This window comes from Prinia subflava, chromosome 4 (assembly GCF_021018805.1).
Source record: "Prinia subflava isolate CZ2003 ecotype Zambia chromosome 4, Cam_Psub_1.2, whole genome shotgun sequence".
NCBI lineage: Eukaryota > Metazoa > Chordata > Aves > Passeriformes > Cisticolidae > Prinia > Prinia subflava.
Genome location: NC_086250.1, coordinates 52,401,597 through 52,545,775, shown reverse-complemented (window position 1 = coordinate 52,545,775; position 144,179 = coordinate 52,401,597). Strand labels below are relative to the sequence as shown.

The 144,179-nt window shown below is 39.7% G+C and overlaps 3 protein-coding genes and 1 pseudogene across 13 annotated transcripts; all 4 read right to left on the bottom strand.

The window, feature by feature from the left end:
• Positions 1-41,790: 41,790 nt before the first annotated feature.
• LOC134549380 (ADP-ribosylation factor-like protein 8B) lies at positions 41,791-64,386 on the bottom strand. The gene is made up of 7 exons (XM_063394928.1): positions 64,008-64,386; positions 59,467-59,547; positions 51,390-51,463; positions 50,923-51,016; positions 48,462-48,529; positions 45,100-45,170; positions 41,791-42,429 (listed from the first exon to the last, which is right to left on the bottom strand). The coding sequence occupies exons 1-7, from the start codon at positions 64,194-64,196 to the stop codon at positions 42,380-42,382; spliced, it is 627 nt and encodes a 208-aa protein (XP_063250998.1). The 5' UTR covers positions 64,197-64,386; the 3' UTR covers positions 41,791-42,379.
• Positions 64,387-70,080: 5,694 nt separating this feature from the next.
• SPAM1 (sperm adhesion molecule 1) lies at positions 70,081-105,619 on the bottom strand. 11 transcript variants are annotated; one of them, XM_063396779.1, is made up of 7 exons: positions 105,463-105,619; positions 93,593-93,716; positions 92,733-92,872; positions 92,140-92,247; positions 76,974-78,164; positions 75,385-75,474; positions 70,081-73,586 (listed from the first exon to the last, which is right to left on the bottom strand). In XM_063396779.1, the coding sequence occupies exons 5-7, from the start codon at positions 77,940-77,942 to the stop codon at positions 72,888-72,890; spliced, it is 1,758 nt and encodes a 585-aa protein (XP_063252849.1). In that variant the 5' UTR covers positions 77,943-78,164; positions 92,140-92,247; positions 92,733-92,872; positions 93,593-93,716; positions 105,463-105,619; the 3' UTR covers positions 70,081-72,887. The 11 variants fall into 11 exon arrangements, with proteins under 11 accessions (XP_063252849.1, XP_063252850.1, XP_063252848.1 ...); XM_063396780.1 differs by having other exon boundaries at positions 92,733-92,867; XM_063396778.1 differs by having other exon boundaries at positions 93,593-93,713.
• Positions 105,620-117,385: 11,766 nt separating this feature from the next.
• LOC134549460 (hyaluronidase-4-like) lies at positions 117,386-123,784 on the bottom strand (annotated as a pseudogene).
• An 11,068-nt stretch (positions 123,785-134,852) lies between these two features.
• LOC134549459 (hyaluronidase-1-like) lies at positions 134,853-143,949 on the bottom strand. The gene is made up of 3 exons (XM_063395003.1): positions 143,032-143,949; positions 136,404-136,493; positions 134,853-135,281 (listed from the first exon to the last, which is right to left on the bottom strand). The coding sequence occupies exons 1-3, from the start codon at positions 143,947-143,949 to the stop codon at positions 134,853-134,855; spliced, it is 1,437 nt and encodes a 478-aa protein (XP_063251073.1).
• Positions 143,950-144,179: the final 230 nt, after the last annotated feature.

Sequence of the window (144,179 nt, the reverse complement as noted above, 5' to 3'; positions counted from 1 at the left end):
TTGGTCTTGCTGAGGATTTTGCTAGCCCCAAGAAACTGGATAAAAGAAATCAGTGACTAAAATATAATTAATTCTAGCTCCTCATTTTGTCATTTGACCCTTAAGTGCCTGAAAATCAAATATTGTTATGTTTGATGTAATGCTTTAGTAAACACAGGAATATTTCTCACTTGTTTTTTAATTTGGCAAAGACAAAACAAACAAAAAAAAATTTGTTTGAACTAAGTTAATTTTCATTGATTACTTTATTCAGCTGGTGAAGAGCTGCATTTCAGGGTGTAAGATCCTCAGCACTGGATTCAACTGTCACCTAAAAACTTTATCAAGCCTTTAATGTGCACTTACTGAAGTCTGAATAATTGTTTTGGTGGTGACTGAAAACTTATTATGTGATTTTAATTACTGAGAGGACAATCAGTCTGTGTTCCCTGCAGCTACAACTGTGCAAATTTCTATTTAGTGCCCATTTCCCTCATTTCCTTTTTTGAGTAAAGGAAAATTGACTAGCATGAGTTTTTCCTCTAGTAGTAAAAATACCTGTATTTTATTTGGGGGTTTACTTTAATTTGCCCTACATAAGCAAGAAGAGTACCTAAGTGCAGTCATTACCCAATATCAGTTTAAGGAATAACATTTGGCAATAGCTCTGTATTTGATTGTTCAAAGCTTTGTTTAGAGCAAACAGGTTCACTGGCTGGGTGGCTTCTTGCATAGTTGATATTTACAACCAGATAATCTAACATCAAGAGGAAATTGCTCACTGTGACCTATCTGGGCAGGGGGAGGTAGGGAGATAAATGTTATTTAAGTTGTAGATTCTGAAAAGCTTATTCCCTTTACCAGTTAGTCATCTAGAGCTGAGGATGTCAACAGGAAAAGGATAGGAAGGCTGGAAGTCCTCATAAATCTCTCTGACAAAGTGATGTGTGCTGTGTGACTGTAAAGCAAACACAGACTGAAAACAGTGTGATTTTTTTTTTCAGTTCTACTCCAAGTCACTCCGCTGTAAATGAAATCAGAGCCCAAGATAACCCAACTCTTTCCCTACATCATACCCTTGTTGCCACTTATTCTTTCATCCCCCTATACTGCAACCATTGTCATAAGTACCTGACTGAATTCAGTGTGACCACTCTTGCTTAAATTCCCTTCTTTTGTAATCCTCAGCTAAACCAGGATCAAAAAGATCATACAACTAACTCCCGTTGCAGTACTATCTCACTGCCTTGAAATAATGAATCCAAATCTTCTGTCTAAGCTGATTCCTGGTAGTTATTTGACATGTTCATTTTTCATAAGATCATGTAGCATTTAGACCTACCAACCAATTCATTTAATCTGAGCTAGTTTCACTGTTCCCACTATAGTTAATGAGGGAGAGCAGCAGTGAAAAGTCTTTCCACTTGGACACTTTCTCTGGGCTATGATCATAAAGAGGATCCACCTGGTTTGCTTATACCTTTAAATAACTAATACTAGTTGAGCTGAATTCCATATGGCATTTGAATTAATGAAGCCTATATCTAATTAGAATTATGGTTTAGAAATTTTCCTGTTCTTCAGGTTTCATGATCTGGCCATTTTTATACTCCTATGTATTAATGAAAATATGTCCCTAATACCTGGTATGGCTGCATTTATAATGATATGCAGCACAAAACATTGGATTATATGGATAACAACAATTTAAACAGTTCCAAAGGTCATAACTTATTCTTTCTCTCCAGGGTATTACTTGTAATAATGATACTTGTAGTAATGAATGAATAATTAATTAATGAATAAATGATAGAATGAACACAAGGATGTTTAATTTTTCCAGTATTTTTTAATTTCCCAGTATTTTACAGGCTGAAGATACTTCAGCCTATAGAATACTGAGAAATCTCTATTGCAAATTTTATGTCTTGCACCTTTATTTTTATCAAACTGACATATAAAATCTGCTGAAAGGCAAAAGTAGATCAAAGGCCACTTTGGCTTAGGAGTCTCATCAACTCATTTCTGGCTTCATTTTATTATAGAGAATACTTTGACAAGCAGGACAATGCAAAATCCTATTACAAGTTCTGTGGAGTTTTAAAGTGTTACAAAAGTTAGTCCTGGAATCAGTAAGTTTCATTCTTCTTTGGTACCAAGGAATGATTACTTAAAAATCCTTCCATAGTAAAAATTGCAGTTACTGATGTTCCTTTCCTGTGAGCAACAGATGAGAAAAAAAAATATGAAGAATCAAGAGAAATATGCAGAAAACTATTCTGCAGATGCTGATCTTTCTGTATTAATGGGCAACTTTTTAGAGGATACTTTATATACTGTACTAGCCTATAGTTTTTCATTTATACTTTTACTGGCTGTAACATCAGAGTTTTTCCAGTTTCATCTGACTGATTTTCATTTCCAGCTCTTGCAGCTGAGCTTATTTGAGAGTAAGAGAGGAGGAAAGAGAAAAGACAGTGTAGAAAGAAATCAGCCTGTGAGAAAATGCAGGAACATCATCTGAAAATATAATCCAAGCTGTCACCTTGATTAATATTTCTGGCCTTCCTCTCATCTTCTACTCATCAAGGCTCCTTTTCCCTGTGGTCTTGAAACTAGTAATATCACTTACTCTTGGTTTTACTTTACCTCCGAGTCTTTTACCCTTTTACTCCATTCTTGCAAAATTTTACCTTGCTCTTTTTTGCTCTTATACTCTCCCCCTTTCCTTTTCCATTACCCAAAGGCTGACCTGGTTTGTTGTTCAACACCATCCACCTGAGAGAGGAAGATGGATTGAGTTAACCACTCATTATCACCAGAGGCTCTCTGCTCAGCTCAGCCTCAGGTGATGATTTCCCTGCTTATGCATAAACCCCACACCACTTTCCCAGATATCATTTCTGCAGAAAGTTGAGCCTGAAAGTCTCACCCTGATCTAAATGTACTCTCATCAACCAAAATACACTCAAGACTAAACACATAGCTGAACAGAGACATGGGGGGGGGGGGGGGGGGGGGGGGTTTAAATCTAATTTTTTCTGATTTTTATCTAATTAATTCTACTTCAGTAAATAAGGAAGATGATAGAGAAAGCAAGATTCCAATCAAATGTAAGCAATTTGCAGATCTGGTCTACAAATCAAATCCAAATCAGTTTTATGGAAAAACAGCAGCAAAGTTCAGACCTGCTCTAAGCATAGAACAAGAATATAGAATAGCTTGACTGACAGAATATTTCCTAAAGCAAATTTTTAAGTTTGGTTGGTTGTAGCATTTATATTAGAATGATATGTCAGAGCTTGGACATAAAGTAATTTCAGCTGATTATTGCATTCCAAACAGCAGAGTGGAGAAATGCCATCTGAAGGATTTACTATTTAAATCTACTACTCTTAATTTTCTTAAGTTATTTCAACATTTAAAGCATGAAACTCAGCAATATGCCAGTCTGTTCTCCACTACTGTACCCTAAAATGATTTCTGATCAAGCATGCTACTACACAGCGAAAAATGTGGATGATCCAAAAATTTAATCTACTTGCGTCCATAATTAGTAAGTTAGGAATTACTCACATCAAATAATTCAGCCTATAGCTAGACATAAACACTTATCAGAATTCAGTATTGCTACCAATCACTACAGGGGACTAGGAAAAAAGAGTGGAACAACATACCTAAAGGACAGAAATGATGATAAAAATAAGCTTCTGTTGGTACTATGTGTTTCACACAATCAATTTTTGTTTTGTCTCCGAGAGATTTTCTTCTTGAAAAATCTGAAGTGTAGCAAGTGCTCAGTTATGTCCTGCAGCTGAATCAGCTGTGTCACCAATTCATCACATCTGGAAGACTGTTCTACAGTTCACGTCATTTATTTGTTTGCTAAAGTAGCTAAACCCCAAGTTTTTACTTGAAGGGATTATCTGTAGATGTTGCCTCTGACACAAAACCTGTGTGCGTTTCCCAGGAGCCATCTCATTACTTAAACACGGCTGTATCCAAAGCTGTGCGTTGAAATCTGAGTGCTCAGCAATAGGCTGTCACATCATTCTGGCTGGAAGAAAATTATACCAGCTGGGCTGAATAAGGCTGCAGTTGAATACTAAGAAGTAGAAGAAAACAGGAATTGTTTTTTTCCTTTTTTGTAGTTTTGGGTTTGGATTTTGGAATTGATTTTTTTTTTTTTTTTTTTTTTTTTTTTTCTAGATGTCCAGCCAAAATAAATTTCTTAGATCTCCCTATATTTAAGAGTTTTCCTTGATACTAGAACAACAAATAACTGCACTGATTCCATAATGTAGGGTTTTCCTTATGTTCCAGGAAGATACTCTATTCCATGAAATTGTGGCACAGTCCATACAGCACATCCATCTCTCTCCATACCTCTGTGACCAAGTGGGCACACTGAACTTAGCACTAGCAGGTAGCCCCTGACAGGGTAGGAGCCACCAGAGATGCCCTATTGTCTGCAGTGCCATTTCTGTTTCACATCTTCAAATCAGGAAGAAAAAAATTGGGATAGGATTCTATTTGAATTGTCCAAGTCTTGACTTTCAGTATGGCTTCATGTTAGTCTGGATGAGCTGTTTTCCAATCTTCCTCATGTAACTGCCCAAATTCTTGCCTAGTTAAGGGAGAAGAACTCTACCCACAGAAAGTCCAATCTGTCTTGCTGACATGGTTCTTAGGGACATGGTTTTATGGTGGAACTAAGAGTGTTAGGTTTATGGCTGGACGTGATTATCATAAAGACCATTTCCAACCAAAATGATTCTGTGATTCTGTGTAAAATATCTCTCTTCTCCAATGAGTTACACAACAGAAGAGAACAAGTCCTTTTGCTTAGATTTGCAAACTAGCACTCTCACTAAGAGTACAAGTAATTCAAATGGAAATACTAGACCTTCATCTGCCCAGCATCACATTTGAAGGGATCTCTTGTAAAGATAACTGCAGAAGAGCAAAAGGGATATAGCACTTGAAAGTCAATCGCTTAAAGTCTCCCCAGGAGAATCCTTCCTTCAGAAGGAAAGAATGTCGTTGGTCAATTTGAGGAAAATTGTGTCCATGTGTCTGCAGTTCCACACGACCTTCACCTCTGAGGCACAGGATACTCAGGGTGAAAGCAATCAGTCCCTGTATCCCTCAAGAGGCACCACTAGGCAGGGAGGATCACATCCTATGACAGCAAAATTCCAGAGAGAGAGGAGTCAAACTCAGTCCTAGGGAAAGTGTATATGAAAAAACCTTCATAATTTTTTTAGAAAATTAAACAAATCTTTTTTTAAAAGCAAGAATAATCTTTATAAAGGAATGAAAATCCTCCTTTCAACTTCCCCATCCCTCTCCAAGTGAGTCTTAAACCAGCATCATTTACCTCTTAGCTGGCCTCCCTTTGCCCTGATATTGCCATGTTTTTTAGTATATATTTAAGGATGAGGGAAATGTATAAAGTGTAGGAAAAAGGAACTTCAGCCTGTAAAATCTCACTGGCATAAACAGCTTTGAGACAAATTTTAGGAAAGTAGAAGAGTACCAGTGGTACACCTGGCTTGAAAAAGAAGAAGAGAAAAGAAGTTGTTAATAGTTTGCTTCACACTAGTGCTGACACCTCTGGCCAAAACAGAGGAGAAGAGATGCCTCTTTTTTAGCAGGTTACCCATGTTTTCACTTTGAGGACACAGCTGCATGCATGTTTGGTTATAAATGGATGACCATGTTTTGATTCCTTTGCATTTTCCATTCTAGGCCTCTTGACTAGTTATTTGAAACAAATATGTTTATGGCAGTCATAACTCCTGGAAGCAAAGTATCCTCTGACACCCATAGTTTTTTAGAACTTATAGAGCAGGAAATGGCAGCACTTCACACTTTCTGACTAAACTTCGATGAATGAAAAAGTAATAATCATTTAAATAAGTGTAAAAATCAAGTGTACACACTACAGAAGTGAAAACTCCCTCCATTAACATGATATTCAGCTTTCTTTCTCCTTTGGTTAGCTCAAATTATCACTCACTTGGCTTTCATGTTCAGATGAATAAAAAAGTTGGTGTTCACCACAGCTATTCATTGCAGTGTCAAGGGAGACCTGCAGGCCAATGAAAACTGAAAAAAGACCTTTATTTGTGGGAAGAAAGAAGAAGAAAAGAGTGTAAATGGCCTTCAATAAAAATAAAAAATATTTACAAGAGAAGACGCTTTTGAGCCACTTTCATTCAGCATGACAAGACAATTGGGAACTGGAAGTTTCATCTGCCCTTGGATTATAGTCCTTGGCTCTGCTGTCATGTATGAAGATGAGGTAGTCTTATGCCAGTAGGGTCAAAAATGTCAATTCAATCACTTGTGCCTTGATGATTTCTGATGCATAATCTATAGGCCTAAAATGCTCCATACTGCATGTTTCTTCCCCTATCCTTTGCTTTCCCCTCAGAGGGTGGGTACTTAGGGGGTGGAGGGGGAGAGGGCAGATAGCCTGGCAGATGAAAAGAAGAAAACTTAAAGGGTATGAAAACAAATCACAGTGGTCTTATGGAGGGATGTCCATTTTTTTCCTATGAAAATCATGAGTCCCACATAATAGGTAAATAGTAAAGTGAAGCCAGTTAATTAAAATTGCACAAAATTCTGGTCTGAAGGCAGCAAAGGCACATGTGAATACATATTGGTTTCAGGTTAAATGAAACAAAAAAATCAAGGGGCATTTCAAGAACTTCTGTGTTTGAAATGCTCATCCAAACTCTCCCAAGCTCTTCAGTCCCATGCACATTCAGCCCTTGGATGCTGTGAAAAAAAGTGTCCCTTAGATCATGTGTTTTTTTCTGAGAAGGTCATGTGTCACAGTGGACACGGGAAGAACCACACAAGGACACGCTGGTGAGCGAAGCAGGAAAAGAGAGCGAGTTTATTTACAAAACCCAGTTTTATACATTTGCCATGGTGCCCGTGGATTGGAGGATGGAATTCCACCTCTCAATCCACGTTGGTTGAGCTACCTGTCAATCACATTTCTCCTCCTACCTAGAAATATGTAAACAATGAAAGACAGTTAGCAAAACATGGCCAGTGTTTATAGTAGAAGGTGTGATAAGGTGAAACTTCTGACTCCAATATGAAGAACATAACAGAAGGCTTAAAAAAGTCTTCAAAACCAGGGTGACAGTCATGAGATCTGCTTTTCCTCCCATCTACAGGCGGTGGAAATGTTGGTCATTCCTCTCCTGGCAAACCAAATCCAGTAGAATGTCATCACCCTTTCTTGCTTCTTTAACAGGATGATGAAGGGTCCTCATAAAGGTTTCTTCTGCCACTTAGATTATAGCTTTACTACCATAACCCAAATCCAGTGATTCTGTGAATCTAACATCATGCTTCTGTCTCTTATCTGCTAATCATAAAATGTCTTAATTAACCCTCAGATTTTTAAATTATGCTATTTTATTATTATCATACAGTAAGTATTCTTATGAGATTTGTGTGACTTTTCTTCACTGACTAATATGAGCAGATGAGATAGTGAGGATTCAAGCAGATCATATCCATTGGGTTCTAGAAGATGAACTTTTCAGTTTCTTCAAGGAGATGAATTTTAGCTCAATCATTGAAAACAAGTATTCCAAACTAAGCTGACTAAATCAATAGTTGAGCAAAACCAGTTTGACAGTAGCTGAATAAAATACTTATGCTCTCTCAATAATGATAAATCCATCTTTGTCTCTATTGCCAGTGTGAGAAGTGCTTGGAAACACAACATTGAGGGGAAGAGCTGACTGAACAGAGTATGTCATTTAGCATGAATTAGTAGATTACTGTATTTTTTACTCTTTTTGCAAGGAAAAAAAAATTCTTTTTTCCATTCAATTAGAATTGAATTACTCACTTTCTCTTCTCCATTAAATGCAAAAAAAAAAAAAAGTACATAGAAGGTATTATTTAATGGGATTATAGCTTTTAAAAAATGTGATCTTTTTTGAAAATTACCAAGGGATAAGAAACACTGGTCAAGCATTAAGTGGAGTCAAGTCCAGTACAAGCGTATCTGGGGGCAGGAACGTAGTCTGTGAGGATTTGATGAAGCTATGTGTAGCATAAGACTGAAGTGAGGTGTTGTGGGATTGTATAAATTCCTGAGCATTTTGTAAATAGTCCAAGAAGGGACAGAAATGGCATGGGATCTGAAGAAAGAGCAGTTACCACAAGCTGTACAGATGTAAAGGAAAACAAGACAAAGACATAAGTATTTTCAATGGGTTGACAATTTTATTACAGACACTAATTTGTGTTTTGTTGGAATAACCTGGCCACCCATTTCAATATTTTCAATTTGTGTGAAGATATATTATAATATAACTTTGTTACACTTTAGCTCTGACAAATAGCTACTTTCCTCACATTATACATTGCTATCTGCTAAATACAGCACAAAAGGCAGAATCTTTAATTTTCTGAAATGCATTTCATGTAACTAATTTATTTTATTATTTATCACAAACTGTAAGAATCTCTTCTGCAGCACCACTGTTTAATTTGGTACCCTAAAAGCCATCCCTGTCTATTGACTCATAGTACTCCCTTGTGAAATTTTCAGAAAGAACAATTCCTCTGCTGAGATACTGGTATGAGACAGATGATGACACAGGTGGCCAGAGTTATAAAAAAATTCTCAGTTAAACTTTACCCTGAATGCAATTCCTCTATCTAAGTCTCTTCTGATTTCCTTTCATTCCCCAGCTTTACCTGACACTCGAGCAGTACAATTATGTATATCGATGTACATTTTTAAAGCTCAGTGAAGTCATGAGACTCTCCTCTAGCTGAAGTGGGCATTGGATCAGGATTCACATGGGTCAGCATAATATCACCAAGGGATTCTTTTCTTATATGGAGACTTCTACCTCATCATCTGCCAAGAGAAATGAAGAATTGCACTTATGGAGTAAAGTTTTCCCTGCAAAGGAGATTAATACTTCTACAGAACATGGTGCTAATAATACCAAGGTTGTGCATTCAGTCCCTGTGTGAGCCATTTACTTAAGAGCTGGACTTGATGATTCTTGTGGGTCCCTTCCATCTCAAAATATTCTGTGAATCTGCTGAGACTATTTTTAATGGAGAGGGCACATCTAATCCAGCATAAATAACGTGGAGCAAACGTCCTTACAACACCCAGTTTAGAGTCTTTCCCCTCTGTTGCAAAGGTTTGTAGTCACAAGGCTGGTCACAGGATTCAGATACATTCTACTGTTTTGCCTTTCAACATTTATGCTCCCGAATCTTCAACCTTTAAAAAAACATGCTGTTCATCTAACAAATTACCAAAGTGCAGGGTGCACGATCCTTAGTGCCTTTACATACACTTCCCTCTAGTGTTAAAAGGCAGCAACTCAACATGTTCCCAGGAGCTATTACCTTCCTCTCTGCAGTAAAATAACATCAAAATAAATAACACCTTAAGTATCACAGGAAAAAAAATCCTATCATTTTCTGTCCTTCAAGAGATACTGCAAGTCATGTGAAGAATCACAAAGTCAAGGTAAAACATTCAGAGCCATAACATATTCATTAAATTCTGTCAGGTATTTGTGCTCTACAGCTGTGTGTTAATATTGGACCTGACTTTCAATCATTACCTAAGACAGTACTGCTGATATTAGGAGTATTACAAAGTAGAGTGTGTTTTTGTCTGGGTGTATGAAAGGACACACTGACAAGTTATGCCCTTCAGCATAATAACTGCCAAATTCAGAGGGCACACTCTGAAAGTCTCTTATTCCAGCCATGGTCAAGGAAGTCACTGAGTTTATTAAGCCATATTTTGACTTAAAAGTTGAAATACTATAGGACAGCCATGCTAAATTATGAACATGAGGAAAAAAATCCTTGTTAACCAGACTGCACATTTAGAGAAATTTGAATATTGTGAATAGAGCCGTTAAGCTAAAGAGAATCCATCTGAAAGCAGAAGAATATTCTGGTGGGTTAAAAAAAAACATTCAACAAGAACAAAATTTTCACAACATATATTTAAAAAGAAATCATTGTGCCTGAACAAGTGGGTATATTCTGGCTGGTCACTTCCTGAAGCCATTTCTCCTTGGGAGTCATATTTCAATTCACTAACATGAGAAAAGTATCAGCTACTCTAAACACTTATCTTGATGCAGCTTGTCCTATCTTTTTATGTGTTAATAAAAAAAAGTTCTAGATAAACCCTTAGAAACTGTACATGGGGGACTTTATAAGCAATATGAAGACTCCTGAAACTTGCCGCAGTAATATCTGTATGAATTTTCCAATGTTCTCTTGCTTCTTCCTAAATAACCTTTGCAGCTCCTGTTTGGAACCCCCATCATCTTTCATCCCTGCAGACAAAGGTGCTGATGCAAATGAATGCAAACTCTTACTGCTCTGATTAGCCAGTGCTTGCTCCAATTCCCTCATAGAGGGTAAACATCTAAAGTAGACCAAAAGCACAAGAGATTTATCTTCCCTATTCACAGGGCTGTGCTATGTTATATTCAGGAACCTGAACACAACAGGTGAATAATGCAGTCACAGAACATGTCTTCTGGGATTCATTTAATGAATAAAGCTGTGAAGCTGCAATTCTCCCTGCTTGGATATGCTTGCTGCAGCTTTAACATTTTGGTAATTCACATATATACCATTTATTTGGTTCACAGTTCCAATTGGGCAATGAAACACACAGAACCAGGTCCCAAGTTTAGATGATTTGACTCTTGAAAAGCTGAAATAAGCAACAACTTAATACTGATGTTCTGAAGAAAGACTGACCAACCTTTCTTGGAATGCCAAGTTTTTGCAAAAAAAATTTAATTCAGAGAAACTGAGTCAGCTAGGATTGAATTAGGCAAATAATTTTGTTTATAAAAATGAAAGAAGGGAAATACTCTTTTTTAAGAATTCCTGAGTTCAGTATCTTGACATCAACATGTGGCACAGCTGGAATCTTAAAAAAAAAAAATAAAGCCAAAAGTTATCTCTGCCACTTTTTCAGATTTTTCCTTTAATCTTAGAGCAAAAATGCAATCCAGAGCTGTAACTACACAGCTCCTCCTGTTTCTCACTTTCTTCCTTTCATGTGGTCTTCTAGACTTCTTTTGGTACCTCCAAACAGGTAGTCTGCCATTTTGTTTGTGTGAATTAAAAAATAAAAATTTCTCTTTAATACTGCAATTGAAGAATGCTGCTTAGAGAAAGGTGGCAGAACTAGAAAGAATCACAAGAGACATTTATACTTTCATATGCATATTTATACATGAAAGTGGAAAGGAACTAGTTGACTGACATAGGAGCTGAAGGAACATGAAGATGCTCCCTTCTAAGCCACTTTTAGGAATGATGTCTAAAAATACTACTATCATGTCACAGCTTTCTCTTCTTATGTAAATTGTGTGGCATTTTACTTCTTGAGTAATTATCTTCAGAGAGGTATAACTTAGAGTAAAACACTCAGCAATATGACCCAAAGTAAAACTTAGACCCACTGTACATACACATTAACAGACTGCCAAGAAAATCCCACAGCTAAACCTCCTGAAGATCTGAAGTCTCTAATTTTAAGTTTAGTAATTTTAACTAAATACAGTTTTAATAAAACAGTGTGTGTAGGATTCATAGATACTAACCAAAATTCTTTAACAGTTGTGTGTTGAAGCCTTGCTCCCCACCCTTTGCTCTGTGTTGTCAGTAAAGTAAAAGATGTTTGGAAGATGATTGCTGTGTCCTGTCTTCCTTATGAGAGATGGATAAAATTACTTTCTGGAGGTTAATATTTCTCTACACTGAATTTAAAAATATTTAAGGGTAAAAATTCAGATATGCAAGTCTAATTGTTAGATGGTTATTTTAGGCCCAGCGAATCCTTTCATTAGCTGAGAAATGATAGTGGCTGTCTGAGTCAGGGTAGAAACTACTCACAAAGGCAGCTTCTCTTCCTTGAGAGACACCAGTTTGTGTGTTGTACAAGTCTAGGTGGGGAGTTAAGTCAAAACACACCTCATAAATGCCAAATAAACAAATAAATAATTAAATGATAAATTCAACTAACAAGGTGTGTTTGATGGCTAGGGTTACCATGTGGTTAGCTTGCTGGTTTTTACATGTGGGTTTTGATAGAAAGGATAAACTATTGTTTTTTAACAATCTATATATGAGTTTGAATAGAAACAAACACAGAAAAAAAATCCTCACAATACTCTGCTTTGTGAGGTGAGTGGGAAATCTTATAATACAATTTTCTTCTCTGTTCATACAAATGAAGGAGCAGAGAGTGTTGCCCTGTTAATATAATTACTATTCAGATCTTCTTTTCCAGTTAACCATAAAAGTTTTGGCCTTCACTGTAACTGCCTGACTTTTATGTGATGTACTCTGAATGTTTAATTTGTGAACTGCTGCACATAATTGAGGTCATCAAAATCCAAAATACATTTGATGCATCTCAAAAAAGCTGGGGTTTTTATCTTTTTTTTTTTTTTTTCATTCTGGAGAGATACGGAGAAGCTAGCTGTCAGTCTGTTTTTATCAAACTTGTTCAGATCATGTCTGCAGCTGTATTTTGCTTAAGACATTAGTATGCCAAAAGTAAGGGATGCATCTGTGTAATAGGGTATAAAAGTAGGTCAATATACAAAGACATCCTCTCAGTGACAGTTTTATGTCTTAAAGCAGTAGAGCATCCCAGGCTACTTGTGTTCAGAATTGTAATATTGAATTTTCAAGTAAAGATATGAAATTAATATATGATCCTTTGGCATTCTGTAGAAAGTTTTCTTCATTGAAATCTGTCCATGGAAATCTCCGTTCTAGGCAATACCTTTCCTAAAATTTCAAAGTTAGCAGAGCCACTTAATTGTCTCATTCCTTCTTTCCACTTAGGCAAAGTTCTTGCACACTGGCATTATACTGAATCATGCTTTGCCTACAACATGCAGGAGCTGAAAAATGCAAGTTTAAGTATCTCTGTAAAAGCCATCAGAAGTACAATTGTTCGACAGCTAATGAGTAGCTTAATATTTACTAATGTAAACTCATATGGATATTTGAAAATAAAATATGGTGTTCCCAGTCAATTAATCTATTCCTAAAACCTGAAATAGCTTCATCAATACAAACATTTAAGAGCTGGGGCCAATGGACAACCAAATGGTTAATTTACTCACTAAAGAATGATGGGTTTTGATTTCACTTATTTTATTTTTTTTTTTTTCCTAAAAATTTGCAATGCAATCTCTTCTCCGTACCTATGGCTTATTTGGAAGCATTACTAAGGGACTAGATTTTGAGTCTGTTGACTGAAATTATTCATTTTAATTATACATTATGCTAACCAAGCCTGTTGGTATTGTTCTTGTTTTCTGCCTGTGACCAAACTTTTTTTCTTGTTGAATAATGAATAATGAATGGCAGGCACAAATCCAAGAATTCAATCACTAGCAGAAAAATAACACTGGAATTTTTGAGGGATTCTCAGCCATTTGCACACAATAGACTCTAGTCACAGTGATGTTTATGCATAAAGGACCACATGGACCCCACAAATAGCCACAAACTTAGGGCAGCACCACATATTATTAGAAAACTGCAATCTCAGCTACTTCTTAGGCAAAATATGTTTCTTGGCATATTTAGGGAGTGTTAATCTTCTTGGCCACTGCTACCTTTTGGATCTTTTCAGACTTCTGAATAGTGTGAATGAATATATCAGTAGTAGAATATAGTTCTTATCCCTTCAAGCCTTTCATCTAAAAGAGGTTTTCTTCCACAGTATGAGAAAACTAAAACACCAAGAAAAATGTATTATCATTTTAATGGTTATTTTTTGTCATTTGCTGCATTTCACCTGGGTCATGCAACTAGCATGATCTGTTCTCATTTATTATCTGTAGTACAGTAAGTTCTCAAGGCTTGGAATAAGAGCATGATGCCAGGCACCAAGGCATAGCACAGAAACAGAAGACAATTGTTTCACTGTAGAGTTTACAATATAGAAAGGAATGTAATTGTAAAAAAAATCCTCTAAAAAGTACGATACAGTCAGGCTTGGCAAAATGAAATAACAAAGACTCTTAGCAGTTCAGGCAGCATAAAATCATGGAGACATCAGGTTTTGCATTCTGTGTTCTACTGTGCAGCAACAGCTTTTGATTTTGTATATTAGAAAAAAAAAAACCTTCAATAGTCAGAAATTCCCTATTAAGAATCATAAAACTTCAATGCCTAGAAATTTTACTTTAAAAACCCAAACAAACAAAGAAAGAAACAAACACAAAACCCATGAATAAACCATACTACAGGCCACAATGTGGTGTTTTTCAAAAAAAGAAATGTAGAAAGGTACAGTTAAGGTCTCAGAAGAAAAACTCTGACCAGTGTGGACTCTCTATTACTGGCACAATGAAGCCACAGAAAAGAGAGTCCAGATATGAGCAGCCAACATGAAAAAAAAGTCTAGAAAATATTTTAGGTAAGCTGATTTGTTTAAATTTACACTGACAATCATTTGTACTGTCAAGGCACAATAAACTCCTTTGTGAATTACACCCAGGACCACATACCATGCCTTATATAGTGACTTCTTTAGACTGAGAAAGTAAAATGAAGTAAATGTATATAAGAGAAGACAAGGAAGGCAGGAAGGCAGTAAATTGTTTCTTTCTAGAAGACAAGGAACAGGCAAACATTAAGATGTGAAATCCTAGTGGCTCAGCTTGCCTGCCTGAGAAATGGAGGAACATTGGAGATGTTCCTCCAAATGGAGGCTCTGGAGACAAAACCATAGAATAACCTTCCTAAAAAATGCATTGAGCTCTGATACTACAAGAGGTGAGAGCGGAAAAAAGATTTAAAAAGCGGAGTTCAATAGAAAAAAGTTTGCCTGCTGTTCATTGATGAGAACATACTCTGGTAAATTGAAAGTGTATGCATTCTAAATATATTTTTCCTGCAGAATTGTGTACATCTTATGCTGAATCAGACAGTAATAATGGATCAATAGAATAAATGCAACAAAGTAATTAGGTTGTTTGTAAATTAGAGTTACTTCGAAAATGGAAGAAGTCAGTCAATACAATCAGAGTCTGAACAGTCTAGAATTTGGGCAGTGTCATCTGAGGCTGAAAGATTTCTTTCTGAATATTTTGCTGAGGATGCTCTTGGGTGGAGAATTACAAAAATAAAACAACACTGGAAGGGACCTTGGGTGGTCATTTCATTTTCCCTCTGTCATGCTCAATGGCAGGTTTCACAGTATCTTGTTCCTTGTAGAGATTGGTTTAATCTGTTCTTTAGAACCCTCAACAGACAGTGATTTCATAACCTCCTTACACATTCTATTGAGTTTTTACACTTCCTGCCTGTTAGAAAATTTCACTGAGTATCTATCCCAAATTTTATTTGCTCCAGGTAAAGTTTCTCATATTTTATTCCATCTGCAGTACGTATGAGAACAGTTGATTTACTTCCCTTTTGGAAAAATCTTTTAAAATTTTTGAGATTATAGCTATGCCTCCTGAGTAAGTCACTGCTCCATATTAAATGACTCTACCTCCTTCATTCTCTGCCCACAAGTTTTGTTTTCCTGATTTTTCTGATGTTTGGGTCTAAAATATGATCTAACTTGTCCATGTTTGTCTTGACATGCAATGCTCCACATGGACACGATATTTCATTTGAGGTGCTATTTACTACTGGCTATAATGAAAGAAATGTTAAATAGGACCTACCCTGCTTCCTATTTATGTATCTTGCTAAAAATCCTTTTCCTGAGAGGTCTGTGATTCTTTTTCTGTCATGATTTTGTGCCGTTCCTATGCACAAATAATATTTTCCACTTCTCCTTGTTTAGCAGTCTCCTACTTTTCAAGACCATATTGTGAATTTATCAATATAATGAGGAATTCTAGACCTCTACTCTAAAGCAGAGGACCTTCCCAGCCTGAATTTAGTTGCAGATTTAATAGAAAACTCCAATTCCCACTTCCAGGACTTTAATTAAAATATTGAATGGACTTAAGACAAAGCTTCGTGGAGCTCTACTCAGTGTGAAAATTGCCAGTCTGACAGTTAATAATTGATAGCTGCTCTCTGATGACCTAAATAATCTTATTTTAGACAAACTGGCAGAGTCTGACCATTACAGGAAGAATTATTAAGCAAATGCATTGAGGAAGATAATAGCCCAAAATTTAAAAGATATGGGAAGAAAGTTTTTACTTATAACATTCTCTAATTCTCATTTTACCTCTCTAAAGTGTATTATTTGCACTACAGTTAATAAATAGCACTTTGAAATACAATGTCGGAAATGCCGTTAAGTAATTTTAATTTTTATGCATTTGTGCAAGGCATGTGTGATATCCAGATATTTTTGACTATTGGCCTTTTCATTGGTGGGTGCAAATTCTCTGAGAACTGTGGCCAGTGGCTCTCCTGTTATGTCCTGTCTGTCACACCTGTCCCCTGCACCCCAGACTGCAGCTCTGACCAGTAATTTGGAAAACTGCAATAAGTTTATGCAGTAGGAATGTAACATTTTGTAGAGTGATTTCTACAAAGCCATAATCCTTACCTGGCTCTCTAACTCACATGGGCATCTCTCTGACTTGTTACCATTTGAGAAACTGAAGGATGCAAGATGAATGGACCCAAAAATGGTGGACATAAAAAAGCATGAGTAAAAGACTTGCAGTGTCAGTAGAGAACATTCAGCCCAGGAGCCACTACTTTCCAAAGGTTCCAAAGTTGAGTGCTAGGTACCCCTCTCCTTCCCAGTGCAACAGCCTACTCAGAGCATCAGAACTTTGAGCCTCAAAACTTTATGCTCAGTCAAGGCCCCCAGGGAAATGCAACTCCGGCAAATGTGGGGTTTTGAGCTTGTATTATTCTTCTGTGAGGTTTTGTTGTCCCCTAGGAGAGAGTATGACTGAACAAAATTGATCAGGATTCAGGCTAGTCTATTACAAGTCCTACCCAACTGTTCCTTCCTTTCCTTCATATGCCTTCCTCTGCTACAGCATCTGACAACCAGATATCTTTTTTAACTGTCTGACACTACTCCTCCAGGATAAGTACTGTTGTTCTCACTAACAGATGGGAACTGAGATCTCTGGAAGTGGGCTTAGGTGTTGCAATGCTGGAAGTTCCAAGGCTCTTGCAAGGTGCCTGGATCTCAGACAGGAATTTGCTGCCCTGAAATGCCTGAGCATTGTGTGGGAAAGTCAAGCATCTCCAAATAGGATTGACAACAGTTCATTACACTGATCAGTGTATTAGGAGCTACCTAAGATAGCTATCAGGAAATGCTAAAAAGAAAGATTTAGATAAACTCCAACTCTCTTTCTCCAGGTTCATGGTAAGAACACAAAGTACTTCCAAAATAAATTATCTATGTCAGAAAAGCATTTTGCATCTGGAGTCTCAAGAGACAATCTCACAGATAAGACAAGGGAGACTGGATTTTACATTCTCCCCAACAAAGAGACCTCAGTGGTTTGGGATGAGTGCCTGCTACAGCAGAACTGGATTGAACTAGTTTAGGAAACTCAGCAAAAGAAATCTGAAATTCTGAGGGCTTACCTAAAAGTTTTGTGGCTCACACTCTTAGACTAATATTGAGGATGGAAGAACCTTGTGTAAGAGTCAGTGGCACTGATGTGGTTTGCTGTTTCTGGGTGTATGTGACTGGCCCAATGCTACACAGAACAATGAGAATGGATTGAAGTGAGTGGTGTAAGACTGGCAAGAGTCTACTACCCTGACTGATCTCTGTTATACCAGACAGCTTTTTCTGGGCAAATTGTAAGAGCAGTGACACACACAGCACCTGCCATGTCAGCACTGAAACAAGGCAGGGTCCCGGGCTGTGTGACACCAAGCTGTCCACCAGAGATGGAGAGAAGGAGGAATTTCGCAGGTCTCATTTCATAAAATTACTCTCTGACAATGGAGTTGGGTTGCTTCCAGATGCTTTTGAGCATAAGACTAATTGACTAAATAACAAAAGATGCACACATGAAACATAAAGGTGAATAATATCAGTACAGTTCATGCTGCACCAATTAATGTGAACACAGCATCCACAATGCATGGCTTAACACTGGCTGAAGATATGCACACCTCTGAAAACTCATGTTGGTGATCTGTCTCCAGGTAATTACCCTCCTTAATTATCAATATAAAGTACAGTGAGATATATGAAAGTACTTCTCATGTCCAAATAGATTCTTGGTGGCTAGATGAAGGTTAAAGTTCCTATTGGCTAATTGCCTCAATTTAATACTGTTAGCAGATGCATTTATAGTTTTAAAACCCTTTTTATGATGCCTAGTAATTGCATCAATTTGGCAACAATCTACTTAATTTTAAACAGCTTTAACAGAATGCCTACAGTCGAAAACAATTCTTGTCAATGCTTACATAAATTGGCTCATTTTAACTGCATTTTTGTATAAGGGGGCAATTTGAACAATTACTCTGCATTGAAAACAGCTTTTGTCACTGCTAAATTGAGCCACTTGAACTGTTATTTACATGTGCTATAAAATTTTATTTACTGCCAAAGGAATTTTCCTGCAATTGAATTTTCATTGTGATTCTTAGATTTTGTTTAGGCTGAAATGGTTAATTCATTGACTTCCATTATGCACTCATAGTCGGCAAAAAAGTGACCAAAACCTGACTTATTAAAATGCAATTAGTCTCCATCCAGCCTTACTCAGGTAAAAAAAATTACCTTTATGAAACCAGGGTCTCTATTAATTATATGGAAGCCGGACAGAACAACGGAGAACACAACCAACATGGTGAAGTCATACATTCTCCCCTTTATTCCCGAAATGGCCAGTTATATACAGTTTCAAATAGTTTACAGTTGCAGCTGTTCTCTAATTGGTATTCAGCATGAAAAAGAATGCAGACAATCTCAGTTTAGGGTAGCTACCATGATTCTACTCTAACTGTCCTATCTAATGCATACACACACCTTAACCTAAATTCTAACTGCGCCACAGCCTTATCTACTTCTACACAGGCCCAAACCTGAGGCCCAGCAGGCCCAAAACTGAAACCTGCTTTGGGATAGCTCAAACTTCATTCCATAACACATCATGCCCATGTTCTCTAAGAAATCCTGTTAAACCTTCTTTACCTTCCAGTATTAAAAAGACTTTTATTGCAAGATGAGAGAGTAACTTATTGAGTTTTCTTCATCTTCCACCTCAAAGCCCAGCTTCTCTCAGCATTTTGTAGCTGTTTCTAGTACACAGTATATCCTTATATGCCAAAGCAACTGTAGATGCAGCAAACAATCCCAGAAAAGATGCAAAATATCCACTGATGATTAGCAAGTAGTCCGTGAGAAAAGACACCAAACATTACTGACATCAGTTATGTCACAGATATCTCTCACTTTCATGAATTCAAGTGGTTGTCAGAAGTGCCAGCTTTGGTGAGTTTAGGCTTATTTGACCAGATGAAGATGTGACACAGGCTATATTTCCTGCTCTTCCCTTTCAACCTGCTTCAGAGAGCTCACCTGAGATGAATGGTTTGTCCTCTGACAGCTTGCAAAGTCCTCTGACAGAAGGAATCAGCTCGTGTAACTCAGAGGGGCTATACACAAGGGCTTGCCTGCATTGGGAATGGGCATTTGTCTGACGAGCAGTTATCTTTGTCTGACCTCAGGGCTCGTGGTGAATTGATAATTCACAAAGTGAAAGGTCTTAATGAAGAGAGGGACTGCAGTGGCTGTTTGACATTTTAAAATATCAACTAGTCTTCTCCACAGCAATGCAAAATGATCATACTTGGTTCAGTGGAGGACTTAGGATTTCCTGGGCACTTCAGCAACCTCACCCTGACTACAACAAGGACTTTGTTGCTTTTTCTGGACGATGATGAGAAGAAAGTTTGGTGTGCCTTGGGCTAGTGGGTGAATTTAGTGGGACCACTATAGTTCCCCTTCAATCTGATTTTCTCTGATGATTCTTCAGATTATTCAACCTCCATCCTCTGTCTCCCTGTCTCTTTCAAGTTTTCCTCAGTACTAGGAGTCCATTACCCACTTTGCGCTGGCTGTGCTGTAGCCCAGCACACACATCCTCCACCTCCTCTGCTTGTGCCTGGGAGTTCCTTGGTTTGTTTCTTGCAGACCTGCAGGCTGTTTCATTGGTTTTCTGATCACACACACAATGTTTTCACTCATATTATAGGTGCAGCTTGTGGAGGGTATTGTCAAGGTCCTTTGTCCTCATCTTCTTGAGGCTGCTGTCTCAGGATTTCACTGCAAATTAACTACAGATCTCTGTTTGTTTTCTTCAGTGCTATGGTATGAATGATTCGCTTGTGCTAATGGCAGAACTGTCGCAGGCAGAAGAATCTGTTGTGTTTACTCAACAGCAGTGGTAGCAAATTGCTATTATTCTAGGCAATTTTACATTCCTTTAATGCAATTATTTATTTTGCTTCCAGAATCCCAAATGCTTTTTATTTTGGTTCCAAGAACTTCTTTGACCTTCTTTTGACTTTTTTTTTTTTTTCTGTTTTTGCAACTGTGGCATCAGGAAAGTCGGATGCCATCTCCTCCTTGCAGTTTAAATGGCTACACCTTTTTCCCCTGTGCCTGCCTATGCACACTCACTAGTAGGTATTCAGAGACAGGTTGTTATATATACAACAATCCAATGGCTTGCTCAACTCATCTGCGCATTTTCAAATGAGTCAGAACGATATAGGTGGATTTTTCTATGTTAAATCTCTGTTTACTAACAGATCAGACCTTGGTCTTTAACTGCATTACTCATTAAAAAGATGTTCTCTTTATAGTCATCCACAGAAGCCACATGACACCAAAGAGAGAAGCTAGTTGGCATGGTAAAGCAGTGCATTAATTCTGAGTCCTTAGAATGTTTTCAGTTCTAGACTTCTCCCTAATTTGCTTAAATTCTGATGCATATTTGAGGATCCTTCCTATACATCACAAATATGATGTCCACCTGCAGATATTGTGCAGATTCTCTGTGCGGCATACATACAGATCTTCTAAAAATAGGATATCATCCTGTAGTTCAAAGACTGAACCATGATGTCTCTGAGCAGCCAGGGGGTGTATGGGTACTCTTGACATTAGCCACTTTGAAGTGCTTACCTTTGTAAACTAACATTATTAGAGTATTTCTTTGTCTTGTATGATTAGATCTAATGTAGATAAGACTCTTGATGTGTTTGTATTATGAGGTGCAGTGGCTATTTAAAATCTTTAAATCTTTTGCGGAGTGATTGTTTAAATATTTGTAGCAGGTGCACCATTTTCAATCTTGGCAATTGAGCATGGAGCCCATGTAAGTCATGAGGCTGCATTTCAAAAACTGCAGATAGCTGAGTGATGGGAAATGAAGGACTTTGATTATTGAATGGTTTCTCTGTAAGCATTTCCATTTGGAGCATCTATATTTGAAAGCCACTTTAGTCAAACAGGTAATCTAAGAATATCTTGGAAAATTCAGATAGGCACTGAAAAGCCCATAGCATAGGGAAAAAAAGTTACAGGAATAGAAGTCCTCTCTATGTCCTTTTCATAGTATCCTTAAATGGTAAATGTTTTTACATCTGCATGAATGGATTTTAATTAAATGTATTCATAAATAGAACACTGAGATGACACATTTTGTTGCAAATACACTCTGTCAGCAAACAGCATCTGGAAGAGATGGTGCTCTGTCAGCTAAAGCAGATAAAGGAAGCCTGAGCCCACCCCTGTTCTCTGAAGATGATCCTTGTGGACCCTTATTTCTCACAGATACAATGCAGGATTGACCTCTGATCATAGAGCCACCCTATTTCCAGTAACAAATTTATGATACCCCATGTCAAAAACTGCTCCAAGACACCATCCATCTGTAAACATCCAACAGCAGAGGTAGGAAGCCTGTTCTTCCTTCATTGCCCGCTAGAAATGTCTTCATGGCAAATAAAAGAAGATGCAGATCTGTGCCAACAAAAAAAAACCAAAAAAAAACCAAACCAGTGCAGGCATCTGATGTGAGCCTACTTGCATTTTAACATCATGGGCACCTGCTAAAGCATAGGATAATTTTGAATAATAAATTTGAACAATGAAAGGGTGGCACAAAAGAAGGACAGGCTGTGTGCCAGTAACATCACTGACTGCCATACTGTGCACACACAGCCACCTGCCATGTATGATGGGGTTGTTTTAAGCTGTGCCAAAAGCAACTTGCTTTCAATTTTTTTTTAATGTTCTTTCATGCAATAATTTCCTTTTACTGACTGCTTTAAATTATCTCCAAAACGTAGAGCCAACCACGGAGGGTCATTAATTCTGAAGCACAAATACTTCAGTGAGATTTTTCCTCAGTTTGCATATCTGAGACAAAAACAGTTCACATATCAGTGGCTGTAGGTACTCACCTTGGTGCCTGGTGTGATCAAAAGTGCACATTATCACAACAAGGCTTACAAACTGAGGTCTCTGAACCCCACTGCCCTGCAGTAATGGCACACCACATATGCATGAGTATGGGAGAAGGGAAGAAATGCACAAACATGGATCCAGCTGGAATCTGGCAGGGTTTTGTCACAGATACTAAGAAACCACTAGTGACATAAGGGTTTCAGAGCTTACTTTGATAATAAAATAACTGCAGCTTTTGGTAGGTGTACTTAATTAGCACAAGGTGACAAAAGCAATAGGTCAATATTTTCCAGGAGACATCTAGGCACACCAAGTGTTTCATGTTACACTAAATCTGAGAGGAAGTTTTCTAGACTCAGCATTGCACTCCTGCATTAAGAAAAAGCAAGGCTCTTTTTGAAATATGACTATTTTTCAGCAGTTCCTTTCTTCCCAAGACAGTGAGTTTACTTATTATCAGTGCTCACCTCTTCTTAAAAACAGTTGGTCTCTCCTAATCCCTTTCAGACTTTACTCAACTGCCCAGCTTTTTGGAATCCCTTTCTTAACAAAACAAAGCAATAACAAAAATTAATTTTTGTAAACTCGAATACACCATACCAGACCTTGAAAATATTGTTGTATGTTTTTGAAAGCTTACACAGACTAATAAAAGCCAAAGCCAAATACACAGTGAAGGGATGGAAAATCTTATTCTCATGTCAGTGGCGGGAGAGATGAAACACAATCCCTAAGACTGTGGCCTATTTTAATGAAGAGCAGTTCTTGACACTTATAATGCTTGACTCCTAGTCCTTTATTGGTCTTTTGTTATCCACCTGGAGTACTAATTACTTGTAACATTCCCTTGTTTCTGAAATAATTTCAGCTTCTCTGTCTCAGAACATATTCTTAAACAAAAAGAAGCAGAAAAAAGCAAAACTGGGAACACTGAGAACACTAGGAACACATGAGAGTGGTTATGTGTGGTTATGTTGTCTCCATCCTTGAAGTCTGGCACAGTGCAACTTAGTGCTAGAGTAAAATGCAAAAGTATATGCTGCAATTTTGATATGCATCACTGCTTAGGCCCTGCATTGCAGACCTGCTGACCACATGAAAATGCTGAACTCAGCTACAAATTCAGTATTTACGAAAACTCAGCTACAGAATGCATTCTTATTCCTAGATATCTAGGCATATCCTTGGGGAAATGGTATTTTTTCAATATCCTTTGTTCATCTGGTGAGCTGCCAATTAAGCTTCTGGTTCCTCTTAACAATTGCTAAGTGGCATATGTGATGTTTCTCACGGAAAAGATTGCAGCAAATACAGCCTGAACAGAGTAGTTCCTTTCCACAAATTTTACATTCCGCCAGAAGCCACAGATTTGCAATCAGGTATTTCTGTTGTCTTTCATTAAAGGCATAAAAAGGATGTAGTGGAACAAAACTTGCTTTGGGCATTAACAGAAGGGTACGGCACAGAGAAGCTGGGGGGTTTGAAGGGGTTCAGTCCAGTGTAAGCATCAGCATAATTGGAGGCACATCTGTTTCTTATTGTATACAAAACTACACAACCACCATGCAGAGAGTTGTCATTTCCATTTCAGAGACAGGGAACACCCACACGGTGAACCTTAGCTGGATTCCACCCTACCCCGAGCGTATGCCCAAACTAAACTCATCTTAAAATCAGGAACTGTCCTTTTACATGTAGTGCAAGCTGTGCAGGAAACATGCCCAACTGCTTTAAATGCACAACAGACAGGACAAGACAGCTCTGAACACCTCCAGAGAGCAATTTAGAGAGCCTAAATTAGGAGTTTGCATGTCTCAACTTCTCAGTGTATGCAGAGACTCTAAGGGCCACTTGTCCCTGCACAGTTGAGCAGGCAGCCAGCTTGAGCTGATCAATAGCCACCACTTAGCACAGGCTCTCAGCCCTGCTCTTGCCATCTAAAACACAGCAGTGCTGCTGCTTGTCTTCCTGCATGGCAGCCTGCTCTCCAGGGACCCCTGCCAAGCAAGAGCAAGCCCTGAATCTGGGTTGTCCACAGCCTGGAAGCGTTGCTGCTCAAGTTCTCTAGTCCAGGGAGGGTAGCCATGCATCAGAAGAGGAATGATACATGTGGGAACACTTCTCCATTTCCCTGCTCAGTCCAGACCACTATAAAGCTGGGGAACATAAGATTTTTAGTGGGAGAATGGTATCTTGAGAAAATCTGATTTTTACCTAGAGGATTATGCTTCAATTAGAAGATGGCAAATCCATGTGATATCTTTGGGTTATTTCTACTTTTTGTGACATAGACATCAGATGCATAAACAATCCTACAGGTGAGTAGGACTGACTGGCAGCATGTGCATCAAGATCCCTTTCACATCCACTTGTGAAACTATTTGCCTGATAGTTGGATAATATTCCTCAACATGCAACATGACTTCATTAGGTGTATATTTGCAGTATCTGGGACTCTGTGTCTAAATAAGTTCTTTCTTTGTCTCTGCTGTGGTACAGCACGACTAATAAGGGCAAAAAAAATCTGAGGAAAATAGAGAAACTTGGCTTTACGATCAACAGGAGATGAGGTAAAGGCCTCCTCTTTCAGGACTCTACATTTTACTATATCAGCAGCTCTTGTAAAACTAGTGAGTGGAGACACACTTTTCTTAGTCCAAACATTGTGGTTCTACTACTGAAGTGATTATCCCAATAAATGGGCACAGAAAAGAAAGCAAATACTTTGTTCTTTTTTCCCAGACCTCCATAGCATTGTGTTCTCCCCTTTGCCACAGAGTAGAAAGCAATTCAGCTCTTTCAGAGGCTATATTTGCTTCATTTTATTTTTTACACACTGTATTGCCACAGAAAAATATCACATTTTAGCAGAAGATGCTCTCTGTTTAACTTGTAGCTCTAATGTTTCTCTGGAAATATTTCTGAATGCAACAGAGCATTTGATTTGGCTTTTTAGAAGCTCCACTGAAGATGGAATTGAAAAGAAAGCCACTTTGATTAAGCCAACAGTGTCTTTCTTAGGATTACTGCTGTTACAGAGAGAAAAAAAAATCCAGCTGTGATTATCACAGAGAAACATGGATGACCAGTCATTGCTTAAAAAGCAAAGATAAAAAAAAAAAATTTCTGGGCAAATGTTCAGTATCAGGTGAACAGGAATCTGGTTGCTTTATGCAGGAAAATCAGTGGGGGGATTATATCTATATCATCTGTATCATCTATAGCTATATCATCTATATCTATCTCTCTATGTCTACCTCTACCTCTACCTCTACCTCTACCTCTACCTCTACTCTATCTCTATCTCTATCTCTATCTCTATCTCTATCTCTATCTCTATCTATCTCTATCTATCTCTATCTCTATCTCTATCTCTATCTCTATCTCTATCTCTATCTCTATCTCTATCTCTATCTCTATCTCTATCTCTATCTCTATCTCTATCTCTATCTCTATCTCTATCTCTATCTATCTCTATCTCTATCTCTATCTCTATCTCTATCTATCTCTATCTCTATCTCTATCTCTATCTCTATCTCTATCTCTATCTCTATCTCTATCTATCTCTATCTCTATCTCTATCTATCTCTATCTCTATCTCTATCTCTATCTCTATCTATCTCTATCTCTATCTCTATCTCTATCTCTATCTCTATCTCTATCTCTATCTCTATCTCTATCTCTATCTCTATCTCTATCTCTATCTCTATCTCTATCTCTATCTCTATCTCTATCTCTATCTCTATCTCTATCTCTATCTACCTCTACCTGTACCTGTACCTGTACCTGTACCTGTACCTCTACCTCTACCTGTACCTGTACCTCTACCTCTACCTCTACCTCTACCTCTACCTCTACCTCTAGATCAATCTATTGATAGATAGATAGATAGATGTATAGAAGTCTACAGAATGGCAGAAACTTACCAGAGAACCTGATTGACTTATCTAATTATATAAAAATGCATTTTAACTTTAATAATTGCTTTATTATTATAACAAGATTGAAGAAGTTCATTTATGCTTGTAGTTCTTTCATGATATTAGTTTACATTAATTAATGGCAAACCTGTGAACTTTGGTGTATACATTTTTGAAATCAGATTTCCCTCTTCTTATAACATTAACTTAGTGTTACTGACTCCTCAGAGAAGGCAGGAAAGTTACTTACAGGACTTTAAAATATAATATAATGTCTGTTATTATTGGCACTGCCAGTTAATCTCAGCCAAAGTTAACAGTGGTATATACTGTGTTTTCTGTTTTGGAGCTCAAGTTTTTGGAAACCTGCAAGACTGAAGTCCTATCTTCTAACCTTAACTGTTCCATAAAATATTAGATTATCTGAATTAATTGTAAAAAGCACCTTAGATTTTGTTTCAACACCTACAGATTGACGTACAGATTAAAGAAAAAGGGGGCATGGTGAAACTTCAATAAAAGTCAAAATTCCAGCAGTATTTCTGACAATGATAGACTAGCTGATTTTATATCATAGTCTGAGTACTGGATATACCCACCAGGAGAATTGTTTTTTCTTCCTAGTTAATTAGCTGTGGAAGACAGGAAACCTTTTTTTTATATACATGGAAGACTAACTGAAGATGTTTCCCTGATGGAAGCTTCTCAAATTCCCTGATGTCTCTTAGTTACTGGCAACTTGTCCATTTTCCATTTTAGAACAATTTCATGTCTTCCCACTCACAGCAAAGAACTGATCTCATTTTGACACAGATTATTAAAGATGTCGTGGATGAAATCCTGGCTTTATTGAAGTCAGCAGACATTTTACCAGTGATTGAAGCAGAGTCAGGATATTACCTGGCTGTCTATAATTCCTGGAACCTTACAGTAAAACTAAAGTTGTTCATTTCTCCCACTAGAGATACATCTGCTGCCCCACTCAACAGTACAGGTCTTTGAACCATGCGATAGCTTTTGAGATAAAGCCTCCCATGACAGGAGAGAGATGTACAGGTTTTTAAGGGCCCTCACAACACACTATTAGTCTGCAGAACTTTATCTTATGAGGCTTTGCTGAACTTAAGGAAATCACTGAAAATGAAAGAGTTAAAACATAATAATTTCAGTTAAATATGAAAAGGTTCAAAGATTCTAAGTTTTCAGGTTATGGATTACAAAGAATGTTTTCAAGTGTTATTTGATCACAGTATAATGCTATGATTATGATATGGTTCCCATTACTATTCCTAAAATATTTTTGACTTCAACCCTGATAAAAGTATAAGGAGATAAAAGAGCTCTTGGTCTATTGGGGAAATCATCAAGTAGAGGCAGTTGGAAAATGGTTGACTGAAGCAACAAAAGAAATTGTTCCTAAAACAGCTGTGATCTCATCACAGCTACAACTTCCTTGTGAGGGGAAGAGAAGGGGCAGGCACTGATCTCCTGTCTGTGGTGATCAGTGGCAGGACCTGAGGGAATGGCCTGGAGTTGTGTCAGGGAGGTTTAGTTTGGATATTAGAAAAAAGTTCTTCACCCAGAAGGTGTTTGGGCACTGGAAGAGGCTCCCCAGGGAAGTGGTCACAGCACCATCCTGACAGAGCCTGAGAAGTCTTTGGACAATGCTCTCAGGCACAGGGTGTGACTATTTGGGATGGTGCTGTGCAGGGCAGGAGTTGGACTGGATGATCCTTGTGGGGCCCTTTCAACTCAGCACATTCTGTTATTTTGTGATTCTTCAGTCTCTTAATGAGACCAAATATCTCCAGCAAGGTTCCCAGGACAAAACTTGCTGAGACACTGAGACCAGCTCCCATGACTAGGTAACTTTCAAGACTGAATACAAGTTAGTATTTCCCTCTATCTTGTTAACACCTGTGAACCTGGCTCAGGGTACCTGCTGTGCTCAGTATCATACAGGCAGATGAGTGCTAGTTTCATCTTTCAGTGTAAGGAGCAAAGCCTGCTTGGAATGGACACAGGATGCATTAATCAGTACTGGAGCGGCTGTTCATCCCAGCTAGCATCCTACATGTTCCATGGCCATAATAACTGTGGTGTGCCTCAGAAGCTGCTGCTGCACATGAACAGATAAATCACCCCATTCACTCCATCTGTGCAGGCAGACAGTGGTTGCTGTGCCATATGTTCAAAGACTCTGGCTGGATTTTAGTGTGCATGTCATACAACCAGCCTGTGCATATATAGTAGCTCTCTGGGACATTGAAGACCTCTCCAGAAGTATTGCTCCCATGTCCTCCAAGATTCTGAATGTAGTTTATTCAGAAAATTTGCAGCTCTCCAGGGTAGAAAGCTGAATTTTTTAAAAAAATGGAATTTAACAGAAAAAGGAATCTTTGTCCAACTTCTTATGTAGTTTTATCATGATACAATAGGCAGAGGGAAGGTTGTAGCTTGAATACATCAGTGATTGTTGTCTGCAAAATAGCAATAAAGAAGATACCCAACACTTTTATTTGCATTTACCCAACATGTGCTAGAGATATTCTAAATTACCAACTTTGTCTGAAATGGCATGAGCAGAGACAGTACTGATCCATCCCAAACCTGTGGGGTCTTTCATCCTATTGCATTTGAAGTGCCAGCAGGGTCTGCCTGGTACTTACTCTATGAAGTATGTCTTACAATCAGTGACATCCTACACCAAACTCGTGTGTCTCTATCACACTTCAAACAAAATCACTCTATTGCAAGCTGTTTCCTTTCTTTGGATACTGCATCATCCTAGTTTGTGTTGCAAGGGATGACTTCATTTTATAAAGGCATTAGGTAAAAGCCACCATTCTAAGATTAGGTATTAAAAAACAATCTAGTGTTTTTCAAGGAACAGTGAAGAACTAAAATCCTCTTTCCCTGCATTTATCCAATTCAGCTAAGATAGGAAGAGACTTTCCATGGAGTAAACAGTGTTCAGCTATTTCTGAGTAGCTCCCAAACTATGGAGTGATGGTTGCTGTTCTTTTCAGTGAAGAGACACCATTTCAGCAAACTTAGTGCTCTGACCAATAATGAACACAGCATTCACTCTAATGAACAGCCAAGCAGGTTCCAGGAAAGCCTACGAGAAAAGAAAAAAAAAGTAAGAAAGCAACCCCAAATCTTACCAGTGATTTATGTTGGTTTAAATAGATTTATCTTGTTGCAATCCCTTGAATTCAGCTCAGGATCTGTCATACACACAAAGACAATGGAAAATATAACTATTACTCTCAGGGGAGAATGATGAAGGTACATCAGCTGGTGGCAAACAGAACTTGTGAATGATTCTGGATAACCAATTTATCTTTCTGCCACTTAACCCTCCTAGCTTGCAAATATATAGCTGTAGTATCCATCCTGAATGCTTATTCCATTATCAAAAGCAGGGTGAAGTTTGCTTTGAGCAACTACTGCATTCTGACTCCAATATGTATATCTCTCAAAATACCTTAGTTTATTTTTCCTCTCCTGAAAAGAGAATGAAGAGCACATTGCATTGCTTACTGGTTTTGGCATAGTACATTTCTGAGGAGAATTTCTTCAAATTAGGTTTTACATAACTCTTAAATATTCACCTTGTAAAAGATATTAGAAAAGAAAAGCAAGCAATAAAGCTAGCAGCGTGCTTCATTTCTCTGCAAAAGAATATAAAATGAGTTTTCTTGCATGCACTGTCTCTACATGTGACAGTGGCTCAGCTAAAGCTAACTAGTGGTAAAAAATACTTTTGGTACATAAATATCACCCTGTCACCCCAAAGCTACCAATTTCAGCAATATCTAGGACAGTAGTTTAATAAAATGTGTCCAGGCGGCAAAGAAAAGAAATTTCTCCCAGAGACATAAAGGAGTTCTTGGCTGTATCAACTCCAAGTTATGTATGTTAAAAGGATCATCACTTGTTGCAAAAGAGATTCAATCGAGATTAGCAAACTGTGTAGGTAATACAAAAACCAGTCCCTCACTCTTAAACCCTCCCCAACCAAGAACAATGCTCTAGAGAGTCAAGGAATTGTTAGGTTTCCCAATGTCCTATTTCAAAAGATGACAATGTATGCAGGAAAAGGATGTCTTGACATTTGAAAGTGACTTTAAAAGTAGCTTTATATCATAAGATGAATAAATAGAGCTTTATTTCATAGTATGATCTCATATATCTTAATGTGAAAGCAAAAAAAAAAAGCTTACTTGCTAAACACAAGGCAGAAGACACATTTGTAAAATACAAAGCCACAAATGTGCAGAAATGAAAGTAAATGAGCATTTATCTGTAATAGTTCTCCCATACTTGAGTAAGGAATTTAGCAAGTTATCTAATGCTGATAGGTTTTTACCAAAATAGCCCTTCACATTGTGCCGTGAAAAGGTCAAACTTTAGACCTAAGCTCATCAATACATTATATCATATATTTAAATAAAAAGTGCATCAGCTATCATATTATATAGGCATGTTTACACATGTATGTGTGTGTACTCGTACATGTGTCTTGTACATATATTATGCTACTTTAGATTGAGAGGAAATACAACAGTGAACCAACTACTTTACAACTTCAGGGTGAGCTGTTCCTGGCTTTGAGAGACAAGAGGCAATGAAGTGGTTTTCCTCAGTTCTCCTCCCTTTCCCTCCCTTTTGCTTCATTCTCTTCATGCACAGACTCTGTTCAATATCAATATCTTCAGAGAAATCCACTATGCATCTCACTTCATCAAGAAGGCTACTTCTTGCCAACTGCCTCTCATGCTCAGGAAGTGGCTGATAGTTCCATTCCCAGCAGGAAGGAAAAAGACCTAGGATTAATTACTCTCCAGCTAAGTGCAGAAAACAGATTTTTCCATTGATCATATCACAACATTCCAAAAAGTCTAACATCTTGCACTTTAAATGGAAAACCAAGGACTTTGTTCTAAGAAGCCAGAATTTAATTTCAGATGCACTAAAGACAATAGGGAGGGATGTAAGAAGGAAGATGGAATTAGAGAAAGGTAACTGCATCATTTCTCAGCTGAATTTAGGTGCAATATGGTAGGACAGAAATGAGAGCTTTACTCATGTTTTGCTCAAGTGAATCTCCTAACTCCTTCTAAAAGTCACAGCACAATTGAGTCTTGTGGGTAATGTAAAGCCAGTATTCTATTTTCACTAAAAGTAGTAGGAATCTTCCTGCTGATCTGCATGGACTTGGGCTGCCGCCTCAGCAGCCCAGCTCTGCCTCACTGTCAGGTTGAAGCCTGGCAGGCACAGGTTAACCAAGGAGGCAATAAACCAGCTCACTCCCAACTCAGCAACTCACAGATTGCTAACTAACACAACACCAAGGCTGTGACCTGCTGCAGCTGCAGTGCAGGGCTGCAGCCCATCCCAGCACCTGTGCTGTAAGAGATCAACTCTGGCAGAGACGTGGCACGAAGAGATGGGCTAAGGAGCTTCCTCAGCTGCAACAGCTCAAATACCATCAAAAATACCTCAGAGGAGTTGGAGAGAGGCCATGAAGATTCAGCCCTGTGTGCCCCAGCAGTACCAGAGTGGCACGGGAGGAAGGGGAGGCAGCAGTAAGTGAAGCAGACAAATGAGCATCATTAGGGAGCGGCACAAAAAAAGGAAGCCAGATGAAGGGGATGCAGGAAACAGCCACATAAATCTTCATCCCCTTTGTGTATCATATTAATTTACATGGTTATTTTTATGAGGAGATTTTTTTTTTTTTCCTGAGGAGTAATCTGTCAGTTTTCATTAGCCCCTGGATCAGCAAACCTCAGTCAGCAAAGATGACCTCCAATTCTCCTCCCCAAAAGATGCCATTCCCACTCCAGGATTCACACAGCATGTTTTCCTGTTTGAAATGTTTGATAGTGCAGATTGGCTGCACTTGATGTAAAATAAGGGACTTGAGCCTCAGTGTATCTATGACTCCACTGAATTCACTGATGTATATCAGATATGTATCAGGTATTTAATTTTATTAAACTGAAAACTAATGGCAAAAGCTTTACAGTGCCCATTAAAATCATCTGTTTAAGACTTAAAGTACAGCAATTAAATGTCATTTAAAATATCCACTAAAATTATTAAAACCTTTTGTCCTGTGCAGTGTGAAAATATCTCTTGCTGTTCCCTCATCTTTCATCTCATTTTAAAGACATTGATTTATTACTTTACAGCTCAAGTATATTGAGAAATTCTGATGTTCAGATTTCTTACATGTGACTTTGGAGTCTCATTTCTCAAATGTATTACACAGTTATTTTGACAGTTATGTCAGATTTAATTAGCAGTCTCCCAACAGTTTGACTACTGCAGCATTATTTTGTTTGTGTTTTCCTCTTTTATGCTTAGTTCAACATAGACTGAACTACAACTTTGAACCTTGTTTTGGTACATGTAAGGCAGTGTGACAGCTTGACTTTCTTTTCAATGAAAATCAATTAATACACACTAGTCAGAAAATTAGTACAAAAACAAAGTTCTTATGAATGATAATCACTCCCTTCAATAAAGCCTGCCTTGTTCCTCAATTCTTTTGTTGTTTTTTGTTTATAGAAATCGATAAACCCACTCATAAAATATTTCCAGATGATCATATAAACATAAAGGAAAGAAAGCCTTCAGTGACCTTACTCTAATGTGATTTCAAAGAAATACTCCAAACAATGAAATTGCAAATGTATATGGGATTGATTGCTAATCTCTTTAGCAATATCTTTAAAATATGTCATAAGTGTATTCCATTCTCTTTCTGCATTCCTCTATTTCTAAAGCACAGTATCTTCAGAGAGAGTGGTTGGTGCTAGCACAATAGATCTTTCTGAGTAGTGTTTAATTATTAAATATTGCTTTCTTGAAGTGCTAAAGGTATCATTCTACCCCCACTTACAGGCCATTCAGCTCTGATTTTCGTGTAATTGATGCAAATGAAGCATGTAATAGTGTTCTGTCAAATGCATGAAAAACAGCTTTAGGCCTTCCTAGATATTGGAGAAATGAGAATGAAGAGAATTCGAGAAGTTAAAGAAAGTTAAGAACACATTAGGTGATTTCATTCTTGCACTGATCAAAAGGCCTTGCAATTCCTCTTCTGTCTCCAAGCCTGAATTGGTCCTGCACCTAGGAAAGAATAAACCCAGGTTACCAGGGGAACAGCCTGCTGGAAAGCTACTCTACAGAGAGGGATCTGGAGGTTCTGTTGGAAAAAAAACCTGTCAATGGCAAAGCAGTGTGTCCTTATAGCCAAGATGGCCAGTGGAATCCCAGGGTGCATTAGAAAGAGCATTGACAGACATCAAGGGAAGCAATCCTGTCTCTTCACTCAGCCCTGGTGAGGCCACGCCTGGAGCGCTGTGTTCCAGCCTGGGCTTCTCAGGACAAGAGAAGTGGAGCCCCTGGAGTGGGTCCAGCAGACAGTAACAAAGATAATTAAGGGACTGGAGCATGTCTGTTAAGAGGGAAGGCTGAGGGAGCTGGGCCTGTTCAGCATTGAGAAGTGACAGCTGAGAGGTGGCCTCATCAATGTCTATAAATATCTGAAGAGAGGGTGCCAAGAGAATGGAGCCAGGCTCTGCTCTGCAGTGCTGAGCAATAGGACATGGGGCAAAGGGCAGAAACTGATGCACAGAAAGTTCCACTTGAATGATGACGAACTTTATTGTGTGGTGACCAAACACTGGAGCTGGTTGCCCAGAGAGGCTGTGGAGTCTCCGTCACTGGAGATAGTCAAGAAGTGTCCAGACACAACCTCATGTAATGTGGGCTGGGATGACCCTGCTTGAGCAGGGAGGTTGGACCAAATGACCCACTGTGGTCCCTTCCAACCTGACCCATTCTGTGTGATACACTAACCTTAATTTTACTGCTAGACTATGCAGCAAACAGACCACAGAGATTAGCAGCAATATGAATAAGTAGAATAAGTCATGTGCATTTGCTGATGGTCATGGACAAAACATAAAGCACTTCTGGATGTTAGGCACTTATTTAATTATCACTATATTAACTAAAATATTATCCACAAACAGATATTTTATGTTCTATCCATTTTTTTTGTCACTCAGTGCATTTAAAAAAGAGGCAGTTGCTAACATAAAAGGGAGAAGCTCACAATTCATAACATTTCAGAAGTTCAATACAGCTTGGATCATAAACACTGAAAAAATCTCAATGTGGAGAGAAGACTGTGCAGAGACAAAAAAACAGGGTGTGAGATGATAAAAAAATTGAAAATGCCTGGAATATCTGGCTTCCTCACAGAACTAACAAAATCAAACTATCAGGTCCTGGAAATAGAAGACAGCCCTCCTAAGAATTTTATATTAAGAGCATATTCTCTTCCATTTCATTTCATGGGAGACTTGTTTTACCATGACAGTAATTCATCTTTCTCAAAGATGATGCAATTTTTCAAGGCAAATGAAACTTACTTTTTGACCAACCCATTTTTCCACTCCTCAGGAAGTCCTCCAGAAAACTAGTGGACTTTTCTATATAACCCAAGGGGATAAATCAGCTGATAAATAGGTCCATGATAAAAATGGTTTCCTTCGCTCAGCATGGAAGCTGAGGTTACAGAGACATGAAAGTTGTCTTAATGTAGCAGTCGTCAGACTAACAGCGAGACCCAGAGTGCTCAGGGCATTTTCCAACTGCTGCATACCAAGAAAACGGGCAGAGTGATAGCTTGGGAGCTGAACTCTGGGGAGCTGAGGAATGATCCAAGATGGTACGTACTGAAGGCTGTCAGATGTGGAGTGGTGTTACATGCTCTTAATTCTTCTCATCTGGAAGTGGCACAGTGTGTAATAAATATCAAAATTAACATGGACTATTTAGATAGAGTCTTTCTGGAGCACTTACAGACCTCCATGCACCATAAGTACACCAAAAATGCTTACAGATAATCCACATTAATTTCTAAAGAAGAGAGAACATGTAGGGCTCTTTCTTAATTGTGACTGATGACCTCTCCTTGCAAATATCTGGTTAATTTTGACCTTAATCTAGTAGACAGGTAGCCAACTACCAATGCATGCACAACTACACGTAAAGTACATGGATGTATACTTTCATATCCCATCAAAGTTGCTGCATGTGTGTTTGGAGTTGTGAAAGGATCAAGACCTAGGGTGTGGATTTGGATTAAAGGTTTAAAAATAAAGGTAAAGCCTAAGCCTTCAAAACACAATTTACTGCTCTCTAGGGACTGAGAAGGAGTGACTGATTTCATAAAAGTCTCATTTTAGCTATTTTTTGAAGAATACATTTACATATTTTCCAACAAATGTCAAGAAATCCTCATCTATGTCTGATATACATTCAACCCCTTCATGCACTAATACATACATACATATACACATATATATACACATTTCTATGCTGTGTTCTGAATGCCAGAGAGGCATCAGATCACCTCTTTTTTAGCCAGAACATTGCATTTCTGGATACAGAAGCAGCAGCTTACTCTGTGAGATCTACTCATCCCTACAGTTTCTGTGTCCATTTGTGAGCAGAAAGGGAAAGCTGACACACCCAATCTCACCACTAGACTGCACCACGTCTGCCAAAAAAAAAAAAAAAAAAAAAAAAAAAAAAAAAAAAAAAAAGGTACAGCTATTTGGGTGTTTTAATACAGTCTATTCAAGCCCTACTGCTATAAACTTTGGGAAGAAAAAAAATATGAAGGAAGGTACAAGATGCTGCATAAATGGTCTTGACTGTCTTAGGATCTACTCTAGTCTCTTTTCAGACTATAGGATACCTTCTCCATGGCATATAAGGAGGATAACCTTGCTCAGGTAATGCTATCAATATTACAAGGAACAGGATGTTAAAAACATGGAAGATCTTTTATTCTTGGATCTTTGCAACACAGTCCTTTGTCCAATATGGCTGTACCATGTTTCCTCCAAATCAAGTGACATGCTGAAAACTTGGATTTCTTGTCTTTTAATTGGTAAATGACTTAAAATGCCAGTAGTGCACATGCCTGGTTTTACATTGAAAGATGGAGTAGGGAAATATATTGACTTACTTTCCACTAGAGTGAAAATACTTTCCCTGAAATCTATAGACAACAACGAGCAAAGAGTCAGGCAATGCTGCTTAACAAACCCACTTATTTCAAGTGCACTTACGTGTAAATAACTTACCCTGACAAAGTATACTGCCTACATAGATGCATCATAGTGCTTCAGTTTTTGAAACTCAGAGGTAGACAAGCTACCCTCCTTGGGGACCATTTTGCAAAATTATATGCACTAAGTGCAATCTGGTCCAACTCAGACAAAAAACAAAAGCATTTTCCAAATGACTACCTTTGAATTCCCAGTTCAAATTGCCTCTATTAGCAAGGATTATGTGTTCAAAGATTACAGAGAAATCACTTGCCTATTTCTTCAAATCAGTGGAGCTTTGACTCCATCACAGGATGTACTGAAAACATGAAAACCCATGAAAAGTAGACCTGTCCAGAGCAGCAGCTCTCAAACCAAAATATTAAAAGGCTGCATACCTTGTCCACACTATCATGGCCTTGGAGAGATACTGGGAAAATCTATACAGAGGTGGCTAACCCTTCTCAATGTTTCATTTGAGTGCAAATCCAAATGCTTGTGCTGGCTGATAGTCACTTCCAGAGGGACCAAGGCCACCAGCTCATCCCAGCAGCAGCAGCAGGACAGAATCTGTTCCAAGGGATGTCACAGGGCTGCCTGTCCACTCTTTTAAAGCTGTGTATCTTCAAAATGTCTCAGACACAAGAAATGACCCTAGCCCCATCCTTCATCAGAATGAGTACACTTTGAGGTGCCTGCAAGGAGGATTACCTAATCATGTCACAAAGAGTCTGGCACCCAAATGACCATGGAGAAATTGCACAACAGGGCAGTAGTCTTCCTTATCCTGCTCCCTCCCTTCCAAGTAGAGAGCAGAGTCTCACAGATGGCTGCCATGAGCTGCACATCTGTCCTTTTCCATTATCAAGCCATCAAGCCTGCAAGGCTCAGCAAGCCTTGAGCCTTGAGGAGGGGCTGGCCAACCCCTCAGCTGCCACATGACTATGGCAGCATCAGCTTTCTTCCCTTCCCCAGGAGTTGGTGAAGACTTGCTCAGCAGCCACACCTGAAAAGGCAAGAGAGGCAGTATTGCCAGGGCCAGAAAAATACAAACGCACAGGTAGGAAAAGTGAGGGACTTGGACACTGCATGCAGCACTCAAAGGCTGCCATTGTCTGCTGCTTGGCTCTGCCCCAGCTCTTTGCAGAACTGTGGGTTGGTGAAGGGACCATCCCTGATGGCAGCACACCATTAAGTGTGGAAACTCATGTTTCTTTACATTCCCTATACCCAACTTAGACTGCATTTCCTCTTCAGCTTTTCTTGTTAGGCCAATTCCAGATCCCTTTTTCTTTTTGGGATCCTGTATGTGATGCTGCAATGCAGACAGTGTCCTCAAGAAGTGAAACATGTTTTCTTGCAAGATGACTTTAGCACTAAGAAGACTCTTTGGATTGCACTCATTTTGCCAGGAAGCAAAGTGTAGGAGAGAATGGAAATAAACAGCAGCTCCTGAAAAGGGTTAAAGCTGGGATGGATAACTGTCAGGTCACTCGTCTGAGTTGCGGGAGATGGCATGTCATGGCAGAGGGCCAGCTGAGAAAGGCAGAGGGTAACACCACTGCCAGTATATTACAAGTAACCTGGAAAGGCTTCTACTGAAAGCTGAAAGCACAACAGCATCTACTCTGCAGTCTGTCATGGAGTCCTTGTACCTGCTGAGGGAACAGACTATGACTCCTCACAAACATCCTATTTCTTCTGTAGTGGAGGAAAATAAAAGTAGTTCTACCCTGTCCCATGCCTTGAGGCTTTTAGATTACCATGTCTTCTGAGAGCCTGGAATATTGCTTTCTTCTAGTTTACAAGTGATGGATAGTCTATGATGACATGGATCATTTGATTTGCATAGTGCAACATCATCTCTTGACAGGGATAAAATTTGATCATATCATATTTGATGTCACATGATGTTTATTCTTATTCATTGCCCCACAGATCTTAAAATCATCCTTCTCCAGAAGTAAGGAGGGTATAAGGACATCTCATACTTACTTGCTTTCAGTATCTTGTCCTCCACCAACCACTCTGTGCTGTTTACCTCTGGTTCTAGACTGAATTCACAAGGACTCCCCATAAAAGAGTATGTCTGTTTCTCAGGTGAAGCATTAAAATATAATGGAGACATACTAAGGCTCCAGCCGGTGTACCTTGGAGTCTTTGAAGGGAAATGTACAAATGTGTCCTGCTCTTTAAAGTCATTTGAGTAAGAGAAATCCATAGGAACAAATGCTGCACAGGTGTGCTGTATAGATGGATACTTATTGACTCCAAGGCATGAACTGGCCTGGAAACCACAGTGCAGAAAATAGCCAGAAGCAAGCCCTTCTCCCAAACTCCCTGCTTACAGGTCTCCAAGCGATGATACTGTGGCCTGAGTTAGGCAGAGTTTGCTATGCTGGCCCTTGCAGGATCACAGTGTGCGTGACACTGACCAGGCTGGGACACAGCCAGAGGCAGAAGGGCCTTGGTGGTGACATGAGCCAAAAGTACAGTGTGTTCTGTTTCACAAACTTTACAAATTTGGGGTCACAATACACAATTCTTGTATATGTTCCATCACCTGCTCGAAAGTCTTGTGCCAGCTGCTATGTACACCCCGTCCCAAAGCACAGAACAGCAGCATTCAATTTAATATGCTGCTCAGGTAACTGAAAAAACAGCATCTTACAAATAGCTTATTCAGGAACAAATTATGTATGTGTCACTGCTCTCTGCAATAAATGTGGAAGTTTTATAGTGCATTTTTTAAAAAACGACTTTAATTTTTTTTAGTATCATTTAACTAAAATTTTATGTTCATGATTGCTTCCCACAATACACAATGCAAATGGAAAAGAAATATGGAGGGAATTACATTGCTAGCAGGAAAAAAAAATCATAAATAAAATGTGCTGGAAGTAAAACAGATGGTTGGCACCTGGTGGTCCTTTATAGCCCTGGGTGACAGGGCCATAACTGCTCCTACACGTGGAGAAGGAAAAAAGGGAAGTGAAACTTGTCTGTATCACTATTACATTTGTGCTGCTTTAGGGTTCTTGACATTGCAGGGTGTGGGATTTCTAGCTTTGTCTTAACTGAAGGTCAGTCCCAGCTCCTCAGCTGTCCACATGCCCCAGTGCTGCTCTTTTCCCAGAGCCTGGAGGATGTTGTTCATGTAGATCAGACTACCAGCACCACACATGCTGGGTGGGCATCAGGACCTTCGAGCAGCAGGGTACTCACCACCTCCCAGGCAGAGCCAGAGCACAACAGCAGCCTCTGCTGCTCTGCCTTGCAGTCACCTTCTCAGAGCGATGAGAAGCAGAAAGCAGTGTGGTCACTCCTTGTCTCTCCTTGTCTCTGCACACCCTCCCTGCTCCTGAAACACCAAGTGTGGATCCATGCAAGGCACTGCATTATGTATTGCTGCCTGAGCAAGGGGACACTCCCTGCACAGAGGCTCCCTGAAAGACGTGTTTGTGACTTCTCCAAACAATTTTGCTGCAATGATATCTCCAGTGGTCTAGATCTCTGTAACCCTTCCCAGAAATATAGTCTCAGAAATAAGATGTCACAGCTGTCAGTCACCTACAGTTCATCTTTCCCACAAAGCTATTGCATCTGACAGTAGCTAAGCCTATTCTGAAAAATTACTTGAAGGCAAATTGTTGAAAAACAGGCTGTTGCAAATGGAACAGTGAGACCAGTGCCTGTGCTGATTTGCTTAAGGTTTAGATACAAGGTCACACAGTAGGAGAAACGAGGAAAATAATTAGCATATAGTGCATAATAGGAAAATTTTAATAACAAAATTGCTAATTTTCACCTCTTATTCCCAAAGATTCATTTGGGCAATCTGGAATCTGACCTCCTCCCTCCACACATTGTCCTTAGGTACTGGTACTAGATATCACACACAGGAAGGTCACTTCATTGGTCACCTCCCAAGGAAATACTACTGAGCAAAGCAAAGGAAGGTAGGAGTCAGCACTGCTTTTCTTACCAACTGCAATAAACCTGCAAAGAAGTTTTGTCCACTCCCACAAACCTCCTGCAGCAAAGGGGTGAGGGGAGGAGTTCAGATTAAGGAGTGATTCAGTGAGGTGGAGCTTTTATGCCTGAAGCATGACTTTCCATGCCAGGATGACAGTTCTGAAGCATGAGGCACTACTGCCAAAAAGCATAACAGGGAGGATATTGAGACCCTGGTGCAGAGGTAGCTCTTCTCATGTGTTGTATGCAAAGGGAGTGCAATTCCAGTGTATTTTACAGTGGCGCTTCTCATTCAAAAGTCCATGAGCAACAAGAGCATTTGAAATTCATTACCTTTGCCACCATACGTGGTGCTGTTTTTTCACTATACGAATTGTCACTAGATGGATTACATGTCAGATTTTGGAAGGTCATTTGCAACACCCCCTTCCAGGAGCATCCACCACTTACTTATGCACTGAGCACTCATCACTTAGTCAAATTATTTTCATATTACCACGGAACAATGAGCCCCTGGGGCCCCAAAGGGCCACACTTCTGCAGGTGAGACTGCAAACATTATCAACAATGCTATAACGTTTATCATGTTTGTAAGTAGCATTCCTGTAACACTCAAGAAAGATTTTATTAAGTCTGTGTTGTATGGTCTTAGCAGCTTATTAGAGCCACTAGCCTAAAAGCATTCTCAAAGAGAAGTGACAAAAAAATGTTGCTATTTCTGTAGTTCAAGTACTTAAGTGGAGGCGCATAAATGACTTACAGCCCTTTCAATACTACAGCAATCAATTTACAGCATCTTTAGAACCATGCCTGAACTCCCTCTTAGATCTGCAAGTGTCCTTGAAACTCTTGGCCACTGAGTGTCTGTTTCTGGCATGAACTTTCCATATGCAACAGAATTTTCACAGTCACAGAAAAGTTCCCATCAGAGTGCTTTTTAAGTGAAGCACTTGGAAAAAGGTATATGTAAGATGTTAGAGAAGCATCAAAATTTAAAAAATTAATTGCTTCTTTAATCTGCTTCTAAAGAACTAATCCTACTTCAGATCCCAGATATTTAATGTTGTATACTTGAAAAATCCAACTATTCAGGAATGGACAACATAATACACAAACACCATTTCATTTACAGCAAAAATGCTTAGGAAATCCATGAATTTGGAGGTTAATAACGTCAGAGAAGATGCACATGATCTCACCTGCTCTCTATTTCACTCTCTGTTTAAGAAAGAAAACTATCCACTACAATTCCAGACTCTTTCCTTTCCCAATAAAGAAGGACAAGATTGTCTAGAATGTTTTATTTTTCAATTCAAAAAAATATTCATATGAATAATTCACATTAGTGACTGGAAAAACTAAGTAACTACAGATACATAACTTCATAAATAACTTTTCTCCAGAGTATGTGAAAGTGTTCTGAATATCAGGATTTTGTTCAAATAAGAAGCTCTTAATTATAGTTTTAATTGATTATTAGTACTTAACTAAATGTGTTCAAAGGGAAGACATTGTGTAAGTAATTATATGCTACATTCAAAAAACCCAGTCATTTGTTTCCACTGCACAATTTATTCAGTTTCAAATTAGAAAAAAATTACTATGTATTTGACAATTTGCATGCATAAACTCAAAACATTTCAGCTCAAAAATTATTGATTTTTTCCAGTCTTGTATTAAGGCATTCAGGAATTTCATCTAAGCAGACAAATATCTGGACTCAAAAAAAACCCCAAAAGAATCAAAATGGATAGACAAGTTACAAGTCAGATTTACTTCTGTTAACAAATATGACCACAGTGAGTCCTGGTAGTAGACAGTTGCATTCCTTATCTTTTCAGTGTGTACAGCTGATAGGAGTCAAAGTGACCGGGGAAGAGTTATCTTCAGCAAAATTTTCTTCAACAGTTTCTTGATTTGGAGTGCTGAATGAGCCATTGTAATGTTATGTCTGCCAGGATAGACGAAACAAAATTAAAAACTCAGCAGCTTGTTTGCAGACTGTAGAAGCACAACAGAACACCAGCAGGTTAATACAAATACAAAACCCCCATCCAAACAAAACCCAGAAACCACAGGTTCTCATTCACACATAAATAAAGTTCAGAACTTCAACCTCCAGGTAGCCTTTTCTAGTTATTTTTGTATGTTTTTAAATCATGTGCCTTTTGTATTCTTGAAATATGATGACTGACATCAAGTTCTCCAAGCCATAGATAAGGAAATGCTGAAAAAGCAAAGATTTAAGATGCCCATAAAACAAACTGTAAAATCTAGACTAGAATGAAATGCTGTGTGAGAACAAAGGCAAATACACAAACAGAAGGAATGAGAAGAGCAAACATCTGACAATACATTAAGAAGCTATTTAGATAGGTTGTAGGAGTCCAAGGTCTCTGAAAGACATGCAACATTGGACTAAAATTTGATAGCTGAAATTGGCACCCCTCCTGATGCAATCCAATGCATTGAGCTGAAAACTGCAGCAGTTCACAGACTGATTCATGAGCAGATTAGATGTTTTTGCCTCAAGGCAGTAACATCTGTCAGGAAGGCAGGAAGGATGTTAGGGGGCAGCAGCAGCTCTAGCTCTCAAATTGAAATTTGTTGCCATTATTTGTCTTAAGACAGCACTCCATGAATATCCTTGCAGACCAGTTTAGGCACTGAGACTGCAGAAAAAAGCAACCCACTGAACTTATATCAAAGCTAGTAACTGTAATTAACACAGTAACTGGTAGCCTTATTCCTACATCTCCTGATGAGACCAGTTAGCTAGGCTGCAGTTTGCACTGAAAAACCACTATCATCTCATTCAACTGCACTGACATCAGTCAAAAACACAGAGGAAGAAGACAGCTCCCAGTCTTCTCCTGAACAGACTACTAGTTTCATCAATTTAATAAGCTAGCATAACAGTCCTTCATTATAAATGGTACTTTCCAGCCCTCTGGTCTCCCTAGCTTCTCACCCAACCTCTTCTCTCAAGGTCTTCCTCAAAATATGGCACATGGTGCTCCAACAATGCCCACACAGTCCCAAATGTTATACGTAGTGTGCTCCCATTTCTTATTTTGTTTTGGGCAAATAATCAAGAACCTGGCTAGTCTTTCTAGGCACCATATTACACTGGAAGATACCTGACCAAGCCTCAGTTAGGATTTGAGTCTTTTTCATCACTACTCCCAGAACTTCCACAGGTAAGTGATCTACACTGTTCTGCATTATTCTTTCATGCAAATTTTAGCATGATTTTTGTTGCATGCTTTTCTCCTCCAGAGCAGATGAATGGACTGGGATCAAAATTTATTTTCTCCATGATTCTTTCAGAAATTAAGCTGTTTTTACTAGTTTCAACTCACAATCCTACTTTTAACAATCTCCACTGCAGCCTTGCCAATTTGATGAGGATCAAGCACAGCATTCTGAAAGCCTTGATAACATTCACTGCCCTTCAACTATTGAGATTATCCTGTGTTGTCTTCTACAGTTCTTATCTCCTGAAGTCTAATCTTCCCCAGTGGACCAGCACTTTCTGTGCATCTCCCTCACTCAAAGATAACAGCTGCACCCCAAACTGCAGCAAACATGGGTCTGGTCTCCTTCAAGCTAACATACCCAAGTCATGCACACCACTTCCAGGAGAAGCCCTCACTGCCTAACACATCTCTGCACACAGCTGAAATCTCCCCCAGCTTACTGAAGTCCAGGTGCCATGGTACAGTCTCCTCACCATCTCCACTACCTGGTTCTCTTGGTGTAAGATGCTTCCCCTGCTGCTGAGGGAAAGTGGTTTTCTTCCCATTCCCACTCAGTTTCTCACTCAGCTGAGCCCTACAGAGCTGTCCAGCTCTTCTATCAAGTCTGGCTTCCTCACGTAGCAGCTATAAATATCTAGCCAGGCTAGATCTAGCATCCAGCACCACTTGTCTCAGCAGCATGCAGAGAAAGGGTGGCACAGAGGTAGCATGTCCCCAGACAACTGCTGCTGCTGCTAGCTCAGCCTGTGCTTCATCCCTTCCTCTTGCCCTGTAGAGGGTAGGGAATGGGAGAACAAGACAGAGAAAAAGGGACAGGAAAGTGGAAGACAGGAGAAAGAGAAAAAGGCAAAAAGCAAAGGCAGATGGAAGACAAATTCATGAGGATAGATCTTCACCGACTACAGGATACACTCATTGCATTTCCACTTGGAAAAAGCACCCCTCCCTCAGTTCAAGCAACAGCAACATGCACATAAAACCTGCTTACCGAATAAAACTGTGTATGGAATAAATCATCAACTTTTTTTTTGGATCACCTAACAACTGGAAAGCTTTCATATGCAACTACCATTTCTTCAAAAGCAACACAGGTTTCCTATAAAGGATTCAATTACTCTAGGCTTTAAATATGCTTTTCCAAGGTCCCTGTCAAATTAACTTCTCATGGAACTAAATATTTCTGCAAGTTTTTCCTTTAATTACACATAATTCTGTGTTAAAACAAATACAGTCGTGTACAATATTTGCAAAATATCTTTCAAAGTAAGTTGAGATGTACAATAATATAGTGGAGGTAGATGTTCAAACCTGATCTGATCCAAAGTACAAAGCATATACTGATGACACTAGAAGAAGCTTACCTATGTTATCCTTCTCTTTACAGGAAATAGAATAGCAACAGATTTCTCTGTCTTGAATAGCTGAAAGGTTTCTACAGAAACAAAAACAATAAGTACTATTATAACTCCACAAACACTGAAAACAGAAATTTCCATTAAATTCTATGTTTTCTGCTTTTTACACAGTGGGTTCAATTCTATTCTCAGATGTTAAATCCTTAAAATATGCCACTGCACACAGAAAACAACACATTTCTTAAACTATAAGGATTAAAAGGTTATAAAGTCATTACACAAAAATTTGAATTTCTCATTTGGTCTGTGCAGAAGTGAGAAATAAATCCACAGAAATCCATAAGCTAAAAATAATGTTCTGTGTTTGCAACTAAGTATTGCCTATGTCTTATCATTCACCTTTTACTCTTTTCACTTAGAATTCTGAGGTTTTTTTCCAGTAAATCATAATAAAATAACAGTACTCAAATGACCACACCATTTATCTTCAGGATGTTTACTAATCATACTTAATATATCAGATCTGACTCCTCCTGGAAAGATGCCTCTACATTTAGGAAGAAACTGATTCTTAATCAACTCCTTTCTGGGAATTCTCCACATCCTCCCCTCAGAGCTTCTGAACATTTGGTTATTTTTTAATTTATTTATTGTCACAGAATTCACACAAACATGCACAAAATGTTTTCCTGAAGCAGGTGGGAAGTGAAGGCACCGAGAAGTCTGAAGACCATACAAGAGATTCTAGTAGAGAACTAAACAGGGACCTCCCTGGACTTCAGGGGAGCAGACTTGGCCTCTTTGGAGATCTGCTTGGAAAAGTCCAATGTAGTTAGGCCACGCAGCAAAGAAGGGCTTAAGAAAGCTGGTTAATATTCAAAGTTCATCTCCAAACTTAAGAATAAACTATCCTAAAAAGCCTGGAAAAAAAGCCAAAAGGCATTAAGTGGATGAACAATAAACTCTTGGCAAAACCCAGTAATAAAAAGGAAGCATACAGAAGGTCAAAGCAGAGACAGGTAACCTGGGAGGAATAAAGAAACCTTGTCTAAGAATCAGAGACACCGGTAGGTCAGCCAAAGCCAAGCTGAAGTTGGATCTCATGAGGGATGTCAAAGAAAACTAGAAAGTGACAAATGGAAAACAGGAGAAAATGTGTGCCCATTGCTCAATGAGACAGGGGACCTGGTTACACAGGACATGAGAACGCTGCCTTTGCTAGCAAGATTAGCCTTTAGAAACCCTGGGCCCAGAGATAATGAGTAAGTTAAGAGCAAAGAACCCTTTGTACCCTTGTATCCTTGATAAAAGAGGATCAGATCAGGGAATAAAGAAGCAAACTTGACATAGAGAAGTCCATCACCCCTGGTGCGAGGCTACTTTGTGAGGCCTCACATTGTGAGGGCACTTTGAACAATAATGTCAACTGCGAGAGGTGCCTAAGAGTAGAGGAAAACAAATGTCACTCTTCAGAAAAAGGAGGACCTGGGGAAGTAAGTACATGACAGTCAGCCCCATCCTGGGAAGGCAGTGATGCAACTAATCCAGGAAACTATTCCCAGGCAAGAGGTGACAGACAGGAGGTGACCAGGAGTAGTCAGCATGGATTCACACAAGGGAAATCATGCTTGACCAACTCAATAACCTTCTGCAATGAAATCTACAGTTTGGTAGATGACACAACAGATACTGTGCACCTTGCCTTGAGTAAGGCTTTGACAGTGCCTTCCATAATATCCCCACAGAGAAGCTCAGAGAGTATGGGTTGAATGCACAGATGGTGAGGAGGACTGAAGACTGGCTGAACACTGAGTGATTAGTGGCACAAAGGCAAGCTGGAACCCAGTGACTGCCAATGTACACCAGAACCAACACTGAGTCCAATCCTGTTCTACATCTTCATCTGTTGCAAATGATGGGGCAAAGGACAGATTTGCTGATGACGGAAAAATTGGGAGGAGTGGCTGGCAGACCAGAGGGTTGTGCTGCAACCCAGAGGGGCCTCCACAAGCTGGAGAAAAGGGCTGGCAGGGACCTCATGCAGTTCAGCAATGGGAAGTGCAAAGTCCTGCACCTGGGGAGGAACAACCTCAGGCACCAGGACATTGGATGCCAACTGTCTGGAAAGGCAGCTTTGCAGGAAAGAACCTGGGGGTCTTGGTGGCTCACCAGGTTGAACACGATCAAGCAGTGTGGTAAAAATGCTAATGGTATTCTGGGGTGCAGTAGGAGTGCTGCCAGCAGGCTAAAGGAGGTGATCCTTCCCTTTTACTCAGCACCAGTAAGGCTGTACCTGACCAGCTGTGGACCATCAATACAAGAGGGATATGAATCTATGGGATAGAGCCCAACAGAGGATGACTAAAATTAAGAAACTAGAGCAATTTACATACTAAGAAAGGCTGAAGAGTTGGGACTGTTTAGCCTAGAGAAGAAAAGGCTTAGGGAACTTCTTATTAATGTGTACGAAAATCTGAAGGGAGCCTGTAAAAAAGATGGAGCCCAGTGATGGGACAAGAGGCAATGGCCATGAATTGAAGCACAGGAAGCTCTCTCTGAACACACAGAAACACTTTTTACCTCAGAGTGATCAAGCACTAGCAAAGGTTGCCAAGAGAGGCTGCAAAGTCTCCATCCTTGGAAATGTTCAAAAGCTGCCTAGACATAGTCCAGAGCTATTAGCTCCATGGGGAAAAAGTCTCTGTTTGAGCAGGTAGATAACTTCAAGGTTTCTTCCAACCTCAGCCATTCTGTGAGTCCAATTTTAGTAGCCTAGACTTTGGACCATCCTTACTATACCAAAACTTCACTTACTTTCTACTAGCTAAAATTAAGTGACTTGTGAGTCCTGTTTTACAAAATTAGTGCTATACTGGTCATTTTTACAAAATTGTGTATTTTCTCTACAATTACATTTACTATGCATTAGTTTGTTAGTTTCAGTAATTCCTAAGTTATGCTTTGGATATATGGCAAAAATACCTGACTTTCCTAAATTTACCAATACTAGATTGATATGGTTCTGTTCTGATGCCATTCAAGCATTAAACTGACACTGCATTGCACTGTGAGAAGTCAAAAAGACACTTCCACTATCCATAGCAGTTCTCTCCTCAGTGATGGGAAAACAGTATTATCTGAAATAATTTTACACAACCAAACAACAATCAAGAGAGGTTCAGATCTACTGCAGGCAATTATCAGCCTAGATCACTACATCAGGTGCCAGCAGAGCTTGAAGTGGAATATCTGAGAATGTAAAATAGCATCTTTTATAGCCAGTTATTGCCATAGACTACCAATAATTTTTGACTTATATATCAAACTTGACACTGTCTCTCAGATTTTTACAAATGCCAGCTACTTACAATTTTTCAATCAATTGCTTCTCATCCAGTGCACCTGGCAGGTCTCGTTTATTTCCAAGAACTAACACCTGAAAGAAACAATTCATATGCATATTAAATCCAGGAGCAATGAAAGTTTATTTTTGTCTGTTATTTTTTTTGGCATTATTCTAATCTTGCAGCTATTTAGAACGTAACAGAGGACATATTCAAAATGAATCATGGAAATCCCGCTCCTAGTCAGGACCAGATGCTGGATGTATACCCTCTGAAAACTGGATCAAATTATTTCTGGGTGCATTAGTATCAGGAGTCTCCTCTGGAAGTGAATCTCTCCATTCTGGATGGCATTATAGGATGGTGTCAGATTAAACGCAAAGAAATGTGGAAGAGAGCATGCATCAGGTGCACTCAAGCCATTGAAGGATATTCAATTCAGAGGAATAGACTGATATTAATGAACAGTAGAGCCCAGCAGCAGAGGCTGGTCCTAAAGACCCAGACAAAATTCTCTCTCTGTCTTTTTGCTCTCTTGCTTCTTCACACTGACACACTGAACAGCTCAGCCTCTGAACCAAGTATCACCTAAGCACCAGCCACCTCTCTCTCCAATTTGAGCATCCATGGTAGAAATCTGAAAGGCAGCCATTAGGAATTAAGTCCAAGAAATGCAGAAAATTTACCAAATAGATGATGGAACTTCAGAGTTCCTATTTAAGGCTTCAAGTATAAATGAAGGTCAGATAAATGGGTTGAGCACATTCTAAGATAAAGTAAGCAGTGGGAGGTTTTTCTAGTTATGATTGCATTATTTTTTTCCAGATGTGCTACAATTCTAAGTCAAGACAGTCCTATTATATCCCATGAATATGGAACATATTAAACTCACTACTTGCAGTCCAGATTAATGAAGTTGCTCTAAAATTTATATTGCAAATCTTTATCACAATAAATTGCAGGAAGTTCAATGTTGATGACTACATATGAAATAGAAGTAAGTAACTGCACCTTGAAAATTACCATGCAGGTCAGGCTGGGCGTTTGGAATGTGATATTATAACATATAAAAGGCAAGGAACTTAATTAAATGAACTACTCAACATATGAGAGACCAATCATTTCAGTAAGGAAAAGTAAGAAGCAAAAATCATTGAAGTGAGTGCAAAGGAGAGGTAATGTCACTCCCCATGAATAGCATAACTGTAGATTTCTGTAGGATTTGTGCAATAGATAATTAACATGTAAAACCACAACAACAATAGCAAACCTTATAAAAAAGATGGAGAATCACTTGAAAAACTCTCCTTTGAGAATAGTGGGAGGAGAGGAGGGAGAGAGAGAAGGAGACTGACTGTATACTGGAGGGACCATTTTTATACAGACCAAGTCCCAGGTATCCATGGGGTGTAGATGCCATTCCCATAATTGGTGGCGTGTGTACAAACACGTCCTTTCCCACAGTCTGCAATGGTGGCAATGTCAGGATGAGTAGCATGTCCAGAGGCTAATTAAACCTTCAGCTCCAATGGGTCTGGAATTAGCTCTTGTCTACTGTGGCATCTGTACTTATCTCAAGTTCCTGATGTGGTGGCTTATCTTATGTGAAGTTCCTTCTGTTGATTTGACAGTATTTTGACACATGAACTGAGTTCTTTAAGTCCTACACTGCCTACCCACCCTCAGGTAACTTTGATTACTTGTAGTGGCCAAGTGTCCAAATAACTGCTTACAAAAAAGGGGCCATGGAAGAGCCATCAAGCTGTGAGCAACTTCTTCCTCATTTGTATGTACTACTGTTCTCTTTCTTGTACTCAAGGTATGAACTCTTGCTTGGTGGTGTCAACATGAAGACCAGTGATAACCTGATAGATTCCTAAATTGGCAGATTACATTTAAATAAACAACATTAGTCTCCACCTTCATATTCCTCATTAGAATTTCAGCTGAATACACTATTGTTTGACACTTCCAACTGGAGAACAGATGCATATTTGCATTTTTTCCACACAATTTAGTTTGAAATACTAAGTCAAGAAAAAGTCAGGACACATAAAAAGCCAAGCTCCTACACAATCTCTGGAGGCAGAGGATGTTACTATTTGATGTTACTGTTTGCCAATCTGCAGAAAGATTGATCTCACATGCCATAAGATACTGCCAGAAGCATACCTGGATCACTGGCTGAAACCTAGCCAACAAGGCACTGACTGGAAGTAATTACTGTCTGATAATGCAACATGTGAAAACACAATTTTTTTAAATCTATTCTGACCTTTACACAAAAAAATGTACAAACACAATGGAGCGCCCATAAGTTGTTGAGTACTATGAAAAAAATCACAGTAATTTTTCTAAGAGTGCTCAATGTATCAAGGCTGCATCATATATACCCCAGTATTTTTAAGAGACCAGAGGAACCAACTCAGAAGGATTTAAGCCACATTGTCAACATTCAGGTAAGAAGAATAATGAAAATACTTACTGGAATTCCATGCAATTGTGGCTTATCTATCAAACTGTGTAGTTCATTCTTTGAAGCTTCCACTTTTTCTAAGTCTGCTGCATCCACCATGTAACTGCAACGAAGAATAGTTATTTATGGTATTGACCATTACCTGCATTAAAACATCTGAAATGTGACAAACATGTTGATGTTGACAAGAGCATCAAAAAACCCAAAGTTGTATCAGCCCTGCATTAATTGACATAGGAAGACAGAGTTAAATACAGCCTGTGGGGGAAAAAATGGCCTGGAACACGCAATTACTTACATGTCTGGGTTGCTGCACGTGCATAACACACTACTTTAATTGTACTGAGACTTTTTATGTGATGGAGTGAACAGAAAGAAAATCCATTTGATTCATATATAATATAATGTAATACTTAAGTTTATAATAATATATATCGCAAAGTACATTTTCTGTGGACATACAACAGAAAACTTACACAACTGCATTGACTCCTCTGCAATAACGCTCCCACATGCTTCGAAACCTTGGCTGCCCTCCAATGTCCCACACCTGAAAAGGTAAGAACACTCCAGCCACAAAATGGTTTTTAACTATATAGTCCTAACCCAGCAGAATAAATTAACTCTTATATGCAGCATGCAGGATCTACTGCCAATTCCAAAATTTTATTAAAAGGTCTTCTTGGCACCTTCCAGCAAATGGAAGGAGACAAGCACATTCACAGAATAAGTCAGACCTGTGACATCAAAAACTCCAAGTGTTCTTTCGGAGAATGTTACCCTTTCCCATTCACTGAAAGAAAAGTCTTGCTCAGATATGGAAGTGAATTATTGCAAAAGCATAGTCTCAAAACAACAACAACAAAAAAAGAGTATCATCATTGTATGTAACAGTTATACAGGTTAATTTTAATGTTGCTAGGCAGACCTAAGTTAAGAATGTATCAGATCTTCAACAAGTTAAAGAGAGACAGTAAATAAACAAAACGTATCCTGCTTTACTTGCAAAAAAATTGGTATTTTTGGTGGATGACAAAACCTTGTTTCAAAACTGCTTGTCAGGTCAAAATACCAGGTAACAGATCTACATCATGCCAGCCAGAGCTTCATGATAATGTATCTGTTACAGCTACATCCAAAGACAGTTGTGTTACAAGTGACACAGATTAAGACAGTGATGAACACTGAAAAATAAAAGTAATGGATTTATTCCTCTGCCAAGGACAAAGACAAGTGATTTCTTATTTTAAGCAGATTTAGCTATCAAAACAATATATACTGTATACTAGATCTAGAAGGCACATATATATCATGGAAGAAACTAAATTTGGAAGCAATATATATAGAAACAATTTTTTTTAAGAGTTGTTCTCACATTTACACTATAAATCCAAATTAAACCAGCTGTGACAACAAAGCATTGCACAAAAGAGCAAGACTTCACAGACTCATGGGATAAGGCCTTTTTCAATTAATGTCCACTATCTTTTTAATTTCGCAGCCTGTAAATCATATTTATGTATCAATTTCTGTATCATTTTCAATATTTTACATTCATATATTAGAAAGAAATATTTCCCAATTCACCATTAAAATTATTCCCTGATTGATATCTTATCACTCTTTCCAACATAAAATTATTGTATCACCTAAATGTAGAGTACCTTTGATCCCTGAATAAGATCAAAATTTTTACACATGAAAGAGCTTCTGACCATGAAGTGGGTATCAATTTTTATCTGTACTGACATTTGAAGCCCTGTACCAAAGGTCTTAGTAAAATAAAGCTTTATACTTTAAAAGCCTGAACGTGATGAGTACACAGTTCAGCATTATGGTTAGGTGACAAAACTTAGACCAACACTAATTACTCCAATAACTCATCAAGACCTTGAAACTATCGAAAGCCATCTGGTGCACATCTGTGTGTTTTAAAAAAGAAACTGAATTATTTTCATGGTAGACCAGAGGAAAAAAAGGAAAAGATGAAAAGATGATAGGGCAGGCTAGTAGTCAAATTAGATTTTTGGAATGCTGATAGCAATGAAAATCTACAAGATGATGTAGCCTGGACTAATCACAAAATAAATAATACAAGATAAAAAAATACTGGTTTTGTCCTTGCTTGATGATATACTCTATCTTACGATATTAAATTGCACTGCAGAACAAGATTACTCTCATTAGGAGAAAAAGTCACCTTGAAACAATGGAAAGATAAGTCATTTCCAGTCAGTTTCCCTAATCAGGCTTACAGCTATTCATTAAAGTACAATATGAAGGACACAGTATAGACTAGGTGTTTTTGACAATGCTTTGGAATCAAGTTTACATCACTATAGTAATAATTATCTGAAATATGGAAAAAATAAATGTATGAAATGAAAAAAAAATCCTCACCTCTTTCCCTTTGAAATCAAAACATTTTTAATAGTAACTTTCTAATACTCTTTAATACATTGAATAGCCAATGAAAGAGTTAACTCCTTAATTCAAAACACAAATTGCTGCACCAAACCATTTTCACAATACATGACTGAACAGACAGAACTGTGAGAATACAAGAGGTATCCAGGAAGGAAAGGGGAGAGGTTTTACTGTTAAAGAAGTTTTCTTGCATGAGCCTTGCATGTTTTGTATGTCAACTATTTTTGCATCCCAGTATTTAACAAACAGATAAAAAATATGTTCTGGATATGAATGGGGATAGGCAGGAGACACAACAGCTGAACATACAGCTAGCTATAAAAAGAACTTTACTTTGTCTGGTTGTTTTTAAAAAGAGGCTGATCTTCAAATTTCTCCCATGGCTTTTACTAGCCCCTCAGGAATAAAAAAGTTTCATAATATTTAAAAGGTAATTTTATCCCTAGAACACCAGTTGATTTTAAGAATCAGCAAAAGCTTACAGAATGACCAAACTGAGAAAAATTTTCTTTGATACCTGGTACCATCGCCTCACAGGAGATTATAAGCTCAAGGATTTTTTAGTCAGGCTCAGTCTCAAAGGCACATATCTTGTTGGTACTGCATTTCATACATCACTGTTTTATTTGTTCCTATCTACTCCTATACAGTAGTAATTCTTATTGTGCTTGTGGGTCTACACTGTCATTAATTAGTGCAATGTTTTAATCTGTAAACTACATTATCATGATGGAACCACTGTTTACCACCTACTTACTGGAGATATATCAAATTCTTCTGAAAGAGGAAACTTTGGATTTCTCTCTTTCCAATTTCTCCAGGAGGATCTAAGGCTCCATCTTAAGACCACAGCTATTTGCACAGAGCTTATCATGACAGTTGAGTAAAAAATGCACATGAATAGGTTCAAAGATTTTTGAAAGCTTTCAGTTACAGAAAGGTTCGTTAACATTCTAGCTGTGTTTCTTCAAATTAGCTCATTGTGAGAAGGCTTGATGGTTCATGAGGGTTTTGTAGAGGTCATGTTACGTGGCTTTTTTTCAGACATGCTGGGTAGATTTCTCATGGACAGAGATTACAATGAGAAATTTGTATCTTGATGGCAGTGTGTGGGTTCAGTACCTACAATCTCACAGTGGTCAGCAAAGTCTACACAGCCTTTCAGCTGATCAGATGTAACATCTTGTTTAGGGTGACTGAATTATGCTCTAGGCTTGACAATACTGACTACAGCTCCTCTATTATTAAAAGAGCTTCAGCCTCACTGCAGACATAGAGCTGTTTACATGCAGACATCTTAACCTGCAAGATAAATCCAACACTACAAATATTTGAACTCCAAAATGTATCTTTCCTCTTGGAAGTATGCAGGAAGTCTCAGGCATAAAACCTAACCTAACCTAAACAAACAGGTGAGGAATTTCTTAAGCAGAGAGCAGTATTTGGGCAGAATAAGGTAGCACCAATAACATCCACCACCACAATGTATACAGACAAGCCTAAGATGTGACCAGTGAGCTCACACATACACAGCAAGCAGTCACTGCACTCATAGCCAACTCAGTGTGTAATGATAGGGGGCAACCGGAAAGCATGGAACAACTTCAACCACCTAAAATCTAGGCATTTAATCCAGGTGACCAAAATTTCTCTTTGGCTACTGAAGTGCTCAGAGGGCACCAACAGCAGAAAATTATTCCGTTTGTTTCACCCACCTTGCCTACCTGGTGAACCATTCTTGCAAAGCACCCACTGCTCCCCACCACGTTAAGACAACTGGCTCAGGCTGGGTTACCACCTGGCTCAGCTCACAAGGGACAAATCCTAAACAATCACCCATTCTAGACTGGAATCTTCAACCAAAAATACCCATCTTTTTTCCCTAATAAACAGAAGAATAAAAAACCTAATAACCTTAAACTCCTTAATAACTTGCCCTGTATATACAAATCTATACAGCCTAACTTGTAGTACCAGCCATGTAACTTAATATGGAAGTCAGAATATCCCACTACTTTAGAATACTTACTACTTATTATCCTATATATTTGGAATGCCTTCAGAGTTGCTCTTAGAGTAAAAAAAAATGTGCAATGTAGTTACATTTTCTGCAGGCAATATTTCTCAGAACACTATGTTCTTTGAAATCAGTCCTGACCCTTTAAAGAACTCTGTTCTCCCTCCTCACTGGTGATAAAGTCCAACTTTTAAACATACTATTGGGCATTTTAATCACATCAGATAAAAGAAAATAGCTATATGCACAATTCAATTTAATCATAACATTTTCACTGAAGAACTGGAAATAGAATTACAGCACAAATGTTCACAAAGTATCTTCAACTCCTGACAACAAGCATAGAGGCATTTTAATGGGAGAGAGTATTTCTAAGAGATTAGGGGCCATTTTATCAGAGACACAAAATACGATGCTAGAAGGATCAACAGGTGGATTTTAAAGACACAAAAGCAAAGTCCTTGTACTTAACTTCCTAAAGGTCCTATCAGTCCATTTCTCTAGCCTGTCAAGGTCCTTCTGGATGGCAGCAGAACCCTCTGCTGCACCAGCCACTCTTCCCAGTTTCGTACTAGCAAACTTGTTGAAGGTGCACCCTGTCCCACCACCCAGGTCACTAATGAAAACACTAAACAATCCCTGTGATTTAGCACAGGAAGCACTGGGCTTCCTGCTGTGGATCACAGCTCCTTTGAACCACCAGTACAGCTATTCCTTACAGACAACTACCATAAAACACTGGGACATCCAGCAAAACTCCTTTTTTTAATAGAAACAACCACTTTGACTTGAAATTAGGCCAGACATGGCATAGCTTTTTCAGAGTGATCCGAGTCACACAGAATAGCCAGTATGTGCTGAAACACTGCTGGAGCTACACTCAGAGTACACACACAGGCTTGTATTACTGCATGACATTTGAAATGACAATATCACAGGTAAGATAACCTGAATAGTAGGAGGAAGCAATACAAAGAAGAAGGATTCTGCTTCTATGAGGATGCACAGAGACCTGAAAACACTACTGTCCAGAGCAGGTGTGCTGCAACAAAGGAAGCTGGCACAGGAATGCACAGAGCTGGTATCCTTCTCCGGCCTCTCTGCCACATGAGAGCAAAGTGCAAGCCGCAAGAAGCTCAGCTTTGCTCTCCCACAGCCAGGCTGTGCAGGGTGTGGTGGAGGGACACCGGCATCTAGTGGTGACAGCCGGGGTGACCACAGCCCAGCCCGCCAGCTCCAGCCCCCTGAGCACCTGCTCTCCACTCCCTCCAGACCACAGTGGCCGGGAAGTGCAGGATCTGCCTGGCCATGCCATTTTAAGGAAAAAAACGCAACAGCAAGGGAAATCAATCTGGCATTATCTGTGTGTATACATGTCTGTGGTGCTCCATTTCCTTTTAACTGAGACTTTTCTAAGACCATCACTGCAAGAACTAAAGGTTACTTAGCTGGAGGTTCCCAATCACTTTACATAGCACAATTCACAATTCAAGTCTTCTGAGGTTCTTCACCTTGGCTTGTTAAAGTAAATTTTCTTAATTGCTGTCTAGCTTGTTGAACAGTAAATCTCACCAAAACAAAAGGACTGCTAATACTAAGCAGATCCAAAAAACAGAAAAACCATCAAAATCAAATCACTCTGCAAACAGCAAAACTTGTTTGGAATTAAAATCTCAAAGCAATCCAGTCATATTTTTGTAAGGAAAAAAAATAGCCATCAGCTTTATAATGAACTTTAATAGAACAGTTCTAGCAGATCCCTAAGCTGTAGTACATAAAATATTTCCATACTAGAAAACATCCCGTACTTCAATACCTCAACCACAACCTCAAAATATAAAGCTGCCTGCTTAGATTTCAAATACCATGTGGTAAAATCCTTCTAAAGGAAGGACTGCATTATCTACTTAGAAATAACAGGTGACAGGTTATTTAACATATTGATAAGTCAAAATTTGACAATTCATGGTCAATGCTGACAGCCTTACATTTCTAAACAGGTTTAGCTTCAGTTCAAGAACATCTGAAACTGGTAACTTCCTTGGAAATGTTTCAGCTTGCATAAATCAGTGTTTTTCTTCTAATGTGGTTCAGATAAACACTCATCCACACATGCATGCCAGTGATCGTACTTTTACAAATTAAGATTAGAGACTAAACATGAGAAAAAATCTACCAATTTTTTGAAATGACTGCCAAAATCAGAAGGAAAGAAGACCATGGGTTTCAGTTCTTTCTGCCTTCTGGAATTGTATGGAATCTGCAGATAGAACTGAAGTAAAGAAACCAGGCAGTGACACTGCACTACCCCAAAATACAGCCATAAACAGATAAAGGATTAGTATCATCTAATTGCTGGATTTACAACTTATTTTTCCAGAAGTGATCAATCTTATACTTGTAGAATGCAAATTTTTCACTTGACGACTTTTTGACCCAGATGATTTCTCAGCTTCAGTTTTACAGTAAGTTTAATTGATTCTGTTTTTAAGTGTCCCCAAAACCTTTGAAAAAGGTCAGACATAATATTAGGTCTTTGCTTAGCATAAACATCATTTGTGTCATGCTTTAAGAACTTCACGGGCTTAGTAAAATAACACTTTATCCATGAATTGTAATAGCTTACAGTTGAATATCATAATACTTCTATGAGAGAGGTTACCTGCTCTGTTTGGATAAAAAGGTTAAAGAAAATTTTACTCTGAATCCTTGTTATTTGGCTGCAAATAGCTCATAAAAGGATTCTAGCAAGAAGCACCTCCTCATCATTCTTGAGTCATCAACTTACTAATAGATGATGTAATTTTTCTCAAAGTAAAATAATTTTGGAAGCCTTATCTAGCAATAACCTGTAAGATTTTAATCTAGATATAGGAATAGTGACACACAAGTAGTTTATCCTGACAGACTTTTAAGGAAATAAGCATCTATGTGTAAGAGTCATTTTCCCCTACACGCCTTACTTTCACTGAATGCTGCTGTAGCACAGATAACGTAAGAACGAGTCAAGATATCTTCCTATGCAGACTGACTTCCAAACCAAGTATCATTTTTGAAACTAATAAACATATTAATTATGTTAGCATTATCTCCTTATTCTTACAAATTCTACTATTGCAAATATCTTAAAACTACCTTTGAGATCAAAGAGTAAAACAAGGCCCAGTTCCACAGAACCTCACCCACACCCTCTCTGCACAACTTAATCTCTTCAACCTCTGACAATTCTGCAGCAGCACCAGTACAGCCCTCTAACTATGCCTGTGCTTTCTCTCTATCAATCATGGCCTCATTGCTTCTGTGCAAAAAACAAAAGACAAAAGAAATTCTATTCCTGTGGATTGTTTATGAGCTATGGTTGAATGCGGTAACTTTTTTATTGACTGTGGCATCTCTGGAATTTGATCAGTGGTTTAGGAGTCATACCAAACCAGAGGAAGAGTATCTATAGAACTGAGGGAGAAAAGAACATATTATGGAAAAGGTGGGAAAAGTCAAAGCAATGAAAAAACCTAGATCCCCTTCACTGAATCTTAGCTAGAAGTTGTGAATTTCATCTAGACTAATCAATCAGGCTCCCTACCTAATCAAACAGACAGTGCCTTAACACTACTGGAGTGGTTTATCTCTATTTTGATGCCTATGTGTCTCTATAGCTCTAAGAGATGGTTCCCTGATTAACTTAAGCTAGATGTTCTATTTCAGCATAGCTAATGTGTGAGCTAAACCACGCTCTCCACTGAGATACCCGAGTTAGGAGTCAAGTGGCTCCAGATTGCACTTACAGTTGGGATGAGGGGGACGGGGAAGAGAGAAAGTAGATACACCCCTATGAGTCAACTCAGCTGCCTCAGTAAGTCCACATTTTGTGACTTTCCTAAATCAAAAATGTGCAACAAAATTTCTGCCTGGGATTGAACACAATGAAACCAAATGATTTAATGTAACAGAGAAATATATTACTATTGCTTTAAAAAAAGTTAGTCTGGAGCTAGAAAAACAGATATGGGATCCTATAATCTTCAAAGACATTTCCTGTCTTTCATATTTCCAGTTGAAATTACTCTATTATTTATTCATTCTGTATTAATTCAAATATGCACACCTACCTTTATGGTAACATTTCCTTTTGTTATTTTTCTCATATTGAAGCCGACTGTAGGAATCATATCTTCTGTGAATTGCCCCGACTAGAATATAAAGCCAAAATTATATTTATTATAAAACAGTTGATACATACAAGAAAGGTTCTCATTTGCAATCTAAAAAATGTTATTTTACAATACTGTAAAATATGATATTAATTTTCAGCAAGAGCACTGGCCAGCACTTCAATTACTGCATTGTCACATCAAGGAAGGCTGTTCATTTCAGTCCCTTTAAATGAGCTTTTATTCTCTTCAGCAACAAAGATCACCCCAGAAACCACGAGACTTCAGATAATTCTTCATCTGATCCTTTGGCAGCACAGCCAAAATACAGAATTGTAGGATGACTTGAGTTGAAAGAAACCTTCAAAGGTCAACTAGGCTTGCTCCCAATATGATAAAATATAAAACTGACTGTGCCATGATTTTTTCCTGTAGTTTCTCACTACTGTTACCACTTAACTCCAAATATAAAAACAGCGAAGGACTGCCCATGCAGAGAGTACTATGTGCAGACTTGTTTCTTTTGTGTAGGTGACAGCACAGGAATCCTATTGCAGAGCTAAGAGCATGCTATTAAGACAGAAAAGTACAAGGTACTAGCTCAGTGTAACATAAAACCCAAACATAAACCCCCAGCACAAAAATGCTGCCTCCTCCCTTACTTCAGAGAAGCATTGTCACAACAGAGACACTTCTCATCCCACCAATGGGAATCCTACATACTACAGAAGACACCTCTTGAGGATAAAGACAAACCTCTGATCTGAGTGGGTAACTGATCATTCATCCTTTTGAAAATGCATTATTAACAAGCTGTTGTGTCTCCCGGACATGGTACAGTAGGATAGGCAGTTTGTTACTTAAGTTATGTCCGCACAGAGGCCCCAGTGCTCTCTGCAACGCTCAGCAATCCTGGTTTTGCAGTCACCCAGCAAGGAAAGCAGCACCTTCTGAGCCTGCTGCTGCCCTTCTGCATCTACCTGCCCGTATCTACCTCATCAACCCATGTGCCTGTGTGGTTTTGTTTGCTTGTTTGTTTGAAGAAAATACGGCTATATGGACAAGGCAGGATGCAGTCATGTTCCATCAGTTCCCTCTCATTTGAGAAATGGAACATCAGAACTTCAGGTGCACTGGAACAGCAATGTGTATCAGTCTACCCATCCAGGGCTATTCCTGGGATCTGTACAATTTCTGAAACTCTTCTCTTTCCTGTTTGTGGTGGAATGACTCTGCCTCCAGTTTGGATTTACAATATAAGGTTAATAATTTTTAATCTGCGGTTTTAAAAGCTGTATAACTTTTGACAGTTACGATTGTCTCACAAAATTTTGGAGTTTGGAATTAGATCCTTCAGGCAAGAAACAACTTCCATCAGTTCCTTGTTCAACCTTACTTATGGGAATCTTCTTGCTAAATTCTGTACTATACATCTTTGCCATCTTTTGTCTCTTTTTTCCCTCTTCTTCCCTGCTACAGTAACTTGTCAGCAGTAGGAAAAAAACCTGAAGACAAAAGCCCCCACAGTTTCATACAGATACACATACCCAGCACTGACATTTTAACTGGATGTAGTAAGACAAAGCCAACCTCTCCTGTATTGGGTACTGGTCTGCCCAGGAAAATGGTGGAGTCTCACCGTCCCTGGAAGTGTTCAAGAATGGACTGGATGTGGCACTTTGTGCTATGGCTTACTTGACAGGGTAGAGTTCAGTCAAATGTTGGACTTCATCATCTTGGAGTTCTTTTCTAATCTTAATGATTCTATAACTATACAAATTTGTTAAAATATTTAGTACCCATCTTTGTGGAAGACTGACATAGAAATACATATGAACACATAAACACTGAAAATGTAGCATCATTACTCAATGACAGGAATGCCTGGAAAACCAGACAGTTGACTCAGGAGGCTGTAGAAAGTCAGAATTCTACTTCTGTCAGCAAATTATACATCATATATAATATTCTAAACTGGAAGACAAAATAAAATAAATAAAATTCCAAACCATCATAACTGTTCTAGCACTGGGGGGGAATGTAAATAATTAGCATCCTCTCCATTGGTCTTTAGTATTTTCCTCTAAAGATTCCCCATTCTGGTTGAATGGAACCAGATACAAAGAAAGTATTATGTCTACAGTTTTTTATTTTCCCATACAGTGAAGAAAAGAAAGGAACAGGTTCAATCATTTGCCCACATGTGTCCAAGAGCTCTGTTTACTCTGTTTTCAGTGTTGTAACCAGCTGACCACCATAAAGTACAATGTCTGAACTACTGTTCTTGCTAAGGAAGGTTTACATGACAAATTGCCTATTTTTGTGGATATTTAGGAAGTGCAAGATTTTATTATCATATTTCAATAAAAAACAGATTACCTCCACATACAAATGAAAAGTAACTGATGCTAAGAAGTTTGTAACGTCCTCTAAAAGTTTCTGAATATTGAACGGATAATGAACACTGTCATTACCCTCTACCATATCAACAGCCATGGACCAGACTCTACTCCATTACATCAATGCATGTCGACAGTACAAGGCAGTGACTTTATGCAAGGTTTCCACTGGTAACTAAGGACTAAGTATGGCTCAAACTCTTGAAAGCAGAGACTGTCCCAAAGAGTGTTTGTTAAGTCTTAGCACAATAGGATCTCTGAGTGGTCTCGCAAAGAGAAAAAAAATCGTAATTTCCAATGTTTTCCCTTGATCCACTGCAGTTTGCATTTTAGGTAGCCACTATTTGCAACAGCTATTTTCACTGTCACACTCTAGCCATGTATGCACATTCATAGAGTTCCCAATCTGTTTGCCCTTCCTGTATCAACAGTATTCAAGAGCAGACTGTTATTCAGTGGCTTATCCTATTTTTTTTTTCAAAATTCTCCAACCACTTTTCTTAGGTGATTATCATGGCATAGTGTCATCAGACTGGAAAATCCAAAATCTACAAAACCTGCAATGTGTGACCCTCCCTAAGTCACAAAACATGAATGCCTTGTAGAATAGTCTTCTAAAATAACATCTGCAGGGAAAATCAGATCTGCAGTAACAGAGTGCTCTGGTGTTGAAGAAAACACGACAAACACCTAGAGTGCCATTCCACTAGCGGTATAGTACAAGGGAGTGGACAAAGAGTTATACACATAAAGTCTGACACCACACACTACCGAGGTCTCTGAACTGCTGTGCTCTTTGCTCTGTTCATGAAAACAACCCAAGAAGCAATGTAATTTGTCATGATTTTTCCCATTCCTTGGCAAGGCCTGGAAATGAACACGTCCAATGGACGTAAGAAGCACCCAGGCCTCTCTTAGCAAGATTACCTGAGTGCCTGACAAATTACCTGAAATACCAGCTACAGGTATATTCCATTGATTGCTGATGTCACCCAAAACATACTTCCCCTGGGCAATTGCCATTCCTATTTCTCTTGCTCTCTCTCCACTTCTTCATTCACACTAATGCATAATCTCTTATTTTTCCCTTAATCCATAATCATATACAAAAGCAAATAACAAATATCATATTCTTAGGTCTGTCTTCATTGCCTCAATCTCTCTGGCTTTAACCCAAACACCTGCCAGTCTGGTTTTGATCATGATCTACTACCTTCTCACAGTAAAGACTCAAAAACATCTAGAAATTTTCATCTCGTAGAAGCTGAAGCTGTGATACACCTCACAAGAGATACCACCTGGCAGAAAAGCTTAACTGAGCCTCATGGTTAGTAGTAAGCAAATGTAACATATATATATAGATAGACAGATGTTTATTTCCATCCTCTGATTGAAAGCAAATGTTTGGGATGCACCCAAATGCAGTTTTGCACAGCAAAGATGAGGAACATATTTCAACATGGTGACAAGAGAAAATGTCATGGTAGGTGTCAGCATTAGAAAGGCTGCAAAGCCACCATCAGAGGGATAAAGGAATGCTGGAATCAGACTTGAATGCTGGGGAAGAGCTATTTGGAAGATTTGTGGGAGGCATTAGTATAGCTGCAACTGATGGGAGGAGAGAATTCAGTAACGGGCAATTTGTGGCCTTGAGGGATGCACAATATATTCTTCTGATACACTGAACATGGAAAGCCAACCATAACCACGGCAAGAGGCCAGGCCCATGAATCTGCTCCAAGACGGGCACAGTTTGCAGCCAGACCCAGGAGACATCTTCTTCCTCCCTCTGAAAACCCTTTCACACACAGCCTCCTGCTGTGAAATTCTCGAGGTTGCAAAAGCTCTCTCATGTTCCCTCCCGCCCGCCCCGCCTCCCTCCCTCCGCATCCCTCCGCATCCCCGCGGGACCTCACGGCAGGCGGGGGCATCTCCGCAGCGGCACAGCCCGCACTTGTTGCCGGCGGAAAGGCCGCGAGGCGGCGGCCCCGGCCGGGCGGGCGCCCCTCAGCCCCGCCGGGCGGCCGCGCCCGCCCCACGCCGCGGCCCTGCCCCGCCGCTGGGCCCCGCACCGCCCTGCCCCGGGCCGCGGCCGCGTACCGCCAGCACGGTGAGCAGCGTGGTCTTGCCCGAGTACTGCAGCCCCACCAGCGTGAGCTCCATCTCCTCCTTCCAGAACAGCGAGCGCAGCCACTCCAGCAGCCGCGCCACCAGCGACAGCATCCCGCCCAGCGCCCCCGACCTGCGGCAGGCGCCCAGCCCCAGCGGCACCGCTTCGCTGCTGGGCATGGGAGTGCCGGGGGAGGCGAGGCGAGGAGAGGCGGCGGCGAGGCTCGGGCCGGGCTGAAGGCAGCGGCGGGGCCGGGCCGGGCTGGCGACAGCGGCAGCGGGGCTGCGTCGGGAGCCGAGCACCAGGCAGGGCCTCACGTGACGGCGCCGCCGCCCTTCTCCCGCCGCCACTCGCCGCAGAGAGGGAGGGGCCGGGCCGGGCCGGGCGGGGCCGGGCAGGGCAAGGCAGGGCAGGGCAGGGCAGGGCAGGGCAGGGCAGGGCAGGGCAGGGCCGGGCCGGGCCGGGCGGGGCCGGGCCGGGCCGGGCAAGGCAGGGCGGGGCTGGGCCGGGCCGGGCTGAGCCGGGCGGGGCCGGGCAAGGCAGGGCGGGGCTGGGCCGGGCCGGGCTGAGCCGGGCGGGGCCGGGCGGGGCCGGGCAGGGCAAGGCCGAGCCGAGCCGAGCCGAGCCGAGCCGAGTTGGATTGAGTTGGGTTGGGTTGGGCCAGGCGGGGCGGGCGGGGAGCGGCGGCAGCGCCCTGCCGGGGGCCGGGGGCGGGCGGCCCTGAGCGCACAGGGAGGGGATGCAGCCGCGGGCGGCTCCTGACACGGCGGGGATCCTGTGCGGGAACAGCTGGTGTGGGGTGTGGGAGGATGGGATGGCCCTGCTGCCGTGAGCGGGCTGTACGGCATCCCACACCCAGCAACAGGGGCCGAGGCCGCGCTGGCAGCACTGTCTTACGAGAGCTGGCGGGCTTGGGCTGCTTGACGCCATCGATTTTGTAGGTTCATCGCGTCTAGTAATGGCAGTTCTCACACCCCTAGGATAGGACCTCCACTGTTCCAGGAAACTGCTTGAATTCTTCATTATGTAGTGACAGGCTTACACATCCAGGGCTTACCATGGTTTTATTCTGTTTCTCCTATGATATTTTTTGGGAAATCACCTATAGTACGATTCCTTGCCTCAAAAGGTGCTTGTGATGGTTGTTTTGTGTTGTGATCAATGATGAGACATACGACTTCACCAAGAATCATCTGCCTGCACTGAATAAGCAACATTCAGCATACAGTCTTGCCAGAGAATATTAAAGTTTGTTTTACCCATAAGCACAGGGATGATAACACTTCTGTATCCATCTGCTGGTCTCAGAACTTGCAACTGAAATTCGGTGCTCTGGAAAGGTTACAGTGCTGGTGGTGCTGGTTGTTGAAGAACGTTCATACAGGTATAAAAGCACACATTTAGTGTAGATACCTTTTCTGTTGAAACATGACAATTATCAAAGCATTTTGAAATTTGGTTTTCTTGGTCTTTTTAGAGACATAATTCAGCAATCTAGAGAATGCAGTTTGTGATAAAACTTTATTGGCTATGTCAGCTGGACAACAAAATCTTGAAGCTCTCAAGAGCAGTTGGTTGTAGGCCAGCTGTAGAGGTGAAAATCTTCATGGTTTTTCATGCCCTGGTTTTAGGTACAGTCAAAATGATTTGTAGTGTAATTCTAAAAGTACTGAGTTATTACTCTTGTAAATTTAATTGCACGTTTCCAAAACTAAATTGGACACTGGAACTGGCCCTGCCACCCAATGGTAATGTTAGGGAATTATTTTTCTTTGCCTCTCTTAAATCTGGTTGCTTTCATCCAGTTTTTAAATTCAGTGGCAAGTCTCAAACAAACAAGGGGGGGGGGGGGTTGGGGTTTTTGTTGTTGTTGTTTTGTTTTTTTCCCAGTAACATCGGGTTTTGTTCTGGCTACAGATAGTCCGTTTCTCCTCATGCTGTTCCCTAGCATTGGTAATTTGGGTGGAGTCAGAATTTTGAATGCCACTCTTAAAATGCTGGCAGTGATAGTGTCTTCAGCAGTTTCAAAGCGTGATATAGCTCTGGAAGTTTCTTGAAAATTAGTGGCAGATTAAAAGGAACCAGGTCAGATCCTGCACAGAGGGAGTGTAGCAGAACTCTGCTGGTTTACTTGTCTCTTGAGTAGCAGCCAGGTGGCTGCTCAATGCATAGGTACATCCTCACCAGCAGTCACAAATGTGTCAGCCTGTTTACCATTTACTCTACAACTAACGGGGAAAATCACTGGGGAAATGTGTGGAACAGTTGATGAAGTGGTTTATTCTGGTTGGATGGGTAAAAGGACTGGGAAATAATTCACAGGCAAATCACTAATCTTTTGTTTTTCTGCTATGTATCTTGCAATTTTTAAAAACTTGTTTTGGCCAAAGCAGTTACTGAATTTTGGGTGAATAGGTGAAATGTTTCTGGCTGGCTTAAAACTGATAAATATGAGAAATTTACTCCTCTTCCCTCTGGTGATGTGTAAAACAAAGTCCATTTGTAAGAGTAAATTCTGGGAATGAAGTGGTTCTGATTACTGCATGGGAGACAACTCACATAAAATTGAGCACTCTCTATTTTTGCAAGAAATATTACATTTTTAACTCGTGTTTGAGTCTCATAATGCTGGAAGTTTACTTAATACATTAGATGTGTTAGATAACACATTAGATATAATAACTCTAAAAAAAATATATTTTAGGCATATCCTCATAAAAGGGTATCAGAAAATGCACAGATAAATTCTAAAACATTAATTCAGTTGTACAATGATTGAAGTCTTTTATGGTGTCTTGATTTGTCCACATTTAAAGTTCCGTTACATTGTTCTAAAATCTGTTATATCTTTTACAAAACTGTGTGAATATAAAAGGTATTCTTTATTTTACAGACTGTTTGGTAATAGAATATTGTATGTAAACATATTGCTGCCTTGCTACACTTAGGAACTCTGAGGACATTTGTTTTCATAGCTAAAAGCTATCCTGTTATTGTGTGTGGCTGTAGACAGATCAGCCACTTAATCTTTCTGGGAAACATTTAATCATTCACTGATAAAGTATTTTACTTTTCTGTCTTCTCTATTGAGTTTCACACTCTTCAGGACCAGTTTAGCAGTGTTATGGGACCATGCAGTGCCCAACTTGATGAGTCTTCCAAGTGCTCTGAAGGGATAGCAAAGCAGCTTACTCCTTTGCAGAGACTTATTTGTGCTATAAAAATTTATAAAAGTGTATCTGAGGTTTCAGGTGACAATGGTGAGGATGCAATAAACACATGGTCAGCAAAATGATTTGCACCAACACTGCATGTCCATATCTTTCCCATTTGGGGAGAAATGAGGTATTTGGTAGTTCGGAGCACTATCAAAGAGATTCGATCACTTTATTTGTATTTTAAGCATGCATTTAATTATAGCTGAAGACTATAGAATCATTGTGATTGGACAAGACATCCAAGATCATCGAGTCCAACCTTTGAGTGATCACCACCTTGTAAAATAGACCATAGCACTAAATGCCACATTTAGTTGTTTCTTGGTGATTCAGTCATCTCCCTGGGCAGATCTTAAGGAGAAGAAACTTTCAGCAGAATGAAATCTCCCAAGAAGAGACTATTCTGAGAAGAGATAATGTCTCACTCTGTATTCAGGTTTGTCCTGATACACCAGATGTTTGGTGGATGGGGAAAAAAAACCTGTAGAATCAGTCATTTCTGCTGGTGAGGCACTGCCTTAGGGAGTGACTAGTCATCTTTTCTGTTTGTAGGGCAGAGTCAGGCAGCTGCATTGCTGAAGGGAACAGATCGTGTTGGACTTTTCAGTGAGGTACTCACCCTTGTAAGGTACCCACCAGTGTCTGCATGTGTCATCTGTGCGCTCTGCTGGCTGCAGCCCCAGAGGCTCTAGTATGTACTCTAAATTCTTCTCATGCTCTGGTGAGGGAAAAAGTGAAGAAGGATTTCTGTAAGGACTACTAAAGTGGCAGATTAAGGGGTTTAACTCAAAAATGCTGTGATTTGGATACCTAAACTTGGTATATGAAGTTCATGCTGAAATAGTGCATGGGATTTACAGGCAGCCTAAGACTGTTATTAGTCCAATGCCCTTAATTACCAGCTACCCCAGCAACAAAATACTTTGTGCTCTCTTGAGACATTAACCATGTTATGGTTGTGGGACTGCGGGGTGCCCTTAGCCTCCCTTTAAATGGGTGATTGTTTTGTCCCTGCCTCAGGAAATCATCACTTGACACAGGCAAGCTCTCATCTTGTCTCAACCTGCTAGTAGCCTCAGGGAGCAGTGCGGTCCATGAGACTGCCAACATATGGTATATTTCTTCTGCAGGATCTTAAAGAGTCCTGTTGAATAAATATATTTCCTCATATAAAAACAAAGGCAGAGACAGGTGACTGCATATTGTCTAGAGCCCACATATATATAGTGCTAAACAGCACTCTTGAATTGTGTGCACAGAGCCAAAATGTTGGTTGAATATATAAAGTAATAATCCACATTAATTTTCATGCTGTCTATTTGTGTCTGATTACTAATCAATAAAATACCTTAACAGTTATAAGCCAGGGCTTATACAAGCATACACTGAAAAATGTCATCTAATTACTACTGACCACGGAGAGCTATAATCAAGATACCATGATGATGGTAACACATTAGTGAACATAATTAAATCAAAAATTATTCCCTTAAGGATGTTAATATTGATAGGTGCCCTTTATCTTCTTGCCCTTTACTTTCTTATATATGACAAGGGGACAATAAACGTGGGAATCTTTTGCAGTCCTGAGTGCAGTGACAGTGAAGGGTAGTTGCAACTGTTTTGGAACAGTTATGTGAAAGAACTGTTCTGTAAAGACCCTGATTCTTGACTGGTATACACAAAAGCCTAGAATTTATGTTGAATACAGCATGTTTACATGTTTATGCTGATGATCATCATAATGAAAAATATTGTGAAGCAGGGTCAATATTTAATGAAGTATTTCCAGAAAAACAGACAGGGAAGTCTGGGATAGCTACACATTGGGAATAATTTAGAAATGATAAGGGATGAAGTTAGACTAGTAAGCTTTTTGAATCTGTTTCCAGACAGCTATACAACAGCTTTCAGTAGCACAGGAGAAGAAGTTGCAAGAATGAACAACAAAAATCAGTCTTTAGGAAAGATGAAATCATTAAATAAAGCAGTATTTTTTTTAAGACACACAATAAACATTTTTTTTTGTATCAATGCTATTTTTTAATACTCCAACTTGAAGTCTCAGACCCTAATTTTGCTGGCTATTTCCCAGTGCAAAAGAGCTGGCACAAGTGCAGTGTGAAAAAAATCTTTCAAGTATGTTTTAGGTGTGTATGCTTAAGGATGGATTTAGTTGTCATCTTAAAAAGGTCATCAGTGCTCCATAACTGAATGTATTTTAAAATTATGGAACTGTCTCTGCTGTCTTGTTTGTACTGAAAAGTGATGGATAGGTACATGTAGAAATCTAATCTGTCTGGAAGTTGTCTAGAACATATTGCATAGGTCTGAAATCTTCTGTGCAATTCTTTGCTGATATATATATTTATGACAGGGTATCCCAGTGTGATGCAGGGAATAAAGCAAATTTTGCTGAACTCTTCGTGATTCCAGTCACATCCTAGGCTGTCTACAAAGTGATTTTACTGGCCTCTCAAAACATCTCTCCATGTTGTTATTTTTACCAAAGAAAGTTAAAAACTGTAATGTGAGGACTAGACTATGTTTTTATTCTGTTCAGATTCTTTAAGTGCCAATTGCCATTTCCCTTTGAAGTATGACTATCTTTGTATGTCCCAGAATAAGCAACACAGTAAACTAGATCTAGGTTATTCAGACAGAGAAGTAGAATTTCAATTAAAATTTTAGCATAATGTCAAAACATTGAAGGAGGGTAGTTAACAGCTTTCACTTAAACAGACCCTTTCATCAAACCCACTTTAGCATTTCCGTGTCCCTAAGTATTGCCAGCCCGAGGTCTCTCTAGAAAGGAGAAATACAAAATAATGAATGGCAATCAAAGTGAACTGTTCCTCTAGTATTTAATCTTTTCAAAAGTACAAGAATGCAAGAAATGAAAACTATAAGGCTAACTAATGATTGCAGGCAATACAGTGCGTAGAGGAAAATCTCTTTGGAAAGGGGTCCACTTTAGGAAAAAATGAATTTGGCTTTGAGCAAATGAGAGCTGCCAGCAATGCAAGGCATAGCACTCCTTTCCTTCTTTTTCCTTTTTCTCTGTGTAGACTCATTTACTCCATGATGACTCTTTATCATAGAACATAGGTAAGACAAATATAGCACCGAGAAAATAACATATTTGGAAAATACTGTAATTTAACACATAGCCGACCTAAATCCTGAAGGCTGTAGGAATTAAAGCATGAATCGCAGATACACATAGGTAACATAAATAATCCTGAATGAACATTTGAAAAGTGTTTGGCAAAGCATTGTGCATCAGAGCACAAGGTAGCTGCTTACACATGCAGCTTAGGAAGGCACAGTTTATTGCAATAGACTGCTTTCCTCTCATCTTCCTTTTTTGGTCCTGGCTGTTCTCAAAAAAAAAAGAGATGGTATTGGATGAATAGGTCTAACATATCAGTTAGTGTGTTCCTTTATCTTTACAGTGAGCTTTCAGGAAAGGTTGTCAATATTAAGTAACAGGCAGATGAAAATGCTGAATGGGAAGAGACTGGTCTGTCCACATTCCTCACTGCTCCACTCTTTCACTTCTGCAGTTTACTTCCTCTGCATCCATTGGGAGGTCCTGGGTGGTCTGTTTCAACTCTTCTATGATTTTATCTTCTCATTCCTCCTTTTGTGATGATTTCCTGCTTGATTCATCACAAATGTTCTGCTACCTGGCTGATAGTCAAAAGCATTCATGGCAAGACTTGCAGATTTTGGTAACCTGCAAGCTGTCTTACCCCAAAGTGCTACAGATCCAGTATCGTTCAGTTTAGCCATGTCAAAGCATTGTGACAAAAATTAGAATTTCATATAAGTCATACAAGTTTTGCTAAGGCATTACCAGTGATGTTTCCAGTTTTTAGAAACCATTTGATTGTTACCACAAATGCAGTGTGAAGGGAGTTCAGGCACAGGAGTTATGATACCGTGCCTTTTCTTTACCCAAGATAAAATAACCAATAGCAAAGCTGCTGTGGAAAAAAGCATATTTTTACACAGGTGATCAAAACCAGGTGCATTCTTTTGTACTGAACAATCTGCCACATATATATGTTTTTATTCATGATTCCACGTGTAACATTAATGGCAGAAACAGCTTTGACTCGTGGATTTATCACTGTAACTGGGGTGAGAAAATGGTCACTTCCTCTTGATAACTTGCTGTTCAAAAGCCATAAAACATTATTTCTCCATGTTTAGTCTAATGGCTTCATCTATTTTTCTGCATCTCTGTTATGACCAATCACCTGAAAATTCAAAGAAAATTGATATAATACATGTTTTCTGCTAGATTAAGGAATGAACTTTTTATAAGTAAATGGCCACTATATTGAAGTCCTGGTTATTTTCATTAGTGAGGCAGGCTATATCTGTGGGAGGTGATGAATTATTTATGCAGATCATGCCTGGCTCTGGGGAGATTTTTAATGTATCCATGCCAGCAGCCACTCTTCACCCATCAGAAGGCCAACTGTCTATTAAGCATCTGACATAATAATTTGAAAAGGTTATTTTATCAAATAAACTGCAGTTAATTGCTTCTAAATGCTTAAACCAACTATATGTTAATCATAACTAGACTCCTGATATGAAATTGGGAGTAGTTTTCTTCTGAAGTATCTCTGTTACTTTCACACTGCTTTTGGCAATGGAATAATATTAAGCAAATACTTTCAGTTCTGTCAGCAAACTGAATCAGAAAGATGGTCCTGAGATTGTCTCAGGTCCCCAGTGACACTTATTTTTTGCCTCCACTGCTGGGTTTTCCTAAGGAGCAAACTGTTTTTCACCAAAGAGACTCCTCAGGAGGTAACGAGGCATACAGTCCCATGCACAGGCTTCTGTCCAAATGGCACATACAGCCCTAACCAGTTCCTAGGGGTGGCTGGAGGGAGAAACTAGGACTGAAGACCTGTGCTGGCAGGGAATGCACAGGCAGAGCAGATTAGTTGTGAGTATTGGCAAGACAAAACAACTGGAAACCAAGAAAGGGACATCTGAAATAAGGGGGGCGGTTTGTGAGAATAAACTGCTATGGCTCAGTTTTTAAATAATGAAGCTGTAATATTCAAAGTCAACATTTACACTGAAGTTAGAACCTTTTGAAGAGTTAAAAATATATTTAATTAAAATAAAAACTATGGGAGCCCTAAAGGTTTTGTGAAAAGTGGAGAAACATTACATTAATCAGATAAATTTTATGCTGCAAAGTTCCACAAATCTAAAGTTAAGCCAAGTATTTTTAAGAGCTAATTCCATTAATATGGAATTAATTCTTGCATAGAGCATCAAACCTCATGACTTATTTTATATATTAAATATTTAACTGTCTTACTTTGAAATACACAAAAGAGCATTGCCAACAATTACTTTTTTCCAAATATAATGGTTAAAAATGTAAACTGTAAAAAATGTTTCTTATTCTGGATTATCCTCTTGTATGGCAAAGCCAGTGTATATAGACCAATATATCTTTGGCACAAATATTAGTTTATAGAACTAAACTGAAGAAGTACATTCAAGCTGAAGTGGCACCTTTGGATTAGAGAAGGTTACCTGATACGGATAAGACCATAAGCCTTTCAGGAATTATTTTGTTTGTTTGTTTGTTTTGTAAATAAAACCTTTAGAATTTCAGATATAGTCATATATATTCTCACTTTCATGGGTCATTTGTATTAAGGTTCTCAAAAGTAGAACTAAGTGAAACAGATTAAACATCCTTATCTTACAGGATGAAGAACTACTGAAAGTACGAGTATCATTTTCTTCTAAATCATAGCTACTGGCAGCTGTAACAGTGTTATATTCTGCAGTTGTTATATTAAGTATATTATTTCCAAAGGTAGATTGGAAATCTTCTATTTCAGGATGTGTAGATAATGTCCCCTTACTCTCAGAGATAAATGAAAATGCAGTTCTGTTAGACAGGATCTTTTCTTCAGAGGCTTCTATGTTTGAAAGTGAATTTGAGGAGATCTGAATGCAAATATCTTCTGAAATGCAAGCATGGAGGTAATGGATGTCATTTATATCAGCTCGAGGTTCACAGCTGTGCCCTGCATAACAATGGCAATCAAATTTTTCTATGAAGGTTTGCAGATCCTGATATGATGGTTGCCCTTGTAAAGTATATTTTCCATCCTTTGTCATTTGAATTGCAATATTCTCAGGGTTCAAGTGAAGATAGTCACTGGAATTCCATTTTTTCCGTGCACAAGCACCGGAGTCTTGGCATAGCACTTGGCTACATATTCTGGCTGCCATTGTGACGTTGATCAGGTATGGGGTCAAAGTCCTCCTAAGGTAGTTGTCCAGAGTTCTACAGGTGTTCTGTGAAAAGAGCATTATACCTCCACGTTTAGTATGGAAACCATTAAAATCCTGTCATTCTAATAACAGTGCCACAGTACATATCTATAAATATTTCCCCTGAGGATTTGATAATAGCTGTAACTTGCTGTTGGAAGCAAGTTTATCTGAGAAGCTGTTATAAAATTCAAAGATCACAACAAATTTATGTTGTGTAGTTGCTGGAGATGTTATAAAAAGCAGTTAGATCAGAAAGTAATTGTCTTTAAGCTTTCATTTTATCTCTATATTTCATGTAGCATTTTGAAACAGATGCATTTAAAGAAGTTTTATGAAGAATTGAAGTTCCTTTTTAAGTCTTAAACAGTTTTAATCTATCTGGGGAAAAAAAAACTCATTTCTTCAGCCTAAACTAATACTTTTTCTATCAAGTAAGCTGAAACTTTTCAGCTTTCCTCTGACCTGAATAGCTTGGCTACAGAATAGGGAGCTTTCATGGCATTTTTAAATGAATTGTGGTCAGATGGTCAAATTGAAGGTATGCTAAGATAATTGATCATTCTAACTGACCATGAAATTGGCATGTGTTCTGTGCATTCTTGGCACAGTTTAATAACCAGAAGGTTTGAGTAATCTCACGTTGTTTCTGACATTATGGGCATTTGCCCAATATCACATGTAGGTAAGCCTAATATTTATACCCATGGAAATCAATTTGGTGAATCTAAGATGTAGATAGGTGTTTTTAGGGTTTTTAGGTATATAAAAACATATTTCCAAGAAATTTTGATTGATGCAGAAGTGAGGCTTACAGTAATATTTTGTTGCCAAAATGCTAGTAACTGTGAAAGCTGTGAAAAATCAAGTGCAGTTAGTGAACAAATACACAGTATGACTGGGCTGTGATGAGTTTTTTCTCACAGGAATCTCAAAATTCAGACAATGAAAGTTGCTGCTCATCTATGTTCTGATATTGAGATAATGGGCAGAAAGGTTCCAGGTGCAACTGATATCCTTTCACAAAGGCAGGCACATACGAAAAAGTCAAAGTGGGATGCTCTGGGGAATAACAACCTTACAGAGCTGTGGAGGGGTATTTGGCCATGCTTTCTGTGACAGGAGGTCTGGCAGGGATGAAGCATTTTGGTTCTTTGCACTCAGAAGATTTCACAAGAGTCTTCCCATACAGCAGTTTGTTAAATCTAACTTGTCTGGGTATGAATGAACTACCTGGAAAGAATTATGAGACCATCCTTGTAACAGTTTCTCAAACTATGTATTTCCTCTTCCTAAAACAAACTAGAGTTTTTTTCTTCTGACTTGGATGTTTCATATAATCAAATTAATCAAAGTACTATTTACAACACACAGAACAGGCTAGGGCTGAACTTTTACAGACTGACTTCTCCTACTGCTTGAAATATTGTTGCCGAGTTCACCACTCCGGAAAGCAGAAGGGTCTTTGAAAAATTGTTCTGGGCAAGCCCATGTAATTTTTTCTTTACCTCAAGACTAAAATGAAATGAAGATATAGGAATTCTTTCTTATGCTAATTAAACAAGTGCTGACTTCCCTATGGTTTTCATAGTAACTTGTCCATTTACCAAGAGTCAACAGCACTGATACACTGAAAGATTGAACTCTTGTTCTGCGCAGTCAATGAGCCTCAGATGTGCTTGAGTTTTGACTACAAGACACTGCTGGCAGTATGGAGTCATCATTTTAAAAGTAGACAGTACAATGTAAGTGATCATAATGCTTTACATCCTTTTCACTTTATTTCTCCTTAAAAATTTGTATAATAATTGATCTAGCATACCTTATTTTGTGTTAAATTCATATCACCCCAGATCACAATTCCAGAAGCACCCAGCGCAGCAGATTCTCCAATGGTATTTACCAGGTCATCCTGAAGGAAAACATGCAAAGAATCATACAAATGTAAGTAACCCATAACGTAAGGGCAAATGGAAACAAATATAGTAAATGGCATATCCAAAATAACTACTTGGAAGACAGCAAGCAATGATACACAATGCAAATGTCCTGTTCTCAATTGCACAATTTTATCCTGGAACTGGATTGCACAAGTGATACCAGAAAATGTTGCCAACAATATCCAATTTATATATGTCATGTGTTTAAAAAAACAAGACAGTAAAACTTGAGCCAGTGGTTAGGCATATGACATACACTCCTCCAAGCATTTAAAAGGTTTATTTTGCTGCATTGCCTCCTGGCCTCTCAGAGTTGGTAGCAACCGGTTTCAGTAATGCTGTGGGATAAAGATACTGGGAAGCACAACTAGTTTTTTGGAGTTTGGGGGGTGTTTGTTTGTTTGTTTGTTTGATTTTAACTTAATTTCTTTTACCGGAAAGTGCTAAAACAGAAAAGTAGCGAGAGAAAGAACTTTCAGCAGTAGGAACCTCCCTTCTCCAGGGAAAGTCTCTGGTCTTTTAGAGAGATTGATTTGGGAAATTTGTTTCTGTTCAGTTCTCCTTTTTAGGGTCAGCTATTAGCCTAGCCCTAGCAAAATGTTAAGGCCCATATGGGATGGGAGAGGACTATGATAATGAAAAAAACAATAAAAAGGCAAGTTACTGTAGTGCACCACAGAAAAAAAAATAATGTAAAGATTATAGGATTTCAATTATTAATTAGGATCCCAGCAGGGCCTCTTGCTCCCTGAAAGTATCCACAGAGCTGGGGACAACACTTGCTAATACTCTGTCCAGAATGTGGGAGGACACCAGATAGAATGTCACCACCAGGATTCTAACTTCCCCTTCCTCATAGGCTGGAACACCAACAAGAGGTTACCCAGAGTGATGGTATCTCTGATAGTGTGGGTGTCTATAAAAATGTGAAACGAAAAGTATAGCCAGAACTACAATAAGATGATTGGATCTTAATCAGAGCCTAACCTTAACTAACCCATGACATGCTGAAATACCATTTTAGAAGCTACTTGAGTATAACTAAGGATAGAATTTTCTCACTAGCTTTAAATGCTTTTTAAGGAAAGACTCCATTTTACTATTTTTTTTTCTTATAACCTAAAAAACAGGCAGTAGGTAAACCCAGTATTATTAATTCTCTTTGCAAGACTTAACTCGTATTTCTTTCCTCTGACTAAGTGTGCTAAACATGTGTTCTAGTTTTGTGATATTTTGTTACATGTGAGGACAACTCAGAGAATAAGATACTATTTGATAAATATAATGAGAAAGGTTTGAAAATAGACTTCTTAGTGTTCTGTTTGGTAAAATTTCTTTGATGGATTGATTTACGTTTTTAGACAAAATTGCACACTTCTTTCTGATGCAAGTTAGTAGTTTGCTAAATAAGTGTCACCTGGTAATTTCTTATAATATAAATTTGAACTATTAAGGGTCTACCTTCACTCACCTCAGAGAGATATTCCTCATAAACATCTGTGAATACTGGACGTGTGTATACAAAAACTGGAAGGGGATGACTAGAGTTAGAGACATAGGAAGTTCTAATGGCTTCTTGAACTCTGTTGCGAACAAAGAGTTGAGCATTTCTGGAAGATTTTAAGGCTGTCTCTAGATAGATAGATGGATAAAGTGCTGTGCTTTTCTCCCACAACCAGTTAAGTTCATTATTTCTTTCTATTTCAATATCTAAACAGGTTCCTGTATAATTGCGTGGGTTTTGTTTGTAATCATAGTTATAACAGTCTGGATAAAGGTAATATCCCCACAGACGATTTGGTTTCATGTCTATGCCCAGCTTCAAAGTTTCCAACATAAATGATTTTGCTGCAAATTCAAATTCCGTTTTAGCTATAGTTCTGGCTTCAGCTTCTGATAGACTGAGGTCTCTCTGCTGAACTAGCTCAATGGATTCCTGTCTGTAAATATCTTTTGATCCCCAGTTCCTTATCCATACAGGTCTCCAGTTTTCCCAGTCAATGACAGCCAATCCAGGCTGTTCATCTGAAGGAATGTAGAATTGGATGTCCTCTTTGGCTTTTTTTAAATGATTCTCCAGAAGGGAAAGTTGAGGAAGTCCACCATTGAATGCCTCTCCTGTGACTTCATTTTTGTAAGGGTAGTAGCCAAGCCTGTCTGGATAGAAGAGAGTGATGTTTTGCCCAATGGATGTCTTTAGTGTGCTTCCAATTAGAGGGAAAAAATTCATGTCCAGCTGCACTCCAGTCCTTTCAGTACAAAGTTCTGTAGGAGCATTCCAGATAGAAAGGAAAGGTGAATTAGAAACAAGCGGACGAGCTCTTATGTTCAGAGATGAGCAGCAAGAAACTAGAAGAGTGGCAAACACCACACCAGATGCTACAGGATATGTACAGGTAACACAGATGCCAAAACTTTGGATTTGTCTTACAGTTTCCATTGTAGCATGTGCAGCAACATTAGGCGCTTCTGATCAGACAAAAATTAAATGCTCTCTGGGTGTTCAGAAGGTTGGTAGTCTGTCAAAATCTTTACCATACAGTATATTTCTTCAGATTAATACCTATTAAGTAATATTCCTTGGGTGTAAAATACGGGTGTCCTTTTTACAAGGCTCTCTGTCATTTCAGGGTGCAGGAAACTTTTCAACAACTTCTCAGACCTAATGCAGAAAAAGAAGAAAATGTAAAGTAAGAAATGATAAATATTTCATTTCTAACCCTGAAACAAATACCAAATCTGATTTTGAATATATTGTAATGCTTGAGTACAATTCCCCTTTGAAGTAAAAGAGCAATGTGCAAGCAATAGAGAAATGTGCTGTACCATTCCTCTGTCAGTTTTACTCCTAAAACTTAGATGTAAAAAACCTAGATTTAAAACAGACAATGGAACAGTATTCAGTGGCTCAGAGTGAGTGTGTACAGAAGTAGTCCTGATTGTGTCAATTACTGATACCTGTAAAAATGAGCAGTTTCATAGTGACTTCTCTTAATCAACAGCAATGTATAATAGTTCTCACCTACATCAAAATAAAATTCTAGTCCTTAATTTTTTTAATTTTACAGAGCCCTTAAGGAAAGATACAAGATAACATAAAAAAACCTGGAGTGTTTTACACTTGCAGAAAACCAATTGATAGATACTCATTTAACTCAGTGAGGTATCTGAAATATTGTCGGCACTCTATCTCCTGTCCAGGCCTCTTTTAAACAGGCTCAAACACCTGTGTATCACTTGGGTATGTGGCCCGCTGTATGTTACTTCTGGCCTTTTGAGATGTTCAGATTAAGTGGCCCCGAGTCAAAGTCTGCCCAGGGGTGCAGTTCATTAGGAAAGCTGAGGCTGTCTGTGCACCCACAGTGAGCAGTCGCATTTAGTGGTGATAGCTTCAGTATAGAATCCCACTAGCTAAAGCATTCTCTGTGCAGTAATTCCTAAATCTACATTCCTTCTGCTTTTGAAATTGTTCAAACCTGAATTTCTCATGTTCTGTAGAGGCCTTGTGATGAGGCAATAGAGTATGTAAGGATTATATAGGAGTGTACACAAAAATAATACTTCACACCGTGAAGTGGGCCATGAAGTGGCTGACAATGTAAAATCTCTAAGGACAAATGCAAAAAAAAAAAACCAAAGAAGATTTTAGTTTGTATTTACTGAATTTAGCCAGGAGTGGAATCTACAAATCTTTGTATAGAATCAGCAGATGGACTGAAATCTAATCGTTGATGCAGATATTTCATCATTCCACACCTGCTGATGTGATAACTGAAGAAACCCAGCCAAAAATCAGTTTTATAAACTTGACATAGATCATAGATCTGATCACCAGGAAAGAAGATATGGCTCTGTTCATTTAAATTGTTTCAAGAGCAGTACCTCATTTGCATGGCGTCTGCTTGATGAAACTTGCAGAAAACAGGTCTGCATGCATTTCCCCCAGCTGCCTAGAGGTGATAGCAGGAAAAAGCTATCTCTCCTCCAAGCTAAACAATTTTGGCTCTCTCAACCTCTCCTCATCTGACAAATGCTATAATCCCTTATTCATCTTTGTAGCAATTTGCTAGATTGTCTCCATTGCTTTATTGTACTGGGGAGCTCAGAGGTGGACACAACACTCCAAATGTAGCATCATCAGTGCTAGATAGAAGGAATAAACACATTGCTTGACCTGTTGGTGATGTATACTCTTGTTGAGGCCACCCAAAAGTCTGTTGGTCTTCATTGCTGCAGAGATGCATTACTCAATCCAGTCAACTTTGTAGAACCTATTCTGCAACTTCATTCCAGCCATTCAGCTTACAAGCCTGTACTGGTGCATGGGGTCATTCCTCTCCAGGTGTAGGGCTTGACGTTTACTTATGTTGAACTTCATGAGGTTCCTGCCAGCCTCTTTCTCCAGTCTGTGGAGGTCCTCTAAATGGCAGCATGATCCTGTGGCACATTAGCCACTCCCAAGTCTGGATTATCTGTAGACTTGCCGTGGAAACACTCTTCCCCATTATTCAGATAATTAATCAAGATGTTATATAGTATGGGACCTAGTGTGAAGCCTTAGTATACATTCCTAGAAACAAGCTTCCAGCTGGACTTGGATGGGGCTCCAGCTGTACATCTTGGACTGATCACAACCCTTTGAGCCTGACAGTTCAGCCAATTTTCAGTTTCACTGTCCAGTTATCTAGCTTGTACTTAATCAGTGAGAATGCTACAGGAGACTATGTTGAAAGCCTTGCTAAAATCAAGATCAACAGTATCTAATTCTCTTTCCTTGTCCACCAAGCCAGTCATCTCTTTGTAAAAGATTGCCAGGTTGGGCAGGCAATTTCCTCTTTGTTAATCCATGCTGACTACCTGCAATCACATTCTTGTTCCTAGTGTAAGTGTTTTCCAAAATTATTTGCTCTCTCAACCTCCCAGGGTTTGGGGTGAGGCTGGTCTGACCAGCCTATAGTTCATTGGATCTCCTTTCCATAACCTTTTAAAGAAATGAGTTACATTTGCTTTCTTCCAGTCCTTGGAACCTCTCCCAGTCACTGTGACTACTCAAAGATGTTCAAGAATGACCTTTACAATGACATCAGCAGCTTCTTCAGCACATACCGCTCCTTGCAGGCCATTATGTCCCATAAACTTGTGTATGTCCAGTCTGCATTAATGTTCCTGACCCTGCTTTTTTTTTTCCCCTGCCGGCCCCACTCAGCACCAGGCCCACATTTTCCCTTGTCTTCTGTTGCTGCTATACTTGTAGAAGCCCTTCACGTTGCCCTTCACACATCTTGCCAGATTCAACTCCAAGTGGACTCTGCCTTTTTTAACCACATCCCAACAGCTCAGGTAGTGTTTCTTGTTCACTTGTCCCTGCTAGTACCTCATGTGTGCCTCCTTTTTATATCTGAGCTTTGCCAGGAGCTCATCCTGCTGTTTCTTGATTTCCTGTATGAGGAGATTTTTGAGCTCGGAAAAGTAGATTCTTGAAAATCAATCAGCTCCTGAACCCTTCTGTCCAGGGCGATCTCCCAAGGAATTCTTCCAAGCTGATGCCTCTAGATGCCAAAATGTGTTTTCCTGAAGGCAGTGGTTATGATCTTGCCATTTCCTTTGGTGCCTCTTTTCAAGATCCTGAGCTCTAACATCTCATAATCACTACAGCCAAGACCCAGCCTTCACCTTTCCTGTTTGTAACTATGAGGAACACCAGAGCCTCTCTATTCCTGGCTCCTGCATTATTCTAAGTGACACTTACCGAGAGGATACAGACGGAGACTTCCAGAACAAAATTAAAGAATTCCGTGCTGAAATTCTAGAGAGATACTTTTTCCACTTATGCAAATACAGCTTATTCAAATTAAATAAATTTTCACACATAACCAGCTGATATACACCAGCATTTGCAAGGACAGTGATCTTTTATGTGATTGATTTTGTCATAAGAGAGTGGGAAGGCCTCAGAAAGAAGCTATAAGAGTAGTTTGGCTTTTACTGTTCCTCTGGCTTTGGTTATAAGAGATTTCTTGCCCCCACTGAAAAAGTACAGAAAAGTACAGAACACAAATTTTATTATTTTTCCTGTAAGTTTTTTTATGAGTGGATTCTAGTAATAGGCTAACTTGATGTAAAGGAAAAGAGGAAAACATTGTTTTGAATATTACATTTAGTGGTTTCGCTAAAATTCATTTATTATTGGCTAATCTTGCAAAATTAAATCTAACTGATTGTTGGGAAATGATTTTCCTCCAACTCTTGCTGTGATGTACTCTACTGGGTATGAGTTAACAGATTATTTTATGTGATAGTTTCCAGTTAAAAGGATTGTCTTCATCCCAGCCTAATGATGACAGCTCTGATAAATGTTACTCTCTCCAATCTCCTTGATGTTAGTCTAAGTGAGCTGAGAGTTGGTCTAATAAAGCTGCCCTTCTCCTTGTCAAAAAGTCAATTACTTTACAATATATTAACACTAATTGTTTGTGAGATACCTGACTGGAAGTACATATGGATGGAGCTAAGTGCCTTTTGTCTAGGGAAAAAGCTTTGACTTTAGATTTTCCCTATTATGCCTATTAATTAATGGCATAATAACAAAAAAAACCACCAAAAAAAGCAACAACAACAACAACAAAAAAAAAAAAACCAAAAAAAAACAAACAAAAAAAAAACACCAAAAAAAAGGTGAAAATTGGCTGGTCTGTTTCCTATGCCAAAAAAAAATATGTAGGCATGAAGAACTGCGGGTTTTTATGGGACATAAAAATCTAGCTCTTTAAATCTTTGCATTTAGTCTTTAAATGCCTGAGGCTGTGATGTAAGGTGTATGGTCAAATATGTAGATAGGACCAGAATATTAAGGATTTATTCCTTATTCTTTTGTTTTCATATAAACACTAGCTACTTCGGTGTAGCAATAACTCTTGATGTTACAGACAAAATAAGGTATTAGACAGCGTAAGTTAAGTTCTCGAGAATTGTTGCTTTGTATTTTCCTTTATCTGAAGATTACAAAAATGTAAAATTATACAGATGTCTAAGGACTCAATTCTAGCTTCTGTTAAGAGGTCAGCACTGATTAAGTCCTAAGGAGAGACAGAATAAACTTCTGAGGAGCAGACTAAGTATATATATTAAATTAAATGTTAATGTATTTAAACTTCGAAGAAACCTGAAGGAGAACCCAAAACATTTTTAAAGTTACCAGCATTACTGAGACAGCCCTATACAGTTTCTCTAAATAGGATCAGATCAGCCCACATTGCTGGGAAAGACCTGCCTGAGGTCAACACATGTATCTTTTATAGATAGTGGAAAACAATCAGTGAGTCTGACATCTGTCCTGGACCGTCCTTGAGTGCCCCAGTGGTGCTACTGTGGGAAATGGCCCCATTCCCTTCCATTCTGCTCTGGAGTGGTCTTTCTTCTGGATGAAGGGGACAGTATCACTGTTGCAACTTCAAATTAAACCCTCCTGCTCTTTTTAGAGATGCATGCTTTGGCTAGAGGCTGTTTGTTGGTTACAAACAGGTGTCAGTCATGAAACAGCCACAGAAGAAAGGGAACAGTAATGTTGCAGCTGTATTGCATTCCCCATTTGGGTCATTTTGGCATTTTTTAAAGAAGAGACAATGACATTCAGTTAACACACACACACGGGCATTGGGATGATAACATCAACATGTGTGAGGAGTAGAAAGCTCCACAGAAGGAAGGCCCATCTCTGGAGGTATGAACCATCTGTGCTACACAGCTGATGGCAGGTTTGACCTGTGGAGGGTGATATTTGCATAAAGGATGCGGCCTCATTGTTACAAGTGCATTAAGCTTCACATCTCTGTACAGTCAGAATTGGGTAAGCACTCATCTTGACAGTGGTTTGAAAACTCCACCTTCATTTCAGTAAATTCTTCTAAGCTGGGCTAAGGCTACTGTTAATGAGGCCACGTAATGAATTGTTAAGGTTGAAAATGCCTCAGCTGATATAGAGGAGAGGAAGGGGTTTTTGTAATTAGGTACGTGAACCAGCAAAACTGGCTGGCTTAGTCAGCATGTCTGATTTAAGAGACAAACTTGTCAAACTACACCCCAATGCTCTGGCTGTCCTTATCATCAAGAACTGCCAAATCATCTCTTTCATCATTGGTTACTCCCATTCCTGAGTTCCGTTTCTGAGTACAGGGCAATGAGTGCATGAGGACCTGAAAAAAACCTCCCAAAAAATTCTGCCAGCGTTCCTGACTGTTGCCTGTGATAAAAAATCAAAATATTCCCATGATGTAAAGGTCAGGAACTGAGCATTCATGTTATAGACAACCCTCCTTAAAAATAGTGATGCAAAATAGTAAAACTTGTTAATTATTTTAAATTAAATTTAAATTTAAAATTAGTTAAATTAGTTAAATTTATGTTTTTAACTGATTTTATTTAAATTGTTTAAACTATACATTCTTATTAAACTTACCCAATTATTTTCATAGCCTTATGATGACTGCTGCTGTTTTCCAGGATTACTTTCATGTATTTAGTAAAATGTTTTTCATTCTCTTTTTTTTCTCTTGCAAGTTCTAATTCTCAATTTTATAACAATTCTTAATATCATAACAGCCTGCTAATTGATGTTCTGATTTTTTATTTTAGCAAGTTAGCCAGATAAGCTATCTGAACACATTCCTAAGAGTACGTGGAAAATTTTCCTTTGCTGTATTATGCATAAATAGGTTTGGAAGAACTCAGATTTTGTAATGACAGTTTCCATTGCAGAGGAATCAGGGACAAAATGAAGAGTTGATCATGTGTACTTTGTAAAGTATTCTGTCTCACTAAGATTACCCTGCAAAACGTTCACTGTCTGCTGAATCTCTAGTATTCTGTGGCAAAGCAAGCCCAAACATATTCTCTATTGCAAGAAAAAAACATTAGCAGTCAATATAGAATTTAAAAATCTAATTGTGTATTTACCATGAATATAGGTTATTAATAGATAGCTAATTAAAGGTGAGAACAACCTGGAAGCTTATTTGGATCACAGCCCAGTTTTTAAAAGCTCTAATGGTTTTCTTTGGTATGTTTTTAGTCAAACATATTTTCACTATATTACACTGAAACCTCTTGAATAATTCTAATTAGAAGCCTTAAAAAAAAAAACAAAACCCAAAACAAAAACAAAAACAAACAAACAAACAAAACACAAAAAAAAAAAAAAAAAAAAAAAAAAAAACACCACCAAACAAACAAAAAAAAACCCACAAACAAAAGGCCCAAACCCAATTTTCTTTGGGCTTGTATATTCAGCCTCTTCCTTGTTCTGACTACTTCTTGAAGTAGGAGGTCAAATTTTCATAGTAATAGAATGGTTTGAGTTAGGAGGGACCTTTAAAGGTCACCTGGTCCAATATCCGCTAGGGATGTTACTTAAGATGCCCCAGCGTCATATTTTCTGCAGCATCATTCATTCCAGCATAATTTTAAATTCTTTTGGACAGCAATATTTACAAAGGACTCTAGTGTAGGTCACTTTGCATGTTGCAGTACAAGAACAGGCTTCCTAAGCACTTTACTAGACCTTCTCAGGGAGCTCTTCCAAACAAGACAACGTTATACCTACAAGTGTATAGACAGTATCAAAGGTGGCCCATAATACGGAGGATAATAATCCACTATCAGTAAATTTGCTATTAGTAAGCACTTAATGATCATCATCTCCCTTATGAACACTATTTTGAAAATCAGAAGTCTGAACTGAACCTACAAATATACATTCTTGCCTTCTAAGCTAACATGCAGCACAGAAATAACTGCAGTACATTTCTATACAGAGCAGGTATCATTTCACATCTGTGTTAAAAATATATTTCCCCTTCAAGAAACTATTACCCTAATCTAGGATTTATGAAAGAAAAAAAATCTACACTGTACAAAAGTAACTGTGCCTTTGGATGGAAAAGGTGAGATTGCTCTGGAGAAGAAAGCAGGACAGAGTTTTGCATGATCCTGGGATGTATTGCAGTATTAAAATTAACACAGCAGTCAATTCTGTATCTGAAACTGTTTGAGTCACAAAATTGTGCCATCCTTTTTATAAAAAATAGAATCTTCAAGAAAAATGATAGTGATGTTCCCTTTTAAACGTAAGGGAGTAGAAACACCCCTGGGGTAAATGAAACCTGCGTGCATGAAGTTGTTCCTGGATATTCAGTAGCCACACTCTATAGAGTGTGTTGCTAGAGCAACAGGAGGCAAGGTAGCAGTGGGAGGGGTCCTCAAAGTGAAATATTCTTGGAAAAAAATATGTATTATTAGCCTCATACCAGTTTGTACATTAACATATGTCTTCACAGTATGCAATTTCAAGTTCTCTTCTGCAATACCTGAATGCTCTCTCTTTTTAATCTTCCTCTCCTGGGACTATAATTCATTCCATATTCCTTTCTCCCATGGTTGTATATAAATAAATACAATCTGACAAAAAGATGAAACTGCAGTAAAGAAATAAAGCTTGCCTCAAGAGTAATTTCTCTTTTGTACTGTGTTCTTTTTCACCTGCTGCTCCTTCACAGCCCTCACTAGCCTTCTGTTATTTTGACAAACCTACTAATACCGAGGAGCCGGCCTAATTGCCACCCATCCCTGGAGATAAGTGGGAGAGATGGGTAAACAGATGTCAAAGTCTCAAAACAAAAGTGAGTACAAAGCTATGCAGAAAACCGGTGATTTATTAAGGAGGCATTAGCATTATTGAGCATTGTTTAGGGAATAGGGCATGCAGAGAATTGACAGTTCAACTGAAAAGAAGAAAGGAGCGCAGGTGGGCCTGCCTGAGCAAGAACATTAGCACACCTCTCGGAGAAAGCCTAAGGAAAAGGATTTACAGCATAGCAACTGAAAGCAAGGGCTTGTGGCTGTGAGCTGAGGAAATGGGTGCTTTTTCTTTGGAGCTGCCACTGGTTAGGGTGGCAAAGTTGGTGTTCTCTCTGTGGACATATGGCTGGGACACCTGACCCCACCACCCCGTCTTATTCTGACTGAGACAACCTGCAAACCCTCCCAAACTCTGAACAGCAAAGCTGAGAAACACAATGATGTCTACTGGTTTCAAGAGACCTTAACATCTGTCATGGGGAAAGAGTGAGTTTGGACCACTCGCCATGGGAACTGGGACCTGGACAGCATGTGGCAGTCAGGCCTGGCTCTCACTGTCCTCATCCTCACTCCCTCTCCGATTTTCCCTCCTGGGAGGCTTTAGTGGATGCCCATGCCAGCCCTCACCTCTGTGGGATTGCCCAGCACGTGCTCCATTGCTTACATGCCACTCTGACTCAAACCTCTTGCCTCAGATATTTTGTGGAGTGTCTTGCCTGCCTGTGGCTTCATGTAAAAAATAACTATTACACTGCAACATATCATTTACCCAAGCTGAAAGGCTGAAAACATGCAGGTGTCTTTTCTTTCACCCCGATTAGAAGCATTCACTAGAGAGAAATAACTTCATATTAAATTTTCCCAAGCCTAAGTTTATACCAATAAACTTTAGGTTCCTAAAGAAACAGAAATCCCTATTAGCATACTCATACCTGTAAAGGAAACCTATTCCCACCCCCTAAGAAAAATTGCCTAGACTAAGGACTTAACCTAAAAAGCTTGAAACAAGTCTTTAAAGTAAGGTTGTTTTAGCAATTTTGTTTGTCTGGAGACATAGATTTTACTCAATACTTCTGACAGCTATATATGTGCAGTCAATAAGTAATTTTTTGTTGTTGTTGTTGTTGTCTAATAGTTCAATGAATCACTGGCATTGAAAAAAGGAAGTCAAAATACACTCAGAGAGAAACAGCAGATAGTCTCATACAGTTCTGTGTGTGTAACACAGGTAAGTGGTTGTTCCACCTCATGACTCCTGACAATCTTTCTGGAAAGTCCTATCAAATTTTATCTTCCCTTTGTGATATTTGAATTTAAAAATAGTAAAAATTTAAACAGCATAAAAATAATCAGTAAATACTCACCTCAATGGTTCCACAGGTCAGGACTTGCTGAAATGAATGAACAGGTGAGTGGACAAAATTATTACCCTTGTCTAGCAAGGCAGGGCTCTGGCCCAGCCAATTGGGATTGTCATTCGGTGAAAGCCTTAGCATAATTATAGGGTAGGTGATGAAAGGTTTCTTCTGACACAGCTGATTGCAGTTAAGTAGTACAAAAACACATTACTTGTCACAGGTCTTGCACCGTGTTCTGTAGTTTACTGAATAAATTCTTTGAAATAGTTCCTTTTTTTGAAAAAAGAGAAAAAAAGAAGAAGAAATTTTTCTTTTCAGTGTAGCAGGGATTTGTCCAATGGAGGTAAAAAAAATGGGGTGGGGAGTGCAAAACCATGTTCTGCTTTGCCAGAATCTAGAGTACCCCCAGGTGATGCATTCACTCGGAGAGTGAAACAAGGTCACAGAGGAGATCCTGTACTGGAGAACAGATACCAAGATTGCCATGGCTGGAGATCACTGGGCTGTGTGCTGCACTGGACCTTCTCATTGCCCTCACAGGGATCGGGCAGAACCCTCAGAGCTTTGTAATTAAACCACCAACCACTCTCTGTCATTAAGGCCCCCACTCTGATTATGCTCACACAGCACTTTGGGTTGGTCGAGGGCTTCCCACACCAAAGGGATGGCAGGCAGTGCCACACGTTACAGTTGTTTTGAGCTCCAGACCCTCTGTTATACTTTCAATATTGCAATTCACTTCCAATACTGCAGTTTAAAAACTATATTTCATTTTCTCTGGCATAAAAACAATTTTTTTCTTTGGAATCAATTTCAGTTTCAAGACAGTCAATGCTATATTGAAAGCTTTTTGGCATTTTAGATGTCATACATTGTTTCCTTTGTGTAATATTTTTACAAAGTTTTTGATACTTTGTGACATGTCCTCCTTAAATGTATATAATGATAAATCCTCCAAACTAGAAAATAATCAAAATATTCAGCTATCTACTTTTTTTAAAAGATCAACTGTAGAACAACAATTTTAAATTATTAGTTTGGAAAAAAAAAGTTTAAAAAATTAGTTTATAAAACTATTCCAAAATGATGAGAAAAGATATTCTGAAGCAGTTTGCTATAAAGAAGAAGATAGAATAGAACTTTTCAAATTATACATTTTCACATTATCATTCTTCAGTAACATGCTAGTATATCTGTTACTCTTATTTTGCATAAGAACTTTAAATCAATATTTTTTGGTAAGAGGGAAAAATGAAAATAAAGTTTTGGAATTTTAAAATTCAGTGCTAAAATATGTTTTAGTCTGTGTTGAATTCTTCCACATGCTATTTTTTCATGGAAAGCAGACAGCCAGCTTTATGTGTCAGGAAAACAAGGAAAATAAGATAAACAGTAATTAAACTATGTAGGTCAAGTTAGTGGAGAGAGACTCATGGTTGCTGTTGCTGTTTCAGCCCAGGCCATGGACTACAAGGCTTTACCACTTCACAAGTAGCAGTGGTTTTCTCTCTTGTAGTGCTACACCTTTATGATGCTCCACTCCACAGCATTCTTACAGTCAGCAATCCCATCCAGCATCTTTACCACTCATCTTCTCGTCTAACATTCTCTTCCCTAGTCAAATAGGAATTTCCTCCCAGAATAAGCCATCTGAGTATTAAATAATAAAGGGAAATTCAACTCTTGAATGAACCATTGAATCATTACTGTACTGGGTGGAAATGATGGTGCAGAATAGAATAAAGGCAAGGAGCCTGAGGAGTTACAAAAAAGGGTCTGCAGAGATATGGGAAACAAAAAGAAAAGATGTGCAGAGAACAATAGTCAAACCACTCTTCACACCTCATTAAAAACTACTAGTTTGTGTCATGTCCAGAGACATCCCCCTTGCTTCTATCATCAAAATATTTCTTTCAAAACAAGACTTAGTGTTGCTGGTAGAGAAGGTTCTCCACAACAAGCCTCAGAGAGGGGTGGCCTGCAAATTTTTCACTCCAGTACCCTTGGGCTTTTCTTTGTGGACACTGCTCAGTGTAAGACAGCCCCACTGCCCACTGATGTGTCCCTGCTGAGGCTGCCAGCAACAGCGTTAGTTTTTGTTTGGGGTTTTATGAGGTGGACATCTGTCCATTAGCAACTGGAGAAGAGCCACCAGTATCACACCCCACAGCTGCCAGCCTATCAGCAGGCATTAACAATTTCCAGTTGGTGCTGAATGAGATGGATTCAATCCAATAACCTGGTGCTAAACATTTCTGTGCTCCTTCAAATCATAAAAGTATGGCTTTTGGATGGCTCCTGATTTCACTTTGTTATAACACAAATTAGGTGTTCCTGCTGGCTGTGAGGCAGCAGGAAAAGATGAAATAATAGAACAGCCACAGCTAGCAGCCAAGAGAAACTGGTAAAGATCTGCAAATACCACAATACACTAGGAATAAAAAGTAGGATACACAATGTGCAGAGGCAGAGCTGGTGGAAAACTTCCAAGTAGTGTAAGCAAAGATTGAACTCAGCTGATCCAAGAATGAAACATGGAGGACCTAATCCCATTATTAATGAGTGGCAAAAATCAACATTGTGATTTTGGCATAATGGATTGCAAGATTGGGGATACATGCAGTGGAGTGATGGGAGGCAGAGTGCTTATCTGAGCGGGTGGGATCTCCCTTCTCACCACATATGACCTGCCAGTCTGACTCCACTGAGATGAATCCCACCTCCTTGGCACTAGCCACTTCATCTCCTAGCAGAGAAAGTCAGTAAGGTACCTGTAACCAGTTTCTCAGCAGCTGCCCCCTGAGCCTCAGTCACACACATCAGATCCCTCCCTGCACACACCATATCCTCTTTTCCTAAGCCCACCTTTGACTCAGGTCCTCTTCTCTTCCTCCATTCCAGCACATCCCAACTTCCAACCCTCACTTCTCCAAAGTCCCACCCTAACCTCCACAAGCCCCAGGCAGAAGGACTTTCTCTGTATCATGCTCACCCACCACGGCCATGGGACAGAACCCATCCTCCAATTTACATCGCTCTGGGTACTCTTTTCCTTTAGCCCTTCACGAGATAGGGCTGACTTCCCTGACTTGCTCCCAGGATCCTTGCCACTGGTGAGCACTGCCCTCCCATGCAGTCAGACCTGGGCAGTGTTGTGTCTCTTGCAGGTAAAGTATGGGAACACAGGTTGCACTGGTAGTTCTGGTTAGTACCACATGCATTTGGCATGCCCTGTGCATATCTTTTGGAAAGATTTGCTTTCCTCATTTGGGAATGACTTTGTCAATTGCCTTTGTCTTAATTTACCACTTATTTCTCTTTAGTCAAGATTTTCTAAATATTTTCCGCAGTTCTTTGCCAGCTCCAGCCTAAAGATTTCAAACTGTTTTTTGGAGAACTATGACTAAACTCCATCCAGCCCCCCCATCTGTGGTTCAGCTACCTCTAGAGGTGGGACATTATAAGCAACTATCACTTGGGTCTGCTTTTGTTTGAGAGAGTCACTTTAGGTGCTAGTGAGATTGTAAATCTTTTTCTAGCACTGGAGTCTGCAGGAGATCTGACCAGCAAGCACATGCTGTAGACATCCTCAAATCTTATTCTCTGAGCATCCTAGTCAGGGAACTGACCTGAATACACATGTTCTCTCTCTGGGCTTTGTCAGCAGGTTTCTGTACTCTGGAAACCAGGGCACGGGGGAAGAGACATGGAAGTCAGTGAGATGCCCTCCAGGATGTACATTAAGCATACAAGAAAACCAAGGATCTTGGGAGCATACAGTTGTTTAATCTGAGAGTATTTTCCTTTCTTTGTGTGCATAAACTTTCCAGGTGGAAGTATGTCCTGAATGCACCAGAGTCCTCTGCTGTGTTACAGCAGCTCAAGCCACTGACAGCTCCTACTGTCCACTGGAGCATCTGATGCTCTGTCGGTGAGTCTGTATTATGCAATGCAGACCAAATAAGTGTTTATCTTCTTTCCAAAGAGAGCAGTTTGCCTGCAGGGTACAATGAAATACAGAGACACCAGCCTGGATTTTTAAATGGTAAAGCATGGAAAAATTGCACTGTATTTGTTCAGTATAGGACATTTTTAGTTTGCTTGGCCTATTTTTGGGACCTGAGATCCAGCAATATCAGTGTGGAATAGTTCTGCACTGCACCTTCCAAGCCCCAAAGCTGCCATTGACCAAACTAGCAGGTTTCAGTCCCACACATGGTTTCCAGAGCAGCTCTCTTGCTGCTGTTGTCTCTGCAGACCCTTCATTCTGGATACAGCATCACATTCCTGCACTTACAATTTTTTCCTCTTCTGGCACATTTGCATATACAAGGTTACCTCTGACTTGTGTTTCTCTGTGCAAGCCAAGAAAATACCAAGAGGAGCAGCACAGCTCTCCCCTGGGTGGCCTCCTACAGTGTGTCTTGCGCTCAGTGCTTTCCAGGGCTCAGATCTAAGCTATTAAAGGCAACACAGAAGGCTCCCTTGCCTTTTCTTTTTTTTTTTTCTCTACAGTTTTGCATAACTAACTTGTTTTCATTTTGAGAATGACAGATCTAATTTATATTTAAATCTTTCTAATCCATTGCCAAGCTACTATGACAATAGGCATTGAAAAAATCTGTAAATAAGATTTTTCCTATTTACCTGATTGCCCTTCGTGTTTCATTGTCTTCTATGTAATTCTACCCAAATGCATTTTAAAGTTATATCTTCCAATGTGAAAGCTAAAATCAGTCCGGGTGAAAAAGGTTTCTGTCAAGAAAGACATATTCCTGTTTATCACATGTACATATTGAAAACAGCAGCTTTAACAAATGAGCAGGGAGACCCTTCCTCACAGAGCCCAATTGAAAAAAGATTTGGGAACATAAACTCAAATTTAAACCAGCAGCAGTAACACAGGATGCCTCTGAATCTTATCTCATCCTGAGTGTCACCAGTGAAAATCCAGACAATACAGGTAATTAAGTGGTTCTTGTCTGCAGATTTATACTAACGAACCCACCTTCCTTAATACAGTGGATATTTGAAATCATGCCTTTAACAAGAACAAGCCAATTGGCCTATTCATGTGGCCACTGATGTGGTCATATGGGAAAGGATCCTTTCCATATGGACAGGTTCAAAGCACACTTGGGAAGAAGAGAGAGAAGCACACATCCTTACCTCAGCAGCAGAGAACAGGAACTTAACCAACTTTTCCATTGTAAATACTAGAGAGAACAAGAGACACTTACCTGCATTCCCTGGACTCCTTAAATCTTGTCATTTAGGGTAGCAGGGCCACTGGATCTCAGAAAATCTGGCTTCTTGTTCTCAGATGACAGACTTTACTTTTTGTACCAAAATGTGTCTTATGGGCCAGAACATTTCTTTTCTGTTAAGGACATATAATCCACCTGGGTGTTACTCATGTGGTAGACATGCAAAATCCATGTTAATGTTCTCCACCCACCTTTTCTCTACAGTACTAATGTTTTTATTAGCCATCATTACAGGGAATAATACAGGGTAGAGAATATGACAAAAACTATCTTCGATTAAGAGTCTTGGCTTTCACCCCAGACACAGAAACATATCACTGCCCCAAGCAAAGATAGTCACAAGGCTCATGTGGAAGGAGGCTTTGTTTCCTGGTTATTCCTTCCCAACCTGTGCAAAAGGAGGCAGACAAGAACAAGGAAGGAGGAAGGAGAGTACCTGGAAATAATCTCTGCCATCTGTGTCAGAGGTGACTGCAGGAGTCACAGTCCCCTTGCATCTCTCAGCTGGAAAATCTCTACATGTGCAGCAGAGACAGGTAGCACAGATGTGGGCAGCCAAAATCCCCTTCAGCTGTCTTTTACTGGAGCACAGCAAGCAGGAGCAGGGAGATCAGTGGCTCTTCTATTTCCAACTCTGAGAAACACTATTTGACTCATCAATGTGGACTAGATTAATTTCTTTAAGACAGCTATATTCCCTACTAGTTTCTGATAGGTATTTTTATTTTTTAGAACAGATTGGCATTTTCTCTTAAAAAATAATTTGATCAAGCTGTTCCCATCCATTAGTCCTCCACAATGTAGTTGATTGACAGGGATTTTGTTCTCCTCACCTTTGCATGTATCATCTTTATTCAGATTGATTTCAAGGATTTTATTCCAAGACCTTCTTGGAGTAAAGTCTGTTCTTTCTCATTTCTCACTTGTCTGGTGAGTCTGCTTTCACCCCACAACCTGCTTGGAAAGCCAAGGAGAGTTAAAACTCATTGTGGCTTTGCTATTTAGTACACGGGAAAAAAAGTTTTGAAATGTAGATACTAAAAGGTTATGAGCAATATTTGCCCTGTATTGTAAAAATTTCAAGGGTTCCAGAAGCCTTTTTTGGTTTTTTTTTTCTTTCCCTCTTAGCGGCTTACAAGAAATCAGGAGTAGATCTGTTCCCATTTCTAATTAAATCTATTTAAAAGTGGTTTGTCCCTCATGCAAAAACTACTAGAAGATGTTTCTTACTTGTTTCTACTGGAGTGAAACCTCAGACCCAGATTTGCTAGTGATTTTCATATTGAGAACAATAATACAAGTAATTTTAAGTCCAGTCTGACAAAGCCTTTATACACTTTATGCATTATTTAAATAAATAAGAGTCTCAGTTTAAAAGAATGCTTGAAGTAACAGACCCTATTGTCTGTTACCTTTAAAAACTAAGTGTCCAATTTACTAAACCTGCTGAGAAAAGTGCCCATTAATGTAGGCCATAAATGTTCTGTATGAAAATGTCTATATGAATTTAAATAAAAAAAAAATCAAGACTTTTCAGAGAGACTGGGGTAGGAGGTTGCTTACCTGCTAGCTCCCATACCAGTTAAGTTTCCACATCTAACACAGTTGGAATGCAGCCTTAAAGAAAATCTGCATTATAAACTGCCTTGGAACTGCTTCACCTGCTTGTGGAACTCATTTAAATTACTTCTGAAAGCTACAGAAGTAGCAGTTCATTTGGATTGCAAAGCAGTGCAGAAAAGGTAAGTGTTTTCCCAGACTAGCAATCTACATGTTAAAGACATGAAAAGAACAACTCGGAGTCATAAAGGCTAGAGCCAGAATACATTCAGGGAGAGCCATGGTAAGTGAAATGGTGATTCTAGGCAGCAGTGACAGCATTCATGGGTTATTTATCTTGCATAGTCTTAAAATGTTGTTGTATGCCATAAAAGTTGCACTACACTTCAAGACAGCAGCATCCAATATTTTTAGACCCTAAAGGAATAGCTTTAGGAAGTGGCAATTTCCATGAGAATTTCATGTCTAGACTACATTTGATTTCCAATAGCTCAATTCTTTGCAATAAAGAAGTAGAATTTCTGGAGGGTATTTTTTATATTCTTCAACCAGTCATTTGAGAACCATTACAGTTTCTTCTAAACTTGACTTTAGTTGGAAGCTGTCTATATAAAGATGATATAACATCTTCTGGAATGCCTCTGTAAAACAGAGTGAATTACTTATTTCCAATTTCACTTTTCAAACCATACAGATATTTGAACTTGGTAACAAAAACGCCTGTAATCAGATCTTTATGAAACAAACGGAACATGAGTGTGAGATAGAGATTAAAAAATTCAAAAGCTTTATGTAGGATTGTTTTAGGTAGTGGATTTTTGCTATTTCTTGCTTCTGTGTTGAGCAGAGTAAATAGTCTAGGACAGGTGTTTCTCTGAACATAAAAGAAATTATCACTTTACTGAGGAAAAGGGAGAGATCTTGCAACTGGTGAAATCATGCAAATATAGGAATACCATTCTAAATATTATCAGCAAAGAAAAAACGTTAAGAAGCACCTTTTCTCTGCTGTTATATTACTTCTAAATCCACATGCTCGCAGATAAAAGAAGAATTTAGTAATGGATTAGACAATAGTTACAGTTTTCTATTTCATAAAGTTGGATTTTTGCATACTAATTTTTTTTAGAAAAGCTTATGGAAGTAATAATTAACTTTCAAATAAGTAAATCACTTCCAATTACCACAGGATGCACAACTGTTTTGCAAAATTAGTAGACCATCTTTTATGGCCTACAGGTCTGCCAGAGCTGTGGCCTAGGATGCAAAAAAATTAACTTTCACTGTCAAGGAATGACCAGAAAAAGGTTGGATTCGACTGAGTAGAGACATATGCAAAAATTTACGCTGAGGTTTAAGTAATCAGTTACGTAGCACAACAAAGCACAAGATGGAAATAAATATAAGTCTAGGAGAAACAGCATGATGTGATGGGAAGAGAGGAAGGATGGAAGGGAGGATGGAAGGGAGGATGGAAGGGAGGATGGAAGGGAGGATGGAAGGGAGGATGGAAGGGAGGAAGGAAGGGAGGAAGGGAGGAAGGGAGGAAGGGAGGAAGGGAGGAAGGGAGGAAGGGAGGAAGGGAGGAAGGGAGGAAGGAAGGAAGGAAGGAAGGAAGGAAGGAAGGAAGGAAGGAAGGAAGGAAGGAAGGAAGGAAGGAAGGAAGGAAGGAAGGAAGGAAGGAAGGAAGGAAGGAAGGAAGGAAGGAAGGAAGGAAGGAAGGAAGGAAGGAAGGAAGGAAGGAAGGAAGGAAGGAAGGAAGGAAGGAAGGAAGGAAGGAAGGAAGGAAGGAAGGAAGGAAGGAAGGAAGGAAGGAAGGAAGGAAGGAAGGAAGGAAGGACAATTTAAAGAAGATTATTAGGAAAATATGATAACAATTTTTATTGTTATGAAATAGAAAAAATATTAAAAGGGGTGAAGGAACATTTACATTCTCCCTGTCTGCCAGGGTTTAAGACAAGGACTAAGAAAGCAAGGGATAATCAAATGACCTGCAGACCCTTTCAGATGATCAAGACTTGAGGGCATTAAAGTCTTCCTTAACCTGTTGTCTTTATCATGTACTTAAACAATACTGGTCCTCTCTCCCTCTCTTCTCTTAACGGGTTCAAAGAATCTACAGTAAAATATATTTTTTCCTCTAGCATGGCATCACAATTAAGTTGAAATTTCAGTTCCAATCTATCCAGTTAGTATCTAATCTACCTATTTCATCACATAAAATTTGTATAATGAATGTTCAGTGCTCTGGCATAAAATCTGTGGTACAGCTGGAAGTAATTGAGTTAATGGCAATGAAGACTGAGCTATTTTCCCACTTTTCAGGCAAATTGGAGCCTAATAACTTCAAATAACACTCACATAACATTACAGTGAAGTTTTCAACCTGCTGCCTATTTTATCCTTCTGGGCAAGCTAAAAGATGACTGTTAAGCTGCCAAATTGTTACTTCTCTTTATCGTTTAGGATTGGATTTCTCTCATCCATCTAAAAGTTATGTCCCTGCTCTGAGGCAGTATTCCAGACACTCCATCACTGACAGAAAAAGACAGAAAGCCCTAAACCATGAGCCATCCCATCTTTGTACAACACCTATCTAGTAGTTTTAGCCTTGCCAGGAGATACCTTATCCCTCTGATAATGACTCAGTAAATCATGGACACATAACTGGGTCCACAAGCATAAATGGTTGAAGTTGTATGAGCTGGATGCCACAGAGCCCTTTCCAGGTAATTTCAGGCATTCAGCTGAGATGCTTGTCTTAGGAATGCAGTTGTCGTAGACTGTATCTGCAGGAGCATCTCAAGCCCTTGTCAAATCCTCAGCAGTGTGTGAGGGGGGAGGAGTCACCCTGCAGAAGTGCCTGTCTCTCTAACTTGCCTGCAGATGGTACCTAAAGAGAGCAGGCCTCTGATTAGCACACAAAAGGTAAGGTAGATGAATTCAAGGCCTAAACAGTCAGTTATTCACACAGAAAATGAGAAGTATATTCTCTCCCTAGGAGATGGAAGTGCTTTCTTATATTGCACTACTCAGGATGTGATAAAGGACAATGTGAATACCATCACACAAAATTGCTCCATTTAAGAGTCAGTGCACAGTCTGAAGATGTGCTGGGGACCCACTGGGGCAGCAGCTGTCTGGTTGGTGTAGTGGCTCAGCTATTTCTTCTTCAAGATGCTGCATAACTCAATACTTGATGTTAGTCTAATAGTCAATAAACTTATACAAATTCTAACAATTACCTACTTAAAAGAAAAAAAAAATAACAAAAAGGAAAATGAAAACATATATATTGATATCTTTTCCAAAGAGCACACTGTGTTAGACAGTTAAATCAAAGCATCGCCTCTACCAATTTAGCTCCAAAAGATGCCCATTATATAAGCAATTGTTATCATCCAAAATAATTGATACCAATGATAAGGTATTTTTTAAATTATTTAGTTTTTCATTTACAGGAACAAGATGTCAGATTAACTTTTTTTTATTGAAAATTATTGATGATATTGAAGATAATGACATTTCATTCCCTGGATATATTTGTCAGAATCTTCCAAGTGAGATAAATTTTAATAGGGCCCTTAGTCCCTTCTTTGAAAATGTATGTATATCCTCAAAATTCACATATTATTTTCAAATATTTCCCACAGCATAAACTAATCTTACATCTTTTATTTTACTCTAATATTCACCAGACCATACATAACTTTTGATATCACACAAGATAGATCCTCCCTTTTCTGGTTACCTATAACAATTTTTATGATAGCCCAAGATTTTGTCCTTTTACCAGGAATCATTGCATAATCAATAATTTTAAATAAATAAATAAATAAATAAATAATATATATATATATAAATAAAATGTATATAATTTAATTCCTGTTCATGTTTAATTCCTGGTCTCTTTAATTCCTGTTCACGTGCTTTTCCCCTAAATTGCTTATAATGTTTGACATATTTTTGAGGTAGGGTCCTGTTCAGATCAGTGTGCAATATTGCAAGTGCAGAGATACTGCCTTATGATGTCCCGCTGCTACACCAAATTCAATTGGAATTTTGTTTTTGGTTTTTGTTTTTTTTTTCTGTTAGATGAAATTGTTTGTTAGCCACTGATATTTGTTATTCTCTTTCGACATTTCTTTTCCTCGATACAACTCTTACACTGAGCAAATGCTTTATATTATTTTTCTCAAACTATATCCTTTTCCTTGAGGGAGAAAAATCTTCCCTTCTCTGATGGTTATCACTAAGTTTCCCCCACACCCACTGGTCTGTGAAACTTGAAGAATTTAGTACAACTAATTCCCTGAGAGCTGCCACTAACTCAGAAAATGTAATCTGATTCCCAGTGAATACTATTTACTTATTCACTGGCTCTTCTTGTCTCTGAGGGAAAATCAAGCAGACACACATCTTTTCTTGCTTTTACTTGTGAATAACTCTAAATTTGTTCATAGCAAGGTAAAGCTAAAATACTGCAGAATGGACATACAGGTTGAAAATAGTCAGGACCTTCCTATAACACAATTTTTTTGATAACTGGGAAAAAAAAGAACTTGGCCTTGCATAGGAGCACTAAGAAACAATTCAGAAATAGGACAGGAGGATAAAAAAGGTAACCAGATTCTAAAATATTACAGGTTGCTAAAACAAAGGAACAAAAAAAAGAAAAGAAAAGAAATATATATTGTTGGGGGGGACACACAAGTAAATATATTTATTTATTGATTACATTCATCACCAGTTTTTAAAAATTAGAATGTGAAGAAATTAGTTGGATGTTCCCAACAGCTGAGGGAAAGGATTATTTTGTAGATGGAACATTGGAACCACTGCTCTGCTGTAGTGGATTTTTATGTTGAAATTTGGACTGAAAATATTTCCAGGAGCCACAGGAAGGCAGTGTGTAACAACTTCATTGTAGTTTTGAAGGCTACCTGTCCAATGTCTGAGAAAAGTGAGATAAATATCAGTTTTGCTACCTGAACTCAACTTAGTTGAATATTATTCAATGGCACAGTAATTTCAGGCTGAAAATGTTGACTTTTGACCTTTTGCTTAATTGTGACCTTATCTTTTAGATTGCTATAATGTAAATGTCTGATACAATGTAAATTTGCAGGTAAATAACCACAAGGTCTCTTGGCATTTACAACATTTCCATCTCAAAAGCGTAGTTGGCCTTCTGTGAATGACCTGAAGTGATTGCAAAAGGAGGTGAGCTTAGGTCAGCGACAGATGAGATGTGTCAGGCAGCAAAGTGCCTAAAGCCACAAACACTCCAGCATCTTTCCCATCCAGTGCTGGCCAGCTGGCCCTGACTGGACAGACAGGATACTTTACTGAAGTGTCCTAACCACAGTGATGAGGCCACCCAGGACCCAAAAATACCAATTTCAGAGACAACTAATGCAGGCAGAAGGCAAAGAGCCCCTCACTCCCTCTTTTGGGGGCCAGGTTTTAAGGGCCTGGATGCTCAGGTCAGGTAGCCAGGGCATGCAGCCTGAGCCAGCCTGTGATTTCACTCCTTCACACCCCTCCAGAGCAACTGGCAGGCCGAGGGGGTAAACCCAAACCTCTTCTCATGTTCACATACAAACTGACTGAAGACAAAAATTTGTGTTTTCCTGCACTTCCAGGGTCCAAAGAGTAAGATACTTTGAAGGGAATCATCCCAAACCTGCTTGAACTCCTTCTTTCTGGTTCCTTGCTGACAATTGCAAGAATAATGTCCACTATTAATCCAGAGGTATGGATTAATAATCCAGTGTGTGATTTGCATTTATGGAGGAGGGATGGGGCATTGGTGTACAAAATCCCACAAATACTGGTTCTGAGTGGATAGAGAAGGATTAATCTGCTTTTCCTGTCCCCGGTGCTCACTCTCTGCTATCCCCATCTTTGGAAATCAGGCTGTACCAGCCTGTGAGCTTGGGTAAACAGAATTCCCTGCAGAGTTGATAAGGAAGTCTCTGATGTATCTGTATGGAAGATAACAGTTTAAACATTTCTGCTCAGAGAATTCACAATCCTATTGGATCCCATGTAAAATTTTCTGATTTGACCTATTTGACCTATTTTTTTTAGATCACCATATTTTCTAGCACAGTAATTCTTCCCCCACCTTTAGCCTGAGACTCAGTCTTTTTGGCAATAAAGCAATCATATGAACTTTCTACATATTTTACTATTTTTCAAAGGGAAGAATATATTTTCTTTCAAAAGTCATTTTTCCAAGTTAATTAGTTAGCATTAATACAGATTTTTCATTATGCAAAACATCTTACAAGGCCATTAGCTATTGTGGCAGTTGTTGGTATTCTTGACTAGCTTAATTCTGCAGAACAGTGTGCAGTGGCCCCACACAAAGGGTTCACTCCAGGAATGAAAACCTTATTATCTCACTCACCTCACAGGGATATATTTCAGCCAAGCAGAATTTCAGAGCAGCTTTGTTTGCCCATGGGTGAATGTCTGTCACTGAACCTGGCTTTTGATAGGGGATATAGAGAATTCTTGCAGAAAGGAAGCAGAAGACTGAGAGGGAGTAATAGTTCTGCTTAAGCAATAGAAAGTGCAATAATAGTGGGGGAAGGTGATATGCTGTTGATTTTTGCAGTTTATATGAGGTAGAAAGGAACAGCTGGCATGTGACCCTTAGAGAAGTTTTTCAAGGTATTTGCTCTTTGCAGTGTGGAAATCTGACAACATTCAAGCCCCAAAGGGAAGAACCTTTAATTCTGCCCAAAGCCAGTAAATGCAGTGTCTGGTTTTGTGACCTTTTTACATGCTAAACTTCCTGTTTTGCCTAAAGTGCTGGTTGAAGTATAAAGATCTGATTTTATATGCAGAAGTATAAACATTGAAATTAATGCTTTCATCAGTGAGAGGAAATTCAGAGACCTGAATATTCAGGAGCTTTGTTCAGCTTGCAAAAAGCTATCCACCTGTAATTGTAACTAAGTTTCCTGAACCAGACAAATTTCTCAGGTGAGGTTTTTCCAGTAATTCTTGCAATTTCCAGTAATTTCTCTGTTCTTGGTTTTGGTAAGACCATCAGAATGGGATATATGTGGCATTTTTGTGACATTTATATTTCCAACTTAAAAAAAATTCAAGAAGCATAGACTGTGACAGGCTGGAAGAAAACCATCCACTTTTTTCCCTAGGAGTTCAAACTTAGTTCACTTTGCACTTTGGACAAGGATTGCTGAAAGATGCAGGTGACTGTTGCTAAAACTTCCTCTCTAGCCTTAGTTTTTACTGAGTTTTTCACTCGAATTTGAGTGGTATTTCTTGTTCCTATTTTCAGTGCTGTAATCCCTGAATAACCATTATCACTGTACATTAGACCAGAGGGAGTAAGGTTTAGGCCTGCAGAGCCACTTAAGTATTTAAAGCTTTGCAAAGCCTGAATTCTATTTAAATCAGTTGGAGCTGGTTGGTGAAATGTATTCTTGAATACAGAACATAAAGCCTGCACTCTAATATTAGGAAAAATATATCCCTATCACCTGTTTATTTACATTCTAAATATCTCAGGCTTTAAAATGTTAAACACTTTCTGCAGGGGTGCAGAAGCAAATGTTTCAAAGAGTATTTTGACTTTAATATTTAAAGCACAGGAGGTAAAGCTGCTAGAAAAGCTATTTCATATTAAAACGGGGCACTACTTCTAATGAAACATATTTCTGATATAAATGAAATGGTTTCTTTTTTCTCTAACATAAAACCTCAGTGAAAAGGGGAGAAAAAGTTGCAATGATATCAAAGTGTTCTGGGAAAAAAAGTTTGTTTGTTAGATGAAATTAGTTTTAATTTTCATTTTGTACTTAGTTAGAAGTTAAAAAGCTGAAGGCAAAATCATTTGTTGAAATGCAACAGCCATAAAAGGTTTTTTTCATTTCCTGACTGAAAAAAAAAAAATAAAGTCCTTAAAGTGATAGCTGGAGAAGCATCTGGATTGCATTATCTGTATCCCTTGGAAATAAGAGGACATAAGTGCTGGAAAATGCAGTTGAAAATTAAGATCTCTGATAGTTGCTCCAAGTGGTTGTTTGGGTTTTTTTTCCCCCAAGCCTTGCCTTTTACCTGCAGGTTTCTTTCAAAAGCCCTGGCTTTTCCCTGGCTCTGAAGATCAAACCTGGCCCAGGGCACCAACGCCTCCCCTCCAGGAAGAGCAGGATCATCTCCTCCTCTGGGTTGCTCCTATGCAGCCCTGAGCTGGGGTTCTGCTGTGGCTGGAACCCTTCCCTCTAAGACAATAATCCAGAGAAAAAACAACAAAGTTCCTAAGCCATTGCCCTCATTTCTGTCCTACCTCTTTCACTTTTGGCTTTTTGCTGCTCTTTAGGAGGAGGAAAAGCAAGACATATATTTTGACAGGTGAAACTTCAATAAAAAGAAACTCTTTGCATTCTCACTTCTAAAATCTCCTTGTGTTGATTTGTCTTACCTGCTGTTTTATGCTCTTTATTAGGTAACCTAATGGTAAAAACAAATTTATCATAATGTATGACCCCTCAATGTGGAGATAAACAGGGACACAGCAGGCCCTGCCCAGGCTGTAGGGTGTTCTCTTACATAAAAATGGCTGGTGGAATAACAGTCCAAAAATTTATTCTATTTAGTATACTGCTCATCTGCCTAAAAGTTAATTATAGTACCTTGATAGAAATAATTACAAGTGACAGGTCCTTCTTTATTGCCATTACCATGTGCAAACACAATGAGCTGGCAAAGATTAACAAACTGCCATTTTGTACTGATGGAGTTTGTCCACCTCCCAGCATCACCTTTTTTTACTAAGTGGTCTCTCTAGGAAAAGAAGGTGATTTTTGAAATCTCACTACTATTACTATTGTCATTAAACTAGTATGAAGATATCTTGAGTATGTGGCAATTCTCAGTTATTTTTTATATTGTAGCCCCGGGTTCTTCCTGTTAGGAGATATTTTACTTTTTACAGTGCCAGGCTAGTGGGAATTAATCTACACACTGAAAATCAAATGCACAGTCTTGCTGTCAACACTAACACTGTTCAGAGCAACAACCAATGCTGTAATGTTTATAACAGGTCTGTCTGTGTACATGCAAATAAATTTGACAGATTGTACAATTTATTAATGAAATGCTTAGTATTCTCAAAAAACAGTTTTTAGAAGATACTACTCACAGAGTCCAGCTATTTTTTTTTCAAAGGAAGCAATGCATATCATAAATCATTTGCTATTTCTATGTGTAAAGCTCTTGATTTTTTTTTCCTGGCTCATTAGGATATTAGAAGTTTTGTCCTCAAAATGAGGGAACTGTGCACTTAGGATGTTAGGTGATTTGGAGGGGTTTTCAAACTTGTCAGCAGAGAATCTGTGTGGTAGAGCTATTCTTTTGTTCTTCTTAGCTGATTACTAAAGGGAGTTGCCCATGTCTGTCTTAATTTCCCTTGTATTTCTAGTTCTCTACATTACTGACCTGTCTCTATTCAATTCTAAGGTTAAATGAGACAGAAAATGCTTTAAAAATATGTAAATTTCAGTCAGGAAAGAAATTGTACTAGGAGTAATTTGTGCTGGGTATTTCCACATCTGATCCCATAAAAACAATAAATTAAGAAGCTTTTTGAAGGTGAAAAACACAGACCTTCATACGGTCACAAAAATATTGAGGACAGAAAGTGCAGTCCTGACAGGTCTTGACTCAGCACTTTGCCCGCAGCCTGCAGAGTTCTCACCCGACAGGGAGGGATTTGGTTTTAAATGTTTTACTTTCAGGCTTCAGAAAGCTCTTTTGCCCCACTTTTCTCAGGATAAACACCCAGATAGAGCCCCTTGATGGTTTAGGGAACTTGAGAATTCTTCCTGCTGCACCTAGGTGTTAGGAGAAGTACTCTCAGTATCTGAAGTTTCTCATGGGTGTAGCTCTTCTTGTGCCTAGAAGCCACATCTTCAATGTGTTCTTGGTGACTGACAAAAGAGGATCAGTCCTTCTCTGCCGTGGCCCTGAGGGCACTGATGGCCCTGCTGTCCCTCCCCCAGCCCATCTCCCAGGAGCCCCAGTTCCATCCAGCCTGGGGCTATCGGTCCCTGCCCCAGAGATGTTGCAGAGATGCCAATCTCCAGCCCTGTCTCCCTGTGGATGCCTTGGACCCAAGCTGTCAGCTGAACAAAGATCATGTCCCAGACTAGCACCCTCATCCCCCTCAACAACCAGGCTTCAGGGGGTCAGGCTGCAACAGAGAGCAACATTCAGTAAAAGTTCTACTATATAACAGTCTGGCTGCCTCGGGGAAACCAAAGGTATAGCAAAACTCAAGTCATTCCTACCCATTCAGCACAGTATTCCAGTCAGGGTCCTGAATCCAGACCAAATACCTTCCCAACTTTATTAGACCCTTTACTGGTTTCCAAACCTGAAACTACAGTACTAGGCTGTTGAACAAAATGGGATAGAGTTGGGGTTTATCAGTATCATCTGGTTCTCCCTCAGATATTCAGAAGATACCTTCTAAGGACCCTTAGCAAATCACTCTCTGCTGGTCACATAGTTGAGAATTCCAGAGAATGGCACCAAATCATAAATGTGAAATAGGTCTCCAGGCAGCCAGATGGCAAGAGGGGACAACTGGTAATAGGACATTGCTAGGAAAACCTGCTGTGTTGAAGGAATGTAGCAGTCTAGGGTGCTAGGAAGCACTTGAGCAGAAGATTTTAGGAGTTTGGTAACATCTATAAGCTAGGTGTAAGAATCTTGGTTTATTGTGGTTGCTGCCATTCTGCATTTATTAGCAAGATCAGCAAAACAAACTCTCTTTGTGAGTGTTTCCATATATTAGGACACAGACATTTCTTTTAAGAAGTCAAAATTATGCAGACTAAGACTACAAAACCCGAGTACAAGCGATTTTATAAACACTTGCTGATGATTTACTTGTCTATAAAATATATTAAAGTATTGTGTTCTGTCCCAGGTATCTCCATAGGGTTGGCAGGTATGACACAAGGTGCAAGGAGTTCCATCTGGGACAGTAGCTGAATGCCAGGTAAGGTATTCCTGATCCCACCCTTCACTTAGGAATGACCCAGCTCAGCCAGTAGTAGGCTTAAACCAAAATAAGTAAATTCATACAGAGGTTTTTTACCTGGTTCTGATGAGATCTGCTGCTTACAAGGCTTTGCAGGAGAGAGCTACCAGAACTCTCTGTTCCCAGGCTACCTCAGGTTTATACTGGCTGGCAGACACTCAGTTCTCCCAGTCCTTCCCTAAGTGGCACGGAGTGAAGTTTGTGGCACACCACTTATGCCCACATTCACTTGTTACAGCATGTACTCTTTGGCACAGTAAACAAAGCAACCCAAATCTCCTCCCAGCATTTGAGATCAGGAGGGGTGAGGGCCCTTGGAATGCAGACGGAAGCATTTGGTGCTTTGTAAAAACTGAAGTCCCTGATCATAGATAAGAAGAGAATGAAAATCAGCCATTGGAAAATCTGCAAGCTTCTGAAACGACACAAGTCAGAAATGTGATAGGTGGAGGCTTGAAGTGAGTGTGTTTGTGCTTTTGACCGACTCGTGCATCACTTCAGTGGAGCTGGACATGACCCACTGACAAGCAGTGCTGCACAGCAGTGGCTGTGGGGGAGCTCAGGCAGCCCCAGCACAGCTATGAAACCTCTGCCCATAGGACAGACCCAGGAAGGCTGAAGGGCAGAGCTGCCCAGGAACGGTACAAATTCTGCTCCTCATGAGGAGGAGCAAGGCAAGGCAGTGCCCCCCTCTGCCAGGGTACACAGGCTGCATTTCTGATTCCCTCTCCCTGTGTGGCCCAGCTAGTCACACAGGGGAGTTTGGTTTGTTGACCCTGTTGCTGTGCTGCCTCACCAGCTGCGTGGCTGCTGTCAGGAGCACCATGGCACAGGAAGGGACACGGAACTTCAGAGAGCAGAGCCTTGGAAGCCAGTGTGGGACACAGAGTTACCAAGGCAAACTGAGTCGCAAAACATCCGCGGTTCCTTCGAGAGATCCTGGAAAAAGATTTGGACTGCACTGTGCCAAAATAGATACTCAGTAAAGCAGTTTGGAATAAGAAAAGGCAATGTCACTCTTATATTTAAATCAGCAGACAAATTCACCTTACTTTGGAAGTAGTCCATTCCCAGGAAATTTGAGACAATATGAATAAGTCATATTTGTTCATTTCTATGCCATCAAGTCTTCCACTGAGAAATGAGAAGATTAAACAGATTATCATGTTTTTCAATACAATGAATTGATCAGTGCTACATGGTCTATTTGAGAAACTAGGTAATCACATTCCTCTAGGTAGATTTTGATAGATTTCAGTAGATGTGAGGGACTCTTCATAATACTTTTCTGTCTGTTTCCAATTAATATTTTAATGAGCAAGTTTTCTAGCAAGTTTTCTTCAGCAAGTCTGCTGAGGAAATAGCAAATTTTATTTGAAAGGAGAAAAAATCTTGAAAAAAAACATTTTACATCTTTCTTCATTAACATTTGCCTTGAAGACTGATTGAAAGAATTTAATTGATCTGGTCAGAAAGACTGAGTGCCTCAGAAAGCACAATAAATTTGTAGGTAAGAAACCCATCCCTAAAAATGACAGAACATAAAAAAATTAAAGATTTTAATGTAAAATTCAGGTACTGCATTCTATTCCATAAATAGGCAAACCATATAGGTAAAGGTAGTCCGCTACAACTAAAGCAAATTTTTATTTCTTAGTTTTGGTGACAACATAAAGAAATAACTTTTCATGCAGGTGTGAGTTTGGAGTGGGACTGAGTACTTAAAAACCCTTGTGTGGCATTTTTATTCAAAAGTAAAGGGCCTTTGCTTGAGTTGCTTTTAGCCATTTGTCTTGGATTAGGGCAAATTTGGGAGGAAACCGATTGGGCATACAAGCATCATAAAGTCACCCTAGGACATCATTGCAAGAGTATGGGGAGGAAGGGTGAATCAAATCTACTTTTAACAGCTAGAAAGCATTCAAGAAAGGATATGATGTAGTTTAGTAAACCACTTAGATAAACTGCTTATAGCCTCACATGGCAAACTCTGGAAACCCTTGCTAATTGCAACTCGTGGCTTTATTTCTTTTCATGCAAGTCTGTGATTTCTTTAATTTGAATGAATGACAGCGCACAGTAGAGATGAACCATATGTCATTTCTGGTACCACTCCTCCCGTTTAGCTGCTTTTGTTGAGAACAGATAGGATCAGGAGTGCAGCACTGCCATAACTGCTCTTACAAGATCTCTGCCAGTGCACAGGCACTGAAACAAATGATAAAGACCCCAGGGGAAACATAGTTGACTACCGAGGTGAAGAAAGGACCATTTGTCCTTTGGACCCTCCCTGAGCTCTGCTTTTGCCGAATGTGCGGTTGCAGTAGTTTGTGGCAAGGTGAGACCGCATCCTTTGGATTTGGGGATAGCCTGAACATCTGGGGTCTGAGGGCTCTTACCCTTTTCATGGCTCAGCCATCAGCAAAACTGTCCCTTTGGACTACAGTTTGACTCTCTATAAAATGGTTGGTTAGGGCTTTGTAAAGCATTTCAAGATTCATGGGCTGGACATGCTATAAAAGAGCAGGTATTTACTGGAAACATTATGTGAGTGACTTAAAAGCCACAAACTATTACTAACAATAGGCATTAAGCTCTTTTTGGCATTTGGCTTTATGAGTTTTCAGTCATTTCTTCACACCACGTAGGCCAAACAGTATGCCTTGATCAGTGGTTCAGCACCTTTGGGAAGTGGTGTCATCTGGGGCAGAAGTTCTAGAGCTGATCTGGAGAGAAAATCTACTATGTCTGAGATATATTGGATCTGAGACACGCTCAGTAGACATGCCATTTTTTGAAAAGGTCATATTCAATACTCAAATGTCATTTATCTGATCTCATCTGTAGCCATGAACCTGAAAAGAAATGCCCAACTAAATTTCCAGTTAGAAAAAGATTGGGCATGCTTGGGGAAATCCACCTACAAGCTAATCACAGTCAAATCTGTTCCTTCATGAATGCAAGTTCTTATTTCTTCAGTACTCTGTATTTTGCCAGACAGCACTGGAGGAAATCCTCCAGGTACTGAACAGCAGAAGGAAGTGTGTAGGAGTTAGCAAAGCTGGTTGCTGATATACCAGGCAAGCCGCTGACTGGTGACAGCCAGCAAGTCACCTTGCCGTGATTCTGCAGAGCAGACAGGTCACATCCTGTCTTGGTTTGGAAAGACAGATATCTAACAGGGAAAACTGGAGTTTCCCTTGGAATGGAGAATGTAAAAACCCCCTCCCTGCAAGTTATTAAAATTTTGCAATTAGGAGCTTTCAGGCAAAAATATGGGAATAGGAATAACAGTTCTTTACTAGGAATATTAAAAAAATACAAATGCAGTAGTACAAAAAACAAACAAGCAAACAAACAAAAGTCCTAGAAAACCCTGATGGAGTCAGAGATACAACCTGACACCCTGTTGTCAGGGTGTTGGAAGCAGTCCAAATAAGTCTTCCTGGAGTAAAAGATGTTGTTCTGTGAAGTAGAGATGATCCTGTAGAAAAAAAAAGAGTCTAGTGCTGGCAAGATGGGTCCAGTCTTCCTCCGAGAATTCAGTGGAAAACCGGTGGATTTGGGGTCCCAGTGTCCCCATTTTATCTGGGTAGGGAATGGTTGGCTCCTCTCCACTGAGTGGAGCATCTCCCAATGGAATGAGGTGATGTTATCAGTCATGTGAGAGGCCTTAAATGGCCCATTCACAGGTGATGTCCCTCGGAGGAGGATGGGTGGAGGAAGAGATAAGAAAGCACTGCCATATCTGGTGTTATCAGGTGTCCCATTAACAGAAGACATCCGCTGTCTCTCCCCCCTAGAGCTACAAGAGATAAAGAACAATATCTCCCAACCAGTTTCAACAGATGAAAATAGAATACACATTTTTGGTTGAGTTTTTCAACCCAAGACACATTCCCAAGAGGTCACTTCTGTGGCAGACCACGGTGCAGACAGCACACCCTGCTAGCAGTGCTGCTCCACAGCGAGACTGCCACTGCCCTCCCTGCTCTGCCTTCGCTTCCCACCACAGAGCACAGTCCTGGCACTACAGAGCTGCCAAGTTCCTCTCCAACTCTGAAACTGTTCCTCTCCAACTCTGTTTGCCAAGATTGCACAGGACCAGTCATGCTGATTGTTCATTATAAAGCCCTAATATATGTTTAATGACACCAATTTTTTCTTTTTTTGCAATGCCAGCTGGTATTTTAATAGCCTTAATAATAGCACATATTAGTAGCATTATTACTTGTTTGTGTAACACTCCACCTTCACTGTGCTATGCCAGAAGTAAGTAATGAATGTATTCCAGGAAATTGATCACCTCAAGCAGATTTCTCTGAGTAAAGCTTTAACTTCAGGGAAATAGTTTGCAAGCTTGGTGTGGGAGTGGATATGAGAGAGATTTAAAGCTCTTTTTGGATTTATAGAATAGCTTCCAATTCCTGCTGATGCAGAAATTAGTTTAAAAATAGATGATTCCACCTGGGCCATTTGTGTGCCCGCTGCTCCAGACTCAGCCAAGAGCGGCAGACCTGCTGCTCAAGCCAAGCTGACGAGAGGTAGGAATCCAAGATGGGGAGATGCCAGTGTGACATCTTTCAAACAGTCTTTTCCATCCATCCTCCATATGACTAAAACATTAATAGTAAGAACAGATTAAATAAACCGAATTACTGGGCTACAAAATCAAGGGTGTCTGATGAAAGCAGCTCGATCAGCAGCCTCAGATATGCAGATACTGGAAAAAAGAAAACCAGGTCTAAGACTATTTTAGGTCTTCTGTTTGGCCTTGAATATTCTGCTTTACTCAAAATACCTTGCAAGCCTAGATTAATCTATGAAGTTGGCAAGATAAAATACTAGGCATAGAGACAGCAGAAGCAAGAAGGAAGCTAAATTTTACAGCTTGCTGCTGAGATCAGACCCAGCCCCTGGGCCAATGCTATAGCTGTAAATGATGGCAATGGCTATAAATGTTTTGAAGCTGTTACCCAAAAGTCAGCACCTCTGGTAGGAGTCAGAACACGAGTGATTCTGCAGAGCCTCAGCACAAGCAGATGTTGGCCAGACTTGTGCTGAGCACTTGTTCAGGTTGGGTATTTGACTTTTGCTATTTGTTACATACTTGATTCACACACTGAGCATCAACACCTTGAATCCTACATGAATCATCTTTTACTGGCACTGCCCTTCTCCCTGTGCCTGTTTAGGAATCTGGTTAGCATCAGAGAGCTGGTGCTAATTTTAGGCAAAGTTATGCTAAGTAGGTCCTCTTTGGACTCACAGCAGCTCCCAGGATGATTTGTGTGGGATATTTTGACACAGTCACTTGGGCTCTTCCTTTGGATCCAGGTTGGCAGCCAATCCTTTGCCTTTTCCTACCTGATAAGAGAAAGTATCCCAGCACACAAGTCCCACATTGCTGTATTCCCTCTTTCTTGCCCTTTCACATATTTCTTGGGGCCTTCTTCTACTGCCCTAAAAGCACAGGAGGCCATAGCAGCTACTCTGAGGAGACTGCTTGGGCAGCCGCTAAAAAGATTGAGAAAATTTTCTTTGCTGAAATTCCACCAGAGAAGCCAAGGACTGAACTGGCCATTCAATGCTATTTTTCACATACCAGCTGAAAGGTTTTCTAATTGATTAGCAGTTAGCCAGTTCTGAAAGACTCAGGGTCAGACTCAAAACTGATATAAATCACAGAAATGCCACTGAAGTCTGTGATTCGTTTTCTGAATGGTAAAAATTCAGCAGGAGCTTTAAACTGCTAATGTTATCCATCCAACAGCTGGCTAAAATTCAGAAAAACTGCACATTTTCTGTAATGCTCTTTGACATTAGGTATTCCTAATGGGCCAGATATAAGCAATACAAAAGCTAAAGTGAAAATTCAGGGGCTTAAGAAAAAAACAAAACCCAAGAAAGCATTTTGCATCTTTACAGATGTGTTTTTGTTATCATAGTGAATCAAAACTAAGTTTTACTAGTTCTTCTGTCTCTTGGATGGAAGTTTGACGCTCTTGTCAAAGTGACTGGAAGGATTTTGCTAACTCTTGGTGGGGGTGGACTGCATCCCTTGTGAAGCCCAATTCCCCAGCAGGTGTGGATCTTGTCTGTGTGCACAGCACAGTTGTTGCATTTTGTTTGCTTTCTTCTCAGTTCTGCTTCTCAAAACATCCAACTCACTGCTGTTCCAGACAAATGTTCTAATGAAACTAAAGGCCCAGGAGCTGAACAGCTTTGGGAGAATTAGAGTGGCAAAGGAAGATGGGGAAAGATCCAGAATCTGCCTTTTCTCCTGTAACAGACACACACTTTGTCTTGGGATATAAACAAGCATTGCCTGATCTTGGTTCATATCTTCTGCAAAGTCTAATAGCAGATCTATCTCTAACATCCATATATATTAGAAAACTAATGTAAACTCGGTTGATTCTGAGGGCACTTCTTCCTATATTTCCTTCAGCTGCCTGACAAAACAGAACAGGTTTGGGGCTGCTGCTCTTCAGTGCATGCATCTTATTTCTGGACATAATTTAAGCCTTACTGTTTTCGTTACTGTCTGCTTTTAATTGTTGGGCAAGCATGTCAGTGCTAGTGAAGTCTATACTATATCAAGATAAGTTAATGATATATGTGATATTGTGTGGTGATATTTCATTTTATAGGCCAGAAACCCTAATAATCATTTAGATAAATGCAAGTCCAGACTGTAAGTTACATATTTTCTTTAATCTTCTGTTTATTTAAAATATAACCAAAACCATTTCTAACTTTATTAGAACAAGACATTTTTTCATATTTACTGTTCAATAAATCACAATGCAGAATATAAAGAAATATAAGAAAATGTGTATTAGTAAAATAAAAACACTATACTCAGGAAGTGGAGAAAAGGATTTTACCACCTAGAGAATCATCCACTTCTTCCCTCTCAGGAATTACTTGTTAACCTTTTGTGCTTATGGTGCCTTAAGCAAATGATATTAAAATCTGTGCTGTTCTAATGAAGAGTGGTTTTTTGGTAGCAGAGGCATATATTAATCTTTATTTCAGAAATGCAGTCTTCTAAACTAAGGACTTTTTCCCTAAATGTTCAGCTGACATCCCTCCTTCCACTCTCTGGGAGAAACTCACCACTCTCCACTTTTTTTAACACAGATGTCTCTGACAGATGCAGCAAAAAGCTGGGAAAGCCTTTGCCTTCAGTTCTGAGGCCATTTCAATGACCTGTGCCTGAAGGTTTGGAACAAGCCTAGGCTTTACTTAGCAAATTCCATGTGCGGCAGGAAACTGCAGAGCTGCTCCAGCTCTAAACAAATCTTCAGAGAATAAATGTTCAAGCCTTCACCAGTCACATCCAGTGAGGGTTAGGAAAGAGCCGCATTTTCCACACTTCTAAATACCGAGAAAGTCACATTTAGTTGAGACTTCATTTTTCTGTAGGGAGTTTGTAGTTTTGTAGGGAGACTGTGAAAACTGATCTGAGTAAGCAGCCACATTGGCTAAGTTAGAAAATCCTGCATTAAATTTGGAGCCTAGTAGAAAATTCAGGTACCAATTTAGCAGGTGAGGATTCAAGATATATTAAGATTTAGATATAATTCTATAATTTTCAGAATGGCATTCTTCAGTCTTCCAGTGGAGCACAAGGTGGAAGTATGTGTAAAAAGATAGAAGAGATACATAATTTGTTTTACTATTCCCAGTACAATGACTGATAATTACTGGTGATTAAATTATTCAATATAAGCATAAATTAATCTGTCATGGTTTAGCATAGGATGACTCAGATCGGTAGTCACCTTTTAATCCACTCTACATAAAAATAGGAATAATAGAAGCAAACTCCTAGCTATTAATCTGACTCATTAGGTGTACTTAGGAGCCCTATTCCCATCAATTTCAGTGTAGAACACAATTAAAAATGAATGTGAGATGCAATCTGCATGGTGTTTAAAGTGCTGCATTTAATTGTGTTACTGCTGAGTTTAAGCATCATTTCAGAGAATTAAGCACCTGAATTATGCCAAGGCAAATCTACTTTGCACTTGACTGTCAAACTGATTTGCAGCAAAGCCCCAGCCTGGGATTAAGATCAACATCTAGACATCTGGAAATGGTTGAGTGATAAAGAAAAATCCTGACTGTAATATCAAGCAGCAGAAATAGGCAAGAAGGTGCAGCATTACCCTTCAGCTGCCTCGAGGCTAACGGGAAAAAAATAATGTAATACTGAATGAGGCAGGATGGTTGGGATGAGGGCTGCCTACACTGGATCAGAATTGCTGATTTAATTTGTAACACTAACTGAACCTTGCTGTCACGAGGATCTGTACCTCCTAACTGTCTGAACATACAGATGGGGCTTGCCTGCTTGGATCTGGATGAAGAAACAAGGCCACGAATTTTACAGCCACTTCATGGTATAACAGCAACCAAGTGCCAGCGTCAAACATCTGTCCTTTTCCAGGATGAAACAGAAGAGAAACAAGGAGATATCTTTGTTACCAAAAGGTGGTGAGAAATGTGGTACACCATGCCAGAGAATTGCTAAAAATGAATGTTCCAAATAATCTGAAATTCAGAATTAGCATCAGATTTCCCATTTCCAAGTGACTCATAGAAAAGCCTGGGAGGGTGATCAGCAGCTAATTATGTCAGAGCAGCTTTCCTTCTGCCCTGTTCTCATTCCCATCAACAAAACCATTTCAATAACCTTGGTTGCCTCTGGTAAAAGTTTATATGTGCTGAAAACTGTACATGGCTTCAATTATTAGTGAGATACTAGCAGACTTGTATCTGTTTGTTAATTTTTTGGTTAGGCAAAAGAACATTTAAGGTTATTCTCACCCCTTATACTAAAAAGAATTGTTGAAATCCAAGTCACATAGGATATTTATTTATCTAAATGCTCAGTAGTTTATCAAAATCTTTGCCAACTTGGATAACAAGCACTTCTAGGTATTTCTGTGTTCGGGTGTCTACATCTACTTTGAAACACGTTTTTGCTTGCAATGCATTCCCTCTGATTGATTTTAGGAATGTTCCAACATGGAAGAGACCCCTGTCAAGATCACAAGACCCTTGTGGTGTAACTCCCTGGGAGGCACCCCAGCTTGATGCTGGGCCTGCTGAGACCAAGGGAGTTCACCACTGACTTCAGATGGCTTTGGATCAGACCTAAGGCACTGAGAGGGTCCTGTGCTTATCATCTGCCCCCTGACTTTTAGTTTCATGCATTATTTCCACTTGATATTGCTAAGAAATGGTAAGTTTCACAAACATGAAAGAAAGAATCACAGTTCGTACTACAATAGGAAAAAGTATGTTTATTCTATTTAGAAGCATCCATTCTTGTGGATGTACAGAGATTACTTAATTTTGTCACTACCACTCAGTAGGTATAATAACATAAATTGAAATTCAGTCCTCTGCAGGAAAAAAGTATATACCTAGAATAATTTTTTCCACTGTCAATTTCATTACAACACATTGCATTATGTTCCACATCCACATTGCAACAGTTTTAACCATGCAGCTGCTGAGAGCCCAGGTGCAGATTTTCAGGCCTGTTTAGGTATTTAACTCATGATTTAGTCACTATAATGGTAATGTTTTGTACATCTAAATCTTAAGGGTATAGGCACTGAGAGAAACTCATGATGTGAAGTTTAAGGCATCTCACTCTTCACAGGATGTTCTGTGATGGCTGGATCCCAGGAAAGAAATGTGCAAGTGCCAGCACATTGGTTAAAGATAGCAAAATGTAGCCAACAGGAAACACAAAGAGAAGAAAACAGAAGTCCTACAAGTTATAACATTAGAAATCAGAAGTGCTCTTCACAGGAGATCAGAAGAGAGAGGATTTGACCTTAGAAGAGCAGCTGATACAAAGGTATGCAAACACATCTCCCACAGCCTGTGTCCAGCCTCAGAGGGAGAGGGATGCCAACAGAGGAGTCAGAGGGAGCACCTGGGTCAGCTATCCCCAGAACAGAGCCTGCCTGTGGGGTTTGGGAAGCCTCTCTTCACTGTGCCATCCTGCACATCCTCTCACACTGCACATCCCAGCTACCTGATCCTCCCAAAAACATCTGGCCTGCCAAGAGTGTTGAGGTAGAAACCAGCTAAAGCCCACCTAAAAGGTGAAGTTCTGGTTTAGTTGCCCCACTTCAGGGGATATATTCAGTGGGAAGAATCTGGGCCTGCATACCTGGACACCTGGATAGACATTTATACAGGATGCACTAATGTGTTACAGACAGTTGCACATTTCACATATTCCCAGAAATTTTTATAATATACTATCCTACTGCTCTGTTACTATGAGTATGACTATCTTTCTGTAAGGTGTGACCTTAATGGGGACAGCAAGAAGAGTCAAAACTAACATCTAATTCAACGCCACTCAGAAAACTTTGAAACATTTTGTTTCCTACTAACGTGTACTTCAGTCCCACAGCACAAGCAAAATGTCAAATGAATCATTTTTACACCCTTCCTTTGAAAAATCCACCGCAATCATACTCTGATTTTTAAAAAACTGCAATTCTCTGAGAAAGCCATTCCAAAAAAGAAAAAAAAAAGCGTAATATCTCTAGTTTTTTTCACTATAAAAATATGTTTCAGAAATTTTTTGGTTGATATCCTTCATTTAGTTTTTGAAAATAAATAGCCTGAATTTAGTTGTTTTTTTTTTCTTTTGAAGAAGAATCATTGTAAAGTAGATTAATTTCTTAATGATTGGCTGTGGTTTAGTAAGTCTTTCCTAACCTAAATGGAATCTAAAATATTTCTTTCTACAATGGAATTTTGTTTAAAAAAAAATGAATTGTCTTCTCACTTGCCTTCAAGAGCTCTATTAACATAATGTTTTTTCAATGCACAATTGCTTTTCTAACATAGTTATTAAGGAGGATATATGAGGACATATCACTGAGGATATATGAGGATAATAACGTATGTTTAAAGAAGGAAAAGCTGCTAAGAGGTGCAAACTCACAAAGCTCAAAGCCGGATGGGATCTTTAAGGTTCTGAAACAAAGAAAAAAAAGAGTAGAAGCAGGTGGGAGCTGGATGTTATGGTGCAAATGTTTGCCTGGATCATATAGAATTAAAAACAGGGAACTCAGCACAGATCTCACTGAACTCTGTTTTCCCTATTCCTGTTTTTTATCCAGCTACACATATTCTAATACAAAGACACATATAAAACTCCTGCCTCTAGCACTACTTATTAATTTTATTTTAAATAATCATGACTTTAAAAAAACACAGAGAGACATTTTGGTTTGGACTAGAATATATGCATTCTTCTCTAAGTATATGTATTAATATATTAACACTTTTTCTTCCTCAGCTCCTGACTGTTTCATTCCTCTTTATCTTGTGAAGGACTCAAAGCACAAACACCTTTATCACACTGACCATGAAAGAGGAAAAGATGAATTGAATTCACTCAAATGGAAAAGAAACTAGGACCCTCCCTTCATCATTTATTTTCTGGGAGGATGATTTATCCAGTATGACATCCAGTATGATATGGGTGGACTCTTTCTTTCTTTACAAAGAAGGAAAGTGACCTCATGCTGTTTATTCAAAGCAGCTGTCCTGGTGGTACCTGTCAGCTGAGCAGAAACCAGGCTTTGAGGCTGCCAAACAGCCTAAAAATGGGAATCAGAAAATCAGAAAATGGGATCGAGGGCTGGACACTTTCCTGAGAGCTGGGCATTTTTGCCTCAGCCTCCAAGGTGTTTCACTCTCTCTCTGTGCTTTATGGGCCTTAAACATCAGGTCATAGCTGCAGGGTTTGGATTTTGTCTGGGACAATGACACATTCAGGTCCCAGCTGAAGAGCGTGTGAAACTTTTCCTTGAATCAACACTACCTTTTCTCTTGACTGACTGAAGCCAGCCCTTTGGCTAAGCAGTACTTAGAGAAGAATACTGTAGATCTGGGGAAAAATGAGTCTGCAGAGCTCCCTGAATGGCCCTCAGAACTTCATCAGAGTCAGTTCCTTCACAGCCCTGACAACAGTGGCAGACAACGTCTCTCCCATTATTTCCAGATCTTCATTTGATATTTCTCCTCTCACAATAAATCCTTGGTTCTCCAAGGCATCCATCTGGAAGGTCTTAAAATTTAAGTGTAAATATGTTGAGGCTCTACAGGTTCTTTGCACACATGATACATATTCTTGACAAAGATGCCTCCTTCACACCACAGCTGCTGCTGTGACATTGATAATACAGGGCTCAAATTCAGAATCAATGAATTTTTGCACTTCTCTGCTCTAAGTAAAAGGTAGAAATTTTCGCTAAAATGAGACTACCCACTTTATTTTTTCCTTTTACATTCTAAAAAGTATGCAATATGTAAGGAGCCTGCATTAATTAATTCATACAGGATAACAAATTTTGCTGATTTAAAGGATTAATATGAATTTTTATACAGAAAATATAATCCCATTGAGGTGCAAATGACTTCAGCAACTTGCATTCCCCAGGAAATACCAGTGTGTAGGTCTTTCAAGAAGCCATGTTATAAGCTGGAAAAGCAGATGATGTCAGCGTGGCTGTGTGGCAAGGCTGTGGGTGTCTGGGGCTGATGGAGAAGGTCCAGAAGCTTGCTTTTGTCACTTGACTGGGGTGGGAGGAAGTTCACCCTCCTATTCATATTGATCCTGACAGAGGCCACATCCAAATGTTTAAAAAATTGGCTGAAGTAATTGAATTTGCTGAGGACAACTGAACACTTATTTTCAGCCATTCATTCTCATGCTGGCTGGGTTTTCTATCCTGTCTGCCAGGAGAAAAACAGCCCGGAACACCTATTTCACACAGCTGTAAGGAAAAAGTCTCTTTTTTTATGACAAAACTTGATAAGTGGCTTTCTGAAAACTCCAGGACATGGCAGAGCCTCAAAAATCAAGCTTTGATTTTACCATGGCTAGGTCTGATATGTAGAACAAAACCTCTCCATCTGATCTAGCAGCCTGCTTTATTTTTCTTGCCCATACACAAGGACAGTTCTCATAACCTGACAAATTGCCAAGCACCACCACTAGACCTTGTCTGGTGTGTTAATCATGCTCTAGATAAATTCCTTGTGTTTTACCCAGCTGGAGGGGAATTTGACCAGGATGATAACTGCTGAGGAGCAGTCTTCCAAAATTCCTGGTATTGGCCACTGGCTTCCTACTACTGGCTGCCTATGAGCCTCACAAGAGGCTTGTTAGGCCAGGAAGAACTGACCATGTTCCATGTTGTCTTGACTGGGGAACAGCAAAGTTAAGCAGTCAGCTCTGCTGGTGCCAAGTACTCAGGACTGGTGCAGTCAGACACTCCCTATTAACAGGAAAAAACAAGGATCTTGCACAATGCATTTAAGTCAGGGTAAGAAGTTAAATTCATATATCACTAAATAACAATGCCTGCAGCTCCCAGGGCATTCTCTCCAATAGTGTTAAAAAGATCTTGTAAAGATCTAAAGATAAGTTAACCTATCTAATTTTACCCAAGATTTAGGTAAAATTGTCTTTACTCTTTTCTTAATAAAATACTCTTCCTTACCAAATCTTTACCTAAAATTAACCTAACACTGTCAGGTTAATTCAACATTTCATAGCTTTCTAAAGTAATCCAGTGGTATGTTATGTGGCTGTCACTCAGACTAGGGCTTCATTTTGGTCCCTATGAACTACAAACTATACTTTATGCTGGTTAAAGGTTTGCTATCTAGACTACAATGAGTATTAAACTGAAATTGCAAACTTTGGTACTGCCTGAGATGTTGGTAATAAGGAAGTGAATAAACTGGGGGGGAAAAGCATTTTGATCCACTTTGATGCAAAAATTTATTCACATTTATTTGATAATTCATCAGTTACTAGAAGCAACTTAAATCCTTTCATCAAAGCAGGATATTTTATACTTGAATTTCCCAAAACATTAGCTTGGTTGTCTTTTTGTTGATAAGGGGAAGGAGAGAGCTATTTTGCTATGCCAATCATTAGTTTTCCAGTCCCTCTCCAATTTGAAAGCTGTGATTCCAAAGGCATGCACTGTTCTTGTTGCTTTCCCTAGGAGCTCACTCAGATTCTTATAAAAACCCAGAAAAGGCAACTGTAAATGGCCCACACTATAGGAGGGAAATACCAGCACTGTGAAAACTTAAATGAAAAAGAAAATGCAACACCTGGCACATTTTAAGAATTTCAGTTACAATACTCTTTCAAGTTTACATTCTTTCTAGTTTTGTTCCAGAGAGATGTCTTTCACTGTTTTGCTCACAGAGCAGGCTTAAGGAGAAGATATTTGGTGCTTGGATATTTATCCTTGATTTAAACCATGGCTAAGGATCCACAATCAGTTAATTGCTATGCCATAAGCACAGAGGTTGAGAGGCCATTGATAAGCAAGTGACTCCCTAGGGCTGTGAGTGTGTGAGTAATGGCAGTGATAAGGGAGTAGTGAAACCTAATAGGAGAGGGAGCTAATGCTCCTTCTCAGACAGGATGCCAACTTCAGGTTCAGTACCTGGAATGAAAATTCAAACATAGTCATGAAAAACAAATATACAGCTCACTTGCTAAACTCTGAAACAGAGAAACTGGGGTCTGCTGGTAGTGCAGTCACTGTCTACAGGTGAGAACAGAAGCAGGGCAGACAAACCATGCTGCTTTTTTTCACAGGAAGTGTACTGCTCTCATCCAGGTTTGGGGAGGATGACCAGAATCACATTTTAAAAGGCATAGGGCAATGGACTTATCTCAAAAATACTGTCATGTGTGTGTTTGTATGTGTTCAGCTGATGTGAGCAGTGCTCCTCTGTTCTGGGACACCATTGGCCTGGGACAACATAGGTATTATGGGACTAAATTAAATGGTTTTAAGGTGGAGGTATGCTGGTTCCAATTTTCCATTCTTATGTACACGGAACAAGTTGCTAACATCTCTGCCTCAGTTTCCCTTCTAAAAAAAAAGGGCAGGTATCTGGGGATAAGTGACTGCATAGCTGAGCAGAAGAAAGTACATGAGGGAGGATTAGTGTATTAACAGCCTCCTGTGTACTACATCAAATTTCTGAAATCCTTTTAATCCATTCAAATGCTTGCTTGAGTACAGCCTAGTTAGGAATTAAAGCAAAAAAGGAAAAATAAAGATATTCAAGGCTGGGTGTTTTTTTCAGAACATTGTGCTCTTTAAAGCGTGTGGATAATTAGCATGAACCAGCAGAGCTGGCCCAAGTAGGAGGTTTTCCATCCTGATGCACCATCTGCAAGAATGGTTAAAGGATAAATGCAGCCTACATTGTTCCAGAAAAACTTCCAATAGAGAGAACTAATAAAGGCTCCTCTCTATAGCCTAGTCAGGTATACACAAATACAGGCAAAGCAAATCTTGGAATGCCATGGAGGAAATCCCTATGGATTCATTCAACCTAAACTGAGAAACATACAAAATGGTTTTGACTGTTTCCTAAGGGGTTTCTAAATGTCAGTGGAAAGATACAGGGCTGCAAATTCATTGTTCCTCCCACAGAGGCAGGAAAATTCATTGTTCCTCAAAACTTCACTCTTTGGTGAGGAACCAGTTCTAATCATGGAAACTGTAATTATGACAGTCAGGGTATAAGTAGCATTCCCACAGGCCCTTTGGTTTGCTTCCCATTCCTAAAGCAATGGTTTCTTTCATTAAAGTTTTTGCACTTTCTTCAAAGGTAATTGATAACGTTCAACATCTTTTGCTGAAATATTCCCTTCCATTTCAGTTATGAGTTTCCTGGACTTTCCTCCGTAGGTATCTTTTGTGCCACAGTTGCACTGAGGTCTCCAGTGTGCCCAGTCTGTGACAGCTACCCCAGTGAAGACCTCAGCTGGGACGTCATAGTTAATGTCATGCCTTTTTTTTTCTGCACAGGTTTGAAAAGTGAAGTTTTAGGGTATGCCACCATTAACATGAATTTCCTGTGATGTGCCTGCCCTCTTGCTTTAGGTAGGGGGCTTCAAATCATACAGAACATTTTCAGGTTTAGTACATCGTACCTCAGGAAGCACAGTTCTGTCAGGCATCCCAGGAGCCTTGAAAGGCCTGCTCTCCCAAACTGGTGGTCAGGCTGATTTCAAAGCAAGAGAAGTCCAGATGAGCTGTATGTGCAGCCATGCCAGGGCTGGAAGGTGAACAATGCATATCTCTGTTCCATTTCCAGGAAGTACTTTCATGACTGAAGAGATGACATTGGGCAGATCTCCCAGCTTGTCTGTAGAACATAAAAGAAGAGCTATTAGTATTTATTCCATATATAAATATGTGAATTGGTTTCAGTCAGTTCTAAGACATCTGCCATGCTAACACTGAATAAACAAGGTGAGCACAATCTAACCCAAACAAAGTGGGGAAATTCCCAGCCAAAGTTAATTGATGTAAGTCTGGAAGCCAGCATACCGCAGTTCTTCTCCCAGCAATTCACCAAGGGTGTTGCCATCACTTCAGTGGGCCCCAGGATATCTCAGTAGCTGTGGCTGTCACAATGGAAAACCTGATGAAGACGTGGTTTCCTTATCGTTAAAGTTTTCTCAATAACAACCAGCATAACTCTAAAATCAAACCTTGGCTTTTATCACCATCTTCACAATTTCATGAGCATCCCTGAGCTGTCTATGCAATGCCAGCCAGAGATACTCCAAATAGCTCTAAACAAGCACATATATTTCATTTTCGTTGTGCAGTACCATAAAGGAATCCAAGTTCAAACCCTTGATAGCAATAAAGCAGATAGATGAACACTTGTTCTGAGCTATTTATTAGCCTGGCTACACTATCACATGCAGCTAGTGCCTTCCAGACCATGCCTGATATCTCTGCACAGCACTGCAGTGTGCACTGTGGACTTTGTAGCTGAGGCCTGTGCCACTACTACAAGCAGCATCATTAATCACAAGGTCCCTACAGCAAACCCTACACACTTATATGTAAGAGAGAAAATCACATCAGTTTCCAGCTCCAAGTTCTCCCCTGCCTTCAAAACCCTGGGAAAATCCCACACTCCTATACAATCAACCATCATGGATTTGTTTTTGAGTTCTGTTGTTGTTCTCCTTTCTCAGTCCTAGACTACTTTTTTTTATCTCTCCTGGGATTGTGACCTACTGGAGGTGAGGATCACAGGTGTCATAAGGGCAGCCAGGCTGTTACATACATACTGCTGGGAACACTGTAGCTATGCTACCCTTCCTTTCTCTCAAAACAGAAAAACAGCAAGGAATATCTATGCACCTGAGTACTTCTGTGGGCCTCCCCAACCTCCTATTTCTCTGTTATTTTAGGGTAGGCCTAGCATAACCTAATTTCATCAAAACCATCATCATCCAAGGTAACAAACCTAGGTGTTTTTAATAAGCTTTTGGTGCTTTTAGGACATAGTTTTCTGACAGTCTGAGGCACCAGATTGTTTGACAGCATACGAGTGTGCCTGATCCTCCTGCTGACCAGGCAGGCCATACACAGGGCCAGGGCAGTATGGGGCAGACACTATTGCAGAATGCAATGTTTTGTCAGAGAATCTTGCCCCATGAGACTCACAGTACACAGCAAACCCGGGTTTTCAAACTCATACAAGTGCTGTAACAGCCATACCACCATTAATGAGCCTTTTAGAAAATGGTGTTAAAGAAAATTAGCCTGATTTGCCTGGTCATCTCTCAGAAAGCATATACTAGAAATCAAACTTGGCAATGCCACTCAGGGCTTGTCAGCATGAGAGGGAGGCCAAACTGAATTTCTCACCAAAGGCTGCACAGCCAAGGCTGGAAGATGGTGAGCTTGCTCTTTTGAGGAGATAATCAACAAAAGGACAACCTTTAGAGAGTCAGGCTGCCCCATAGCTGCAGAGAGATGGAGAAAAGGGACAGGGACTTCCTGCCAGCCCAGCAGCCCTGCTCCTTACACCAGCCCATGCCTGGGATCAACATGTATTTCTGGCTTTCCAGGAAGATTCCATGGAGACTGCAGCTCTGCTGACCATCAGCTTTGGCAAAGAGCAGATGGAAAATGCAGACCTTGCTGTGCTGAGGCACTATTGCTGAGCACTGCTCTTGCACTTCACAGAAAACCTGAGCTGTAACAAAATCCTGCCAGAGGGCAGCAAATCCCTACGATTGCTCGTTTTTCACATTGCGATTCTAAACTGCAGCGAATTTCCCCCACGAGAGCTGTACCACCATCCTGCCCCTCTGCTCCCACCTTTGCACAGACACCTCCAGGGAGCTGTCACTGCCCGTGCCGAGCACATCTTCGGGTGATTTACACCGGATTCCAGCGAGCACTTCCCACGCAGGGCCTCTGTCACTTGGCACAAGCACCCCTGCCCTGGGCCAGCACACAAAACCCATGGGCTCACCAGAAGCTGCTTCCTGGCATCTGCCTGCCAGTGGGAAGGAGGGAGGCTCAGCTCTCCCACACTGTGGGTCCACACATCTCCCCTCAGGCAGGACTGGGGTGCAAGTAGCCCTAGGCTTTACTTTTTGCTGAATATACTGGTTTTCTTTTCCAAAGTCCTCTGAGTGGCATGTGGCAAAGTATCAGCAAACTGAAGAAAAAAAATAATAAAAATCATCAGCAGCAACAATAACATTACTACAATAATATCATTATAGGTTACTGAAGACTGCAAGGGAATGGCAGACCACCTTTCTCCCTAAGAGAAACCCCTCCTGGGGTACTCAGCACAGAAAGATATTTGTAGGAGCTCTATTGTTAAGGAGGAAACCGTTGCTCTTTTTAATGCAGTGTGATGGCAAATCACTCACTTCTGACTTCTAATTTTGTTCCGTTTGATGCATTTAACCGCAACACACATACATGCTCCATCTGAGAACAGTCTCTGAAGTCATTTGTTTGCAACATGCACAAGGGATGTGCCCAAGCTCTGCTCACTATTTTTCTTTTTCCCTAGACTTTTAAAATTATCTTCCAGTCGTGCAGGATTGATAAAAAAATATCCTGCTCTTTTTGCTTGGTATTTTTTTCTTTCAACTCTGGTATCTACCAGAGTTGACAAAAAACAGAATAGCCTTTCTGCTAACTAGATTTTCCCTTGGCAAGGGGAACAGAGAGGCAGCCCATCTTGGTGTCCAGCTGACAGTGAAAATGCAGAGTGGACAGCAATTTCCAATACAGAGAAAGTAGAAACTGTGTCTTTAGTAAGCAGCAAACAGCTCTAGCTAAGACTAAGCAAAAGTAAGCTTTTAAAAGGCAGTTCTGAAATGACGATACATAAAGAGAAGTACTTGAACCAAAACAAAAGATACTGCTGAAATAAATAGCTGGAGATATGATAAGAAAATGACTAGGCATTCATCAGTTGATATAAACACTGTATCTCTTCCCCAGTTAATCTAGAGCACAGGAATGCATTTTCAAGCTTTGTCATCTGTCTTGTAACAGAAAACCTATTCCAGTGATGTTACACTATTCATATCAAGGGATTAGAAAGATTACAAATTATGAATGAAGACAATGATATTTTCTCCTTTCTACAACAATATGGCATTGACAGGGCACAACCTTGATGAGCTTAAACCAGGCTGTATCAACAGGCAAGCCAGTTGCCAAATACTCTTATCAAAGACAGGAATGTGTTTTGAAAGAAGAATTTTCACACCCACAGGGATCCAATAAAATCCCTGGATTTTTACAAAATAATCCTTTTGTTGACTTTTTATCAGCAAAGCTGAAGTTGATACACTCAGAAGTCTGATGAAAGAATCAGTGTTTTTCCAGTGGAAGTCATGCTTTCAGCAGTGAATCTTGCTGTCTGTGCTGGACTCAGATTGAGTGGCAATGTGCTTGGGGACAAAGGAAATGACCTCGAGAGCCACAGAGCTTGCAGCAGCCGCGGGGAGGGGGTATGGCAGGATGTATTGCTGCTGTCTGTCTACTTTTCTTCATATGGATGGAGGCTTATTAGATCAAGGCAACCTTTAGTGATTTGCCTCACTGAGATTTTGCGGAGTATCTCTATCATGTTAGTAAATGCAGGGGATGGAATATACACCATAACAGAAAATAAAAATGGAGAAAATAATAATGATGATAAAAATGGGTGATGGATAATAAAAGTGGACCTCATCTCAAAATTATCTGCCTGACCCAGTAACACTGATGACTGATTATAGCCAAGATTCAAACTCTTTTAGTACAGTCCTTCACTGATCCTAATGAAGGTGTTAGAAAACCTGAGCACCATTAACTCCTGAGAGACAAAATTAGGGCAGGACCTTCTCAAAAAGCTACAAATTAAATGCAATAGAGTTGTTTCCCTAGCACTGTAAGGAACAAGTTGAATAATGAATCAAAAGTTAAAAATTCTGAATTATTGGAAAGTAATTTTTTTTAGTAAAATTTAAATTATTACGACTTTTGGGATTTCTGTGGGATTTCTAGACAAAGGAAATCACATTTTAGCAGACAAGCTACAACTGTGTGTTGGACCAATCATTTGGCCTCTATCATCTCAGGTCTTTTTGCTGCTATAGTGAATTTTTCTTATTATTAACATGAGAATACATGCATGCATTCTGGTGGCATACTAGATAGCTGAACCTCTGAATCCAAAAAATGTTCCCCAGTTCTTGCTGCATAAAGGTCTCTCATCTGTAGGCAAATTACACCTGACAGTGGTCCAGCCTGGGAGACTAGACTCATGCTTAGTCCTAGCAAAAGGCAGATGGTTTGATGGATTGATCTAATGGCCCACTGAAACATCCGTAGAAGAGGTCCTTATGCTTAGCTTGTGCTTTCCTCATGCTCTTGATCCAGTGACCGGGTCATTTTCTGGCATACACTGAAATGATCATGAAGCCTCTTTGGCCCATGCCCAGCATTACAAGGTTCTAGTGGTCAATACCACAATTTCCCACCTATTTTAAGCCCAAAGGTTTTCCAGAACCTGTCTTTTCCAAAGATAGCCTTTACATTAGGAGCTATATTTTGCATGGTTACACCACAGAGTCAGCACAGTGGCCTGAGTTCTGAAACAGCCTGAGTGGGACGCATTGCTACTCAATTGTCTTCAGGAGGTACAGCATATTAAAAATTACCTGGGTTACAGCATGTGCACAGCAAGACGTTTCTCATTCTTTGAGTGTACATCAGCCTCAAGACATAAAAACTGTGTTCAGGGGTTGGCTTTCTCTGGCTGCCAGGATGCCCAGGTTTCCTGCCCCTCTGCTCATTTACCTGTAGTTCAAAATACCCACACTGCAAAGAGCAGGAGATGGGGCATGTGCTCAGAGGACCACAGTCCAGCATAGCCAGCCACTGACCTGCATCAGAAAAAATGTGGGAGCCCATTTAAAAGCATCAGAACTGCTTGGGCTCTCCCTCTGCCTCTCTTACTGCTTATGGTATTTTAAATTGTGCTGAATTGGTTCTTCTGAGAGGCAGCTTTCCTCTGTGCTCACTTTGCTGATGCAATTGTAAGGCCAATCCTAACTGAAAACTAAACCAGTGACGCTTAATGTTCCAAGCATGTTCTTCTCATAGAAATTAAGCAGGAGACTAGCCCTGTGCAACAGAAAGGAGCTGACTCTCCTCTCACCACCCCTCCTGGGGTCCAGCAGAGTTACTGTGTATTTGAAGTAAAGTAAGATTGACCCCCAAACTGAGCAGAACAAGCACCCACACGCACAGTGGAGTGCTTACAGCTTGCATCTGGCACCAGCAGATATGGGTGACATTCCTCTCTTCCTACTCCTACAGAATAGATGTAACACAACAACAAAAACAACAAAAAAAGGGGTTTTTTCATCCCCACCAGCTGAGCATTAGAGTAGAGCTAAATGTTAGTGTTGCAGAAAATACAACAATTCATTGTTTGTCAGTCTAGGGGATTACTGCAATTATTTTGAGCCGGGGGTCGTGTAAACCTCGGTAAGCCTCATGTATGGATGGAGACTTTGAACAAACCTAATGAGCCTCTCTCAGTGGCCATGCCCTGCACTGCCTTTCCATCTAGCTCTCGACAGCTGTCACAGGACCTGCTGCCTCACTGCATGGAGCACAGAGGGGATACACAGAGGGGATATTTCAAGGAACTGCTACTGACAGTCCTTCCAGCAGCTGGTGGGTGCTGGGGACTAATGGACTAATCCCAGTCTAAAAGGAAAATTCCAAGGGTGAGCAAAGCAAACATGAATATTTCATGTCTGCTTTTCAGCTACTCCAAGTCTATGATGATAAACCATCTTACAGCAGGTGAGGTTGTGCCCCTTTAAGAGTAAAACAAAATTAAAATAGGAGATTGTTTTCTGGTGAGGTTAATGAGAAAAGTGAGGTAGCTCTACTACTCAAATTAGCATTTTCAGTGAAATCAGGTTGGCCCATTATTGATTTTGAATCCAAGTTTGCTTAGACCTGAGAACTGCTGCTGAGATGTGAATACAACAGTGGTGCTTACACATCACTACTTCTCCTAAATCAAGACATATCAGTACCTGAATTCCTATGGAGGACCAGAGAGAGTTTGTCTCATTCCTCCCTACTTTTAGGTTTAGAAAAAAATACCACATCATAATGTTTGATGCTGATACTTAAGAAAAGTATACTTGTCCAAGGAGCAGTCCAAAGCTTCCAAAGGACTTCACTGCATGCCTGCATTAATTAATCCCATGCAAAGAGCATCACTATTCATTGTAGGTACTCAAGAGATCTTTGAGCCTGATTCAGTTTTACAAAGCTTGAGGAAACACCTTTGCTAGAGCAGTGAGCAGTCTGCACTGGCCCTGCCTCTGTCCTGTCCCTACCAAGGCCAGCTTGCATCTTGCCTGGAGCCAGTGTTCACTGGGTGCCACTGGAGGAAGATCAGAACTGTCACTAGGGCCTGTGGTGTCCCATGTAGGGAAATCCTGTATCAAACTGTCCTGCCAGGGCTTTGGGTATTCCCTGTGCCTGTGGAGCTAAGCCCAGCAAGGGAGAGGCAATACCTGCCATGAGTCTTTTTTAACACTTCCATTGGGAGCTATGTGCAGAAATGGAGAGGCAGGTCCCCATGGCATTGAAATGCTGACTTCTCCTCATGATGGGGACAGGCAAGAGCAGCCACACATGGAGGGCAAGGGTAACAACACAAGGGGAATGCAAGTGTCACCTAAAATCCCAGCTGTCCTCTGTGTACATGAGCCACTGACCTTATTGCTGTCCAGGAGGGAGGCATCAGCCCTGCAGGGTTTCCACAGCTCACAAGACATGTGGACACAAAGCCAAGGTAAGGAGAACCTTCAACAGAGGGAAAAACTAAATGCTTTTAGTTTTACCATGCAAATTCAGCATTAGAAGGAACAACACAAGAAATGTTTTTAATAATCTGCTGTCTAATTGACTGAGAAGGTTATTACTACCATGAAAACAGAGATCATTTTTCCAGAAGTTGCTCATAAATATCAGACTTCTTGACTGTCTGAGGAAAAAAATGCAGGACTGATATTCTAGGCTGCTTTGTTTTCATAGATATTGCAGAGCAACTTAAATAAAACTAGGAAAGTTCTTACTGTAATGGGAAAATGACAAAGGACCTCTGATTTTTTTTCTGAGAAAACAGGCTGCCAGTATGTTAAAATATCACTCTAGTCAAAAAGTAAATAAAATTTTTGGAGAGGCCAAAATTTATGTTGAAATAGAAGCAGCCACATTAGTAAAGTTTAAAATATTGTTGTTTGAAATTATAGAAGTCTGCTTATTTTTAGCTTGTTAGATGCTGTTAGCTTCCTATATAAAAGGTGTTACATAATAGACATAATCCATGCAGCAGGGCAGGCTGTACATGCCAGGCTATAAGGTTGTGCAACTGCTCCAAGCTTGCTCCTGCCAGGCAGAAAAACAAAGTCTCATATCTCAGAATTGTGCTACTGCTTCTGAGTCAAACTCACAGACACATGCATTACAGTATGAACATGCATGCTCTCATTTACATGTGCATGTAGATATATATGGATATCAACACACATACACATATCCCCTTGTTTTCTTGTTACAGCTTAAACAAGCTGTTCCTCGAATCAGAAAAATGTCACAGTGGAGTTACTCTGTTGATATTCAGCAGGCAATAATCTGATACATTGTAACCATTTAAAGCAGCAAGGTTAACTCTAGAAGTTAAATCAAACTTCATTTGGGCAGCCACTGAAGGAGTTCCCCCCTTTCCCCAGGGGAACTTTAGCTGCTCCTTACTGCCTCATGCTATGGTATGTGCAAGGCACACGGTGCTACGGCTGAGTGACAACAACTCAGAGGTTTTGAATTTGTTAAGCAATACAAAACAGAATTGGTTTTCCTTAGGCTTTGGAAAGATAGAACTTTTGTATCTGAGAAGATGCACTGTTCCCAGTCAGTATGGTTCTTCAAAGTGTACAGAACTATAATTTCCAGCTTGATTTTAGAGTAACCTGTGTTTGCAAACACTCCCACCCTCTGAGTCTGGCACAAATTGATGGGAAATTATTTGTACTGAAAGGTTAAAAAAAAGAGAAGTTGTGGCTGCCACAGCATCTCAATCACATTAATGTTTCTTTGGCAAAAAACTTCCATGTATCCTTACTGTGCATGATGTGTAAATCTAATTCATTATCTACAACAAATGGTTTCAGTGCAAAACTAATTTTTTAACTTGGACAGCATTTTTTTAATCTTAGTAAGGAGTTTCAAAAGAAGATTTGTATGCAAAAATGTATTTACATACAGTATTACAAATACAAACTGGCCTGACATTTCATTCTGTTGGTTTCATTGCTGAGAGCTTTTAGCTCCTTTCCAAACAATCCTATCATTCCCATTTTTACACAGCCACTAACCCTAGCCAAGAACACTGCATTTGGAAAAAGCTGATGGAACACAAAAAAGCCACATGATTATGTTCAGCCAGGAAGCCTTTCTCATCTTTTTTCAATTTTAAGATTCAGTGGCAAAAGGGTAGTTCAGAAAACACATTAAATATCCATGTTCCTGAGCTGGGCCACGTCAGGAGAGTTTTACTTATCCTGACTTTGCCATCTTGTGAGGCACCAAGGTCTGGGCAGGTCACCGCAAGGAGCCCTCAGTTTTGGGGGAGTGCAGCAGGTGCCCTGGCATGGCAGTATCCCCTCCTTGGATGGATGTGGTGCCCACTGTTGCCCATGGAGGCAGGGAGGAGGGCAGAGCTGCCAGCACTGCCTTTCCCCCCTCCACACAGACCCGGGCACGGGCTGGGTGAGCCTTGGCTGATCTACCAATGCATGCCAAGGCTGCTTACTCACAATTTAATGTCTTGGGTGACGATACTCGGCTGATGGCTTTGTTACCACTTCCTTGTGGGTTTTGTCCACTTCCTTAGAGCTGGCTCAACACTATGGGCAGAACCATGTGAGTCAGATAGAGGAATTAATGTGACTTTCAGAAAAAAAAGCACTGTGGGAAAACACCTGTGTTTTGACAAGGGAACCTTTGATCTGAAGGGTTTCCCAATCCAGATCAGGTCAAGGGTCCCTGAACAGCTGTGCCAGAAGAAGCAGGGAACAGCGCACCATGATGGATGGATGGATGGATGGGAGTGAGAGGAAAGTTTGGGAGTGGAAAGGAGATGCCAGTGGCACCTAAAGCTAGTCAAGTTGGAACCACAGTCCCACACATTTACCATTCAGACTGAAGTGGAACAAAATGAGTCCCGGACTTTTGATATTTTAAGAGTTGCTCAAAATAAAATTTTATTAAGTGCAAGACCCAACTGTGGTGAGAGAGAAATAGGAAATAAGCATACTATTTCCCTAAATTTCAAAGTTTTTGAGTGCTAAATCAGAAAACTTGATAAAAGCTGAAAGCCTGTCAGTGTGTTGGTATTGTTTATCCTCAGCTAATTAGAGGAGTCTATAGCTCAGCATTTGGGAAGAATTGGGGTCTGGATCCATGATCGTCTTGAAGCAGAAGTGGTTCAGATAAAATAAATCAAATTCTTATTTCTGTTGTCTCTGCAAATCAGTATCTGTTGTTTACGTACTGGTTCTAGCTAAGGACATCATTGTAAATGTTCTCTGCTGCTTCAAACTCTCCCTTCTCCAATAGTTGTACTACATATACAAGCTGGACCATGTCTCTCCAAACCTGACCCATACAACCTGTGCTAAGTGAACCAATTAGTTCATAATTTAATTTTAAGAGTAGTATTAATTTAAGGGTAGCTGAAGAAAAAAAATGCTTATTACCAAGGTTTTGACTATATTTCATGTTTCTTCATGTGGTGCATGCTCTGTGGTCCTGCCCAGCATCAGTTTCCAGCTAACCTGGCATGATTCCACCCTGGATTCTCCCTGGTAAAGGGCACAAATGCAGCACCACATAGTGACCCTCTCCTGGAAGGTGACCCGTTTGTGGAGCTAAGGAATCCAATACATCCTAACTTTGGTACTGTCTGGTGTAGTTGGTGGTACCACATGGGGACACTCAAGACATGAGATACCTTATGTTCATATGTGCAACTTCTAGCTGTCCTCAGTCAGCAGCAGAGCTACCTCCAACTCCACCTCTTCCAGGGACGTTGTCAACTGGTAAATGTTTTCTTCACAAAAGAAAGGGTTCTAACTTGGTGCAATAGAAATGAAATTGTAAAATTACTTTCACTTAGATACTTGATTCCTTTAATAATTATTAAAAAGCCTAGACCAAATTCTGATTTGGCTCTTCTGCCTAAGACAACCTAGTGATGCAGATGCAGAAGAGGACTCGCAGTTCTTCACAGAAATATTTGACCCAAATTGAAAGGCCTTTGTGTCCAGATAGATGAACTACCACAGACATCACACACTCTTCTGTGTGAAATTGTGCCCTAGGCTAAAGAAGAACCACTGGACAAATTCAGACCTGACATAAACTGACAGAGCCTTATGTACTTGTATAGATCTCTACCAGCATTTCCTCATACAAGATAAACACCACAGACTGAATCAGCAACAGGAACATTTCACCCACAGCATTTGTTTAGTTTGCATAAATTTCCCACAAATTCCCAGAACTTTAGCTGATGAAGACCTTATGTCAGTTTAATTGAATTTATGCTACCCAAATAAATCGTCCATTTAAGTCTCAACATCATTTATTCTTATAAGTATACAGAAATAATGAAAACACATTATGAAGTGACACAGGACATTTTATAAACACATTTCACTGACACAGTACATAAGCATTACAAAATTTTCACTTCAGCTCTGTGGGACAGCATTACACAAACCAGGAGCATCTAATTTAAATAGAGACAGACGTTGGCGACAGGTATTGAGCAAAACTGGGCTAATAGTTTCTATGCTCTCAAGTAGGTGTAAGTTACCTTAAAGTTTAACAAAATCTGAACTGACTAAAGAACGTAAAGCAGAATATATCTATAGACATAGATATAAATATTTTATAAGGTAAACACAATAACTTCCATTTAAAGGCTTAGCTCTTAATAGCTGTCAGTTTTTCTAAACTTCAATTTTAATCCTTCCTCTCCCCCACCAAAATAAGGAAGTTTTTTACCTTTACTTTTGCTGTCATCCTTGCTGTTACACATTACAAAGCAAAAGGTCAGTGGGAAAGCTCTCCTGTACCTTCTCAGCACGACATGACAATGACTCACTATAGGCCCCAAGTCACTCAGTCTCTATTTAACTGAAGTCTGTTCAATTTCAGTGTCTAGGTTTAAAGACAGCCTTAAGATCCACTGCACATCTGTAATGAGCTGGATCTTTGGTTCAAGTGAATCTGAGCATCACCCTTCACACCAGCTGTGAATCTGGTTTGGGCAAAGTAAAGATAGTTTTTATTATGTGGGGTTACCATGAAGAAATGTTCAGAGATAAGGAGATTACAGAGAATACAGCAGATTATAATTCATAGGGACATGTTAATTTTTAAAGTAATTTAGGACAGTCTCAAGAAGGGGACCTGGATAAGAGCCAGATTCAGATCTCCCTACACAGTTGAGTATGTTTTCCGTATAGACTTGATGATTTTAATCAAACTGCTCAGAAATAGGGTACTGTGTAATGTGAGCAATGTAGTCAGGCCACAGATGATCAATATAGACACTAGGAAGGGCAAAAATTAAGTCTTAGACCCATATGTGGGTTTCTTATTAATGTCTATGTCCGTGATCTGGAACAATACTCAGCCCAACACATCATACAAACACCTCAAATAAAATTAATTTAGTAAGTCAGAGAGGTGTAGGAAATTTCTTGGGCTTGTCTTCAATTCAGTGAAAGCATCCATTGTTCGTCACATTGAAAGGCTATGTGGAAGACAGATAGGTCTTTGACAGAATACATTTGTTCACACATGAACATGAATCAATGAATAACTGCAAATGGACATGGCACAGCCTGACATAACAGCGTGTTATGGATGCTAAATTAACCCGTAATCAGTAGTTCATTAAGCTATACCACCTTCAGAGAGGTCCTCGTCTGGAGCCAAAGGCTGCAAGCCAAAATGTTTCAATGAATAGAGTTCTTCATTTTCTCCTGACCTGCTGAGGGAAATGCACAGTGACAGTAGGATCTGTCAGGCTGTTCTCCTTTCTCACTCACTGACCAGCCAGCAGAAAGCAAAGACCTGCAGCAGCTCCAAAGGCAGCAGGGATGCATCCTTCCCAAGGGGTTGGGGTGAGCAAAGAAGCTCACCCAGGCGTCAGGAAGCAAATGGCTTCCCTATTTCCTGCCCAGGAAGAAGTGCTGCTGGGTGCCAGCTGCCAGCACTGCTCTCAGAGCTCAGAATTTCCTCACCCAAAAGTAATTGCAGAGGTGTTCAGCCAGACAGTATCTTTGAAACTGATGGTAGAACACTAGTACTGGAAATACCGATACCTCTAGAAGTAACATGAATCAAATTAGGCCTTGGAATACTGAAATATAAATTTTTAAAAGTGTGTGCTGATGTATAACTCTATACTCTTCTCATGTCTTATGCAGAAGCAGTAGGATCAATGGATGTGGCTCTGGGCACAGTGCAGCTGTTCACACAATGTACCACTTGATTTCAGCAAGAGCTGAAGAGATCAGTTCCCAGTCCGTGGTCCACAAGACTTTCCTCAACACCATGTTAAATCACCCAGCCCTGAAACAAAGAGGTTCTGTGTTCTTCTTTTTGAACTTCTACATGGTTGAATCTTTGTACAAGTTCATTCAACTTTTTTTCCCTCAGGTAAAACTTCTACTGCAACAACAGAATCTTTATCTGTCGAACACGAGTAAAATACAAGGTAGGAGTGAAGGAGCTGGTAAAAAAATGCTTTCAAAATTTTTAAAGTCTAAAAAAGTTCCAGGAGTCAAAAATGACTAAAACAGAATAAAATTATTTAATCAAGAATGCCTTTTCCCTTTATAATATTTTTTTTTAAGAAATAGAACTCTTAGAGGCACCATTTTTATTCCCTTGCACAGCTTTAGGAAGACCTTAATGCCTAGAACAAAGCAGAAGAAGCTGCATGACTCCTAAGAGGGAGATAAAAAGGCTTTGTTTTCTTGATCTACTAAACACTACATGAACCCAGTGTTCCAATGGCCCTTGGTCAGGCAATTCACAAAATATCCCTGTCCAGCCCTGGTAGCACTGACAAATAAACCTCTGCTTCATGGCTTCAATGCTCTCCCGGCTGGGTTCCCCCGTCACCTGGAAGCCGGGGCCCCCCTGGGAGTGGCGGCCGTGGATCTTGAACTCGGCGGGGGACAGGTGGAGGTAGGCGGGAGAGCCGCTGTGTCTGCGGACACACCGCCCGTTCTTCTTGCACAGGACCTTGCTGCAGAGCTTGGCTGCCGAGGTCACGTTGATGACATAATGTCCTAGAGGGCCGTCGATGTACCGCTTCACAGTCAGGCAGCTCTCCTGTGAACAGGGAGAGACCACGGCACATTTCTCAGCAATGAGCACTATGCTTAAGCTTATCGTGTCTAAAAAGGTGCTGGAAGTAAGCTGTTCTTGCCTAAAGTAATCCATTGAGATAAATCTGGTTGGAGTTGCATACTGGAACGATCTATTTGGTTTAAATGAGTTTATTTCCATGCGTAAGATTAGAAAAGTATTGACCTCTACTATAGTTTCTATTTGAGTGCCTGGTAGGAACACATAGTGTGAGACTCAGAGTCATCCCAGGAAGCAGAGTGTTCATATGGTTCATATCTGAGACTAACTGGTTGCTTAAGTAGAGATTTCTGGTAACTGCTGACTAGGAGAAGTGCATGGGATTAACAGGCTTTGAAGAACAAATTAAGTCACCACTCTGGCCCTGATCACTCCAATATATTCAGTTTACCAGGAGCCACATAATTTTCATAAATCAGCACAGAATTTGCTGCAATTGCAACTAGAAAGTTCCAGTTCAGATTTCCTGGTTCCTCTGACCAAGTCAGTGATACTTTGCCAGAGACTTCAGGAGTAGGAGAGCTGACTGCATGAAAAGCAGGGTGGGCACCAAAGCCCAGGTTTAGGAGTGGGGGCTATCCTGCCATGCCTCCTAGGAAACTCCAGTGCTGCCTCCCATCTCCACAAGGTTTATTAATGTAAGTCTGAAAAACCTGAGAGAAGTAACTAGGGCTTATCTTGTGACATTAATTTCCAAGTGACACTTCAAGATTAGCAACTAGAGAAAATACCTCACCTGCAGACTCCAATCCTTCCCAGTCTAACCGGACAACTGCCATAGTTACAAAGTAGAACACTGTAAAACAAGCTGTGCTTATATTTGTAGGCATTTTTTTGAAACATGTTTCTCCTCACCTGGACTTACTATTCCACTGAGCTACAAATGACCTGCCCAAAGCAATGCGCTCTGGAGCATTGGGACTTTTCAGCCTAGCAGAATTATTGAGACCTGAAGGTGTACTGAGTCATCATCCTCAGTTGTTGGCTGATGACACTGATAAAGGTAGATCGGTTCTGTGGAGGGTGTGGTGGCAGACAAGAGCCACTGAGGTGATTCCTAAGAACTGGTGAACTGACAGGACCCACCTTTGAGCTGGCGTATTGCATACTGCCCCAGAGAACAACTCCAGCTGCTCCCAAAGCTGCGCTCTCCCCGATGGTATTGACCAGATCTCGCTGAAAAAGAAGGCCAAATCCACACATGAGAAAAACAAATATGCAAAAGTAAAAGTAAAAAAAACCCACTGGGATACAAGCATCACTCTTTTTTTTTTTTTTTCCTTCCCTTTTCTTTTTTTTCTTTCCCCAGAGGCAACATTGGTCCTGCAGTATATTCTTCACAATAAAATCACTGTTTAGGTTAGAAAGCTCTTCTGTGTCTCTGAAGGTTTACATGGGTGCCCACTAAATAATGAAATTTTTATAGTTTGTTCACAAGGGTTCCTCCAACCAAGGCAGTGGAGTAAGAATTTAATGATCTATTTTATCCACTAGTCTTTGAGTGATTACCAAGGTACCAACCTACCTAGGTGACATTTTTGGCAAGTGACGGTCAGTGTGATCACACATCACTGGATCACCCTTACAGTGTCTGCTTGTAGTCGATGGCTTTAGGCAGGAGTCCAACTCGTGCTGCTTTAGCCATGCCAGCAGAGTTACAGGACTGCTGTTTTTACCAGCATGAGTGCCATTAGTCCAAGAAACACATCTTCAAAAAATGAACCTCTCTCCCTGCTACAAATGCCAAGTGGAGGGAAAAAACCCACACATTTGCATATTGGTTTAACCATGTCCACTTTTAGAACTGAACCAATAAGGAACTGAGTTGTAACAATAGCAATACTCAACTCTACCCAGAGCAGCTTGAGTGTTGAACAGGAGTCACCAGTGCCTTGCCAGCAGCGTGGCAATGTATCTTGCAAGTGTCTTAAAGACATTCTCTGAGATTATGAATATTGTGTCCAGAAAAATGCAATTAAATCTTCAAAAATATGTAGGAAGGAACTTCATCCCCCAAATTTCAAGGCATAACCAATTACATCTAAAACTATTTCTGTCCACAGTAATTGATTAAAAAGTAATTCCTGGTCAGTATTTGTAATGACAGACATTATGATATTTCTCAATTTGACAAAGAGAAAATTCCTTTTAAAAGACATTTATGGTCTTTTATACAGTCTTTGCAGCTCTTTAACTAGAGAACAATCAAAAATACCAGCAAATTATCTCAGTACAGTGGTGGCAAATTTAGAAAAGCAAAATTACAGAGTGGAAGAACCATTATTACTTATTAGGACAAGTTATTATTACTTACTACTAAATAATATATTCCTCTGTGTAAGTGGACCTGTTGATTTATCAACGCATAGTTATGGAATTTCCATTCCTGAAACATTTGCGGCCTAAGAGATATAAAAAATCCACAAATAAATGTAGTGGGAAACTACATTGAAGAGTTGAAGACAATTAGAGAGAATTCAAAGTGAGCAGGGGCTTTGATCCTTTACTAAAGGTTGGAAACCTGCAAAAGTCTGGAAGAGTAGAGCTTGCCTCCCAGCTCTTAGTGCAGAGTTCAGAATGATTTAAATATAACTGGTCTTGCCTGAAGCTCATGTTGCTGCTGATCACCCAAACAGTCTTTTAGAGACTGCCATTACTCGTAAAAGTATACAGAGCAGTAGTACGTTTTAAAGGATTGTGGTGTGGCCTGCAGGTGTTATTTTCAAGGGGGTTAAGGAGGAGAGGTATTTCCTACAGGAATTAATTAATGAATCAGTTAAAAAAAAAAGAGTATCTTAATTAAAGATCAAAATATCAAATGTTAAAAGAATGTAAAATACAGTCTGATGTGTTGGTAATGAGGGTTCCCAGGCCGTTGTCATCTGCAACAGATTTTATGAAGTTTACCTAGATGCAAAGACTGAACTGTGATTCTAGATTACTCACATGACGGTTGAATGATTTTGCACTAACACATTTCAGATCTCATTAAGAAATTAATTAAAACTTATCAGACCTCCAGAATAAATAATCAATAAGTATTTAGCATTGTTGGATGAACTAAGACCTGAGCAAACCCTGAAATAAACTTGTTGTAAGTAATATGCTCTGGGAATCAGAGTGCTTGACCAGAAATCAGTAAAACTAGTTTTTATAACCCCATATTCCACATCTTTCTTTTGTTACTTTTACCAGACCCACAAAAATTCATATGGATATAAAACTGACCAAGCTAATCCTTAAAGTTCATCCAGGCCCCCAGATGTGTGAAATCCAATGGCACTGATAATTTCACACCTAAGGTTCCTGAGGCACCTACTCTTCCATTTTCCCGTAATCTAGAATTGCCATCTTCACAACATTGAGAAATTCAGCACTTATCTTGGGTTAAGGCCAAAATTTGGCATTTTATTGAAAGGTATGTTTTCCTAAGGATTCTTAAAGGAATTTTACAGAACCTGCACAGATGCTAGATGCTGATGAAAACAGCAGTTCACCACACAGATATTGTATAGGACTACATTTAAACACTTTCCTTACACCTTACATTTCTTCTTTTTGTATTCTTTGGAACAAAGGTCAAGTGCTAAGAGTCCTTCCAGAAGAAGAGAGAAATAGAAAGAGTTGGCTGATGCACAATCTCCAGATAACCCTCTGGAGAGGGTTCCCTTCATCCTGAGGTTTCAGATGACATCCCTGTCTGATGCCATTTCAGTTTGCACCAGCTCAAGGAAGGTTCAAAGGAGAGAAAGAGAAATAAGTGGGAACCTGACTACAGCTCATGATAAATTTGTGTTAATAATTATGTAACCTGCCCATAGGAAAGATGTAAGGTTCCTGACTGTCATTTTTAGGCATAGTTAAGTCTGTTACTGAATTAATGTGTCAGGCTCAATACCTCAAAGGCCATCAACACAGAAAGGCTCTTCTCCAAATGACCTATGCATAGGAGGTTGCACCCTTGCTCTTATTTTTGCTCTTATAGCATGTTCTTTTTGGTCTGATGATTCCTTAACTCTTTTCTGGTGCCTGGCACAAGGTGCTGGGTTCATCCTGAGCAGGTTGGGAAGAAACAGAGACAAGAACTTCTGCAACAGAAGCAGGCTCTCTGACCAGTGGATGGTCATACAAAGAAGGAGGCACCACCCCTTCTTCCTCCTCCTCTGCCACAGATAGGGTTAGAAAATAAAGATTTTGTTCTTCATTTGGGCACTTTGAGAAAAGGAAAGATATGTGCATCCCCTAATAGCTGAGAATGGCATAATTATAGCCAGAGATAAGGAGGAGCCCCTGTGAAGAACTGAATGAGACACATGAACTCCACCAGCAGCCTCAGACACAGCAGTCCTGCTTTTGGGAGTGAACCAAGTGCCCCTTCTCACACAGCACAGCTTGGCATTGATGGGGGCTTGCTGGCATGACTCTTCTTTGAGTGTAATAAAAGCCTCATATGGAAGAAAACATGCAATTTAAAAAAAAAAATAGAGAGATATTTAAGTATTAATATCTAGCTGGGGAATTTGTTCCTTGTATCAGACTTTGGCGACTGGTATTTGTCCAAATGATTAACAAGTCAACAGAGCTTCTTCCTTTGTCGTGCTCATTCTTGTTCACGCTTTTGGGGGCAAAGTGCAACTACCTAAGGTCCTCAAGACTAGGCTGGGCTATCCCCAAGTGGACTCTTGATTTGGCAGGGAGGAGGAGGCTCTAGTGTCTGGCAATATTTCTTTGTATTTAGATCACTCAAGTCACTGTACTGAACCTTAAAAGAATAGGAGGTGAACTAAACCATCAGTTTTGGAGCTCGAGATGAAACAAGACAGTCAGTTCTAGTTATATGTCAAGAGAAGAACAAGTATATCTGTAATCTTGAAGAGCCTTAGCTACAGACAAGAGTTTTCTATGTTCAGCAATAGTGGTTCAAGCCTGGCATGGTTGCAGGGGTTGGTCTCTATACACATGCACCCCTGGCTATCAGAGCAGACTATCTGTAGGGGAAAAACAGGATTGCTATCCATTATTAATCATTTGTCATCCTGTTTTATTAATGATTTCAGTCATCTAGTCAGGAAGCACAGATGCTACTGTGTGACTTCCCTCTCCCACACGCTTACTAGTGAATTGTCTAATCAGAAAGTTCCAAAATACCCTACAGATGGCAAACTGCTTATACACATTTCTAGCAAATACAAAAACCTTTCATAATGATTTGAATCCCAATTCAGAATATATAAATTGTTTCCAAGATAAAAAGCAGGATTAATTTCTCAGACACCTTATGCACAAGTCACCTGATTTCCAGATGCAGTCGGGGTGAAAGGTACAGCACACACAGGTACAGCATCTGTCTGGGACCTGCTGTCTCATCTTTCTGAAGGTTTGATAGACCTGTGTCTCTCCCTCAGTGCCTCTGACTCACAACCATTTTTTCTGACTCCACTGTGCAATTTCACATAAGCCCTTGCTACAGAAGGGCTTGCACACAAGTCTTAAATGTCAGTAGTATTTCTGTTGGACTAGAAAGAACAGCTCTTGCACAGCTCAATGGAGCAAGGCTGTGGTTGTCCTGACCCAGTCCCTGCCGAAGGTCAGGTAACTATCCCATCTGCCTACTGTCCCAATTTTTCCGTGGCCATTTACCCTCAATGTCCTGGGAACTTTTCTTTGTCACTTTCATGCACACTGTTTCTGGAGCTCAGAGGTTTCATGCCGTGGAACTTTGTGAGCATCACTTAGGGGCATGGCATGAGTCAAATGAGAAGCTTCAATCTAGTCTAAAATCTGAACATACAAACCACATTTAAATTATCCTAGGGCTCCAGGGCTATGAAAGAATACAAGAACATTATTTTCTGGATCATTTCTACGTAGAAGGTTTTTTAAATACAACCCTGCAAGTTCCTGTCAGACCCCAAGCTGTTTTCACAGATGATGTGTATAGTCTGGACACATTAAGCCTTAGTCCCATGTTGAGGACCCTGCCCATGCTGTCCTCATTAGAACATAGGTAGTGGAGGATAATCCAAATATGTGTCTCTTGCTATGCAAAGATCTTTCCTGGCTGCAGAGTTGTAAAGCAATCTTTCAAACATCCAAAAATAAATGGCTTCATGCAACTGGAAAACAGGCTAGTGAGTTAAAGAATGTAACCTGAGGATCATCACTCCAAATTACTACTTTACTGTTCTTAGCTTAAGGTAAAACAGTAACTATCTACCACCACAGATTTTGAACTCACACATAACTGGTAACTGCATGTTAGTTTTCACAGCTTTCAGTAACATTCATGGTATTTTTATATTGATCAAGGGACTAATTAATTTTATAAAAATTTATTATTACAGACTGCATTTGAAGAATTCTAATGTATGTCCTAGCCTGAGTTCTTCGGTGAAGGTGTTCTGGATGGCAGCCTGCCTGCACTGACCCCAGTGACTCCTTGCCTTCAGGACTAGACTGGCCTATCTGCCCATAATTTCTGAGTCAGCTAGCAGCTCTGATTTCCACAGAGAAAACAGCTCCAGAGAGTTCCTGGTTGCTGAAAATAAACCAGACCAAATTCCCAATTACTTCTACGTACAATTTGCTTCCTCAGGCCAGCCTGAAACATTTCTTAGGCTCTCAGGGATCTGCTGCACCTCCTCAGCTCTAGCTCCAGGCTGAAGCCTCCCACAGCCTGTGGTTCACTGGGCTGAACTTTGCCTTTTCTCTTGCCACTTGTCTCTCTTTATCTGTTCTAGTTTGAGTCAAGAACTTGTCTCTGGCAGCATTGGAAGGAATGTCTCATGCAGGTCTCCATAAAATAAAGGGAGGGAACACCCCCCTGCTGCCCTTTGTCATCAAGGGGTTATTTCTATGAGTTTTCTGTCCCAGATTTTCTCCTTTCTCATGGAATTAATAGAAACCAAAGAAAAACTTTTGACACTTGAGGCAACCATTAGAGAACTGAGTAAGTGTCTGTGCATCCCTATTATGCGCATAAACAATGTCAGAGCAACAATCATCATTACATATCCAGAAAGTTTGAGATTTGTACATACATAATTTACCACCATTGCTGTGACCACTACATATTTACATATGCACTTGATCACTGGTTGATGAAACATTGTATGACTCAAAAAGTAGGTTTCTTTGATAAAAGGACTCCACAGTTTATCGCTAAATGTTAGACATGAAGATGTACTTCTGAAAAGAGAGACAGATGGCCAATACTCATCATGCAGGAGTTAGGAACTCCAGGACAGATTACTTTACTTGACTAGTTTATTTCTATACTGAATGAATTTACATTTGCACAAAGAAACAAAAAAGCCTTGAGGCTCCTTTCTCATGAAAGTTTATCTTTCCATTGCACTTATTAATTTTAAACTTCACAGAATCTGTCAAGCTCATTTCACAAGCTGCCCTGAAGAATAAAAATAGCAGAATTAATTACTTCCTTGAGGAATATATTTCTGTATACTTTTTTTCTAAATTACCTTCATTAAAAATATACAATGTTATCTTACAGAGGTAGACCAAGCCACTGCAATATTAACTCTTAAAAGACACGGAGTATTGCACTGTGACCACAGTATTTCCTCTCAGGGGGCTGCCTTAAATATCAAAAACAAATGCCTAAGTGCTTTTATACAGGAAAACCTTTTAGGCCATATTTTTTCTAAGAGGCTATTTCTAATTTCTAAATTTTGAAAGAAATCTGTCTGCTTACCTCTGTTAAAACATGAAAAGTATAGGCATAAAATGGTCTGGAGTAAACAAACACAGGCAAAACATAGTCTTGTCTCGCAATTGAGGCAACACGTATTGCCTCTTTAACCCGATAGTGAACAAATTTTAGTGCATTTGGACTCGACTTCAGTACATAATCCAGATATATGGAAGGGTAAAGAGCAGTGCTTTCCTTCCACAGCCAGAGCAGGAGGTCGTTGCGGAATGACTCAATGGGTGGGCATTTCCCAGTGTACGTTTGGGGGTGTTCTTTGTAGTCGTAATTGTAGCAGTCTGGGTAAAGGTAGTAGCCCCACAAACCGTTGGGTCTCATATGCTCTGCCAGAAGGATGGTGTTATTCATGAAACTCCTGCCAGCATTTTCAAATTCCTCTTTAGCCACTTTCCTAATTTTGTCCTCTGACCACCGAGGATGCCGTTTCCTGACAATCTCGAGAGATTTATTTCTGTAAATGCTTTTATTGCCCCAGTTCCTATCCCACTGGGGCCTCCAGTTTTCCCAGTCGATGACTGCAAGTCCCTGAAATTTTTTCATGGGTATGCAACAGTCAATGTCAGACTTTGCTTTGCTAAGGTGTCTGATAAGACTTTCATTCTGAGGCAGCCCTCCATTAACAGGCTCTCCGTTATCTGAGTAGTAGGGATAGTATCCCAAATGTGTGTGGTAGAAGATGGTCACGTTGGACCCGCTCAGAGTCTCGTTGACGTTGGCCGCGATGTCGAAAACGCCGAGGTCCAGGTCCACCTTGTAGCGCAGCCTGCACTGCTCGGTGGGCGCGTTCCAGACCACCATGAAGGGCCTGTGCAGGGCCAGCGGGGCCCGCGCCGGCTTGGGCGGCTGAGCGCCCGCCAGGGAGAGCAGGGCCAACACCGCCAGCTGCGCGACCCCGGCAGGCATGGCTCGGTCTCCTTCTGGGAAACTGCTACGGTGAGCTCTTGAAAACAAAACCAAGATGAGACGTTAGAAGGGCAGCATGGAGGCGGATTTGATGATAAGAGAATGTCTTTTGGTTTGATTTGCTTTTGATAACATTAAACTCAGCGCAAAGAGAGAAAAGTCAAAACTGAACTTGTAAAAGTTAACACTACTTTCAAATGCTTTGAAAACCTTTTTGATAGACTACACTG

What these genes read in the sequence shown, in the direction of transcription:
- LOC134549380 (XM_063394928.1), bottom strand. Translation starts at nt 64,196, where the DNA reads ATGCCCAGCAGCGAAGCGGTGCCGCTGGGGCTGGGCGCCTGCCGCAGG. An exon ending in AGAGGAGTCAATGCAGTTGT is followed by an intron (nt 51,017 to 51,389) that starts GTAAGTTTTCTG and finishes TCTTCGTTGCAG; the next exon opens with TTACATGGTGGATGCAGCAG. An exon ending in TAAAGAGAAGGATAACATAG is followed by an intron (nt 42,430 to 45,099) that starts GTAAGCTTCTTC and finishes CTATCCTGGCAG; the next exon opens with ACATAACATTACAATGGCTC.
- SPAM1 (XM_063396779.1), bottom strand. Translation starts at nt 77,942, where the DNA reads ATGGAAACTGTAAGACAAATCCAAAGTTTTGGCATCTGTGTTACCTGT. An exon ending in ATGAGGAATATCTCTCTGAG is followed by an intron (nt 75,475 to 76,973) that starts GTGAGTGAAGGT and finishes GTTTTCCTTCAG; the next exon opens with GATGACCTGGTAAATACCAT. An exon ending in TGAATTTAACACAAAATAAG is followed by an intron (nt 73,587 to 75,384) that starts GTATGCTAGATC and finishes CTCTTTTCACAG; the next exon opens with AACACCTGTAGAACTCTGGA.
- LOC134549459 (XM_063395003.1), bottom strand. Translation starts at nt 143,949, where the DNA reads ATGCCTGCCGGGGTCGCGCAGCTGGCGGTGTTGGCCCTGCTCTCCCTG. An exon ending in CTTTTCATGTTTTAACAGAG is followed by an intron (nt 136,494 to 143,031) that starts GTAAGCAGACAG and finishes CTTCTTTTTCAG; the next exon opens with CGAGATCTGGTCAATACCAT. An exon ending in TGCAATACGCCAGCTCAAAG is followed by an intron (nt 135,282 to 136,403) that starts GTGGGTCCTGTC and finishes CCCTGTTCACAG; the next exon opens with GAGAGCTGCCTGACTGTGAA.